The following is a 142440-nucleotide window of genomic DNA, read 5'->3' on the forward strand; positions in this document are numbered from 1 at the left end:
TCTGGCAAACAAAACTCAACTGCCCCTCTTCTGGATGGCAAATTGCAAGATGAACTTGATACTAAAACCGCAGGCCGACTTGGTAGTGGTGACACCTTGGGCCTGGGAACCATCATGCGTATCGAGCATTTTAAGGAGCCAGCCGGCCACTCCCAGCAATATGCCCCCAAAAACAATCCACGGAATTTTTCTCTGGCAAACAAAAATCAGCTGCCCCGCTTCTGGATGGCAGATTGCAGGAGCCACTTTGACCCATCAAACCAGCCCGACTTGGCACTGGTGCCTCCTTGCATCCTGGAACCATGCTGCCTAGCGTGGATTTTCAGGGGCCAGCCGGCCACTCTCAGCTATATGCCCCCAAACAAAACCCAGGGCCCGTTTCCCTGGCAAACAAAAGTAAGCTGCCCCGCTTCTGGATGGCAGATTGCAGGAACCACTTGGTAGTATCAAACCAGCCCGACTTGGCACTGGTGCCACCTTGGGTCTGGGAACCATCCTGCGTATCGTGGATTCTAAGGAGCCAGCCGGCCACTCCCAGCCACAGGCCCCCAAATACAAACAACGGCGCTTTTCCCTGGAAAACAAAACTCGCCTGACAACTTTTTGATGGCAGATTGCAGGAGCAACTTGGTACTATCAAACCAGCCCAACTTGGCACTGGTGCCACCATGGGTCTGGTAACCATCCTGCCTATTGTAGCTTTCCAGGAGCCAGCCGGTCACTCCCAGCCATAGGCCCCCAGTCACAAACCTCGGCCCGTTTCCCTGGCAAACAAAAGTAAGCTGCCCCGCTTCTGGATGGCAGATTGCAGGAGCCACTTGGTACTATCAAACCAGCCCAACTTGGCACTGGTGCCACCTTGGGTCTGGGAACCATGCTGCGTATCGCAGATTCTAAGGCGCCAGTCGGCCACTCCCAGCCACAAGACCCCAAACACAAACAACGGCGCTTTTCTCTGGCAAACAAAACTCAACTGCCCCTCTTCTGGATGGCAAATTGCAGGTCGCACTTGGTACTATCAAACCAGCACGACTTGGCACTGGTGCCACCTTGGGTCTGGGAACCATGCTGCGTATTGTGGATTGTCAGGAGGCAGCTGGACACTCTCGGCCACAGACCCCAATCAAAAACAACGGCCCGTTTCACAGGCAAACAAAACTCAGCTGCCCCGCTTCTGGATGGGAGATTGCAGGAGGCACTTGACACTGTGAAACCAGCCCCACTTGGCACTGGTGCCACCTTGGGTCTGGGAACCATGCTGCGTATCATGGATTTTCAGGAGCCAGCCGGCCACTCCCAGCCATAGGCCCCCAAACAAAAACCACAGCCTTTTTCTCTGGCAAACAAAATTCAGCTGCCCCGCTTCTGGATGGCAGATTGCAGGAGCCACTTGGGACTATCACACCAGCACAACATGGCACTGGTGCCACCTTGGATCTGGGAATCATCCTTCCTATCGTGGATTTTCAGGGGCCAGCCGGTCACTCTCAGCCATAGGCCCCAAACACAAACCACGGCCCTTTTCTCTGGAAAACAAAACTCAACTGCCCCTCTTCTGGATGGCAGATTGCAGGAGCCACTGGGTACTATGAAACCAGCCCTACTTGGCACTGGTGCCACCTTGGGTCTGGGAACCATGCTGCGTATCATGGATTTTCAGGAGCCAGCCGTCCACTGCCAGCCACAGGCCCCGAAACACAAACAACAGCCTTTTTCTCTGGCAAACAAAATTCAGCTGCCCCGCTTCTGGATGGCAGATTGCAGGAACCACTTGGTACTAACAAACCAGCCCGACTTGGCACTGGTGCCACCTTGGGTCTGGGAACCATCCTGCGTATCGTGGATTCTAAGGAGCCAGCTGGCCACTCCCAGCCACAGGCCCCAAAACACACACAACGGCGCTTTTCCCTGGAAAACAAAACTCGCCTGCCAACTTTTTGATGGCAGATTGCAGGAGCCACTTGGTACTATCAAACCAGCCCAACTTGCCACTGGTGCCACCATGGGTCTGGTCACCATCCTGCCTATCGTAGCTTTTCAGGAGCCAGCCGGTCACTCCCTGCCATAGGCCCCGAGACACAAAGCTCGGCCCGTTTCCCTGGCAAACAAAAGTAAGCTGCCCCGCTTCTGGATGGCAGATTGCAGGAGCCACTTGGTACTATCAAACCAGCCCGACTTGGCACTGGTACCACCTTGGGTCTGGGAACCATCCTGCCTATCGTGGATTTTAAGGAGCCAGCCGGCTACTCCCCGCCACAGGCCCCCAACAAAAACCACGGCCCTTTTTTCTGGCAAACAAAACTTAGCTGCCTCACTTATGGATGGCAGATTGCAGGAGCCACTTGGTGTAATCAAACCAGCCCGACTTGGCACTGGTGTCACCTTGGGTCTGGGAACCATCCTGCGTATCGTGGATTCTAAGGAGCCAGCCGGCCACTCCCAGCCACAGGCCCCCAAACAAAATCAACGGCGCTGTTCCCTGGAAAACAAAACACGCCTGCCAACTTTTTGATGGAGTTTGCAGGAGCCACTTGGTACTATCAAACCAGCCCAACTTGGCACTGGTGCCACCATGGGTCTGGTAAACATCCTGCGTATCGTGGATTCTTAGGAGCCAGCAGGCCACTCCTAGCCACAGGCCCCCAAACAAAAACCTAGGCCTATTTCTCTGGCAAACAAAAGTAAGCTGCCCCGCTTCTGGATGGCAGATTGCAGGAGACACTTGGGACTATCAAACCAGCCCAACTTGGCACTGGTGCCACCTTGGATCTGGGAACCATGTTGTGTATCGTGGATTTTCAGAGGCCAGCCGGCCACTCTCAGCCATATGTCCCCAAACAGAAACCTCGGCCCGTTTCTCTGGCAAACAAAACTCAACTGCCCCTCTTCTGGATGGCAAATTGCAGGATGAACTTGATACTAAAACCGCAGGCCGACTTGGTAGTGGTGACACCTTGGGCCTGGGAACCATAATGCGTATCGAGCATTTTAAGGAGCCAGCCGGCCACTCCCAGCAATATGCCCCCAAAAACAATCCACGGAATTTTTCTCTGGCAAACAAAAATCAGCTGCCCCGCTTCTGGATGGCAGATTGCAGGAGCCACTTTGCACCATCAAACCAGCCCGACTTGGCACTGGTGCCACCTTGCATCTGGGAACCATGCTGCCTAGCGTGGATTTTCAGGGGCCAGCGGGCCACTCTCAGCTATATGCCCCCAAACAAAACCCACGGCCCGTTTCCCTGGCAAACAAAAGTAAGCTGCCCTGCTTCTGGATGGCAGATTGCAGGAACCACTTGGTAGTATCAAACCAGCCCGACTTGGCACTGGTGCCACCTTGGGTCTGGGAACCATCCTGCGTATCGTGGATTCTAAGGAGCCAGCCGGCCACTCCCAGCCACAGGCCCCCAAACACAAACAACGGCGCTTTTCCCTGGAAAACAAAACTCGCCTGCCAACTTTTTGATGGCAGATTGCAGGAGCAACTTGGTACTATCAAACCAGCCCAACTTGGCACTGGTGCCACCATGGGTCTGGTCACCATCCTGCCTATTGTAGCTTTCCAGGAGCCAGCCGGTCACTCCCAGCCATAGGCCCCCAAACACAAACCTCGGCCCGTTTCCCTGGCAAACAAAAGTAAGCTGCCCCGCTTCTGGATGGCAGATTGCAGGAGCCACTTGGTACTATCAAACCAGCCCAACTTGGAACTGGTGCCACCTTGGGTCTGGGAACCATGCTGCGTATCGCAGATTCTAAGGCGCCAGTCGGCCACTCCCAGCCACAAGCCCCCAAACACAAACAACGGCGCTTTTCTCTGGCAAACAAAACTCAACTGCCCCTCTTCTGGATGGCAAATTGCAGGACGCACTTGGTACTATAAAAACAGCCCGACTTGGCACTGGTGCCACCTTGGGTCTGGGAACCATCCTGCGTATCGATCTTTTTAATGAGACAGCCGGCCACTCCCAGCCATATGCCCCCAAACACAACCCACGGCCCTTTCCTCTGGCAAACAAAACTCAGCTGCACCGCTTCTGGATGGCAGATTGCAGGAGCCACTTGGTACTATCAAACCAGCAAGACTTGGCACTGGTGCCACCTTGGGTCTGGGAACCATCCTGCATATTGTGGATTGTCAGGAGCCAGCTGAACATTCTCGGCCACAGACCCCAATCAAAAACAACGGCCCGTTTCACAGGCAAACAAAACTCAGCTGCCCCGCTTCTGGATGGGAGATTGCAGGAGGCACTTGACACTGTGAAACCAGCCCCACTTGGCACTGGTGCCACCTTGGGTCTGGGAACCATGCTGCGTATCATGGATTTTCAGGAGCCAGCCGGCCACTCCCAGCCATAGGCCCCCAAACAAAAACCACAGCCTTTTTCTCTGGCAAACAAAATTCAGCTGCCCCACTTCTGGATGGCAGATTGCAGGAGCCACTTGGGACTATCACACCAGCACAACATGGCACTGCTGCCACCTTGGATCTGGGAACCATCCTTCCTATCGTGGATTTTCAGGGGCCAGCCGGTCACTCTCAGCCATAGGCCCCAAACACAAACCACGGCCCTTTTCTCTGGAAAACAAAACTCAACTGCCCCTCTTCTGGATGGCAGATTGCAGGAGCCAGTGGGTACTATGAAACCAGCCCTACTTGGCACTGGTGCCACCTTGAGTCTGGGAACCATCCTGCGCATCGTGGATTCTAAGGAGCCAGCTGGCCACTCCCAGCCACAGGCCCCAAAATACACACAACGGCGCTTTTCCCTGGAAAACAAAACTCGCCTGCCAACTTTTTGATGGCAGATTGCAGGAGCCACTTGGTACTATCAAACCAGCCCAACTTGGCACTGGTGCCACCATGGGTCTGGTCACCATCCTGCCTATCGTAGCTTTTCAGGAGCCAGCCGGTCACTCCCAGCCATAGGCCCCCAGAAAAAAACCTCGGTCCGTTTCCCTGGAAAACAAAAGTAAGCTGCCCCGCTTCTGGATGGCAGATTGCAGGAGCCACTTGGTGCTATCAAACCAGCCCGACTTGGCACTGGTGCCACCTTGGGTCTGGGAACCATCCTGCGTATCCTGTGTTCTAAGGAGCCAGCCGGCCACTCCCAGCCACAGTCCCCCAAACAGAAACAACGGCGCTTTTCCCTGGAAAACAAAACTGACCTGCCAAGTTTTTGATGGCAGATTGCAGGAGACACTTGGTACTATCAAACCAGCCCGACTTGGCACTGGTACCACCTTGGGTCTGGGAACCATCCTGCCTATCGTGGATTTTAAGGAGCCAGCCGGCTACTCCCCGCCACAGGCCCCCAACAAAAACCACGGCCCTTTTTTCTGGCAAACAAAACTTAGCTGCCCCGCTTCTGCATGGCAGATTGCAGGAGCCACTTGGTGTAATCAAACCAGCCCGACTTGGCACTGGTGTCACCTTGGGTCTGGGAACCATCCTGCGTATCGTGGATTCTAAGGAGCCAGCCGGCCACTCCCAGCCACAGGCCCCCAAACAAAATCAACGGCGCTGTTCCCTGGAAAACAAAACACGCCTGCCAACTTTTTGATGGAGTTTGCAGGAGCCACTTGGTACTATCAAACCAGCCCAACTTGGCACTGGTGCCACCATGGGTCTGGTAAACATCCTGCGTATCGTGGATTCTTAGGAGCCAGCAGGCCACTCCTAGCCACAGGCCCCCAAACAAAAACCTAGGCCTATTTCTCTGGCAAACAAAAGTAAGCTGCCCCGCTTCTGGATGGCAGATTGCAGGAGACACTTGGGACTATCAAACCAGCCCAACTTGGCACTGGTGCCACCTTGGATCTGGGAACCATGTTGTGTATCGTGGATTTTCAGAGGCCAGCCGGCCACTCTCAGCCATATGTCCCCAAACAGAAACCTCGGCCCGTTTCTCTGGCAAACAAAACTCAACTGCCCCTCTTCTGGATGGCAAATTGCAGGATGAACTTGATACTAAAACCGCAGGCCGACTTGGTAGTGGTGACACCTTGGGCCTGGGAACCATAATGCGTATCGAGCATTTTAAGGAGCCAGCCGGCCACTCCCAGCAATATGCCCCCAAAAACAATCCACGGAATTTTTCTCTGGCAAACAAAAATCAGCTGCCCCGCTTCTGGATGGCAGATTGCAGGAGCCACTTTGCACCATCAAACCAGCCCGACTTGGCACTGGTGCCACCTTGCATCTGGGAACCATGCTGCCTAGCGTGGATTTTCAGGGGCCAGCGGGCCACTCTCAGCTATATGCCCCCAAACAAAACCCACGGCCCGTTTCCCTGGCAAACAAAAGTAAGCTGCCCTGCTTCTGGATGGCAGATTGCAGGAACATCTTGGTAGTATCAAACCAGCCCGACTTGGCACTGGTGCCACCTTGGGTCTGGGAACCATCCTGCGTATCGTGGATTCTAAGGAGCCAGCCGGCCACTCCCAGCCACAGGCCCCCAAACACAAACAACGGCGCTTTTCCCTGGAAAACAAAACTCGCCTGCCAACTTTTTGATGGCAGATTGCAGGAGCAACTTGGTACTATCAAACCAGCCCAACTTGGCACTGGTGCCACCATGGGTCTGGTCACCATCCTGCCTATTGTAGCTTTCCAGGAGCCAGCCGGTCACTCCCAGCCATAGGCCCCCAAACACAAACCTCGGCCCGTTTCCCTGGCAAACAAAAGTAAGCTGCCCCGCTTCTGGATGGCAGATTGCAGGAGCCACTTGGTACTATCAAACCAGCCCAACTTGGAACTGGTGCCACCTTGGGTCTGGGAACCATGCTGCGTATCGCAGATTCTAAGGCGCCAGTCGGCCACTCCCAGCCACAAGCCCCCAAACACAAACAACGGCGCTTTTCTCTGGCAAACAAAACTCAACTGCCCCTCTTCTGGATGGCAAATTGCAGGACGCACTTGGTACTATAAAAACAGCCCGACTTGGCACTGGTGCCACCTTGGGTCTGGGAACCATCCTGCGTATCGATCTTTTTAATGAGACAGCCGGCCACTCCCAGCCATATGCCCCCAAACACAACCCACGGCCCTTTCCTCTGGCAAACAAAACTCAGCTGCACCGCTTCTGGATGGCAGATTGCAGGAGCCACTTGGTACTATCAAACCAGCAAGACTTGGCACTGGTGCCACCTTGGGTCTGGGAACCATCCTGCATATTGTGGATTGTCAGGAGCCAGCTGAACATTCTCGGCCACAGACCCCAATCAAAAACAACGGCCCGTTTCACAGGCAAACAAAACTCAGCTGCCCCGCTTCTGGATGGGAGATTGCAGGAGGCACTTGACACTGTGAAACCAGCCCCACTTGGCACTGGTGCCACCTTGGGTCTGGGAACCATGCTGCGTATCATGGATTTTCAGGAGCCAGCCGGCCACTCCCAGCCATAGGCCCCCAAACAAAAACCACAGCCTTTTTCTCTGGCAAACAAAATTCAGCTGCCCCACTTCTGGATGGCAGATTGCAGGAGCCACTTGGGACTATCACACCAGCACAACATGGCACTGCTGCCACCTTGGATCTGGGAACCATCCTTCCTATCGTGGATTTTCAGGGGCCAGCCGGTCACTCTCAGCCATAGGCCCCAAACACAAACCACGGCCCTTTTCTCTGGAAAACAAAACTCAACTGCCCCTCTTCTGGATGGCAGATTGCAGGAGCCAGTGGGTACTATGAAACCAGCCCTACTTGGCACTGGTGCCACCTTGAGTCTGGGAACCATCCTGCGCATCGTGGATTCTAAGGAGCCAGCTGGCCACTCCCAGCCACAGGCCCCAAAATACACACAACGGCGCTTTTCCCTGGAAAACAAAACTCGCCTGCCAACTTTTTGATGGCAGATTGCAGGAGCCACTTGGTACTATCAAACCAGCCCAACTTGGCACTGGTGCCACCATGGGTCTGGTCACCATCCTGCCTATCGTAGCTTTTCAGGAGCCAGCCGGTCACTCCCAGCCATAGGCCCCCAGAAAAAAACCTCGGTCCGTTTCCCTGGAAAACAAAAGTAAGCTGCCCCGCTTCTGGATGGCAGATTGCAGGAGCCACTTGGTGCTATCAAAGCAGCCCGACTTGGCACTGGTGCCACCTTGGGTCTGGGAACCATCCTGCGTATCCTGTGTTCTAAGGAGCCAGCCGGCCACTCCCAGCCACAGTCCCCCAAACAGAAACAACGGCGCTTTTCCCTGGAAAACAAAACTGACCTGCCAAGTTTTTGATGGCAGATTGCAGGAGACACTTGGTACTATCAAACCAGCCCAACTTGGCACTGGTGCCACCATGGGTCTGGTCACCATCCTGCCTATCGTAGCTTTTCAGGAGCCAGGCGGTCACTCCCAGCCATAGGCCCCCAGACACAAACCTCGGCCCGTTTCCCTGGCAAACAAAAGTAAGCTGCCCCGCTTCTGCATGGCAGATTGCAGGTGCTATTTAGTACTATCAAACCAGCCCAACTTGGCACTGGTGCCACCTCTGGTCTGGGAACCATCCTGCCTATCGTGGATTTTCAGGGGCCAGACGGCCACTATCAGCCATATGCCCCCAAAAACAAACCACGGCCCTTTTCTCTGGTAAACAAAACTCAACTGCCCCTCTTCTGGATGGCAAATTTTAGGACGCACTTTGTACTACGAAAACCGCCCGACTTGGCACTGGTGCCACCTTGGGTCAGGGAACCATCCTGCCTATCGTAGCTTTTCAGGAGCCAGCCGGCCACGCCCAGCCATAGGTCCCCAGACAAATACCTCGGCCCGTTTCCCTGGCAAACAAAAGTAAGCTGCCCCGCTTCTGGATGGCAGATTGCAGGAGCCACTTGGTACTATCAAACCAGCCCAACTTGACACTGGTGCCACCTTGGCTCTGGGAACCATGCTGCGTAACCCGGATTGTAAGACGACAGGCAGCCACTGCCAGCCACAGGCCTCCAAACAAAATCAACGGCGCTTTTCCCTGGAAAACAAAACTCGCCTGACAACTTTTAGATGGCAGATTGCAGGAGCCAGTTGGTACCATCAAACCAGCCCAACTTGGCACTGGTGCCACCTTGGGTCTGGGAACCATCCTGCCTATTGTTGCTTTTCAGGAGCCAGCCGGTCACTTCTAGCCCTAGGCCCCCAGTCATAAACCTCGGCCCGTTTCCCTGGCACACAAATGTAAGCTACCTCGCTTCAGGATAGCAGATTGCAGGAGCCACTTTTCACCATCAAACCAGCCCGACGTGGCACTGGTGCCACCTTGGGTCTGGGAACCATCCTGCGTATCGTGTGTTCTAAGGAGCCAGCCGGTCACTCCCAGCCACAGTCCCCCAAACACAAACAACGGCGCTTTTCCCTGGAAAACAAAACTGGCCTGCCAACTTTTTGATGGCAGATTGCAGGAGCCACTTGGTACTATCAAACCAGCCCAACTTGGCACTGGTGCCACCATGGGTCTGGTAACCATCCTGCCTATCGTAGCTTTTCAGGAGCCAGCCGGTCACTCCCAGCCATAGGCCCCCAGACACAAACCTCGGCCCGTTTCCCTGGCAAACAAAAGTAAGCTGCCCCGCTTCTGCATGGCAGATTGCAGGTGCTATTTAGTACTATCAAACCAGCCCGACTTGGCACTGGTGCCACCTCTGGTCTGGGAACCATCCTGCCTATCGTGGATTTTCAGGCGCCAGACGGCCACTATCAGCCATATGCCCCCAAAAACAAACCACGGCCCTTTTCTCTGGTAAACAAAACTCAACTGCCCCTCTTCTGGATGGCAAATTTTAGGACGCACTTTGTACTACGAATACCGCCCGACTTGGCACTGGTGCCACCTTGGGTCAGGGAACCATCCTGCCTATCGTAGCTTTTTAAGGAGCCAGCAGGCCACGCCCAGCCATATAGCCCCAAAAACAAACCACGGACCATTTCTCTTGGAAACAAAAATCCGCTGCCCCGCGTCAGGATGGCAGATTGCAGGAGCCACTTTGCACCATCAAACCACCCCGACTTGGCACTGGTGCCATCTTGGATCTGGGAACCATCCTGCCTATCGTAGCTTTTCAGGAGCCAGCCGGTTACTCCCAACCATAGGCCCCCAGACAGAAAGCTCTGCCCGTTTCCCTGGCAAACAAAAGTAAGCTACCCCGCTTCTGGATGGCAGATTGCAGGAGCCACTTGGTACTATCAAACCAGCCCAACTTGGCACTGGTGCCACCATGGGTCTGGTCACCATCCTGCCTATCGTAGCTTTTCAGGAGCCAGGCGGTCACTCCCAGCCATAGGCCCCCAGACAAATACCTCGGCCCGTTTCCCTGGCAAACAAATGTAAGCTGCCCCGCTTCTGGATGGCAGATTGCAGGAGCCACATGGTACTATCAAACCAGGCCAACATGGCACTGGTGCCACCTTGGCTCTGGGAACCATCCTGCCTATCGTGGATTTTCAGGCGCCAGCCGGCCACTCTCAGCCATATGCCCCCAAACACAAACCACGGCCCTTTTCTCTGGTAAACAAAACTCAACTGCCCCTCTTCTGGATGGCAAATTGCAGGACGCACTTGGTACTACGAAAACAGCCCGACTTGGCAGTGATGCCACCTTGGGTCAGGGAACCATCCTGCGTATCGATGTTTTTAAGGAGTCAGCCGGCAACGTCCAGCCATATACCCCCAAAAAAAACCCACGGAACTTTTCTCCAGCAAGAAAAAATCCGCTGCCCCGCGTCTGGATGGCAGATTGCAGGAGCTATTTAGTATTATCAAACCAGCCCGACTTGGCACTGGTGCCACCATGGGTCTGGTCACCATCCTGCCTATCGTAGCTTTTCAGGAGCCAGCCGGTCACTCTCAGCCATAGGCCCCAAACACAAACCTCGGCCCTTTTCTCTGGAAAACAAAACTCAACTGCCCCTCTTCTGGATGGCAGATTGCAGGAGCCACTAGGTACTATGAAACCAGCCCTACTTGGCACTGGTGCCACCTTGGGTCTGGGAACCATGCTGCGTATCATGGATTTTCAGGAGCCAGCCGTCCACTGCCAGCCACAGGCCCCGAAACACAAACAACAGCCTTTTTCTCTGGCAAAAAAAATTCAGCTGCCCCGCTTCTGGATGGCAGATTGCACGAACCACTTGGTACTAACAAACCAGCCCGACTTGGCACTGGTGCCACCTTGGGTCTGGGAACCATCCTGCGTATCGTGGATTCTAAGGAGCCAGCTGGCCACTCCCAGCCACAGGCCCCAAAACACACACAACGGCGCTTTTCCCTGGAAAACAAAACTCGCCTGCCAACTTTTTGATGGCAGATTACAGGAGCCACTTGGTACTATCAAACCAGCCCAACTTGGCACTGGTGCCACCATGGGTCTGGTCACCATCCTGCCTATCGTAGCTTTTCAGGAGCCAGCCGGTCACTCCCAGCCATAGGCCCCCAGACACAAACCTCGGCCTGTTTCCCTGGCACACAAAAGTAAGCTACCGCACTTCTGGATGGCAGATTGCAGGAGCCACTTTGCACCATCAAACCAGCCCAACTTGGCACTGGTGCCACCTTGGCTCTGGGAACCATTCTGCGTAACCCGGATTCTAAGACGACAGGCAGCCACTGCCAGCCACAGGCCTCCAAACAAAATCAACGGCGCTTTTCCCTGGAAAAGAAAACTCGCCTGCCAGCTTTTTGATGGCAGATTGCAGGAGCCACTTGGTACTATCAAATCATCCCAACTGGGCACTGGTGCCATTATGGGTCTGGGAACCATCCTGCCAATTGTACCATTTCAGGAGGCAGCCGGTCACTCCCAGCCATAGGACCCCATCACAAACCTCGGACCGTTTCCCTGGCAAACAAAATTAAGCTGCCCCGATTCTGGATGGCAGATTGCAGGAGCCACTTGGTAGTGTCAAAACAGCCCGACTTGGCACTGGTGCCACCTTGGGTCTGGGAACCATCCTGCGTATCGTGGATTCTAAGCAGCCACCCGGCCACTCCGTGCCACAGGCGCCCAAACACAAACAACGGCGCTTTTCCCTTGAAAACAAAACTCGCCTGCCAACATTTTGATGGCAGATTGCAGGAGCCACTTGGTACTATCAAACCAGCCCATCTTGGCACTGGTGCCACCATGGGTCTGGTCACCATCCTGCCTATCGTAGCTTTTCAGGAGCCAGCCGGTCACTCCCAGCCATAAACCCCCAGAAAAAAACCTCGGCCCGTTTCCCTGGAAAACAAAAGTAAGCACCCCCGATTCTGGATGGCAGATTGCAGGAGCCACTTGGTAGTATCAAATTAGCCCAACTTGGCACTGGTGCCATCATGGGTCTGGTAAACATCCTGCCTATCTTAGCTTTTCAGGAGCCGGCCTGTCACTCCCTGCCATAGGCCCCCAGAGAAATACCTCGGCCCGTTTCCCTGGCAAACAAAAGTAAGCTGCCCCTCTTCTGGATGGCAGATTGCAGGAACCACTTGCTACTATCAAACCAGCCCAACTTGGCACTGGTGCCACCTTGGCTCTGGGAACCATGCTGCGTAACGTAGATTCTAAGAGGACAGGCGGACACTCCCAGCCACAGGCCTCTAAACAAAAACAACGGCGCGTTACCCTGGAAAACAAAACTCGCCTGCCAACTTTTTGATGGCAGATTGCAGGAGCCACTTGGTACTATCAAACCAGCCCAACTTGGCACTGGTGCCACCATGGGTCTGGTCACCATCCTGCCTATCGTAGCTTTTCAGGAGCCAGCCGGTCACTCCCAGCCATAGGCCCCCAGACAAATACCTCGGCCCGTTTCCCTGGCAAACAAAAGTAAGCTGCCCCGCTTCTGGATGGCAGATTGCAGGAGCCACATGGTACTATCAAACCAGGCCAACATGGCACTGGTGCCACCTTGGCTCTGGGAACCATCCTGCCTATCGTGGATTTTCAGGCGCCAGCCGGCCACTCTCAGCCATATGCCCCAAAACACAAACCACGGCCCTTTTCTCTGGTAAACAAAACTCAACTGCCCCTCTTCTGGATGGCAAATTGCAGGAGCCACTTGGTACTACGAAAACAGCCCGACTTGGCAGTGATGCCACCTTGGGTCAGGGAACCATCCTGCGTATCGATGTTTTTAAGGAGTCAGCCGGCAACGTCCAGCCATATACCCCCAAAAACACCCACGGAACTTTTCTCCAGCAAGCAAAAATCCGCTGCCCCGCGTCTGGATGGCAGATTGCAGGAGCTATTTAGTATTATCAAACCAGCCCGACTTGGCACTGGTGCCACCATCGGTCTGGTCACCATCCTGCCTATCGTAGCTTTTCAGGAGCCAGCCGGTCACTCTCAGCCATAGGCCCCAAACACAAACCACGGCCCTTTTCTCTGGAAAACAAAATTCAACTGCCCCTCTTCTGGATGGCAGATTGCAGGAGCTACTGGGTACTATGAAACCAGCCCGACTTGGCACTGGTGCCACCTTGGGTCTGGGAACCATGCTGCGTATCATGGATTTTCAGGAGCCAGCCGTCCACTGCCAGCCACAGGCCCCGAAACACAAACAACAGCCTTTTTCTCTGGCAAACAAAATTCAGCTGCCCCGCTTCTGGATGGCAGATTGCAGGAACCACTTGGTACTAACAAACCAGCCCGACTTGGCACTGGTGCCACCTTGGGTCTGGGAACCATCCTGCGTATCGTGGATTCTAAGGAGCCAGCTGGCCACTCCCAGCCACAGGCCCCAAAACACACACAACGGCGCTTTTCACTGGAAAACAAAACTCGCCTGCCAACTTTTTGATGGCAGATTGCAGGAGCCACTTGGTACTATCAAACCAGCCCAACTTGGCACTGGTGCCACCATGGGTCTGGTCACCATCCTGCCTATCGTAGCTTTTCAGGAGCCAGCCGGTCACTCCCAGCCATAGGCCCACAGACACAAAGCTCGGACCGTTTCCCTGGCAAACAAAAGTAAGCTGCCCCGCTTCTGGATGGCAGATTGCAGGATCCACTTGTTATTATCAAACCAGCCCGACTTGGTACTGGTGCCACCTCTGGTCTGGGTACCATCCTGGGTATCGTGGATCCTAAGGAGCCAGCCGGCCACTCCCAGCCACAGGCCCCCAAACAAAAACAACGGCGATTTTCCCTGGAAAACAAAACTCGCCTGACAACTTTTTGATGGCAGATTGCAGGAACCACTTGGTACTATTAAACCAGCCCAACTTGGCACTGGTGCCACCTTGGGTCTGGGAACCATGCTGCGTATTGTGGATTCTAAGGAGCCAGCCGGCCACTCCAGCCACAGGCCCGCAGACACAAACAACGGCGCTTTTCCCTGGAAAACAAAACTCGCCTGCCAACATTTTGATGGCAGATTGCAGGAGCCACTTGGTACTATGAAATCAGCCGAACATGGCACTGGTGCCACCATGGGTCTGGTCACCATCCTGCCTATCGTAGCTTTTCAGGAGCCAGCCGGTCACTCCCAGCCATAGGCCCCCAGACACAAAGCTCGGCCCGTTTCCCTGGCAAACAGAAGTAAGCTGCCCCGCTTCTGGATGGTAGATTGCAGGAACCATTTGCTACAATCAAACCAGCCCAACTTGGCACTGGTGCCACCTCAGGTCTGGGAACCATCCTGCGTATTTTGGATTCTAAGGAGCCAGCCGGCCACTCCCAGCCACAGGCCCCCAAACACAAACAACGGCGCTTTTCCCTGGAAAACAAAACTCGCCTGCCAGCTTTTTGATGGCAGATTGCAGGAGCCACTTGGTACTATCAAACCAGCCCAACTTGGCACTGGTGCCACCATGGGTCTGGTCACCATCCTGCCTATCGTAGTTTCTCAGGAGCCAGCCGGTCACTCCCTGCCATAGGCCCCCAGACAAAACCTCGGCCCGTTTCCCTGGCAAACAAAAGTAAGCTGCCCCGCTTCTGGATGGCAGATTGCAGGACGCACTTGGTAGTATCCAACCAGCCCAACTTGGCACTGGTGCCACCTCAGGTCTGGGAACCATGCTGCGTATCGTGGATTCTAATTAGCCATCCGGCCACTCCCAGCCAGAGGCCCCCAAACAAAATCAACGGCGCTTTTCCCTGGATAACAAACTCGCCTGCCAACTTTTTGATGGCAGATTGCAGGAGCCACTTGGTACTATCAAACCAGCCCAACTTGGCACTGGTGCCACCATGGGTCTGGTCACCATCCTGCCTATCGTAGCTTTTCAGGAGACAGCCGGTCACTCCCAGCCATAGGCCCCCAGACAAAAACCTCGGCCCTTTTCCCTGGCAAACAAAAGTAAGTTAACCCGCTTCTGGATGGCAGATTGCAGGAGCCACTTTTCACCATCAAACTAGCCCGACTTGCCACTGGTGTCACCTCTGGTCTGGGAACCATCCTGCCTGTCGTGGATTCTAATTAGCCAGCCGGCCACTCCCAGCCACAGGCCCCCAAACACAAACAACGTCGCTTTTCCCTGGGAAACAAAACTCGCCTGCCAAGTTTTTGATGGCAGATTGCAGGAGCCACTTGGTACTATCAAACCAGCCAAACTTGACACTGGTGCCACCATGGGTCTGGTCACAATCCTGCCTATCGTAGCCTTTCAGGAGCCAGCCGGTCACTCCCAGCCATAGGCCCCCAGACACAAACCTCGGCCCGTTTCCCTGGCAAACAAAAGTAAGCTGCCCCACTTCTGGATGGCAGATTGCAGGAAACACTTGGTACTATCAAACCAGCCCGACTTGGCACTGGTGCCACCTTGGGTCTGGGAACCATCCTGCGTATCGTGGATTCTAAGGAGCCAGCCGGCCACTCCCAGCCACAGGCCCCCAAACACAAACAACGACGCTTTTCCCTGGAAAACAAAACTCGCCTGCCAACTTTTTGATGGCAGATTGCAGGAACCACTTGGTACTATCAAACCAGCCCAACTTGGCACTGGTGCCACCTTGGGTCTGGGAACCATGCTGCGTATCGTGGATTCTAAGGAGCCAGCCGGCCACTCCAGCCACAGGCCCGCAGACAAAAACAACGGCGCTTTTCCCTGGAAAACAAAACTCGCCTGCCGACTTTTTGATGGCAGATTGCAGGAGCCACTTGGTACTATGAAATCAGCCGAACATGGCACTGGTGCCACCATGGGTCTGGTCACCATCCTGCCTATCGTAGCTTTTCAGGAGCCAGCCGGTCACTCCCAGCCATAGGCCCCCTGACACAAAGCTCGGCCCGTTTCCCTGGCAAACAAAAGTAAGCTGCCCTGCTTCTGGATGGCAGATTGCAGGAACCACTTGGTACTATCAAACCAGCAAAACTTGGCACTGGTGCCACCTTGGGTCTGGATACCATGCTGCGTATCGTGGATTCTAAGGAGCCAGCCGGCCACTCCCAGCCACAGGCCCCCAAACACAAACAACGGCGCTTTTCCCTGGAAAACAAAACTCTCCTGCCAACTTTTTGATGGCAGATTGCAGGAGCCACTTGGTTTTATCAAATCAGCCCAACTTGGCACTGGTGCCACCATGGGTCTGGTCACCATCCTGCCTATCTTAGCTTTTCAGGAGCCAGCCGGTCACTCCCCGCCATAGGCCCCCAGACAAAAAGCTCGGCCCGTTTCCCTGGCAAACAAAAGTAAGCTACCCCGCTTCTGGATGGCAGATTGCAGGAGCCACTTTGCACCATCAAACTAGCCCGTCTTGGCACTGGTGCCACCTCTGGTCTGGGAACCATCCTGCGTATCGTGGATTCTAATTAGCCAGCCGGCCACTCCCTACCACAGGCCCCCAAACACAAACAACGGCGCTTTTCCCTGGAAAACAAAACTCGCCTACCAACTATTTGATGGCAGATTACAGGAGCCACTTGGTACTATCAAACCAGCCCAACTTGGCACTGGTGCCACCATGGGTCTGGTCACCATCCTGCCTATCGTAACTTTTCAGGAGCCAGCCGGTCACTCCCAGCCATAGGTCCCCAGTCACAAACCTCGGCCCCTTTCCCTGGCAAACAAAAGTAAGCTGCCCCGCTTCTGGATGGCAGATTGCAGGAGCCACTTGGTACTATCAAACCAGCCCGACTTGGCACTGGTGCCACCTCTGGTCTGGGACCCATCCTGCGTATCGTGGATTCTAAGGAGCCAGTCGGCCACTCCCAGCCACAGGCCCCCAAACACAAACAACGGCCCGTTTCCGTGGCAAACAAAAGTAAGCTGCCCCGTTTCTGGATGGCAGATTGCAGGAACCACTTGGCAGTATCAAACCAGCACAACTTGGCACTGGTGGCACCTCTTGTCTGGTAACCATGCTGCGTATCGTGGTTTCTAAGGAGCCAACCGGGCACTCCCAACCACAGGTCCCCAAACACAAACAATGGCGCTTTTCCCTGGAAAACAAAACTCGCCTGCCAACTTTTTGATGGCAGATTGCAGGAGCCACTTGGTACTATCAAACCAGCCCAACTTGGCACTGGTGCCACCATGGGTCTGGTCACCATCCTGCCTATCGTAGCTTTTCAGGAGCCAGCCGGTCACTCCCAGCCATAGGCCCCGAGACAGAAAGCCCGGCCCGTTTCCCTGGCAAACAAAAGTAAGCTGCCCCGCTTCTGGATGGCAGATTGCAGGAGCCACTTTGTACTATCAAACCAGCCCAACTTGGCACTGGTGCCACCTCTGGTCTGGGAACCATGCTGCGTATCGTGGATTTTAAGGAGCCAGTCGGCCACTCCCAGCCATACGCCTCCAAACACAAACAACGGTCCATTTCCCTGGCAAACAAAAGTAAGCTGCCCCGCTTCTGGATGTCAGATTGCAGGAACCACTTGTTGCCAAGTTGGGGTGGTTTGATAGTACCAAGTGGCTCCTGCAATCTGCCATCAAAAAGTTGGCAAGCGAGTTTTGTTTTCCAGGGAAAAGCGCCGTTGTTTGTGTTTGGGGGCCTGTGGCTGGGAGTGGCCAGCTGTCTCCTTAGAATCCACGATACGCAGGATGGGTCCCAGACCAGAGGTGGCACCAGTGCCAAGTCGGGCTGGTTTGATGGTGCAAAGTGACTCCTGCAATCTGCCATCCAGAAGCGGGGTAGCTTACTTTTGTGTGCCAGGGAAACGGGTAGAGCTTTGTGTCTGGGGGCCTATGGCTGGGAGTGACCGGCTGGCTCCTTAAAAAGATCGATACGCAGGATTGTTCCCTGACCCAAGGTGGCATCACTGCCAAGTCGGGCTGTTTTCGTAGTACCAAGTGCGTCCTGCAATTTGCCATCCAGAAGAGGGGCAGTTGAGTTTTGTTTGCCAGAGCAAAGGGCCGTGGTATGTGTTTGGGGGCATATGGCTGAGAGTGGCCGGCTGGCCCCTGAAAATCCACGATAGGCAGGATGGTTCCCAGAGCCAAGGTGGCACCAGTGCCATGTTGGCCTGGTTTGATAGTACCATGTGGCTGCTGTAATCTGCCATCCAGAAGCGGGACAGCTTACTTTTGTTTGCCAGGGAAACGGGCCGAGATATTTGTCTGGGGGCCTATGGCTGGGAGTGACTGGCTGGCTCCTGAAAAGCTACGATAGGCAGGATGGTGACCAGACCCATGGTGGCACCAGTACCAAGTTGGGCTGGTTTGATAGTACCAAGTGGCTCCTGCAATATGCCATCAAAAATTTGGCAGGCGAGTTTTGTTTTCCAGGGAAAAGCGCCGTTGTTTGTGTTTGGGGGCCTGTGGCTCAGAGTGGCCGGGTGGCTGCTTAGAATCCACGATACGCAGCATGGTTCCCAGACCCAAGGTGGCACCAGTGCCAAGTCGGGCTGGTTTGACACTACCAAGTGGCTCCTGCAATATGCCATCCAGAATCGGGGTAGCTTACTTTTGTTTGCCAGGGAAACGGGCCGAAATATTTGTCTGGGGGCCTATGGCTGGGAGTGACCGGCTGGCTCCTGAAATGCTACAATAGGCAGGATGGTTCCCAGACCCATAGTGGCACCAGTGCCAAGTTGGGCTGGTTTGATAGTACCAAGTGGCTCCTGCAATCTGCCATCAAATGTTGGGCAGGCGAGTTTTGTTTTCCAGGGAAAAGCACCGTTGTGTGTGTTTTGGGGCCTGTGGCTGGGAGTGGCCAGCTGGCTCCTTAGAATCCACGATACGCAGGATGGTTCCCAGACCCAAGGTGGCACCAGTGCCAAGTCGGGCTGGGTTGTTAGTACCAAGTGGTTCCTGCAATCTGCCATCCAGAAGCGGGGCAGCTGAATTTTGTTTGCCAGAGAAAAAGGCTGTTGTTTGTGTTTCGGGGCCTGTGGCTGGCAGTGGACGGCTGGCTCCTGAAAATCCATGATACGCAGCATGGTTCCCAGACCCAAGGTGGCACCAGTGCCAAGTCGGGCTGGTTTGATACTACCAAGTGCGTCCTGCAATCTGCCATCCAGAAGCGAGGCAGCTTAATTTTGTTTGCCAGGGAAACGGGCCGTGGGTTTTGTATGGGGGCCTATGGCTGAGAGTGGCCGGCTGGCTCCTGAAAATCCACGCTAGGCAGCATGGTTCCCAGATGCAAGGTGGCACCAGTGCCAAGTCGGGCTGGTTTGATGGTGCAAAGTGGCTCCTGCAATCTGCCATCCAGAAGCGGGGCAGCTGATTTTTGTTTGCCAGAGAAAAATTCCGTGGATTGTTTTTGGGGGCATATTGCTGGGAGTGGCCGGCTGGCTCCTTAAAATGCTCGATACGCATGATGGTTCCCAGGCCCAAGGTGTCACCACTACCAAGTCGGCCTGCGGTTTTAGTATCAAGTTCATCCTGCAATTTGCCATCCAGAAGAGGGGCAGTTGAGTTTTGTTTGCCAGAGAAACGGGCCGAGGTTTCTGTTTGGGGACATATGGCTGAGAGTGGCCGGCTGGCCCCTGAATATCCACGATACACAGCATGGTTCCCAGATCCAAGGTGGCACCAGTGCCAAGTTGGGCTGGTTTGATAGTCCCAAGTGTCTCCTGCAATCTGCCATCCAGAAGCGGGGCAGCTTACTTTTGTTTGCCAGAGAAATAGGCCTAGGTTTTTGTCTGGGGGCCTGTGGCTAGGAGTGGCCGGCTGGCTCCTTAGAATCCACGATACGCAGGATGTTTCCCAGACCCAAGGTGGCACCAGTGCCAAGTCGGGCTGGTTTGATAGTACCAAGTGGCTCCTGCAAACTCCATCAAAATGTTGGCAGACGTGTTTTGTTTTCCAGGCAACAGCGCCGTTGATTTTGTTTGGGGACCTGTGGCTGGGAGTGGCCGGCTGGCTCCTTAGAATCCACGATACGCAGGATGGTTCCCAGACCCAAGGTGGCACCAGTGCCAAGTCGGGCTGGTTTGATTACACCAAGTGGCTCCTGCAATCTGCCATCCAGAAGTGAGGCAGCTAAGTTTTGTTTGCCAGAAAAAAGGGCCGTGGTTTTTGTTGGGGGCCTGTGGCTGGGAGTAGCCGGCTGGCTCCTTAAAATCCACGATAGGCTGGATGGTTCCCAGACCCAAGGTGGCACTAGTGCCAAGTCGGGCTGGTTTGATAGTACCAAGTGGCTCCTGCAATCTGCCATCCAGAAGCGGTGCAGTTGAGTTTTGTTTGCCAGAGAAAAGGGCCGTGGGTTGTGTTTGGGGGCATATGGCTGGGAGTGGCCGGCTGTCTCATTAAAAAGATCGATACGCAGGATGGTTCCCAGACCCAAGGTGGCACCAGTGCCAAGTCGGGCTGTTTTTATAGTACCAAGTGCGTCCTGCAATTTGCCATCCAGAAGAGGGGCAGTGGAGTTTTGTTTGCCAGAGAATAGCGCCGTTGTTTGTGTTTGGGGGCTTGTGGCTGGGAGTGGCCGACTGGCGCCTTAGAATCTGTGTTACGCAGCATGGTTCCCAGACCAGAGGTGGCACCAGTGCCAAGTTGGGCTGGTTTGATAGTACCAAGTGGCTCCTGCAATCTGCCATCCAGAAGTGGGGCAGCTTACTTTTGTTTGCCAGGGAAACGGGCCGAGGTTTGTGACTGGGGACCTATGGCTGGGAGTGACCGGCTGGCTCCTGAAAAGCTACGATAGGCAGGATGGTGACCAGACCCATGGTGGCACCAGTGCCAAGTTGGGCTGGTTTGATAGTACCAAGTGTCTCCTGCAATCTGCCATCAAAAAGTTGTCAGGCGAGTTTTGTTTTCCAGGGAAAAGCGCCGTTGTTTGTATTTGGGGGCCTGTGGCTGGGAGTGGCCGGCTGGCTCCTTTGAACCCACGATACGCAGGATGGTTCCCAGACCCAAGGTGGCACCAGTGCCAAGTCGGGCTGGTTTGATACTACCAAGTGCGTCCTGCAATCTGCCATCCAGAAGCGGGGCAGCTTAATTTTGTTTGCCAGGGAAACGGGCCGTGGGTTTTGTTTGGGGGCCTATGGCTGAGAGTGGCCGGCTGGCTCCTGAAAATCCACGCTAGGCAGCATGGTTCCCAGATGCAAGGTGGCACCAGTGCCAAGTCTGGCTGGTTTGATGGTGCAAAGTGGCTCCTGCAATCTGCCATCCAGAAGCGGGGCAGCTGATTTTTGTTTGCCAGAGAAAAATTCCGTGGATTGTTTTTGGGGGCATATTGCTGGGAGTGGCCGGCTGGCTCCTTAAAATGCTCGATACGCATGATGGTTCCCAGGTCCAAGGTGTCACCACTACCAAGTCGGCCTGCGGTTTTAGTATCAAGTTCATCCTGCAATTTGCCATCCAGAAGAGGGGCAGTTGAGTTTTGTTTGCCAGAGAAACGGGCCGAGGTTTCTGTTTGGGGACATATGGCTGAGAGTGGCCGGCTGGCCCCTGAATATCCACGATACACAGCATGGTTCCCAGATCCAAGGTGGCACCAGTGCCAAGTTGGGCTGGTTTGATAGTACCAAGTGTCTCCTGCAATCTGCCATCCAGAAGCGGGGCAGCTTACTTTTGTTTGCCAGAGAAATAGGCCTAGGTTTTTGTCTGGGGGCCTGTGGCTAGGAGTGGCCGGCTGGCTCCTAAGAATCCACGATACGCAGGATGTTTCCCAGACCCAAGGTGGCACCAGTGCCAAGTTGGGCTGGTTTGATAGTACCAAGTGGCTCCTGCAAACTCCATCAAAAAGTTGGCAGGCGTGTTTTGTTTTCCAGGGAACAGCGCCGTTGATTTTGTTTGGGGGCCTGTGGCTGGGAGTGGCCGGCTGGCTTCTTAGAATCCACGATACGCAGGATGGTTCCCAGACCCAAGGTGGCACCAGTGCCAAGTCGGGCTGGTTTGATTACACCAAGTGGCTCCTGCAATCTGCCATCCAGAAGTGAGGCAGCTAAGTTTTGTTTGCCAGAAAAAAGGGCCGTGGTTTTTGTTGGGGGCCTGTGGCTGGGAGTGGCCGGCTGGCTCCTTAGAATCCACCATACGCAGGATGGTTCCCAGACCCAAGGTGGCACCAGTGCCAAGTCGGGCTGGTTTGATAGTACCAAGTGGCTCCTGCAATCTGCCATCCAGAAGCGGTGCAGTTGAGTTTTGTTTGCCAGAGAAAAGGGCCGTGGGTTGTGTTTGGGGGCATATGGCTGGGAGTGGCCGGCTGTCTCATTAAAAAGATCGATACGCAGGATGGTTCCCAGACCCAAGGTGGCACCAGTGCCAAGTCGGGCTGTTTTTATAGTACCAAGTGCGTCCTGCAATTTGCCATCCAGAAGAGGGGCAGTGGAGTTTTGTTTGCCAGAGAATAGCGCCGTTGTTTGTGTTTGGGAGCTTGTGGCTGGGAGTGGCCGACTGGCGCCGTAGAATCTGTGTTACGCAGCATGGTTCCCAGACCAGAGGTGGCACCAGTGCCAAGTTGGGCTGGTTTGATAGTACCAAGTGGCTCCTGCAATCTGCCATCCAGAAGCGGGGCAGCTTACTTTTGTTTGCCAGGGAAACGGGCCGAGGTTTGTGACTGGGGACCTATGGCTGGGAGTGACCGGCTGGCTCCTGAAAAGCTACGATAGGCAGGATGGTGACCAGACCCATGGTGGCACCAGTGCCAAGTTGGGCTGGTTTGATAGTACCAAGTGGCTCTGGCAATCTGCCATCAAATAGTTGTCAGGCGAGTTTTGTTTTCCAGGGAAAAGCGCCGTTGTTTGTATTTGGGGCCTGTGGCTGGGAGTGGCCGGCTGGCTCCTTTGAACCCACAATACGCAGGATGGTTCCCAGACCCAAGGTGGCACAAGTGCCAAGTCGGGCTGGTTTGATACTACCAAGTGCGTCCTGCAATCTGCCATCCAGAAGCGGGGCAGCTTAATTTTGTTTGCCAGGGAAACGGGCCGTGGGTTTTGTTTGGGGGCCTATGGCTGAGAGTGGCCGGCTGGCTCCTGAAAATCCACGCTAGGCAGCATGGTTCCCAGATGCAAGGTGGCACCAGTGCCAAGTCGGGCTGGTTTGATGGTGCAAAGTGGCTCCTGCAATCTGCCATCCAGAAGCGGGGCAGCAGATTTTTGTTTGCCAGAGAAAAATTCCGTGGATTGTTTTTGGGGGCATATTGCTGGGAGTGGCCGGCTGGCTCCTTAAAATGCTCGATACGCATGATGGTTCCCAGGCCCAAGGTGTCACCACTACCAAGTCGGCCTGCGGTTTTAGTATCAAGTTCATCCTGCAATTTGCCATCCAGAAGAGGGGCAGTTGAGTTTTGTTTGCCAGAGAAACGGGCCGAGGTTTCTGTTTGGGGACATATGGCTGAGAGTGGCCGGCTGGCCCCTGAATATCCACGATACACAGCATGGTTCCCAGATCCAAGGTGGCACCAGTGCCAAGTTGGGCTGGTTTGATAGTACCAAGTGTCTCCTGCAATCTGCCATCCAGAAGCGGGGCAGCTTACTTTTGTTTGCCAGAGAAATAGGCCTAGGTTTTTGTCTGGGGGCCTGTGGCTAGGAGTGGCCGGCTGGCTCCTAAGAATCCACGATACGCAGGATGTTTCCCAGACCCAAGGTGGCACCAGTGCCAAGTCGGGCTGGTTTGATAGTACCAAGTGGCTCCTGCAAACTCCATCAAAAAGTTGGCAGGCGTGTTTTGTTTTCCAGGGAACAGCGCCGTTGATTTTGTTTGGGGACCTGTGGCTGGGAGTGGCCGGCTGGCTCCTTAGAATCCACGATACGCAGGATGGTTCCCAGACCCAAGGTGGCACCAGTGCCAAGTCGGGCTGGTTTGATTACACCAAGTGGCTCCTGCAATCTGCCATCCAGAAGTGAGGCAGCTAAGTTTTGTTTGCCAGGAAAAAGGGCCGTGGTTTTTGTTGGGGGCCTGTGGCTGGGAGTGGCCGGCTGGCTCCTTAGAATCCACCATACGCAGGATGGTTCCCAGACCCAAGGTGGCACCAGTGCCAAGTCGGGCTGGTTTGATAGTCCCAAGTGGCTCCTGCAAACTGCCATCCAGAAGCGGGGCAGCTGAGTTTTGTTTGCCAGGGAAATGGGCCGTTGTTTGTGTTTGGGGGCCTGTGGCTGGGAGTGTTCGGCTGGTTCCTGAATATGTACGATACGCAGGATGGTTCCCAGACCCAAGGTGGCACCAGTGCCAAGTCGGGCTGGTTTGATGGTGCAAAGTGGCTCCTGCAATCTGCCCTCCAGACGCGGGGCAGCGGATTTTTGTTTCCATGAGAAATGGTCCGTGGTTTGTTTTTGGGGGTATATGGCTGGGCCTGGCCGGCTGGCTCCTTAAAAAGCTCGATATGCAGGATGGTTCCCTGACACAAGGTGGCACCAGTGCCACGTCGGGCGGTTTTCGTAGTACAAAGTGCGTCCTAAAATTTGCCATCCAGAAGAGGGGCAGTTGAGTTTTGTTTGCCAGAGAAAAGGGCCGTGGTTTGTTTTTGGGGGCATATGGCTGAGAGTGGCTGGCTGGCCCCTGAAAATCCACGATACACAGGATGGTTCCCAGATCCAAGGTGGCACCTGTGCCAAGTCGGGCTGATTTGATAGTACTAAGTAGCTCCTGCAATCTGCCATCCAGAAGCGGGGCAGCTTACTTTTGTTTGCCAGGGAAACGGGCCGAGGTTTGTGTTTGCGGGCCTATGGCTGAGAGTGACCGGCTGGCTCCTGAAAAGCTACAATAGGCAGGATGGTGACCAGACCCATGGTGGCACCAGTGCCAAGTTGGGCTGGTTTGATAGTACCAAGTGGTTCCTGCAATCTGCCATCCAGAAGCAGGGCAGCTGAGTTTTGTTTGCCAGAGAAAAGGGCCTTGGTTTGTGTTTGGGGGCATATGGCTGTGTGTGGCCAGCTGGCTCCTTAAAATGCACGATATGCAACATGGCTCCCAGACCCAAGGTGGCACCAGTGCCAAGTTGGGCTGGTTTGATAGTACCAAGTGGCTCCTGCAATCTTCCATGATCACGTGGAGAAATACTTTCTGGTTTCAGCCTCATGCTCTTTCTTCTCTCCCTCAACTTCTCTATCACCTCTCATCTGGTTCACATGCGCTGTCTTCAAGGTCCACAGGCTACTTTTCACAGAATCTTCTGGCCTGATGAAGTAAGAATGATGAATAGAACAGAGCTGGGATCTATTTTCCAGTTTGGATAAAATGCATTCTGCACACAAATCCAAGGAGAACGTGCTGCCCCGATGCCCAGAAAATCTTTCACTCCTGCTAGTGTTCTACGTCAACCGCAACTTAGTCTGAAAGAAAAGCTTTTTCTCTGAGAGCATCTGAGAGGTTTGCATGAAGCACTGATATCTGACATATGCAATTTTGAATAGGAGAGGAAAAAGAAAATGGCAAGGAGTTTTTAATTTTAGTGGTTTCAATTTTAATTTCCGTGCACTTTTTCAAAACTTGTCAGCTCAAATGCCCATCAACATCTTTTAGTCATCTGTAAGTCAGTATTCATATAAAATGTGCTTCAAATCCAAAGAATTTCAAATTTGCACTCCAAGCTTCTATGCCTAGATTTATGATTTCCTACACATATTAGATGAAAGGAAGGCCTTTTTTACTGTGGGAGTGCTGGAACACTGGAACAGGTTGCCCAGAGAAGTTGTGGGTGTCCCATCCCTGAAAGTATTCAAGGTCACCTTGGACGGGGCTTGGAGCAGCAACAAAGGAGAAGCTTGATGGTAGAGAAACAAAGTTGGACTATAGAAGAAACTCGGATTGAAGTATAGGATCAAGTTTTCTCTCAGCTCTTGGGGTAAATTCAAAGTTGTACAAAATGACATTTATCTGTGCTATTCACTACTGTAACAGAAAGTTTCATGAAAACTGTACAGAAGATAGTAAATTTTAAAAGAGATAAGAATTACAGCATAAAATCCATGGGATAGGTTACAACATGAGACACTCTCTAAGAGAAAATCTCTTTGTTTCAGCACTTCATCGGGGTAAGATTTCATGAAGTGCCAAAGAAGGCGGCAAAATATCATTCGGGACATTATTTACTGGAATTCAGCCTGGCCATTAGTAGGAACTGCCTTTGAACATATCATGTAGATATACCACACACACTTTCCCTTCACTGAAAAATTACTGTTTACAACAAATAAGCAATTGACGATCAAAATTGATTGAAAGCATCTTAAACATGTCAAGTATTTCATTGTAGATGATCTGTGATCCAAATGCTTCTTCCACCTTCGAGAGGGACAGAAGAATTCTTCCATATCATGATGGTTTAAAATTGTATCAACCAATGTTTTCTGCTGAAAAGATATCATCTATTTTTTTCTATTTTTGGAAGAAAATATTCCTAGACATACAACAGGTGAGAACTAAGTAATTTTAAAGAAACAAATGAAATGAAAATATTCTGTAAATAGAATGAAATGAAAAGCTGTGTTTTAAATAGGAGCTAAATATTAAACAGAATTTTTGTACCAGGCATTTGAATTACTGCACCAGCTCTTTTGCCCATCAAGAGAGGCATTTAGCATTTCAGTCTTTTCCAAGGTGTTCATGATCTGCTATGCTGATCTCTGTGTGTGCCTAGGTGTGTGTGGAGGGGGGGGCATATGAAGGGGAGTGTGTATGTTTGCTTTACAATTGTTGTGGCAGATTCATGCCTCAGCTCCACATTTTGTTTTAAAAAGGTCACACCGAGTGGATATGAAGTTTACTATCAACAAGAGATCGATTCCCAAATCATCCATTTGACTCTCCCTTATAAATCATGTGCTTTGTTGCATATTTTATCAAATATACTTTCAAGCCAGATGGAGGAAGGAGGATGTGGGAATCCCTCCACCATCTTGCAACTTTTATGTAAGTAGGTTTTCAAGAAAATCATCATTTCTCTTTTAAATATGTCTGGAACAGGCATGATGGTAGTGTCAACCTGTTGGAGTTTTTGTTGCTGGAAGAAGTTGTACAAAAGGATTGGTTTTTACATTGACCAGTTACTGAATCAAGCGCAGGAATACATTGGAAATTTAGCTGGGGGTTCCTTTTCCCAGCAGACTACTTCTAGAACGAGCTTGTACACTGAAGCTGACTCTTTTGCTCTCTTTTTGTTTCTTTCCTATTTTCTTGGCTTCTTTGCCACTATCTAGACAATTTTGGAACTTTGTTCCCAACTAAAATGGTTTCAATAGTCTGATTGTGATCATACATTTTTACAAGGAATTTTTAAAATCTTTCCTCGAGTCCAGAAAGTCAAGGACTTAGATCTTTTTCTTCCCTTATCAATATTGCCATGAAATTGATAAATAAAGACCAACTCTTTATTTTTGTTTTTAACCCACGTAGATAATTCCCATCCATTAATCCATTTTGTGGACCAATAGCTGCCATTCTGATGGAAGCTGTCACTTCTTAACAATAGGCATTCTGTGACTATGTTGACTGCACTTTGGGTGAAGATCCTAACTGGTCTTAGATATACATAGGGAGAAATTTGCTCAGCCAGTGTCAGTCTTAAGCATGCGTATCAGAAGATCTTTCTAGAGCTGGGAATTTTCCCATGAAAGGGATTCAGTTAGGGAAGAGACACTTGTGCCAGAGTTTTACATTCTTCTTGAACACTGCTTAAGGAACTTAGATGCCATGTCCATTTGGATCTCTGTCTGCACAGAACTTTGTCATGCCAGCGCTTTGAAATGCATCTTGAAGAGAATTCACTAGCACAGAATGAAAGAGAGTGGAAGGGGTTGGTGGGGCTAACCAGGCCCAACCCCCCTGCCTAAACCAGGATACCTAGAGCCTCTTGCCCAGGATTCTATCTGGGTGTACTTTTAATGTCTTCAAAGATCCAGGCTCCACAATCTTTCTGGGCAGTCTGTGCCGTGGTTCAGTCACCCTGACAGTAAAGAAACATTTACTGATGTTCAAAGGCAATCTCCTGTATTTCAGTGTGTGCCCACTGCCTCTTGTCTTTTCCCTCAGCATCACTGAAAAGACACTGATTCCCTCCCCTTTGCACTATTGCTTCCATATGTATGTGTGATGCCATGTAGAGGTATGTCAAAAACCTCCCTGAAGCCCAGGCAGATAATATTCCCTTCATCTACCAGTCAAGTTGATTCATCAGAGGAGTTTAAAGTGATGTTCAGCATGAAATTCCCCTGAAAAATCATGCTAACTACATTATTTGGTCATCTGTCATGTGCCTGGCAAGGATTTCCAGGAAGAGCTGCTTCATCAACTTCCTGGGGATAAAAAAGAGGCTGGCTGGTTTGTACTATGGCGAGTCCTCTTAATTGCCTTTTTTGAAGATGGGTGTCATTTGCTAACATCCACTCTTTAGCTCCTCTTCTCATCTACACCTCGGCAAAAAGCTTTTCCACTATGTCTGGCTAGGAAAAACTGTGCCAGCACAGAAAACATCTCCCATCGTGTTCTAGAAGTTGCACGGATGTCTGCCAAGTGTTTGGCAGGAAGAAAAGAAAAGTTGTCCAAAACAGCTTCCAATCGAATGTTCCTGTGATTGGAAAAGTCAGGAGAGTGCAAAGGTACTGTTTTCTATCAGTTGGCAAGGTGCGCACACAATCCCAGTGTTGTACAGCTTGCTTCTTCACCTTCCCGAAGCTGCCGCTCTCGCCGGCTGCCGGAGCCCAAGAAGCGGCTTCTTCGCGCAAAGACGATTGTGCCGCTCACAGTGCTCTCCTTAGCGCGGCTTCTGCCGAAAGACGCCCGGCAGCGGCTCTTACCTCCGGAGAGCATCCTACCTTCGTCTTTAGCTCCTCTTCTCATCTACACCTCGGCAAAACGCTTTTCCACTATGTCTGGCTAGGAAAAACTGTGCCAGCACAGAAAACATCTCCCATCGTGTTCTCGAAGTTGCACGGATGTCTGCCAAGTGTTTGGCAGGAAGAAAAGAAAAGTTGTCCAAAACAGCTTCCAATCGAATGTTCCTGTGATTGGAAAAGTCAGGAGAGTGCAAAGGTACTGTTTTCTATCAGTTGGCAAGGTGCGCACACAATCCCAGTGTTGTACAGCTTGCTTCTTCACCTTCCCGAAGCTGCCGCTCTCGCCGGCTGCCGGAGCCCAAGAAGCAGCTTCTTCGCGCAAAGACGATTGTGCCGCTCACAGTGCTCTCCTTAGCGCGGCTTCTGCCGAAAGACGCCCGGCAGCGGCTCTTACCTCCGGAGAGCATCCTACCTTCGTCTTTCGCGTCTTTTGTAGTCTACATCTTAGCAAAACGCTTCTCCACTATGTCTGGCTAGGAAAAACTGTGCCAGCACAGAAAACATCTCCCATCGTGTTCTAGAAGTTGCACGGATGTCTGCCAAGTGTTTGGCAGGAAGAAAAGAAAAGTTGTCCAAAACAGCTTCCAATCGAATGTTCCTGTGATTGGAAAAGTCAGGAGAGTGCAAAGGTACTGTTTTCTATCAGTTGGCAAGGTGCGCACACAATCCCAGTGTTGTACAGCTTGCTTCTTCACCTTCCCGAAGCTGCCGCTCTCGCCGGCTGCCGGAGCCCAAGAAGCGGCTTCTTCGCGCAAAGACGATTGTGCCGCTCACAGTGCTCTCCTTAGCGCGGCTTCTGCCGAAAGACGCCCGGCAGCGGCTCTTACCTCCGGAGAGCATCCTACCTTCGTCTTTCGCGTCTTTTGTAGTCTACATCTTAGCAAAACGCTTCTCCACTATGTCTGGCTAGGAAAAACTGTGCCAGCACAGAAAACATCTCCCATCGTGTTCTAGAAGTTGCACGGATGTCTGCCAAGTGTTTGGCAGGAAGAAAAGAAAAGTTGTCCAAAACAGCTTCCAATCGAATGTTCCTGTGATTGGAAAAGTCAGGAGAGTGCAAAGGTACTGTTTTCTATCAGTTGGCAAGGTGCGCACACAATCCCAGTGTTGTACAGCTTGCTTCTTCACCTTCCCGAAGCTGCCGCTCTCGCCGGCTGCCGGAGCCCAAGAAGCGGCTTCTTCGCGCAAAGACGATTGTGCCGCTCACAGTGCTCTCCTTAGCGCGGCTTCTGCCGAAAGACGCCCGGCAGCGGCTCTTACCTCCGGAGAGCATCCTACCTTCGTCTTTCGCGTCTTTTGTAGTCTACATCTTAGCAAAACGCTTTTCCACTATGTCTGGCTAGGAAAAACTGTGCCAGCACAGAAAACATCTCCCATCGTGTTCTAGAAGTTGCACGGATGTCTGCCAAGTGTTTGGCAGGAAGAAAAGAAAAGTTGTCCAAAACAGCTTCCAATCGAATGTTCCTGTGATTGGAAAAGTCAGGAGAGTGCAAAGGTACTGTTTTCTATCAGTTGGCAAGGTGCGCACACAATCCCAGTGTTGTACAGCTTGCTTCTTCACCTTCCCGAAGCTGCCGCTCTCGCCGGCTGCCGGAGCCCAAGAAGCGGCTTCTTCGCGCAAAGACGATTGTGCCGCTCACAGTGCTCTCCTTAGCGCGGCTTCTGCCGAAAGACGCCCGGCAGCGGCTCTTACCTCCGGAGAGCATCCTACCTTCGTCTTTCGCGTCTTTTGTAGTCTACATCTTAGCAAAACGCTTTTCCACTATGTCTGGCTAGGAAAAACTGTGCCAGCACAGAAAACATCTCCCATCGTGTTCTAGAAGTTGCACGGATGTCTGCCAAGTGTTTGGCAGGAAGAAAAGAAAAGTTGTCCAAAACAGCTTCCAATCGAATGTTCCTGTGATTGGAAAAGTCAGGAGAGTGCAAAGGTACTGTTTTCTATCAGTTGGCAAGGTGCGCACACAATCCCAGTGTTGTACAGCTTGCTTCTTCACCTTCCCGAAGCTGCCGCTCTCGCCGGCTGCCGGAGCCCAAGAAGCGGCTTCTTCGCGCAAAGACGATTGTGCCGCTCACAGTGCTCTCCTTAGCGCGGCTTCTGAAGAAAGACGCCCGGCAGCGGCTCTTACCTCCGGAGAGCATCCTACCTTCGTCTTTCGCGTCTTATGTAGTCTACACCTCGGCAAAAAGCTTTTCCACTATGTCTGGCTAGGAAAAACTGTGCCAGCACAGAAAACATCTCCCATCGTGTTCTAGAAGTTGCACGGATGTCTGCCAAGTGTTTGGCAGGAAGAAAAGAAAAGTTGTCCAAAACAGCTTCCAATCGAATGTTCCTGTGATTGGAAAAGTCAGGAGAGTGCAAAGGTACTGTTTTCTATCAGTTGGCAAGGTGCGCACACAATCCCAGTGTTGTACAGCTTGCTTCTTCACCTTCCCGAAGCTGCCGCTCTCGCCGGCTGCCGGAGCCCAAGAAGCGGCTTCTTCGCGCAAAGACGATTGTGCCGCTCACAGTGCTCTCCTTAGCGCGGCTTCTGCCGAAAGACGCCCGGCAGCGGCTCTTACCTCCGGAGAGCATCCTACCTTCGTCTTTCGCGTCTTTTGTAGTCTACATCTTAGCAAAACGCTTTTCCACTATGTCTGGCTAGGAAAAACTGTGCCAGCACAGAAAACATCTCCCATCGTGTTCTAGAAGTTGCACGGATGTCTGCCAAGTGTTTGGCAGGAAGAAAAGAAAAGTTGTCCAAAACAGCTTCCAATCGAATGTTCCTGTGATTGGAAAAGTCAGGAGAGTGCAAAGGTACTGTTTTCTATCAGTTGGCAAGGTGCGCACACAATCCCAGTGTTGTACAGCTTGCTTCTTCACCTTCCCGAAGCTGCCGCTCTCGCCGGCTGCCGGAGCCCAAGAAGCGGCTTCTTCGCGCAAAGACGATTGTGCCGCTCACAGTGCTCTCCTTAGCGCGGCTTCTGCCGAAAGACGCCCGGCAGCGGCTCTTACCTCCGGAGAGCATCCTACCTTCGTCTTTCGCGTCTTTTGTAGTCTACATCTTAGCAAAACGCTTTTCCACTATGTCTGGCTAGGAAAAACTGTGCCAGCACAGAAAACATCTCCCATCGTGTTCTAGAAGTTGCACGGATGTCTGCCAAGTGTTTGGCAGGAAGAAAAGAAAAGTTGTCCAAAACAGCTTCCAATCGAATGTTCCTGTGATTGGAAAAGTCAGGAGAGTGCAAAGGTACTGTTTTCTATCAGTTGGCAAGGTGCGCACACAATCCCAGTGTTGTACAGCTTGCTTCTTCACCTTCCCGAAGCTGCCGCTCTCGCCGGCTGCCGGAGCCCAAGAAGCGGCTTCTTCGCGCAAAGACGATTGTGCCGCTCACAGGGCTCTCCTTAGCGCGGCTTCTGCCGAAAGACGCCCGGCAGCGGCTCTTAACTCCGGAGAGCATCCTACCTTCGTCTTTCGCGTCTTATGTAGTCTACATCTTAGCAAAACGCTTTTCCACTATGTCTGGCTAGGAAAAACCGTGCCAGCCCAGAAAACATCTCCCATCGTTTTCTAGAAGTTGCAGATATGTCTGCCAAGTGTTTGGCAGGAAGAAAAGAAAAGTTGTCCAAAACAGCTTCCAATCGAATGTTCCTGTGATTGGAAGAGTCAGGAGAGTGCAAAGGTACTGTTTTCTATCAGTTGGCAAGGTGCGCACACAATCCCAGTGTTGTACAGCTTGCTTCTTCACTTTCCCGAAGCTGCCACTCTCAGGAGGTAAGAGCCGCTGCCTTCTTTCGGCAGAAGCCGCGCTAAGGGGAGCACTGTGAGCGGCACAATCGTCTTTGCGCGAAGAAGCCGCTTCTTGGGCTCCGGGAGCCGGCGAGAGCGGCAGCTTCGGGAAGGTGAAGAAGCAAGCTGTACAACACTGGGATTGTGTGCGCACCTTGCCAACTGATAGAAAACAGTACCTTTGCACTCTCCTGACTTTTCCAATCACAGGAACATTCGATTGGAAGCTGTTTTGGACAACTTTTCTTTTCTTCCTGCCAAACACTTGGCAGACATCCGTGCAACTTCTAGAACACGATGGGAGATGTTTTCTGTGCTGGCACAGTTTTTCCTAGCCAGACATAGTGGAAAAGCGTTTTGCTAAGATGTAGACTACAAAAGACGCGAAAGACGAAGGTAGGATGCTCTCCGGAGGTAAGAGCCGCTGCCGGGCGTCTTTCAGCAGAAGCCGCGCTAAGGAGAGCACTGTGAGCGGCACAATCGTCTTTGCGCGAAGAAGCCGCTTCTTGGGCTCCGGCAGCCGGCGAGAGCGGCAGCTTCGGGAAGGTGAAGAAGCAAGCTGTACAACACTGGGATTGTGTGCGCACCTTGCCAACTGATAGAAAACAGTACCTTTGCACTCTCCTGACTTTTCCAATCACAGGAACATTCGATTGGAAGCTGTTTTGGACAACTTTTCTTTTCTTCCTGCCAAACACTTGGCAGACATCCGTGCAACTTCTAGAACACGATGGGAGATGTTTTCTGTGCTGGCACAGTTTTTCCTAGCCAGACATAGTGGAAAAGCGTTTTGCTAAGATGTAGACTACAAAAGACGCGAAAGACGAAGGTAGGATGCTCTCCGGAGGTAAGAGCCGCTGCCGGGCGTCTTTCGGCAGAAGCCGCGCTAAGGAGAGCCCTGTGAGCGGCACAATCGTCTTTGCGCGAAGAAGCCGCTTCTTGGGCTCCGGCAGCCGGCGAGAGCGGCAGCTTCGGGAAGGTGAAGAAGCAAGCTGTACAACACTGGGATTGTGTGCGCACCTTGCCAACTGATAGAAAACAGTACCTTTGCACTCTCCTGACTTTTCCAATCACAGGAACATTCGATTGGAAGCTGTTTTGGACAACTTTTCTTTTCTTCCTGCCAAACACTTGGCAGACATCCGTGCAACTTCTAGAACACGATGGGAGATGTTTTCTGTGCTGGCACAGTTTTTCCTAGCCAGACATAGTGGAAAAGCTTTTTGCCGAGGTGTAGACTACATAAGACGCGAAAGACGAAGGTAGGATGCTCTCCGGAGGTAAGAGCCGCTGCCGGGCGTCTTTCGGCAGAAGCCGCGCTAAGGAGAGCCCTGTGAGCGGCACAATCGTCTCTGCGCGAAGAAGCCGCTTCTTCGGTTCCGGGAGCCGGCGAGAGCGGCAGCTTCGGGAAGGTGAAGAAGCAAGCTGTACAACACTGGGATTGTGTGCGCACCTTGCCAACTGATAGAAAACAGTACCTTTGCACTCTCCTGACTTTTCCAATCACAGGAACATTCGATTGGAAGCTGTTTTGGACAACTTTTCTTTTCTTCCTGCCAAACACTTGGCAGACATCCGTGCAACTTCTAGAACACGATGGGAGATGTTTTCTGTGCTGGCACAGTTTTTCCTAGCCAGACATAGTGGAAAAGCGTTTTGCTAAGATGTAGACTACAAAAGACGCGAAAGACGAAGGTAGGATGCTCTCCGGAGGTAAGAGCCGCTGCCGGGCGTCTTTCGGCAGAAGCCGCGCTAAGGAGAGCACTGTGAGCGGCACAATCGTCTTTGCGCGAAGAAGCCGCTTCTTGGGCTCCGGCAGCCGGCGAGAGCGGCAGCTTCGGGAAGGTGAAGAAGCAAGCTGTACAACACTGGGATTGTGTGCGCACCTTGCCAACTGATAGAAAACAGTACCTTTGCACTCTCCTGACTTTTCCAATCACAGGAACATTCGATTGGAAGCTGTTTTGGACAACTTTTCTTTTCTTCCTGCCAAACACTTGGCAGACATCCGTGCAACTTCTAGAACACGATGGGAGATGTTTTCTGTGCTGGCACAGTTTTTCCTAGCCAGACATAGTGGAAAAGCGTTTTGCTAAGATGTAGATGAGAAGAGGAGCTAAAGACGAAGGTAGGATGCTCTCCGGAGGTAAGAGCCGCTGCCGGGCGTCTTTCGGCAGAAGCCGCGCTAAGGAGAGCACTGTGAGCGGCACAATCGTCTTTGCGCGAAGAAGCCGCTTCTTGGGCTCCGGCAGCCGGCGAGAGCGGCAGCTTCGGGAAGGTGAAGAAGCAAGCTGTACAACACTGGGATTGTGTGCGCACCTTGCCAACTGATAGAAAACAGTACCTTTGCACTCTCCTGACTTTTCCAATCACAGGAACATTCGATTGGAAGCTGTTTTGGACAACTTTTCTTTTCTTCCTGCCAAACACTTGGCAGACATCCGTGCAACTTCGAGAACACGATGGGAGATGTTTTCTGTGCTGGCACAGTTTTTCCTAGCCAGACATAGTGGAAAAGCGTTTTGCTAAGATGTAGACGGCAACAGAGGCTAAAGAGTGGATGTTAGCAAATGACACCCATCTTCAAAAAAGGCAATTAAGAGGACACGCCATAGTACAAACCAGCCAGCCTCTTTTTTATCCCCAGGAAGTTGATGAAGCAGCTCTTCCTGGAAATCCTTGCCAGGCACATGACAGATGACCAAATAATGTAGTTAGCATGATTTTTCAGGGGAATTTCATGCTGAACATCACTTTAAACTCCTCTGATGAATCAACTTGACTGGTAGATGAAGGGAATATTTTCTGCCTGGGCTTCAGGGAGGTTTTTGACATACCTCTACATGGCATCACACATACATATGGAAGCAATAGTGCAAAGGGGAGGGAATCAGTGTCTTTTCAGTGATGCTGAGGGAAAAGACAAGAGGCAGTGGGCACACACTGAAATACAGGAGATTGCCTTTGAACATCAGTAAATGTTTCTTTACTGTCAGGGTGACTGAACCACGGCACAGACTGCCCAGAAAGATTGTGGAGCCTGGATCTTTGAAGACATTAAAAGTACACCCAGATAGAATCCTGGGCAAGAGGCTCTAGGTATCCTGGTTTAGGCAGGGGGGTTGGGCCTGGTTAGCCCCACCAACCCCTTCCACTCTCTTTCATTCTGTGCTAGTGAATTCTCTTCAAGATGCATTTCAAAGCGCTGGCATGACAAAGTTCTGTGCAGACAGAGATCCAAATGGACATGGCATCTAAGTTCCTTAAGCAGTGTTCAAGAAGAATGTAAAACTCTGGCACAAGTGTCTCTTCCCTAACTGAATCCCTTTCATGGGAAAATTCCCAGCTCTAGAAAGATCTTCTGATACGCATGCTTAAGACTGACACTGGCTGAGCAAATTTCTCCCTATGTATATCTAAGACTAGTTAGGATCTTCACCCAAAGTGCAGTCAACATAGTCACAGAATGCCTATTGTTAAGAAGTGACAGCTTCCATCAGAATGGCAGCTATTGGTCCACAAAATGGATTAATGGATGGGAATTATCTACGTGGGTTAAAAACAAAAATAAAGAGTTGGTCTTTATTTATCAATTTCATGGCAATATTGATAAGGGAAGAAAAAGATCTAAGTCCTTGACTTTCTGGACTCGAGGAAAGATTTTAAAAATTCCTTGTAAAAATGTATGATCACAATCAGACTATTGAAACCATTTTAGTTGGGAACAAAGTTCCAAAATTGTCTAGATAGTGGCAAAGAAGCCAAGAAAATAGGAAAGAAACAAAAAGAGAGCAAAAGAGTCAGCTTCAGTGTACAAGCTCGTTCTAGAAGTAGTCTGCTGGGAAAAGGAACCCCCAGCTAAATTTCCAATGTATTCCTGCGCTTGATTCAGTAACTGGTCAATGTAAAAACCAATCCTTTTGTACAACTTCTTCCAGCAACAAAAACTCCAACAGGTTGACACTACCATCATGCCTGTTCCAGACATATTTAAAAGAGAAATGATGATTTTCTTGAAAACCTACTTACATAAAAGTTGCAAGATGGTGGAGGGATTCCCACATCCTCCTTCCTCCATCTGGCTTGAAAGTATATTTGATAAAATATGCAACAAAGCACATGATTTATAAGGGAGAGTCAAATGGATGATTTGGGAATCGATCTCTTGTTGATAGTAAACTTCATATCCACTCGGTGTGACCTTTTTAAAACAAAATGTGGAGCTGAGGCATGAATCTGCCACAACAATTGTAAAGCAAACATACACACTCCCCTTCATATGCCCCCCCCTCCACACACACCTAGGCACACACAGAGATCAGCATAGCAGATCATGAACACCTTGGAAAAGACTGAAATGCTAAATGCCTCTCTTGATGGGCAAAAGAGCTGGTGCAGTAATTCAAATGCCTGGTACAAAAATTCTGTTTAATATTTAGCTCCTATTTAAAACACAGCTTTTCATTTCATTCTATTTACAGAATATTTTCATTTCATTTGTTTCTTTAAAATTACTTAGTTCTCACCTGTTGTATGTCTAGGAATATTTTCTTCCAAAAATAGAAAAAAATAGATGATATCTTTTCAGCAGAAAACATTGGTTGATACAATTTTAAACCATCATGATATGGAAGAATTCTTCTGTCCCTCTCGAAGGTGGAAGAAGCATTTGGATCACAGATCATCTACAATGAAATACTTGACATGTTTAAGATGCTTTCAATCAATTTTGATCGTCAATTGCTTATTTGTTGTAAACAGTAATTTTTCAGTGAAGGGAAAGTGTGTGTGGTATATCTACATGATATGTTCAAAGGCAGTTCCTACTAATGGCCAGGCTGAATTCCAGTAAATAATGTCCCGAATGATATTTTGCCGCCTTCTTTGGCACTTCATGAAATCTTACCCCGATGAAGTGCTGAAACAAAGAGATTTTCTCTTAGAGAGTGTCTCATGTTGTAACCTATCCCATGGATTTTATGCTGTAATTCTTATCTCTTTTAAAATTTACTATCTTCTGTACAGTTTTCATGAAACTTTCTGTTACAGTAGTGAATAGCACAGATAAATGTCATTTTGTACAACTTTGAATTTACCCCAAGAGCTGAGAGAAAACTTGATCCTATACTTCAATCCGAGTTTCTTCTATAGTCCGACTTTGTTTCTCTACCATCAAGCTTCTCCTTTGTTGCTGCTCCAAGCCCCGTCCAAGGTGACCTTGAATACTTTCAGGGATGGGACACCCACAACTTCTCTGGGCAACCTGTTCCAGTGTTCCAGCACTCCCACAGTAAAAAAGGCCTTCCTTTCATCTAATATGTGTAGGAAATCATAAATCTAGGCATAGAAGCTTGGAGTGCAAATTTGAAATTCTTTGGATTTGAAGCACATTTTATATGAATACTGACTTACAGATGACTAAAAGATGTTGATGGGCATTTGAGCTGACAAGTTTTGAAAAAGTGCACGGAAATTAAAATTGAAACCACTAAAATTAAAAACTCCTTGCCATTTTCTTTTTCCTCTCCTATTCAAAATTGCATATGTCAGATATCAGTGCTTCATGCAAACCTCTCAGATGCTCTCAGAGAAAAAGCTTTTCTTTCAGACTAAGTTGCGGTTGACGTAGAACACTAGCAGGAGTGAAAGATTTTCTGGGCATCGGGGCAGCCCGTTCTCCTTGGATTTGTGTGCAGAATGCATTTTATCCAAACTGGAAAATAGATCCCAGCTCTGTTCTATTCATCATTCTTACTTCATCAGGCCAGAAGATTCTGTGAAAAGTAGCCTGTGGACCTTGAAGACAGCGCATGTGAACCAGATGAGAGGTGATAGAGAAGTTGAGGGAGAGAAGAAAGAGCATGAGGCTGAAACCAGAAAGTATTTCTCCACGTGATCATGGAAGATTGCAGGAGCCACTTGGTACTATCAAACCAGCCCAACTTGGCACTGGTGCCACCTTGGGTCTGGGAGCCATGTTGCATATCGTGCATTTTAAGGAGCCAGCTGGCCACACCCAGCCATATGCCCCCAAACACAAACCAAGGCCCTTTTCTCTGGCAAACAAAACTCAGCTGCCCTGCTTCTGGATGGCAGATTGCAGGAACCACTTGGTACTATCAAACCAGCCCAACTTGGCACTGGTGCCACCATGGGTCTGGTCACCATCCTGCCTATTGTAGCTTTTCAGGAGCCAGCCGGTCACTCTCAGCCATAGGCCCCCAAACACAAACCTCGGCCCGTTTCCCTGGCAAACAAAAGTAAGCTGCCCCGCTTCTGGATGGCAGATTGCAGGAGCTACTTAGTACTATCAAATCAGCCCGACTTGGCACAGGTGCCACCTTGGATCTGGGAACCATCCGGTGTATCGTGGATTTTCAGGGGCCACCCAGCCACTCTCAGCCATATGCCCCCAAAAACAAACCACGGACCTTTTCTCTGGCAAACAAAACTCAACTGCCCCTCTTCTGGATGGCAAATTTTAGGACGCAATTTGTACTACGAAAACCGCCCGACGTGGCACTGGTGCCACCTTGTGTCAGGGAACCATCCTGCATATCGAGCATTTTAAGGAGCCAGCCGGCCAGGCCCAGCCATATACCCCCAAAAACAAACCACGGACCATTTCTCATGGAAACAAAAATCCGCTGCCCCGCGTCTGGATGGCAGATTGCAGGAGCCACTTTGCACCATCAAACCAGCCCGACTTGGCACTGGTGCCACCTTGGGTCTGGGAACAATCCTGCGTATCGTACATATTCAGGAACCAGCCGAACACTCCCAGCCACAGGCCCCCAAACACAAACAACGGCCCATTTCCCTGGCAAACAAAACTCAGCTGCCCCGCTTCTGGATGGCAGTTTGCAGGAGCCACTTGGGACTATCAAACCAGCCCGACTTGGCACTGGTACCACCTTGGGTCTGGGAACCATCCTGCGTATGGTGGATTCTAAGGAGCCAGCCGGCCACTCCCAGCCACAGGCCCCCAACAAAAACCACGGCCCTTTTTTCTGGCAAACAAAACTTAGCTGCCTCACTTCTGGATGGCAGATTGCAGGAGCCACTTGGTGTAATCAAACCAGCCCGACTTGGCACTGGTGCCACCTTGGGTCTGGGAACCATCCTGCGTATCGTGGATTCTAAGGAGCCAGCCGGCCACTCCCAGCCACAGGTCCCCAAACAAAATCAACGGCGCTGTTCCCTGGAAAACAAAACACGCCTGCCAACTTTTTGATGGAGTTTGCAGGAGCCACTTGGTACTATCAAACCAGCCCGACTTGGCACTGGTGCCACCTTGGGTCTGGGAAACATCCTGCGTATCGTGGATTCTTAGGAGCCAGCCGGCCACTCCTAGCCACAGGCCCCCAGACAAAAACCTAGGCCTATTTCTCTGGCAAACAAAAGTAAGCTGCCCCGCTTCTGGATGGCAGATTGCAGGAGACACTTGGGACTATCAAACCAGCCCAACTTGGCACTGGTGCCACCTTGGATCTGGGAACCATGCTGTGTATCGTGGATATTCAGGGGCCAGCCGGCCACTCTCAGCCATATGTCCCCAAACAGAAACCTCGGCCCGTTTCTCTGGCAAACAAAACTCAACTGCCCCTCTTCTGGATGGCAAATTGCAGGATGAACTTGATACTAAAACCGCAGGCCGACTTGGTAGTGGTGACACCTTGGGCCTGGGAACCATCATGCGTATCGAGCATTTTAAGGAGCCAGCCGGCCACTCCCAGCAATATGCCCCCAAAAACAATCCACGGAATTTTTCTCTGGCAAACAAAAATCAGCTGCCCCGCTTCTGGATGGCAGATTGCAGGAGCCACTTTGCACCATCAAACCAGCCCGACTTGGCACTGGTGCCACCTTGCATCTGGGAACCATGCTGCCTAGCGTGGATTTTCAGGAGCCAGCCGGCCACTCTCAGCCATAGGCCCCCAAACAAAACCCACGGCCCGTTTCCCTGGCAAACAAAATTAAGCTGCCCCGCTTCTGGATGGCAGATTGCAGGACGCACTTGGTAGTATCAAACCAGCCCGACTTGGCACTGGTGCCACCTTGGGTCTGGGAACCATCCTGCGTATTGTGGGTTCAAAGGAGCCAGCCGGCCACTCCCAGCCACAGGCCCCCAAATACAAACAACGGCGCTTTTCCCCGGAAAACAAAACTCGCCTGACAACTTTTTGATGGCAGATTGCCAGAGCCACTTGGTACTATCAAACCAGCCCAACTTGGCACTGGTGCCACCATGGGTCTGGTCACCATCCTGCCTATCGTAGCTTTTCAGGAGCCAGCCGGTCACTCCCAGCCATAGGTCCCCAGTCACAAACCTCGGCCCGTTTCCCTGGCAAACAAAAGTAAGCTGCCCCGCTTCTGGATGGCAGATTGCAGGAGCCACTTGGTACTATCAAACCAGCCCAACTTGGCACTGGTGCCACCTCTGGTCTGGGAACCATGCTGCGTAACACAGATTCTACGGCGCCAGTCGGCCACTCCCAGCCACAAGCTCCCAAACACAAACAACGGCGCTATTCTCTGGCAAACAAAACTCCACTGCCCCTCTTCTGGATGGCAAATTGCAGGACGCACTTGGTACTATAAAAACAGCCCGACTTGGCACTGGTGCCACCTTGGGTCTGGGAACCATCCTGCGTATCGATCTTTTTAATGAGACAGCCGGCCACTCCCAGCCATATGCCCCCAAACACAACCCACGGCCCTTTTCTCTGGCAAACAAAACTCAACTGCACCGCTTCTGGATGGCAGATTGCAGGAGCCACTTGGTACTATCAAACCAGCCCGACTTGGCACTGGTGCCACCTTGGGTCTGGGAACCATCCTGCGTATGGTGGATTCTAAGGAGCCAGCCGGCCACTCCCAGCCACAGGCCCCCAACAAAAACCACGGCCCTTTTTTCTGGCAAACAAAACTTAGCTGCCTCACTTCTGGATGGCAGATTGCAGGAGCCACTTGGTGTAATCAAACCAGCCCGACTTGGCCCTGGTGCCACCTTGGGTCTGGGAACCATCCTGCGTATCGTGGATTCTAAGGAGCCAGCCGGCCACTCCCAGCCACAGGCCCCCAAACAAAATCAACGGCGCTGTTCCCTGGAAAACAAAACACGCCTGCCAACTTTTTGATGAAGTTTGCAGGAGCCACTTGGTACTATCAAACCAGCCCGACTTGGCACTGGTGCCACCTTGGGTCTGGGAAACATCCTGCGTATCGTGGATTCTTAGGAGCCAGCCGGCCACTCCTAGCCACAGGCCCCGAAACACAAACAACAGCCTTTTTCTCTGGCAAACAAAATTCAGCTGCCCCGCTTCTGGATGGCAGATTGCAGGAACCACTTGGTACTAACAACCCAGCCCGACTTGGCACTGGTGCCACCTTGGGTCTGGGAACCATCCTGCGTATCGTGGATTCTAAGGAGCCAGCTGGCCACTCCCAGCCACAGGCCCCAAAACACACACAACGGTGCTTTTCCCTGGAAAACAAAACTCGCCTGCCAAACATTTGATGGCAGATTGCAGGAGCCACTTGGTACTATCAAACCAGCCCAACTTGGCACTGGTGCCACCATGGGTCTGGTCACCATCCTGCCTATCGTAGCTTTTCAGGTGCCAGCCAGCCACCCCCAGCCAGAGGCCCCTAGACAAATATTTCGGCCCGTTTCCCTGGGAAACAAAAGTAAGCTACCCCGCTTCTGGATGGCAGATTGCAGGAGCCACTTTGCACCATCAAACCAGCCCAACTTGGCACTGGTGCCACCTCTGGTCTGGGAACCATCCTGCGTATCGTGGGTTCTAAGGAGCCAGCTCGCCACTCCCAGCCACAGGCCCCCAAACACAAACAACGGCGCTTTTCCCTGGAAAACAAAACTCGCCTGCCAACTTTTTGATGGCAGATTGCCGGAGCCACTTGGTACTATCAAACCAGCCCAACTTGGCACTGGTGCCACCATGGGTCTGGTCACCATCCTGCCTATCGTAGCTTTTCAGGAGCCAGCCGGTCACTCCCAGCCATAGGCCCCCAGACACAAACCTCGGCCCGTTTCCCTGGCAAACAAAAGTAAGCTGCCCCGCTTCGGCATGGCAGATTGCAGGAGCTATTTAGTACTATCAAACCAGCCCGACTTGGCACTGGTGACACCTCTGGTCTGGGAACCATCCTGCCTATCGTGGATTTTCAGGGGCCAGCCGGCCACTCTCAGCCATATGCCCCCAAAAACAAACCACGGCCCTTTTCTCTGGCAAACAAAACTCAACTGCCCCTCTTCTGGATGGCAAATTTTAGGACGCACTTTGTACTACGAAAACCGCCCGACGTGGCACTGGTGCCACCTTGTGTCAGGGAACCATCCTGCATATCGAGCTTTTTAAGGAGCCAGCCGGCCACGCCCAGCCATATACCCCCAAAAACAAACCACGGCGCTTTTCCCTGGAAAACAAAACTCGCCTGCCAGCTTTTTGATGGCAGATTGCAGGAGCCACTTGGTACTATCAAATCATCCCAACTTGGCACTGGTGCCACTATGGGTCTGGGAACCATCCTGCCTATTGTAGCATTTCAGGAGCCAGCCGGTCACTCCCAGCCATAGGCCCCCAGACACAAACCTCGGACCGTTTCCCTGGCAAACAAAATTAAGCTGCCCCGATTCTGGATGGCAGATTGCAGGAGCCACTTGGTGCTATCAAACCAGCCCGACTTGGCACTGGTGCCACCTTGGGTCTGGGAACCATCCTGCGTATCGTGGATTCTAAGCAGCCACCCGGCCACTCTGAGCCACAGTCCCCCAAACACAAACAACGGCGCTTTTCCCTGGAAAACAAAACTCGCCTGCCAAATTTTTGATGGCAGATTGCAGGAGCCACTTGGTACTATCAAACCAGCCCAACTTGGTACTGGTGCCACCATGGGTCTGGTCACCATCCTGCCTATCGTAGCTTTTCAGGAGCCAGCCGGTCACTCCCAGCCATAGGCCCCCAGACAAATATCTCGGCCCGTTTCCCTGGCAAACAAAAGTAAGCTGCCCCGCTTCTGGATGGCAGATTACAGCAGCCACATGGTACTATCAAACCAGGCCAACATGGCACTGGTGCCACCTTGGCTCTGGGAACCATCCTGCCTATCGTGGATTTTCAGGGGCCAGCCGGCCACTCTCAGCCATATGCCCCCAAACACATACCACGGCCCTTTGCTCTGGCAAACAAAACTCAACTGCCCCTCTTCTGGATGGCAAATTGCAGGACGCACTTGGTACTACGAAAACAGCCCGACTTGGCAGTGATGCCACCTTGGGTCAGGGAACAATCCTGCGTATCGATCTTTTTAAGGAGCCAGCCGGTCACTCCCAGCCATAGGCCCCCAGACACAAAGCTCTACCCGTTTCCCTGGCAAACAAAAGTAAGCTACCCCGCTTCTGGATGGCAGATTGCAGGAGTCACTTTGCACCATCAAACCAGCCCGACTTGGCACTGGTGCCACCTCTGGTCTGGGACCCATCCTGCGTATCGTGGATTCTAAGGAGACAGCTGGCCACTCCCAGCCACAGGCCCCCAAACACAAACAACGGCGCTTTTCCCTGGAAAACAAAACTCGCTTGCCAACTTTTTGATGGCAGATTGCAGGAGCCACTTGGTACTATCAAACCACCCCAACTTGGCAACAAGTGGTTCCTGCAATCTGACATCCAGAAGCGGGGCAGCTTACTTTTTTTTGCCAGGGAAATGGACCGTTGTTTGTGTTTGGAGGCGTATGGCTGGGAGTGGCCGACTGGCTCCTTAAAATCCACGATACGCAGCATGGTTCCCAGACCAGAGGTGGCACCAGTGCCAAGTCGGGCTGGTTTGATAGTACAAAGTGGCTCCTGCAATCTGCCATCCAGAAGCGGGGCAGCTTACTTTTGTTTGCCAGGGAAACGGGCCGGGCTTTCTGTCTCGGGGCCTATGGCTGGGAGTGACCGGCTGGCTCCTTAAAAGCTACGATAGGCAGGATGGTGACCAGACCCATGGTGGCACCAGTGCCAAGTTGGGCTGGTTTGATAGTACCAAGTGGCTCCTGCAATCTGCCATCAAAAAGTTGGCAGGCGAGTTTTGTTTTCCAGGGAAAAGCGCCATTGTTTGTGTTTGGGGACCTGTGGTTGGGAGTGCCCGGCTGGCTCCTTAGAAACCACGATACGCAGCATGGTTACCAGACAAGAGGTGCCACCAGTGCCAAGTTGTGCTGGTTTGATACTGCCAAGTGGTTCCTGCAATCTGCCATCCAGAAACGGGGCAGCTTACTTTTGTTTGCCACGGAAACGGGCCGTTGTTTGTGTTTGGGGGCCTGTGGCTGGGAGTGGCCGACTGGCTCCTTAGAATCCACGATACGCAGGATGGGTCCCAGACCAGAGGTGGCACCAGTGCCAAGTCGGGCTGGTTTGATAGTACCAAGTGGCTCCTGCAATCTGCCATCCAGAAGCGGGGCAGCTTACTTTTGTTTGCCAGGGAAACGGGCCGAGGTTTGTGACTGGGGACCTATGGCTGGGAGTGACCGGCTGGCTCCTGAAAAGTTACGATAGGCGGGATTGTGACCAGACCCATGGTGGCACCAGTGCCAAGTTGGGCTGGTTTGATAGTACCAAGTGGCTCCTGTAATCTGCCATCAAATAGTTGGTAGGCGAGTTTTGTTTTCCAGGGAAAAGCGCCGTTGTTTGTGTTTGGGGGCCTGTGGTAGGGAGTGGCCGGCTGGCTAAATAGAATCCACGATACGCAGGATGGTTCCCAGACCAGAGGTGGCACCAGTGCCAAGACGGGCTAGTTTGATGGTGCAAAGTGGCTCCTGCAATCTGCCATCCAGAAGCGGGGTAGCTTACTTTTGTTTGCCAGGGAAACGGGCCGAGCTTTTTGTCTGGGGGCCTATGGCGGGGAGTGACCGGCTGGCTCCTGAAAAGCTAAGATAGGCAGGATGGTGACCAGACCCATGGTGGCACCAGTGCCAAGTTGGGCTGATTTGATAAAACCAAGTGGCTCCTGCAATCTGCCATCAAAAAGTTGGCAGGAGAGTTTTGTTTTCCAGGGAAAAGCGCCGTTGTTTGTGTTTGGGGGCCTGTGGCTGGGAGTGGCCGGCTGGCTCCTTAGAATCCACGATACGCAGCATGGTATCCAGACCCAAGGTGGCACCAGTGCCAAGTTTTGCTGGTTTGATAGTACCAAGTGGTTCCTGCAATCTGCCATCCAGAAGCAGGGCAGCTTACTTTTGTTTGCCAGGGAAACGGGCCGAGGTTTTTGTCTGGGGACCTATGGCTGGGAGTGACCGGCTGGCTCCTGAAAAGCTACGATAGGCAGGATGGTGACCAGACCCATGGTGGCACCAGTCCCAAGTTGGGCTGATTTGATAGTACCAAGTGGCTCCTGCAATCTGCCGTCAAAATTTGGCAGGCGAGTTTTTATTTTCCAGGGAAAAGCGCCGTTGATTTTGTTTGGGGGCCTGTGGCTGGGAGTGGCCGGCTGGCTGCTTAGAATCCACGATACGCAGGATGGTTCCCAGACCCAAGGTGGCACCAGTGCCAAGTCGGGCTAGTTTGATGGTGCAAAGTGGCTCCTGCAATCTGCCATCCAGAAGCGGGATAACTTACTTTTGTTTGCCAGGGAAACGGTCCGAGCTTTGTGTCTGGGGGCCTATGGCTGGGAGTGACCGGCTGGCTCCTGAAAAGCTACGATAGGCAGGATGGTGACCAGACCCATGGTGGCACCAGTGCCAAGTTAGGCTGGTTTGATAGTACCAAGTGGCTCCTGCAATCTGCCATCAAAATGTCGGCAGGCGAGTTTTGTTTTCCAGGGAAAAGCGCCGTTGTTTGTGTTTGGGGGCCTGTGGCTGGGAGTGGCCGGCTGGCTCCTTAGAATCCACGATACGCAGGATGGTTCCCAGACCTGAGGTGGCACCAGTGCCAAGTCGGGCTGGTTTTATAGTACCAAGTGCGTCCTGCAATCTGCCATCCAGAAGCGGGGCAGCTTACTTTTGTTTGCCAGGGAAACGGGCCGAGCTTTGTGTCAGGGGGCCTATGGCTGGGAGTGACCGGCTGGCTCCTGAAAAGCTACGATAGGCAGGATGGTGACCAGACCCATGGTGGCACCAGTGCCATGTTCGGCTGATTTCATAGTACCAAGTGGCTCCTGCAATCTGCCATCAAATAGTCGGCAGGCGAGTTTTGTTTTCCAGGGAAAAGCGCCGTTGTTTTTGTCTGCGGGCCTGTGGCTGGAGTGGCCGGCTGGCTCCTTAGAATCCACGATACGCAGCATGGTTCCCAGACCCAAGGTGGCACCAGTGCCAAGTTGGGCTGGTTTGATAGTACCAAGTGGTTCCTGCAATCTGCCATCAAAAAGTTGGCAGGCGAGTTTTGTTTTCCAGGGAAAAGCGTCGTTGTTTGTGTTTGGGGGCCTGTGGCTGGGAGTGGCCGGCTGGCTCCTTAGAATCCACGATACGCAGGATGGTTCCCAGACCCAAGGTGGCACCAGTCCCAAGTTGGGCTGGTTTGATAGTACCAAGTGTTTCCTGCAATCTGCCATCCAGAAGCGGGGCAGCTTACTTTTGTTTGCCAGGGAAACGGGCCGAGGTTTGTGTCTGGGGGCCTATGGCTGGGAGTGACCGGCTGGCTCCTGAAAGGCTACGATAGGCAGGATTGTGACCAGACCCATGGTGGCACCAGTGTCAAGTTGGGCTGGTTTGATAGTACCAAGTGGCTCCTGCAATCTGCCATCAAAAACTTGGCAGGCGAGTTTTGTTTCCCAGGGAAAAGCGACGTTGTTTGTGTTTGGGGGCCTGTGGCTGGGAGTGGCCGGCTGGCTAATTAGAATCCACGACAGGCAGGATGGTTCCCAGACCAGAGGTGACACCAGTGCCAAGTCGGGCTAGTTTGATGGTGAAAAGTGGCTCCTGCAATCTGCCATCCAGAAGCGGGTTAACTTACTTTTGTTTGCCAGGGAAAAGGGCCGAGGTTTTTGTCTGGGGGCCTATGGCTGGGAGTGACCGGCTGGCTCCTGAAAAGCTACGATAGGCAGGATGGTGACCAGACCCATGGTGGCACCAGTGCCAAGTTGGGCTGGTTTGATAGTACCAAGTGGCTCCTGCAATCTGCCATCAAAAAGTTGGCAGGCGAGTTTGTTATCCAGGGAAAAGCGCCGTTGTTTTTGTTTGGGGGCCTGTGGCTGGGAGTGGCCGGATGGCTAATTAGAATCCACGATACGCAGCATGGTTCCCAGACCTGAGGTGGCACCAGTGCCAAGTTGGGCTGGTTTGATACTACCAAGTGCGTCCTGCAATCTGCCATCCAGAAGCGGGGCAGCTTACTTTTGTTTGCCAGGGAAACGGGCCGAGGTTTTGTCTGGGGGCCTATGGCAGGGAGTGACCGGCTGGATCCTGAGAAACTACGATAGGCAGGATGGTGACCAGACCCATGGTGGCACCAGTGCCAAGTTGGGCTGGTTTGATAGTACCAAGTGGCTCCTGCAATCTGCCATCAAAAAGGTGGCAGGCGAGTTTTGTTTTCCAGGGAAAAGCGTCGTTGTTTTTGTTTGGGGGCCTGTGGCTGGGAGTGGCCGGCTGGCTCCTTAGAATCCACGATACGCAGGATGGTTCCCAGACCCAAGGTGGCACCAGTCCCAAGTTGGGCTGGTTTGATAGTACCAAGTGTTTCCTGCAATCTGCCATCCAGAAGCAGGGCAGCTTACTTTTGTTTGCCAGGGAAACGGGCCGAGGTTTGTGTCTGGGGGCCTATGGCTGGGAGTGACCGGCTGGCTCCTGAAAGGCTACGATAGGCAGGATTGTGGCCAGACCCATGGTGGCACCAGTGTCAAGTTGGGCTGGTTTGATAGTACCAAGTGGCTCCTGCAATCTGCCATCAAAAACTTGGCAGGCGAGTTTTGTTTCCCAGGGAAAAGCGACGTTGTTTGTGTTTGGGGGCCTGTGGCTGGGAGTGGCCGGCTGGCTAATTAGAATCCACGACAGGCAGGATGGTTCCCAGACCAGAGGTGACACCAGTGCCAAGTCGGGCTAGTTTGATGGTGAAAAGTGGCTCCTGCAATCTGCCATCCAGAAGCGGGTTAACTTACTTTTGTTTGCCAGGGAAAAGGGCCGAGGTTTTTGTCTGGGGGCCTATGGCTGGGAGTGACCGGCTGGCTCCTGAAAAGCTACGATAGGCAGGATGGTGACCAGACCCATGGTGGCACCAGTGCCAAGTTGGGCTGGTTTGATAGTACCAAGTGGCTCCTGCAATCTGCCATCAAAAAGTTGGCAGGCGAGTTTGTTATCCAGGGAAAAGCGCCGTTGTTTTTGTTTGGGGGCCTGTGGCTGGGAGTGGCCGGATGGCTAATTAGAATCCACGATACGCAGCATGGTTCCCAGACCTGAGGTGGCACCAGTGCCAAGTTGGGCTGGTTTGATACTACCAAGTGCGTCCTGCAATCTGCCATCCAGAAGCGGGGCAGCTTACTTTTGTTTGCCAGGGAAACGGGCCGAGGTTTTGTCTGGGGGCCTATGGCAGGGAGTGACCGGCTGGCTCCTGAGAAACTACGATAGGCAGGATGGTGACCAGACCCATGGTGGCACCAGTGCCAAGTTGGGCTGGTTTGATAGTACCAAGTGGCTCCTGCAATCTGCCATCAAAATGTTGGCAGGCGAGTTTTGTTTTCCAGGGAAAAGCGCCGTTGTTTGTGTTTGGGGGCCTGTGGCTGGGAGTGGCCGGCTGGCTCCTTAGAATCCAAAATACGCAGGATGGTTCCCAGACCTGAGGTGGCACCAGTGCCAAGTTGGGCTGGTTTGATTGTAGCAAATGGTTCCTGAAATCTACCATCCAGAAGCGGGGCAGCTTACTTCTGTTTGCCAGGGAAACGGGCCGAGCTTTGTGTCTGGGGGCCTATGGCTGGGAGTGACCGGCTGGCTCCTGAAAAGCTACGATAGGCAGGATGGTGACCAGACCCATGGTGGCACCAGTGCCAAGTTGGGCTGGTTTGATAGTACCAAGTGGCTCCTGCAATCTGCCATCAAAAAGTTGGCAGGCGAGTTTTGTTTTCCAGGGAAAAGCGCCATTGTTTGTGTTTGGGGACCTGTGGTTGGGAGTGCCCGGCTGGCTCCTTAGAAACCACGATACGCAGCATGGTTACCAGACAAGAGGTGCCACCAGTGCCAAGTTGTGCTGGTTTGATACTGCCAAGTGGTTCCTGCAATCTGCCATCCAGAAACGGGGCAGCTTACTTTTGTTTGCCACGGAAACGGGCCGTTGTTTGTGTTTGGGGGCCTGTGGCTGGGAGTGGCCGACTGGCTCCTTAGAATCCACGATACGCAGGATGGTTCCCAGACCAGAGGTGGCACCAGTGCCAAGTCGGGCTGGTTTGATAGTACCAAGTGGCTCCTGCAATCTGCCATCCAGAAGCGGGGCAGCTTACTTTTGTTTGCCAGGGAAACGGGCCGAGGTTTGGGACTGGGGACCTATGGCTGGGAGTGACCGGCTGGCTCCTGAAAAGTTACGATAGGCGGGATTGTGACCAGACCCATGGTGGCACCAGTGCCAAGTTGGGCTGGTTTGATAGTACCAAGTGGCTCCTGTAATCTGCCATCAAATAGTTGGTAGGCGAGTTTTGTTTTCCAGGGAAAAGCGCCGTTGTTTGTGTTTGGGGGCCTGTGGTAGGGAGTGGCCGGCTGGCTAAATAGAATCCACGATACGCAGGATGGTTCCCAGACCAGAGGTGGCACCAGTGCCAAGACGGGCTAGTTTGATGGTGCAAAGTGGCTCCTGCAATCTGCCATCCAGAAGCGGGGTAGCTTACTTTTGTTTGCCAGGGAAACGGGCCGAGCTTTTTGTCTGGGGGCCTATGGCGGGGAGTGACCGGCTGGCTCCTGAAAAGCTAAGATAGGCAGGATGGTGACCAGACCCATGGTGGCACCAGTGCCAAGTTGGGCTGATTTGATAAAACCAAGTGGCTCCTGCAATCTGCCATCAAAAAGTTGGCAGGAGAGTTTTGTTTTCCAGGGAAAAGCGCCGTTGTTTGTGTTTGGGGGCCTGTGGCTGGGAGTGGCCGGCTGGCTCCTTAGAATCCACGATACGCAGCATGGTATCCAGACCCAAGGTGGCACCAGTGCCAAGTTTTGCTGGTTTGATAGTACCAAGTGGTTCCTGCAATCTGCCATCCAGAAGCAGGGCAGCTTACTTTTGTTTGCCAGGGAAACGGGCCGAGGTTTTTGTCTGGGGGCCTATGGCTGGGAGTGACCGGCTGGCTCCTGAAAAGCTACGATAGGCAGGATGGTGACCAGACCCATGGTGGCACCAGTCCCAAGTTGGGCTGATTTGATAGTACCAAGTGGCTCCTGCAATCTGCCGTCAAAATTTGGCAGGCGAGTTTTTATTTTCCAGGGAAAAGCGCCGTTGTTTGTGTTTGGGGGCCTGTGGTTGGGAGTGGCCGGCTGGCTGCTTAGAATCCACGATACGCAGGATGGTTCCCAGACCCAAGGTGGCACCAGTGCCAAGTCGGGCTAGTTTGATGGTGCAAAGTGGCTCCTGCAATCTGCCATCCAGAAGCGGGATAACTTACTTTTGTTTGCCAGGGAAACGGTCCGAGCTTTGTGTCTGGGGGCCTATGGCTGGGAGTGACCGGCTGGCTCCTGAAAAGCTACGATAGGCAGGATGGTGACCAGACCCATGGTGGCACCAGTGGCAAGTTGGGCTGGTTTGATAGTACCAAGTGGCTCCTGCAATCTGCCATCAAAAAGTTGGCAGGCGAGTTTTGTTTTCCAGGGAAAAGCGCCGTTGTTTGTGTTTGGGGGCCTGTGGCTGGGAGTGGCCGGCTGGCTCCTTAGAATCCACGATACGCAGGATGGTTCCCAGACCTGAGGTGGCACCAGTGCCAAGTCGGGCTGGTTTTATAGTACCAAGTGCGTCCTGCAATCTGCCATCCAGAAGCGGGGCAGCTTACTTTTGTTTGCCAGGGAAACGGGCCGAGCTTTGTGTCAGGGGGCCTATGGCTGGGAGTGACCGGCTGGCTCCTGAAAAGCTACGATAGGCAGGATGGTGACCAGACCCATGGTGGCACCAGTGCCATGTTCGGCTGATTTCATAGTACCAAGTGGCTCCTGCAATCTGCCATCAAATAGTCGGCAGGCGAGTTTTGTTTTCCAGGGAAAAGCGCCGTTGTTTTTGTCTGCGGGCCTGTGGCTGGAGTGGCTGGCTGGCTCCTTAGAATCCACGATACGCAGCATGGTTCCCAGACCCAAGGTGGCACCAGTGCCAAGTTGGGCTGGTTTGATAGTACCAAGTGGTTCCTGCAATCTGCCATCAAAAAGTTGGCAGGCGAGTTTTGTTTTCCAGGGAAAAGCGTCGTTGTTTGTGTTTGGGGGCCTGTGGCTGGGAGTGGCCGGCTGGCTCCTTAGAATCCACGATACGCAGGATGGTTCCCAGACCCAAGGTGGCACCAGTCCCAAGTTGGGCTGGTTTGATAGTACCAAGTGTTTCCTGCAATCTGCCATCCAGAAGCGGGGCAGCTTACTTTTGTTTGCCAGGGAAACGGGCCGAGGTTTGTGTCTGGGGGCCTATGGCTGGGAGTGACCGGCTGGCTCCTGAAAGGCTACGATAGGCAGGATTGTGACCAGACCCATGGTGGCACCAGTGTCAAGTTGGGCTGGTTTGATAGTACCAAGTGGCTCCTGCAATCTGCCATCAAAAACTTGGCAGGCGAGTTTTGTTTCCCAGGGAAAAGCGACGTTGTTTGTGTTTGGGGGCCTGTGGCTGGGAGTGGCCGGCTGGCTAATTAGAATCCACGACAGGCAGGATGGTTCCCAGACCAGAGGTGACACCAGTGCCAAGTCGGGCTAGTTTGATGGTGAAAAGTGGCTCCTGCAATCTGCCATCCAGAAGCGGGTTAACTTACTTTTGTTTGCCAGGGAAAAGGGCCGAGGTTTTTGTCTGGGGGCCTATGGCTGGGAGTGACCGGCTGGCTCCTGAAAAGCTACGATAGGCAGGATGGTGACCAGACCCATGGTGGCACCAGTGCCAAGTTGGGCTGGTTTGATAGTACCAAGTGGCTCCTGCAATCTGCCATCAAAAAGTTGGCAGGCGAGTTTGTTATCCAGGGAAAAGCGCCGTTGTTTTTGTTTGGGGGCCTGTGGCTGGGAGTGGCCGGATGGCTAATTAGAATCCACGATACGCAGCATGGTTCCCAGACCTGAGGTGGCACCAGTGCCAAGTTGGGCTGGTTTGATACTACCAAGTGCGTCCTGCAATCTGCCATCCAGAAGCGGGGCAGCTTACTTTTGTTTGCCAGGGAAACGGGCCGAGGTTTTGTCTGGGGGCCTATGGCAGGGAGTGACCGGCTGGCTCCTGAGAAACTACGATAGGCAGGATGGTGACCAGACCCATGGTGGCACCAGTGCCAAGTTGGGCTGGTTTGATAGTACCAAGTGGCTCCTGCAATCTGCCATCAAAATGTTGGCAGGCGAGTTTTGTTTTCCAGGGAAAAGCGCCGTTGTTTGTGTTTGGGGGCCTGTGGCTGGGAGTGGCCGGCTGGCTCCTTAGAATCCAAAATACGCAGGATGGTTCCCAGACCTGAGGTGGCACCAGTGCCAAGTTGGGCTGGTTTGATTGTAGCAAATGGTTCCTGCAATCTACCATCCAGAAGCGGGGCAGCTTACTTCTGTTTGCCAGGGAAACGGGCCGAGCTTTGTGTCTGGGGGCCTATGGCTGGGAGTGACCGGCTGGCTCCTGAAAAGCTACGATAGGCAGGATGGTGACCAGACCCATGGTGGCACCAGTGCCATGTTCGGCTGATTTCATAGTACCAAGTGGCTCCTGCAATCTGCCATCAAAATGTTGGCAGGCGAGTTTTGTTTTCCAGGGAAAAGCGCCGTTGTTTGTGTCTGCGGGCCTGTGGCTGGAGTGGCCGGCTGGCTCCTTAGAATCCACAATACGCAGCATGGTTCCCAGACCCAAGGTGGCACCAGTGCCAAGTTGGGCTGGTTTAATAGTACCAAGTGGTTCCTGCAATCTGCCATCAAAAAGGTGTCAGGCGAGTTTTGTTTTCCAGGGAAAATCGCCGTTGTTTTTGTTTGGGGGCCTGTGGCTGGGAGTGGCCGGCTGGCTCCTTAGGATCCACGATACCCAGGATGGTACCCAGACCAGAGGTGGCACCAGTACCAAGTCGGGCTGGTTTGATAATAACAAGTGGATCCTGCAATCTGCCATCCAGAAGCAGGGCAGCTTACTTTTGTTTTCCAGGGAAACGGTCCGAGCTTTGTGTCTGGGGGCCTATGGCTGGGAGTGACCGGCTGGCTCCTGAAAAGCTACGATAGGCAGGATGGTGACCAGACCCATGGTGGCACCAGTGCCAAGTTGGGCTGGTTTGATAGTACCAAGTGGCTCCTGCAATCTGCCATCAAAAAGTTGGCAGGCGAGTTTTGTTTTCCAGTGAAAAGCGCCGTTGTGTGTGTTTTGGGGCCTGTGGCTGGGAGTGGCCAGCTGGCTCCTTAGAATCCACGATACGCAGGATGGTTCCCAGACCCAAGGTGGCACCAGTGCCAAGTCGGGCTGGTTTGTTAGTACCAAGTGGTTCCTGCAATCTGCCATCCAGAAGCGGGGCAGCTGAATTTTGTTTGCCAGAGAAAAAGGCTGTTGTTTGTGTTTCGGGGCCTGTGGCTGGCAGTGGACGGCTGGCTCCTGAAAATCCATGATACGCAGCATGGTTCCCAGACCCAAGGTGGCACCAGTGCCAAGTCGGGCTGGTTTCATAGTACCCAGTAGCTCCTGCAATCTGCCATCCAGAAGAGGGGCAGTTGAATTTTGTTTTCCAGAGAAAAGGGCCGTGGTTTGTGTTTGGGGCCTATGGCTGAGAGTGACCGGCTGGCTCCTGAAAAGCTACGATAGGCAGGATGGTGACCAGACCGATGGTGGCACCAGTGCCAAGTCGGCCTGGTTTGATAATACTAAATAGCTCCTGCAATCTGCCATCCAGACGCGGGGCAGCGGATTTTTGGTTGCTGGAGAAAAGTTCCGTGGGTGTTTTTGGGGGTATATGGCTGGACGTTGCCGGCTGACTCCTTAAAAACATCGATACGCAGGATGGTTCCCTGACCCAAGGTGGCATCACTGCCAAGTCGGGCTGTTTTCGTAGTACCAAGTGGCTCCTGCAATTTGCCATCCAGAAGAGGGGAAGTTGAGTTTTGTTTACCAGAGAAAAGGGCCGTGGTTTGTGTTTTGGGGCATATGGCTGAGAGTGGCCGGCTGGCGCCTGAAAATCCACGATAGGCAGGATGGTTCCCAGAGCCAAGGTGGCACCAGTGCCATGTTGGCCTGGTTTGATAGTACCATGTGCCTCCTGCAATCTGCCATCCAGAAGCGGGGCAGCTTACTTTTGTTTGCCAGGGAAACGGGCCGAGGTATTTGTCTGGGGGCCTATGGCTGGGAGTGACCGGCTGGCTCCTGAAAAGCTACGATAGGCAGGATGGTGACCAGACCCATGGTGGCACCAGTGCCAAGTTGGGCTGGTTTGATAGTACCAAGTGGCTCCTGCAATCTGCCATCAAAAAGTTGGCAGGCGAGTTTTGTTTTCCAGGGTAACGCGCCGTTGTTTTTGTTTAGAGGCCTGTGGCTGGGAGTGTCCGCCTGTCCTCTTAGAATCTACGTTACGCAGCATGGTTCCCAGAGCCAAGGTGGCACCAGTGCCAAGTTGGGCTGGTTTGACAGTAGCAAGTGGTTCCTGCAATCTGCCATCCAGAAGAGGGGCAGCTTACTTTTGTTTGCCAGGGAAACGGGCCGAGGTATTTCTCTGGGGGCCTATGGCAGGGAGTGACAGGCCGGCTCCTGAAAAGCTAAGATAGGCAGGATGTTTACCAGACCCATGATGGCACCAGTGCCAAGTTGGGCTAATTTGATACTACCAAGTGGCTCCTGCAATCTGCCATCCAGAATTGGGGGTGCTTCCTTTTGTTTTCCAGGGAAACGGGCCGAGGTTTGTGTCTGGGGGTTTATGGCTGGGAGTGACCGGCTGGCTCCTGAAAAGCTACGATAGGCAGGATGGTGACCAGACCCATGGTGGCACCAGTGCCAAGATGGGCTGGTTTGATAGTACCAAGTGGCTCCTGCAATCTGCCATCAAAATGTTGGCAGGCGAGTTTTGTTTTCAAGGGAAAAGCGCCGTTGTTTGTGTTTGGGCGCCTGTGGCACGGAGTGGCCGGGTGGCTGCTTAGAATCCACGATACGCAGGATGGTTCCCAGACCCAAGGTGGCACCAGTGCCAAGTCGGGCTGTTTTGACACTACCAAGTGGCTACTGCAATCTGCCATCCAGAATCGGGGCAGCTTAATTTTGTTTGCCAGGGAAACGGTCCGAGGTTTGTGATGGGGGCCTATGGCTGGGAGTGACCGGCTGGCTCCTGAAATGGTACAATTGGCAGGATGGTTCCCAGACCCATAATGGCACCAGTGCCAAGTTTGGATGATTTGATAGTACCAAGTGGCTCCTGCAATCTGCCATCAAAAAGCTGGCAGGCGAGTTTTCTTTTCCAGGGAAAAGCGCCGTTGATTTTGTTTGGAGGCCTGTGGCTGGCAGTGGCTGCCTGTCGTCTTAGAATCCGGGTTACGCAGAATGGTTCCCAGAGCCAAGGTGGCACCAGTGCCAAGTTGGGCTGGTTTGATGGTGCAAAGTGGCTCCTGCAATCTGCCATCCAGAAGTGCGGTAGCTTACTTTTGTGTGCCAGGGAAACAGGCCGAGGTTTCTGTCTGGGGGCCTATGGCTGGGAGTGACCGGCTGGCTCCTGAAAAGCTACGATAGGCAGGATGGTGACCAGACCCATGGTGGCACCAGTGCCAAGTTGGGCTGGTTTGATAGTACCAAGTGGCTCCTGCAATCTGCCATCAAAAAGTTGGCAGGCGAGTTTTGTTTTCCAGGGAAAAGCGCCGTTGTGTGTGTTTTGGGGCCTGTGGCTGGGAGTGGCCAGCTGGCTCCTTAGAATCCACGATACGCAGGATGGTTCCCAGACCCAAGGTGGCACCAGTGCCAAGTCGGGCTGGTTTGTTAGTACCAAGTGGTTCCTGCAATCTGCCATCCAGAAGCGGGGCAGCTGAATTTTGTTTGCCAGAGAAAAAGGCTGTTGTTTGTGTTTCGGGGCCTGTGGCTGGCAGTGGACGGCTGGCTCCTGAAAATCCATGATACGCAGCATGGTTCCCAGACCCAAGGTGGCACCAGTGCCAAGTAGGGCTGGTTTCATAGTACCTAGTGGCTCCTGCAATCTGCCATCCAGAAGAGGGGCAGTTGAGTTTTGTTTTCCAGAGAAAAGGGCCGTGGTTTGTGTTTGGGGCCTATGGCTGAGAGTGACCGGCTGGCTCCTGAAAAGCTACGATAGGCAGGATGGTGACCAGACCCATGGTGGCACCAGTGCCAAGTCGGGCTGGTTTGATAATACTAAATAGCTCCTGCAATCTGCCATCCAGACGCGGGGCAGCGGATTTTTGCTTGCTGGAGAAAAGTTCCGTGGGTTTTTTTTGGGGGTATATGGCTGGACGTTGCCGGCTGACTCCTTAAAAACATCGATACGCAGGATGGTTCCCTGACCCAAGGTGGCATCACTGCCAAGTCGGGCTGTTTTCGTAGTACCAAGTGCGTCCTGCAATTTGCCATCCAGAAGAGGGGCAGTTGAGTTTTGTTTACCAGAGAAAAGGGCCGTGGTTTGTGTTTTGGGGCATATGGCTGAGAGTGGCCGGCTGGCGCCTGAAAATCCACGATAGGCAGGATGGTTCCCAGAGCCAAGGTGGCACCAGTGCCATGTTGGCCTGGTTTGATAGTACCATGTGGCTCCTGCAATCTGCCATCCAGAAGCGGGGCAGCTTACATTTGTTTGCCAGGGAAACGGGCCGAGGTATTTGTCTGGGGGCCTATGGCTGGGAGTGACCGGCTGGCTCCTGAAAAGCTACGATAGGCAGGATGGTGACCAGACCCATGGTGGCACCAGTGCCAAGTTGGGCTGGTTTGATAGTACCAAGTGGCTCCTGCAATCTGCCATCCAGAAGCGGGGTAGCTTACTTTTGTTTGCCAGGGAAACGGGCAGAGCTTTCTGTCTGGGGGCCTATGGTTGGGAGTAACCGGCTGGCTCCTGAAAAGCTACGATAGGCAGGATGGTTCCCAGATCCAAGATGGCACCAGTGCCAAGTCGGGGTGGTTTGATGGTGCAAAGTGGCTCCTGCAATCTGCCATCCAGACGCGGGGCAGCGGATTTTTGTTTCCAAGAGAAATGGTCCGTGGTTTGTTTTTGGGGCTATATGGCTGGGCGTGGCCTGCTGGCTCCTTATAAAGCTACGATAGGCAGGATGGTTCCCTGACCCAAGGTGGCACCAGTGCCAAGTCGGGCGGTTTTCGTAGTACAAAGTGCGTCCTAAAATTTGCCATCCAGAAGAGGGGCAGTTGAGTTTTGTTTACCAGAGAAAAGGGCCGTGGTTTGTTTTTGGGGGCATATGGCTGATAGTGGCCGTCTGGCGCCTGAAAATCCACGATAGGCAGGATGGTTCCCAGACCAGAGGTGGCACCAGTGCCAAGTCGGGCTGGTTTGATAGTACTAAATAGCACCTGCAATCTGCCATGCAGAAGCGGGGCAGCTTACTTTTGTTTGCCAGGGAAACGGGCCGAGGTTTGTGTCTGGGGGCCTATGGCTGGGAAGTGACCGCCTGGCTCCTGAAAAGCTACGATAGGCAGGATGGTTACCAGACCCATGGTGGCACCAGTGCCAAGTCGGGGTGGTTTGATGGTGCAAAGTGGCTCCTGCAATCTGCCATCAAAAAGTTGGCAGGCCAGTTTTGTTTTCCAGGGAAAAGCGCCGTTGTTTGTGTTTGGGGGACTGTGGCTGGGAGTGACCGGCTGGCTCCTTAGAACACACGATACGCAGGATGGTTCCCAGACCCAAGGTGGCACCAGTGCCACGTCGGGCTGGTTTGATGGTGAAAAGTGGCTCCTGCAATCTGCCATCCTGAAGCGGGGTAGCTTACATTTGTGTGCCAGGGAAACGGGCCGAGGTTTATGACTGGGGGCCTAGGGCTAGAAGTGACCGGCTGGCTCCTGAAAAGCAACAATAGGCAGGATGGTTCCCAGACCCAAGGTGGCACCAGTGCCAAGTTGGGCTGGTTTGATGGTACCAACTGGCTCCTGCAATCTGCCATCTAAAAGTTGTCAGGCGAGTTTTGTTTTCCAGGGAAAAGCGCCGTTGATTTTGTTTGGAGGCCTGTGGCTGGCAGTGGCTGCCTGTAGTCTTACAATCCGGGTTACGCAGCATGGTTCCCAGAGCCAAGGTGGCACCAGTGTCAAGTTGGGCTGGTTTGATAGTACCAAGTGGCTCCTGCAATCTGCCATCCAGAAGCGGGGCAGCTTACTTTTGTTTGCCAGGGAAACGGGCCGAGGTATTTGTCTGGGGACCTATGGCTGGGAGTGACCGGCTGGCTCCTGAAAAGCTACGATAGGCAGGATGGTTCCCTGACCCAAGGTGGCACCAGTGCCAAGTCGGGCGGTTTTCGTAGTACAAAGTGCGTCCTAAAATTTGCCATCCAGAAGAGGGGCAGTTGAGTTTTGTTTACCAGAGAAAAGGGCCGTGGTTTGTTTTTGGGGGCATATGGCTGATAGTGGCCGTCTGGCCCCTGAAAATCCACGATAGGCAGGATGGTTCCCAGACCAGAGGTGGCACCAGTGCCAAGTTGGGCTGGTTTGATAGTACTAAATAGCACCTGCAATCTGCCATGCAGAAGCGGGGCAGCTTACTTTTGTTTGCCAGGGAAACGGGCCGAGGTTTGTGTCTGGGGGCCTATGGCTGGGAGTGACCGCCTGGCTCCTGAAAAGCTACGATAGGCAGGATGGTGACCAGACCCATGGTGGCACCAGTGCCAAGTTGGGCTGGTTTGATAGTACCAAGTGGCTCCTGCAATCTGCCATCAAAAAGTTGGCAGGCCAGTTTTGTTTTCCAGGGAAAAGCGCCGTTGTTTGTGTTTGGGGGACTGTTGGTGGGAGTGGCCGGCTGGCTCCTTAGAACACACGATACGCAGGATGGTTCCCAGACCCAAGGTGGCACCAGTGCCACGTCGGGCTGGTTTGATGGTGAAAAGTGGCTCCTGCAATCTGCCATCCTGAAGCGGGGTAGCTTACATTTGTGTGCCAGGGAAACGGGCCGAGGTTTATGACTGGGGGCCTAGGGCTAGAAGTGACCGGCTGGCTCCTGAAAAGCAACAATAGGCAGGATGGTTCCCAGACCCAAGGTGGCACCAGTGCCAAGTTGGGCTGGTTTGATGGTACCAACTGGCTCCTGCAATCTGCCATCTAAAAGTTGTCAGGCGAGTTTTGTTTTCCAGGGAAAAGCGCCGTTGATTTTGTTTGGAGGCCTGTGGCTGGCAGTGGCTGCCTGTCGTCTTACAATCCGGGTTACGCAGCATGGTTCCCAGAGCCAAGGTGGCACCAGTGTCAAGTTGGGCTGGTTTGATTGTACCAAGTGGCTCCTGCAATCTGCCATCCAGAAGCGGGGCAGCTTACTTTTGTTTGCCAGGGAAACGGGCCGAGGTATTTGTCTGGGGACCTATGGCTGGGAGTGACCGGCTGGCTCCTGAAAAGCTACGATAGGCAGGATGGTGACCAGACCCATGGTGGCACCAGTGCCAAGTTGGGCTGGTTTGATAGTACCAAGTGTCTCCTGCAATCTGCCATCAAAAAGTTGGCAGGTCAGTTTTGTTTTCCAGGGAAAAGCGCCGTTGTTTCTGTTTGGGGGACTGTGGCTGGGAGTGGCCGGCTGGCTCCTTAGAACACAGGATACGCAGGATGGTTCCCAGACCCAAGGTGGCACCAGTGCCAAGTCGGGCTGGTTTGATAGCACCAAGTGGCTCCTGCAATCTGCCATGCAGAAGCGGGGCAGCTTACTTTTGTTTTCCAGGGAAACGGACCGAGGTTTTTTTCTGGGGGCCTATGGCTGGGAGTGACCGGCTGGCTCCTGAAAAGCTACGATAGGCAGGATGGTGACCAGACCCATGGTGGCACCAGTGGCAAGTTGGGCTGGTTTGATAGTACCAAGTGGCTCCTGCAATCTGCCATCAAAAAGTTGGCAGGCGAGTTTTGTTTTCCAGGGAAAAGTGGCGTTGTGTGTATTTTGGGGCCTGTGGCTGGGAGTGGCCAGCTGGCTCCTTAGAATCCAAGATACGCAGGATGGTTCCCAGACTCAAGGTGGCACCAGTGCCAAGTCGGGCTGGTTTGTTAGTACCAAGTGGTTCCTGCAATCTGCCATCCAGAAGCGGGGCAGCTGAATTTTGTTTGCCAGAGAAAAAGGCTGTTGTTTGTGTTTCGGGGCCTGTGGCTGGCAGTGGACGGCTGGCTCCTGAAAATCCATGATACGCAGCATGGTTCCCAGACCCAAGGTGGCACCAGTGCCAAGTAGGGCTAGTTTCATAGTACCCAGTGGCTCCTGCAATCTGCCATCCAGAAGAGGGGCAGTTGAGTTTTGTTTTCCAGAGAAAAGGGCCGTGGTTTGTGTTTGGGGCCTATGGCTGAGAGTGACCGGCTGGCCCCTGAAAATCCACGATAGGAAGGATGGTTCCCAGATCCAAGGTGGCACCAGTGCCATGTTGTGCTGGTGTGATAGTCCCAAGTGGCTCCTGCAATCTGCCATCCAGAAGTGGGGCAGCTGAATTTTGTTTGCCAGAGAAAAAGGCTGTGGTTTTTGTTTGGGGGCCTATGGCTGGGAGTGGCCGGCTGGCTCCTGAAAATCCATGATACGCAGCATGGTTCCCAGACCCAAGGTGGCACCAGTGCCAAGTGGGGCTGGTTTCACAGTGTCAAGTGCCTCCTGCAATCTCCCATCCAGAAGCGGGGCAGCTGAGTTTTGTTTGCCTGTGAAACGGGCCGTTGTTTTTGATTGGGGTCTGTGGCCGAGAATGTTCAGCTGGCTCCTGACAATCCACAATATGCAGGATGGTTATAAGACCCAAGGTGGCACCAGTGCCAAGTCTTGCTGGTTTGATAGTACCAAGTGGCTCCTGCAATCTGCCATCCAGAAGCGGTGCAGCTGAGTTTTGTTTGCCAGAGGAAAGGGCCGTGGGTTGTGTTTGGGGGCATATGGCTGGGAGTGGCCGGCTGTCTCATTAAAAAGATCGATACGCAGGATGGTTCCCAGACCCAAGGTGGCACCAGTGCCAAGTCGGGCTGTTTTTATAGTACCAAGTGCGTCCTGCAATTTGCCATCCAGAAGAGGGGCAGTTGAGTTTTGTTTGCCAGAGAAAAGCGCCGTTGTTTGTGTTTGGGGGCTTGTGGCTGGGAGTGGCCGACTGGCGCCTTAGAATCTGCGATACGCAGCATGGTTCCCAGACCCAAGGTGGCACCAGTGCCAAGGTGGGCTGGTTTGATACTACCAAGTGGTTCCTGCAATCTGCCATCCAGAAGCAGGGCAGCTTACTTTTGTTTGCCAGGGAAACGGGCCGTGGGTTTTGTTTGGGGGCATATAGCTGAGAGTGGCCCGCTGGCCCCTGAAAATCCACGCTAGGCAGCATGGTTCCCAGATGCAAGGTGGCACCAGTGCCAAGTCGGGCTGGTTTGATGGTGCAAAGTGGCTCCTGCAATCTGCCATCCAGAAGCGGGGCAGCTGATTTTTGTTTGCCAGAGAAAAATTCCGTGGATTGTTTTTGGGGGCATATTGCTGGGAGTGGCCGGCTGGCTCCTTAAAATGCTCGATACGCATGATGGTTCCCAGGCCCAAGGTGTCACCACTACCAAGTCGGCCTGCGGTTTTAGTATCAAGTTCATCCTGCAATTTGCCATCCAGAAGAGGGGCAGTTGAGTTTTGTTTGCCAGAGAAACGGGCCGAGGTTTCTGTTTGGGGACATATGGCTGAGAGTGGCCGGCTGGCCTCTGAAAATCCACGATACACAACATGGTTCCCAGATCCAAGGTGGCACCAGTGCCAAGTTGGGCTGGTTTGATAGTCCCAAGTGTCTCCTGCAATCTGCCATCCAGAAGCGGGGCAGCTTACTTTTGTTTGCCAGAGAAATAGGCCTAGGTTTTTGTTTGGGGGCCTGTGGCTAGGAGTGGCCTGCTGGCTCCTAAGAATCCACGATACGCAGGATGTTTACCAGACCCATGGTGGCACCAGTGCCAAGTTGGGCTGGTTTGATAGTACCAAGTGGCTCCTGCAAACTCCATCAAAAAGTTGGCAGGCGTGTTTTGTTTTCCAGGGAACAGCGCCGTTGATTTTGTTTGGGGGCCTGTGGCTGGGAGTGGCCGGCTGGCTCCTTAGAATCCACGATACGCAGGATGGTTCCCAGACCCAAGGTGACACCAGTGCCAAGTCGGGCTGGTTTGATTACACCAAGTGGCTCCTGCAATCTGCCATCCATAAGTGAGGCAGCTAAGTTTTGTTTGCCAGAAAAAAGGGCCGTGGTTTTTGTTGGGGGCCTGTGGCGGGGAGTAGCCGGCTGGCTCCTTAAAATCCACGATAGGCAGGATGGTTCCCAGACCCAAGGTGGTACCAGTGCCAAGTCGGGCTGGTTTGATAGTACCAAGTGGCTCCTGCAATCTGCCATCCAGAAGCGGGGCAGCTTACTTTTGTTTGCCAGGGAAACGGGCCGAGCTTTGTGTCTCGGGGCCTATGGCAGGGAGTGACCGGCTGGCTCCTGAAAAGCTACGATAGGCAGGATGGTGACCAGACCCATGGTGGCACCAGTGGCAAGTTGGGCTGGTTTGATAGTACCAAGTGGCTCCTGCAATCTGCCATCAAAATGTTGGCAGGCGAGTTTTGTTTTCCAGGGAAAAGCGCCGTTGTGTGTGTTTTGGGGCCTGTGGCTGGGAGTGGCCAGCTGGCTCCTTAGAATCCACGATACGCAGGATGGTTCCCAGACCCAAGGTGGCACCAGTGCCAAGTCGGGCTGGTTTGTTAGTACCAAGTGGTTCCTGCAATCTGCCATCCAGAAGCGGGGCAGCTGAATTTTGTTTGCCAGAGAAAAAGGCTGTTGTTTGTGTTTCGGGGCCTGTGGCTGGCAGTGGACGGCTGGCTCCTGAAAATCCATGATACGCAGCATGGTTCCCAGACCCAAGGTGGCACCAGTGCCAAGTAGGGCTGGTTTCATAGTACCCAGTGGCTCCTGCAATCTGCCATCCAGAAGAGGGGCAGTTGAGTTTTGTTTTCCAGAGAAAAGGGCCGTGGTTTGTGTTTGGGGCCTATGGCTGAGAGTGACCGGCTGGCCCCTGAAAATCCACGATAGGAAGGATGATTCCCAGATCCAAGGTGGCACCAGTGCCATGTTGTGCTGGTGTGATAGTCCCAAGTGGCTCCTGCAATCTGCCATCCAGAAGCGGGGAAGCTGAATTTTGTTTGCCAGAGAAAAAGGCTGTGGTTTTTGTTTGGGGGCCTATGGCTGGGAGTGGCCGGCTGGCTCCTGAAAATCCATGATACGCAGCATGGTTCCCAGACCCAAGGTGGCACCAGTGCCAAGTGGGGCTGGTTTCACAGTGTCAAGTGCCTCCTGCAATCTCCCATCCAGAAGCGGGGCAGCTGAGTTTTGTTTGCCAGTGAAACGGGCCGTTGTTTTTGATTGGGGTCTGTGGCCGAGAGTGTCCAGCTGCCTCCTGACAATCCACAATACGCAGGATGGTTCCCAGACCCAAGGTGGCACCAGTGCCAAGTCGTGCTGGTTTGAGAGTACCAAGTGCGACCTGCAATTTGCCATCCAGAAGAGGGGCAGTTGAGTTTTGTTTGCCAGAGAAAAGCGCCGTTGTTTGTGTTTGGGGTCTTGTGGCTGGGAGTGGCCGACTGGCGCCTTAGAATCTGCGATACGCAGCATGGTTCCCAGACCCAAGGTGGCACCAGTGCCAAGTTGGGCTGGTTTGATAGTACCAAGTGGCTCCTGCAATCTGCCATCCAGAAGCGGGGCAGCTTACTTTTGTTTGCCAGGGAAACGGGCCGAGGTTTGTGACTGGGGGACTATGGCTGGGAGTGACCGGCTGGCTCCTGGAAAGCTACAATAGGCAGGATGGTTACCAGACCCATGGCGGCACCAGTGCCAAGTTGGGCTGGTTTGATAGTACCAAGTTGCTCCTGCAATCTGCCATCAAAAAGTTGGCAGGCGAGTTTTGTTTTCCAGGGAAAAGCGCCGTTGTTTGTATTTGGGGGCCTGTGGCTGGGAGTGGCCGGCTGGCTCCTTAGAATCCACGATACGCAGGATGGTTCCCAGACCCAAGGTGGCACCAGTGCCAAGTCGGGCTGGTTTGATACTACCAAGTGGTTCCTGCAATCTGCCATCCAGAAGCGGGGCAGCTTACTTTTGTTTGCCAGGGAAACGGGCCGTGGGTTTTGTTTGGGGGCATATAGCTGAGAGTGGCCGGCTGGCCCCTGAAAATCCACGCTAGGCAGCATGGTTCCAGGATGCAAGGTGGCACCAGTGCCAAGTCGGGCTGGTTTGATGGGTCAAAGTGGCTCCTGCAATCTGCCATCCAGAAGCGGGGCAGCTGATTTTTGTTTGCCAGAGAAAAATTCCGTGGATTGTTTTTGGGGGCATATTGCTGGGAGTGGCCGGCTGGCTCCTTAAAATGCTCGATACGCATGATGGTTCCCAGGCCCAAGGTGTCACCACTACCAAGTCGGCCTGCGGTTTTAGTATCAAGTTCATCTTGCAATTTGCCATCCAGAAGAGGGGCAGCTGAGTTTTGTTTGCCAGAGAAACGGGCCGAGGTTTCTGTTTGGGGGCATATGGCTGAGAGTGGCCGGCTGGCCCCTGAAAATCCACGATACGCAGGATGGTTCCCAGACCCAAGGTGGCACCAGTGCCAAGTCGGGCTGGTTTGTTAGTACCAAGTGGTTCCTGCAATCTGCCATCCAGAAGCGGGGCAGCTGAATTTTTTTTGCCAGAGAAAAAGGCTGTTGTTTGTGTTTCGGGGCCTGTGGCTGGCAGTGGACGGCTGGCTCCTGAAAATCCATGATACGCAGCATGGTTCCCAGACCCAAGGTGGCACCAGTGCCAAGTAGGGCTAGTTTCATAGTACCCAGTGGCTCCTGCAATCTGCCATCCAGAAGAGGGGCAGTTGAGTTTTGTTTTCCAGAGAAAAGGGCCGTGGTTTGTGTTTGGGGCCTATGCCTGAGAGTGACCGGCTGGCCCCTGAAAATCCACGATAGGAAGGATGGTTCCCAGATCCAAGGTGGCAGCAGTGCCATGTTGTGCTGGTGTGATAGTCCCAAGTGGCTCCTGCAATCTGCCATCCAGAAGTGGGGCAGCTGAATTTTGTTTGCCAGAGAAAAAGGCTGTGGTTTTTGTTTGGGGGCCTATGGCTGGGAGTGGCCGGCTGGCTCCTGAAAATCCATGATACGCAGCATGGTTCCCAGACCCAAGGTGGCACCAGTGCCAAGTGGGGCTGGTTTCACAGTGTCAAGTGCCTCCTGCAATCTCCCATCCAGAAGCGGGGCAGCTGAGTTTTGTTTGCCTGTGAAACGGGCCGTTGTTTTTGATTGGGGTCTGTGGCCGAGAATGTTCAGCTGGCTCCTGACAATCCACAATACGCAGGATGGTTCCCAGACCCAAGGTGGCACCAGTGCCAAGTCTTGCTGGTTTGATAGTACCAAGTGGCTCCTGCAATCTGCCATCCAGAAGCGGTGCAGCTGAGTTTTGTTTGCCAGAGGAAAGGGCCGTGGGTTGTGTTTGGGGGCATATGGCTGGGAGTGGCCGGCTGTCTCATTAAAAAGATCGATACGCAGGATGGTTCCCAGACCCAAGGTGGCACCAGTGCCAAGTCGGGCTGTTTTGATAGTACCAAGTGCGTCCTGCAATTTGCCATCCAGAAGAGGGGCAGTTGAGTTTTGTATGCCAGAGAAAAGCGCCGTTGTTTGTGTTTGGGGGCTTGTGGCTGGGAGTGGCCGACTGGCGCCTTAGAATCTGCGATACGCAGCATGGTTCCCAGACCCAAGGTGGCACCAGTTCCAAGTTGGGCTGGTTTGATAGTACCAAGTGGCTCCTGCAATCTGCCATCCAGAAGCGGGGCAGCTTACTTTTGTTTGCCAGGGAAACGGGCCGAGGTTTGTGTCTCGGGGCCTATGGCAGGGAGTGACCGGCTGGCTCCTGGAAAGCTACAATAGGCAGGATGGTGACCAGACCCATGGTGGCACCAGTGCCAAGTTGGGCTGGTTTGATAGTACCAAGTTGCTCCTGCAATCTGCCATCAAAAAGTTGGCAGGCGAGTTTTGTTTTCCAGGGAAAAGCGCCGTTGTTTGTGTTTGGGGGCCTGTGGCTGGGAGTGGCCGGCTGGCTCCTTAGAATCCACGATACGCAGGATGGTTCCCAGACCCAAGGTGGCACCAGTGCCAAGTCGGGCTCGTTTGATACTACCAAGTGGTTCCTGCAATCTGCCATCCAGAAGCAGGGCAGCTTACTTTTGTTTGCCAGGGAAACGGGCCGTGGGTTTTGTTTGGGGGCATATAGCTGAGAGTGGCCCGCTGGCCCCTGAAAATCCACGCTAGGCAGCATGGTTCCCAGATGCAAGGTGGCACCAGTGCCAAGTCGGGCTGGTTTGATGGTGCAAAGTGGCTCCTGCAATCTGCCATCCAGAAGCGGGGCAGCTGATTTTTGTTTGCCAGAGAAAAATTCCGTGGATTGTTTTTGGGGGCATATTGCTGGGAGTGGCCGGCTGGCTCCTTAAAATGCTCGATACGCATGATGGTTCCCAGGCCCAAGGTGTCACCACTACCAAGTCGGCCTGCGGTTTTAGTATCAAGTTCATCCTGCAATTTGCCATCCAGAAGAGGGGCAGTTGAGTTTTGTTTGCCAGAGAAACGGGCCGAGGTTTCTGTTTGGGGACATATGGCTGAGAGTGGCCGGCTGGCCTCTGAAAATCAACGATACACAACATGGTTCCCAGATCCAAGGTGGCACCAGTGCCAAGTTGGGCTGGTTTGATAGTCCCAAGTGTCTCCTGCAATCTGCCATCCAGAAGCGGGGCAGCTTACTTTTGTTTGCCAGAGAAATAGGCCTAGGTTTTTGTTTGGGGGCCTGTGGCTAGGAGTGGCCTGCTGGCTCCTAAGAATCCACGATACGCAGGATGTTTACCAGACCCATGGTGGCACCAGTGCCAAGTTGGGCTGGTTTGATAGTACCAAGTGGCTCCTGCAAACTCCATCAAAAAGTTGGCAGGCGTGTTTTGTTTTCCAGGGAACAGCGCCGTTGATTTTGTTTGGGGGCCTGTGGCTGGGAGTGGCCGGCTGGCTCCTTAGAATCCACGATACGCAGGATGGTTCCCAGACCCAAGGTGACACCAGTGCCAAGTCGGGCTGGTTTGATTACACCAAGTGGCTCCTGCAATCTGCCATCCATAAGTGAGGCAGCTAAGTTTTGTTTGCCAGAAAAAAGGGCCGTGGTTTTTGTTGGGGGCCTGTGGCGGGGAGTAGCCGGCTGGCTCCTTAAAATCCACGATAGGCAGGATGGTTCCCAGACCCAAGGTGGTACCAGTGCCAAGTCGGGCTGGTTTGATAGTACCAAGTGGCTCCTGCAATCTGCCATCCAGAAGCGGGGCAGCTTACTTTTGTTTGCCAGGGAAACGGGCCGAGCTTTGTGTCTCGGGGCCTATGGCAGGGAGTGACCGGCTGGCTCCTGAAAAGCTACGATAGGCAGGATGGTGACCAGACCCATGGTGGCACCAGTGGCAAGTTGGGCTGGTTTGATAGTACCAAGTGGCTCCTGCAATCTGCCATCAAAAAGTTGGCAGGCGAGTTTTGTTTTCCAGGGAAAAGCGCCGTTGTGTGTGTTTTGGGGCCTGTGGCTGGGAGTGGCCAGCTGGCTCCTTAGAATCCACGATACGCAGGATGGTTCCCAGACCCAAGGTGGCACCAGTGCCAAGTCGGGCTGGTTTGTTAGTACCAAGTGGTTCCTGCAATCTGCCATCCAGAAGCGGGGCAGCTGAATTTTGTTTGCCAGAGAAAAAGGCTGTTGTTTGTGTTTCGGGGCCTGTGGCTGGCAGTGGACGGCTGGCTCCTGAAAATCCATGATACGCAGCATGGTTCCCAGACCCAAGGTGGCACCAGTGCCAAGTAGGGCTGGTTTCATAGTACCCAGTGGCTCCTGCAATCTGCCATCCAGAAGAGGGGCAGTTGAGTTTTGTTTTCCAGAGAAAAGGGCCGTGGTTTGTGTTTGGGGCCTATGGCTGAGAGTGACCGGCTGGCCCCTGAAAATCCACGATAGGAAGGATGATTCCCAGATCCAAGGTGGCACCAGTGCCATGTTGTGCTGGTGTGATAGTCCCAAGTGGCTCCTGCAATCTGCCATCCAGAAGCGGGGCAGCTGAATTTTGTTTGCCAGAGAAAAAGGCTGTGGTTTTTGTTTGGGGGCCTATGGCTGGGAGTGGCCGGCTGGCTCCTGAAAATCCATGATACGCAGCATGGTTCCCAGACCCAAGGTGGCACCAGTGCCAAGTGGGGCTGGTTTCACAGTGTCAAGTGCCTCCTGCAATCTCCCATCCAGAAGCGGGGCAGCTGAGTTTTGTTTGCCTGTGAAACGGGCCGTTGTTTTTGATTGGGGTCTGTGGCCGAGAGTGTCCAGCTGCCTCCTGACAATCCACAATACGCAGGATGGTTCCCAGACCCAAGGTGGCACCAGTGCCAAGTCGTGCTGGTTTGATAGTACCAAGTGCGACCTGCAATTTGCCATCCAGAAGAGGGGCAGTTGAGTTTTGTTTGCCAGAGAAAAGCGCCGTTGTTTGTGTTTGGGGTCTTGTGGCTGGGAGTGGCCGACTGGCGCCTTAGAATCTGCGATACGCAGCATGGTTCCCAGACCCAAGGTGGCACCAGTGCCAAGTTGGGCTGGTTTGATAGTACCAAGTGGCTCCTGCAATCTGCCATCCAGAAGCGGGGCAGCTTACTTTTGTTTGCCAGGGAAACGGGCCGAGGTTTGTGACTGGGGGCCTATGGCTGGGAGTGACCGGCTGGCTCCTGGAAAGCTACAATAGGCAGGATGGTTACCAGACCCATGGTGGCACCAGTGCCAAGTTGGGCTGGTTTGATAGTACCAAGTTGCTCCTGCAATCTGCCATCAAAAAGTTGGCAGGCGAGTTTTGTTTTCCAGGGAAAAGCGCCGTTGTTTGTATTTGGGGGCCTGTGGCTGGGAGTGGCCGGCTGGCTCCTTAGAATCCACGATACGCAGGATGGTTCCCAGACCCAAGGTGGCACCAGTGCCAAGTCGGGCTGGTTTGATACTACCAAGTGGTTCCTGCAATCTGCCATCCAGAAGCGGGGCAGCTTACTTTTGTTTGCCAGGGAAACGGGCCGTGGGTTTTGTTTGGGGGCATATAGCTGAGAGTGGCCGGCTGGCCCCTGAAAATCCACGCTAGGCAGCATGGTTCCAGGATGCAAGGTGGCACCAGTGCCAAGTCGGGCTGGTTTGATGGGTCAAAGTGGCTCCTGCAATCTGCCATCCAGAAGCGGGGCAGCTGATTTTTGTTTGCCAGAGAAAAATTCCGTGGATTGTTTTTGGGGGCAAATTGCTGGGAGTGGCCGGCTGGCTCCTTAAAATGCTCGATACGCATGATGGTTCCCAGGCCCAAGGTGTCACCACTACCAAGTCGGCCTGCGGTTTTAGTATCAAGTTCATCTTGCAATTTGCCATCCAGAAGAGGGGCAGTTGAGTTTTGTTTGCCAGAGAAACGGGCCGAGGTTTCTGTTTGGGGGCATATGGCTGAGAGTGGCCGGCTGGCCCCTGAAAATCCACGATACACAGCATGGTTCCCAGATCCAAGGTGGCACCAGTGCCAAGTTGGGCTGGTTTGATAGTCCCAAGTGTCTCCTGCAATCTGCCATCCAGAAGCGGGGCAGCTTACTTTTGTTTGCCAGAGAAATAGGCCTAGGTTTTTGTTTGGGGGCCTGTGGCTAGGAGTGGCCGGCTGGCTCCTAAGAATCCACGATACGCAGGATGTTTACCAGACCCATGGTGGCACCAGTGCCAAGTTGGGCTGGTTTGATAGTACCAAGTGGCTCCTGCAAACTCCATCAAAAAGTTGGCAGGCGTGTTTTGTTTTCCAGGGAACAGCGCCGTTGATTTTGTTTGGGGGCCTGTGGCTGGGAGTGGCCGGCTGGCTCCTTAGAATCCACGATACGCAGGATGGTTCCCAGACCCAAGGTGACACCAGTGCCAAGTCGGGCTGGTTTGATTACACCAAGTGGCTCCTGCAATCTGCCATCCATAAGTGAGGCAGCTAAGTTTTGTTTGCCAGAAAAAAGGGCCGTGGGTTTTGTTGGGGGCCTGTGGCGGGGAGTAGCCGGCTGGCTCCTTAAAATCCACGATAGGCAGGATGGTTCCCAGACCCAAGGTGGTACCAGTGCCAAGTCGGGCTGGTTTGATAGTACCAAGTGGCTCCTGCAATCTGCCATCCAGAAGCGGGGCAGCTTACTTTTGTTTGCCAGGGAAACGGGCCGAGCTTTGTGTCTCGGGGCCTATGGCAGGGAGTGACCGGCTGGCTCCTGAAAAGCTACGATAGGCAGGATGGTGACCAGACCCATGGTGGCACCAGTGGCAAGTTGGGCTGGTTTGATAGTACCAAGTGGCTCCTGCAATCTGCCATCAAAATGTTGGCAGGCGAGTTTTGTTTTCCAGGGAAAAGCGCCGTTGTGTGTGTTTTGGGGCCTGTGGCTGGGAGTGGCCAGCTGGCTCCTTAGAATCCACGATACGCAGGATGGTTCCCAGACCCAAGGTGGCACCAGTGCCAAGTCGGGCTGGTTTGTTAGTACCAAGTGGTTCCTGCAATCTGCCATCCAGAAGCGGGGCAGCTGAATTTTGTTTGCCAGAGAAAAAGTCTGTTGTTTGTGTTTCGGGGCCTGTGGCTGGCAGTGGACGGCTGGCTCCTGAAAATCCATGATACGCAGCATGGTTCCCAGACCCAAGGTGGCACCAGTGCCAAGTAGGGCTGGTTTCATAGTACCCAGTGGCTCCTGCAATCTGCCATCCAGAAGAGGGGCAGTTGAGTTTTGTTTTCCAGAGAAAAGGGCCGTGGTTTGTGTTTGGGGCCTATGGCTGAGAGTGACCGGCTGGCCCCTGAAAATCCACGATAGGAAGGATGATTCCCAGATCCAAGGTGGCACCAGTGCCATGTTGTGCTGGTGTGATAGTCCCAAGTGGCTCCTGCAATCTGCCATCCAGAAGCGGGGCAGCTGAATTTTGTTTGCCAGAGAAAAAGGCTGTGGTTTTTGTTTGGGGGCCTATGGCTGGGAGTGGCCGGCTGGCTCCTGAAAATCCATGATACGCAGCATGGTTCCCAGACCCAAGGTGGCACCAGTGCCAAGTGGGGCTGGTTTCACAGTGTCAAGTGCCTCCTGCAATCTCCCATCCAGAAGCGGGGCAGCTGAGTTTTGTTTGCCTGTGAAACGGGCCGTTGTTTTTGATTGGGGTCTGTGGCCGAGAGTGTCCAGCTGCCTCCTGACAATCCACAATACGCAGGATGGTTCCCAGACCCAAGGTGGCACCAGTGCCAAGTCGTGCTGGTTTGATAGTATCAAGTGCGACCTGCAATTTGCCATCCAGAAGAGGGGCAGTTGAGTTTTGTTTGCCAGAGAAAAGCGCCGTTGTTTGTGTTTGGGGTCTTGTGGCTGGGAGTGGCCGACTGGCGCCTTAGAATCTGCGATACGCAGTATGGTTCCCAGACCCAAGGTGGCACCAGTGCCAAGTTGGGCTGGTTTGATAGTACCAAGTGGCTCCTGCAATCTGCCATCCAGAAGCGGGGCAGCTTACTTTTGTTTGCCAGGGAAACGGGCCGAGGTTTGTGACTGGGGGCCTATGGCTGGGAGTGACCGGCTGGCTCCTGGAAAGCTACAATAGGCAGGATGGTTACCAGACCCATGGTGGCACCAGTGCCAAGTTGGGCTGGTTTGATAGTACCAAGTGGCTCCTGCAATCTGCCATCAAAAAGTTGGCAGGCGAGTTTTGTTTTCCAGGGAAAAGCGCCGTTGTTTGTATTTGGGGGCCTGTGGCTGGGAGTGGCCGGCTGGCTCCTTAGAATCCACGATACGCAGGATGGTTCCCAGACCCAAGGTGGCACCAGTGCCAAGTCGGGCTGGTTTGATACTACCAAGTGGTTCCTGCAATCTGCCATCCAGAAGCGGGGCAGCTTACTTTTGTTTGCCAGGGAAACGGGCCGTGGGTTTTGTTTGGGGGCATATAGCTGAGAGTGGCCGGCTGGCCCCTGAAAATCCACGCTAGGCAGCATGGTTCCAGGATGCAAGGTGGCACCAGTGCCAAGTCGGGCTGGTTTGATGGGTCAAAGTGGCTCCTGCAATCTGCCATCCAGAAGCGGGGCAGCTGATTTTTGTTTGCCAGAGAAAAATTCCGTGGATTGTTTTTGGGGGCATATTGCTGGGAGTGGCCGGCTGGCTCCTTAAAATGCTCGATACGCATGATGGTTCCCAGGCCCAAGGTGTCACCACTACCAAGTCGGCCTGCGGTTTTAGTATCAAGTTCATCTTGCAATTTGCCATCCAGAAGAGGGGCAGTTGAGTTTTGTTTGCCAGAGAAACGGGCCGAGGTTTCTGTTTGGGGGCATATGGCTGAGAGTGGCCGGCTGGCCCCTGAAAATCCACGATACACAGCATGGTTCCCAGATCCAAGGTGGCACCAGTGCCAAGTTGGGCTGGTTTGATAGTCCCAAGTGTCTCCTGCAATCTGCCATCCAGAAGCGGGGCAGCTTACTTTTGTTTGCCAGAGAAATAGGCCTAGGTTTTTGTTTGGGGGCCTGTGGCTAGGAGTGGCCGGCTGGCTCCTAAGAATCCACGATACGCAGGATGTTTACCAGACCCATGGTGGCACCAGTGCCAAGTTGGGCTGGTTTGATAGTACCAAGTGGCTCCTGCAAACTCCATCAAAAAGTTGGCAGGCGTGTTTTGTTTTCCAGGGAAAAGCGCCGTTGATTTTGTTTGGGGGCCTGTGGCTGGGAGTGGCCGGCTGGCTCCTTAGAATCCACGATACGCAGGATGGTTCCCAGACCCAAGGTGGCACCAGTGCCAAGTCGGGCTGGTTTGATTACACCAAGTGACTCCTGCAATCTGCCATCCAGAAGTGAGGCAGCTAAGTTTTGTTTGCGAGAAAAAAGGGCCGTGGTTTTTGTTGGGGGCCTGTGGCTGGGAGTAGCCGGCTGGCTCCTTAAAATCCACGATAGGCAGGATGGTTCCCAGACCCAAGGTGGCACCAGTGCCAAGTCGGGCTGGTTTGATAGTACCAAGTGGCTCCTGCAATCTGCCATCCAGAAGCGGGGCAGCTGAGTTTTTATTGCCAGAGAAAAAGGCTGTGGTTTTTGTTTGGGGGCCTGTGGCTGGCAGTGGCCGGCTGGCTCCTGAAAATCCACGATACGCAGCATGGTTCCCAGACCCAAGGTGGCACCAGTACAAAGTGGGGCTCGTTTGGCAGTGTCAAGTGCCTCCTGCAATCTCCCATCCAGAAGCGGGACAGCTGAGTTTTTTTTGCCAGGGAAACGGACCTTTGTTTTTGATTGGGGTCTGTGGCCGAGAGTGGTCGGCTGTCTCCTGACAATCCACAATACGCAGGATGGTTCCCAGACCAAAGGTGGCACCAGTGCCAAGTCGGGCTGGTTTGATAGTACCAAGTGGTTCCTGCAATCTGCCATCCAGAAGCGGGGCAGCTGAGTTTTGTTTGCCAGAGAAAAGGGCCGTGGGTTGTGTTTGGGGGCATATGGCTGGGAGTGGCCACCTGGCTCCTTAAAATGCACGATACGCCGCATGGTAACCAGACGCAAGGTGGCACCAGTGCCAAGTCGGGCTGTTTTTGTAGTACCCAGTGGCTCCTGCAATTTGCCATCCAGAAGCGGGGCAGCTAAATTTTGTTTGCTACAGAAAAGGGCTGTGGTTTGTGTTTGGGGGCCTATGGCCGAGAGTGGTAGGCTGGCCCCTGAAAATCAACGATAGGCAGGATGGTTCCCAGATCCAAGGTGGCACCAGTGCCAAGTAAGGCTGGTTGTATGGTTCAAAGTGACTCCTGCAATCTGCCATCCAGAAGCGGGACAGCTGAGTTTTTTTTGCCAGAGAAAAGGTCCGTGGTTTCTTTTTGGGGCATACGGCTGGGAATTGCCGGCTGGCTCCTTAAAATGCTCGATACGCAGGATGGTTCCCAGAGCCAAGGTGGCACCACTGCCAAGTCGGGCTCTTTTTGTAGTACCAAGTGCGTCCTGCAATTTGCCATCCAGAAGAGGGGCAGTTGAGTTTTGTTTGCCAGAGAAAAGGGCCGAGGTTTGTGTTTGGGAGCATATGGCTGGGAATGACCGGCTGGCCCCTGAAAATCCACGATACGCCGGATGGTTCCCAGATCCAAGATGGTACCATTACCAAGTCGGGCTGCTTTGATAGTCCCAAGTGGCTCCTGCAAACTGCCACACCAGAAGCGGGGCAGCTGAGTTTTGTTTGCCAGGGAAATGGGCCGTTGTTTGTGTTTGGGGGCCTGTGGCTGGGAGTGTTCGGCTGGTTCCTGAATATGTACGATACGCAGGATTGTTCCCAGATCCAAGGTGGCAGCAGTGCCATGTTGTGCTGGTGTGATAGTCCCAAGTGGCTCCTGCAATCTGCCATCCAGAAGTGGGGCAGCTGATTTTTGTTTGCCAGAGAAAAGGTCCGTGGTTTGTGTTTGGGGGCATATGGCTGAGAGTGGCCGGCTGGCCCCTGAAAATCCACGATACACAGGATGGTTCCCAGATCCAAGGTGGCACCTGTGCCAAGTCGGGCTGATTTGATAGTACTAAGTAGCTCCTGCAATCTGCCATCCAGAAGCGGGGCAGCTTACTTTTGTTTGCCAGGGAAACGGGCCGAGGTTTCTGTTTGGGGGCCTATGGCTGGGAGTGACCGGCTGGCTCCTGAAAAGCTACAATAGGCAGGATGGTTCCCAGAGCCAAGGTGGCACCAGTGCCAAGTTGGGCTGGTTTGATAGTACCAAGTGGCTCCTGCAATCTGCCATCCAGAAGCGGGGCAGCTTACTTTTGTTTGCCAGAGAAATAGGCCTAGGTTTTTGTCTGGGGGCCTGTGGCTAGGAGTGGCCGGCTGGCTCCTAAGAATCCACGATACGCAGGATGTTTCCCAGACCCAAGGTGACACCAGTGCCAAGTTGGGCTGGTTTGATAGTACCAAGTGGCTCCTGCAAACTCCATCAAAAAGTTGGCAGGCGTGTTTTGTTTTCCAGGGAACAGCGCCGTTGATTTTGTTTGGGGGCCTGTGGCTGGGAGTGGCCGGCTGGCTCCTTAGAATCCACGATACGCAGGATGGTTCCCAGACCCAAGGTGGCACCAGTGCCAAGTCGGGCTGGTTTGATTACACCAAGTGGCTCCTGCAATCTGCCATCCAGAAGTGAGGCAGCTAAGTTTTGTTTGCCAGAAAAAAGGGCCGTGGTTTTTGTTGGGGGCCTGTGGCTGGGAGTGGCCGGCTGGCTCCTTAGAATCCACCATACGCAGGATGGTTCCCAGACCCAAGGTGGCACCAGTGCCAAGTCGGGCTGGTTTGATAGTCCCAAGTGGCTCCTGCAAACTGCCATCCAGAAGCGGGGCAGCTGAGTTTTGTTTGCCAGGGAAATGGGCCGTTGTTTGTGTTTGGGGGCCTGTGGCTGGGAGTGTTCGGCTGGTTCCTGAATATGTACGATACGCAGGATTGTTCCCAGACCCAAGGTGGCACCAGTGCCAAGTCGGGCTGGTTTGATGGTGCAAAGTGGCTCCTGCAATCTGCCATCCAGACGCGGGGCAGCGGATTTTTGTTTCCATGAGAAATGATCCGTGGTTTGTTTTTGGGGGTATATGGCTGGGCCTGGCCGGCTGGCTCCTTAAAAAGCTCGATATGCAGGATGGTTCCCTGACACAAGGTGGCACCAGTGCCACGTCGGGCGGTTTTCGTAGTACAAAGTGCGTCCTAAAATTTGCCATCCAGAAGAGGGGCAGTTGAGTTTTGTTTGCCAGAGAAAAGGTCCGTGGTTTGTTTTTGGGGGCATATGGCTGAGAGTGGCTGGGTGGCCCCTGAAAATCCACGATACACAGGATGGTTCCCAGATCCAAGGTGGCACCTGTGCCAAGTCGGGCTGATTTGATAGTACTAAGTAGCTCCTGCAATCTGCCATCCAGAAGCGGGGCAGCTTACTTTTGTTTGCCAGGGAAACGGGCCGAGGTTTGTGTTTGGGGGCCTATGGCTGAGAGTGACCGGCTGGCTCCTGAAAAGCTACAATAGGCAGGATGGTGACCAGACCCATGGTGGCACCAGTGCCAAGTTGGGCTGGTTTGATAGTACCAAGTGGTTCCTGCAATCTGCCATCCAGAAGCAGGGCAGCTGAGTTTTGTTTGCCAGAGAAAAGGGCCTTGGTTTGTGTTTGGGGGCATATGGCTGGGTGTGGCCAGCTGGCTCCTTAAAATGCACGATATGCAACATGGCTCCCAGACCCAAGGTGGCACCAGTGCCAAGTTGGGCTGGTTTGATAGTACCAAGTGGCTCCTGCAATCTTCCATGATCACGTGGAGAAATACTTTCTGGTTTCAGCCTCATGCTCTTTCTTCTCTCCCTCAACTTCTCTATCACCTCTCATCTGGTTCACATGCGCTGTCTTCAAGGTCCACAGGCTACTTTTCACAGAATCTTCTGGCCTGATGAAGTAAGAATGATGAATAGAACAGAGCTGGGATCTATTTTCCAGTTTGGATAAAATGCATTCTGCACACAAATCCAAGGAGAACGTGCTGCCCCGATGCCCAGAAAATCTTTCACTCCTGCTAGTGTTCTACGTCAACCGCAACTTAGTCTGAAAGAAAAGCTTTTTCTCTGAGAGCATCTGAGAGGTTTGCATGAAGCACTGATATCTGACATATGCAATTTTGAATAGGAGAGGAAAAAGAAAATGGCAAGGAGTTTTTAATTTTAGTGGTTTCAATTTTAATTTCCGTGCACTTTTTCAAAACTTGTCAGCTCAAATGCCCATCAACATCTTTTAGTCATCTGTAAGTCAGTATTCATATAAAATGTGCTTCAAATCCAAAGAATTTCAAATTTGCACTCCAAGCTTCTATGCCTAGATTTATGATTTCCTACACATATTAGATGAAAGGAAGGCCTTTTTTACTGTGGGAGTGCTGGAACACTGGAACAGGTTGCCCAGAGAAGTTGTGGGTGTCCCATCCCTGAAAGTATTCAAGGTCACCTTGGACGGGGCTTGGAGCAGCAACAAAGGAGAAGCTTGATGGTAGAGAAACAAAGTTGGACTATAGAAGAAACTCGGATTGAAGTATAGGATCAAGTTTTCTCTCAGCTCTTGGGGTAAATTCAAAGTTGTACAAAATGACATTTATCTGTGCTATTCACTACTGTAACAGAAAGTTTCATGAAAACTGTACAGAAGATAGTAAATTTTAAAAGAGATAAGAATTACAGCATAAAATCCATGGGATAGGTTACAACATGAGACACTCTCTAAGAGAAAATCTCTTTGTTTCAGCACTTCATCGGGGTAAGATTTCATGAAGTGCCAAAGAAGGCGGCAAAATATCATTCGGGACATTATTTACTGGAATTCAGCCTGGCCATTAGTAGGAACTGCCTTTGAACATATCATGTAGATATACCACACACGCTTTCCCTTCACTGAAAAATTACTGTTTACAACAAATAAGCAATTGACGATCAAAATTGATTGAAAGCATCTTAAACATGTCAAGTATTTCATTGTAGATGATCTGTGATCCAAATGCTTCTTCCACCTTCGAGAGGGACAGAAGAATTCTTCCATATCATGATGGTTTAAAATTGTATCAACCAATGTTTTCTGCTGAAAAGATATCATCTATTTTTTTCTATTTTTGGAAGAAAATATTCCTAGACATACAACAGGTGAGAACTAAGTAATTTTAAAGAAACAAATGAAATGAAAATATTCTGTAAATAGAATGAAATGAAAAGCTGTGTTTTAAATAGGAGCTAAATATTAAACAGAATTTTTGTACCAGGCATTTGAATTACTGCACCAGCTCTTTTGCCCATCAAGAGAGGCATTTAGCATTTCAGTCTTTTCCAAGGTGTTCATGATCTGCTATGCTGATCTCTGTGTGTGCCTAGGTGTGTGTGGAGGGGGGGGCATATGAAGGGGAGTGTGTATGTTTGCTTTACAATTGTTGTGGCAGATTCATGCCTCAGCTCCACATTTTGTTTTAAAAAGGTCACACCGAGTGGATATGAAGTTTACTATCAACAAGAGATCGATTCCCAAATCATCCATTTGACTCTCCCTTATAAATCATGTGCTTTGTTGCATATTTTATCAAATATACTTTCAAGCCAGATGGAGGAAGGAGGATGTGGGAATCCCTCCACCATCTTGCAACTTTTATGTAAGTAGGTTTTCAAGAAAATCATCATTTCTCTTTTAAATATGTCTGGAACAGGCATGATGGTAGTGTCAACCTGTTGGAGTTTTTGTTGCTGGAAGAAGTTGTACAAAAGGATTGGTTTTTACATTGACCAGTTACTGAATCAAGCGCAGGAATACATTGGAAATTTAGCTGGGGGTTCCTTTTCCCAGCAGACTACTTCTAGAACGAGCTTGTACACTGAAGCTGACTCTTTTGCTCTCTTTTTGTTTCTTTCCTATTTTCTTGGCTTCTTTGCCACTATCTAGACAATTTTGGAACTTTGTTCCCAACTAAAATGGTTTCAATAGTCTGATTGTGATCATACATTTTTACAAGGAATTTTTAAAATCTTTCCTCGAGTCCAGAAAGTCAAGGACTTAGATCTTTTTCTTCCCTTATCAATATTGCCATGAAATTGATAAATAAAGACCAACTCTTTATTTTTGTTTTTAACCCACGTAGATAATTCCCATCCATTAATCCATTTTGTGGACCAATAGCTGCCATTCTGATGGAAGCTGTCACTTCTTAACAATAGGCATTCTGTGACTATGTTGACTGCACTTTGGGTGAAGATCCTAACTGGTCTTAGATATACATAGGGAGAAATTTGCTCAGCCAGTGTCAGTCTTAAGCATGCGTATCAGAAGATCTTTCTAGAGCTGGGAATTTTCCCATGAAAGGGATTCAGTTAGGGAAGAGACACTTGTGCCAGAGTTTTACATTCTTCTTGAACACTGCTTAAGGAACTTAGATGCCATGTCCATTTGGATCTCTGTCTGCACAGAACTTTGTCATGCCAGCGCTTTGAAATGCATTTCTCTTGAAGAGAATTCACTAGCACAGAATGAAAGAGAGTGGAAGGGGTTGGTGGGGCTAACCAGGCCCAACCCCCCTGCCTAAACCAGGATACCTAGAGCCTCTTGCCCAGGATTCTATCTGGGTGTACTTTTAATGTCTTCAAAGATCCAGGCTCCACAATCTTTCTGGGCAGTCTGTGCCGTGGTTCAGTCACCCTGACAGTAAAGAAACATTTACTGATGTTCAAAGGCAATCTCCTGTATTTCAGTGTGTGCCCACTGCCTCTTGTCTTTTCCCTCAGCATCACTGAAAAGACACTGATTCCCTCCCCTTTGCACTATTGCTTCCATATGTATGTGTGATGCCATGTAGAGGTATGTCAAAAACCTCCCTGAAGCCCAGGCAGATAATATTCCCTTCATCTACCAGTCAAGTTGATTCATCAGAGGAGTTTAAAGTGATGTTCAGCATGAAATTCCCCTGAAAAATCATGCTAACTACATTATTTGGTCATCTGTCATGTGCCTGGCAAGGATTTCCAGGAAGAGCTGCTTCATCAACTTCCTGGGGATAAAAAAGAGGCTGGCTGGTTTGTACTATGGCGAGTCCTCTTAATTGCCTTTTTTGAAGATGGATGTCATTTGCTAACATCCACTCTTTAGCCTCTGTTGCCGTCTACATCTTAGCAAAACGCTTTTCCACTATGTCTGGCTAGGAAAAACTGTGCCAGCACAGAAAACATCTCCCATCTTGTTCTAGAAGTTGCACGGATGTCTGCCAAGTGTTTGGCAGGAAGAAAAGAAAAGTTGTCCAAAACAGCTTCCAATCGAATGTTCCTGTGATTGGAAAAGTCAGGAGAGTGCAAAGGTACTGTTTTCTATCAGTTGGCAAGGTGCGCACACAATCCCAGTGTTGTACAGCTTGCTTCTTCACCTTCCCGAAGCTGCCGCTCTCGCCGGCTGCCGGAGCCCAAGAAGCGGCTTCTTCGCGCAAAGACGATTGTGCCGCTCACAGGGCTCTCCTTAGCGCGGCTTCTGCCGAAAGACGCCCGGCAGCGGCTCTTACCTCCGGAGAGCATCCTACCTTCGTCTTTAGCTCCTCTTCTCATCTACACCTCGGCAAAACGCTTTTCCACTATGTCTGGCTAGGAAAAACTGTGCCAGCACAGAAAACATCTCCCATCGTGTTCTAGAAGTTGCACGGATGTCTGCCAAGTGTTTGGCAGGAAGAAAAGAAAAGTTGTCCAAAACAGCTTCCAATCGAATGTTCCTGTGATTGGAAAAGTCAGGAGAGTGCAAAGGTACTGTTTTCTATCAGTTGGCAAGGTGCGCACACAATCCCAGTGTTGTACAGCTTGCTTCTTCACCTTCCCGAAGCTGCCGCTCTCGCCGGCTGCCGGAGCCCAAGAAGCGGCTTCTTCGCGCAAAGACGATTGTGCCGCTCACAGTGCTCTCCTTAGCGCGGCTTCTGCCGAAAGACGCCCGGCAGCGGCTCTTACCTCCGGAGAGCATCCTACCTTCGTCTTTCGCGTCTTTTGTAGTCTACATCTTAGCAAAACGCTTTTCCACTATGTCTGGCTAGGAAAAACTGTGCCAGCACAGAAAACATCTCCCATCGTGTTCTAGAAGTTGCACGGATGTCTGCCAAGTGTTTGGCAGGAAGAAAAGAAAAGTTGTCCAAAACAGCTTCCAATCGAATGTTCCTGTGATTGGAAAAGTCAGGAGAGTGCAAAGGTACTGTTTTCTATCAGTTGGCAAGGTGCGCACACAATCCCAGTGTTGTACAGCTTGCTTCTTCACCTTCCCGAAGCTGCCGCTCTCGCCGGCTCCCGGAACCGAAGAAGCGGCTTCTTCGCGCAAAGACGATTGTGCCGCTCACAGTGCTCTCCTTAGCGCGGCTTCTGCCGAAAGACGCCCGGCAGCGGCTCTTACCTCCGGAGAGCATCCTACCTTCGTCTTTCGCGTCTTTTGTAGTCTACATCTTAGCAAAACGCTTTTCCACTATGTCTGGCTAGGAAAAACTGTGCCAGCACAGAAAACATCTCCCATCGTGTTCTAGAAGTTGCACGGATGTCTGCCAAGTGTTTGGCAGGAAGAAAAGAAAAGTTGTCCAAAACAGCTTCCAATCGAATGTTCCTGTGATTGGAAAAGTCAGGAGAGTGCAAAGGTACTGTTTTCTATCAGTTGGCAAGGTGCGCACACAATCCCAGTGTTGTACAGCTTGCTTCTTCACCTTCCCGAAGCTGCCGCTCTCGCCGGCTGCCGGAGCCCAAGAAGCGGCTTCTTCGCGCAAAGACGATTGTGCCGCTCACAGTGCTCTCCTTAGCGCGGCTTCTGCCGAAAGACGCCCGGCAGCGGCTCTTACCTCCGGAGAGCATCCTACCTTCGTCTTTCGCGTCTTATGTAGTCTACACCTCGGCAAAAAGCTTTTCCACTATGTCTGGCTAGGAAAAACTGTGCCAGCACAGAAAACATCTCCCATCGTGTTCTAGAAGTTGCACGGATGTCTGCCAAGTGTTTGGCAGGAAGAAAAGAAAAGTTGTCCAAAACAGCTTCCAATCGAATGTTCCTGTGATTGGAAAAGTCAGGAGAGTGCAAAGGTACTGTTTTCTATCAGTTGGCAAGGTGCGCACACAATCCCAGTGTTGTACAGCTTGCTTCTTCACCTTCCCGAAGCTGCCGCTCTCGCCGGCTGCCGGAGCCCAAGAAGCGGCTTCTTCGCGCAAAGACGATTGTGCCGCTCACAGTGCTCTCCTTAGCGCGGCTTCTGCCGAAAGACGCCCGGCAGCGGCTCTTACCTCCGGAGAGCATCCTACCTTCGTCTTTCGCGTCTTTTGTAGTCTACATCTTAGCAAAACGCTTTTCCACTATGTCTGGCTAGGAAAAACTGTGCCAGCACAGAAAACATCTCCCATCGTGTTCTAGAAGTTGCACGGATGTCTGCCAAGTGTTTGGCAGGAAGAAAAGAAAAGTTGTCCAAAACAGCTTCCAATCGAATGTTCCTGTGATTGGAAAAGTCAGGAGAGTGCAAAGGTACTGTTTTCTATCAGTTGGCAAGGTGCGCACACAATCCCAGTGTTGTACAGCTTGCTTCTTCACCTTCCCGAAGCTGCCGCTCTCGCCGGCTGCCGGAGCCCAAGAAGCGGCTTCTTCGCGCAAAGACGATTGTGCCGCTCACAGGGCTCTCCTTAGCGCGGCTTCTGCCGAAAGACGCCCGGCAGCGGCTCTTACCTCCGGAGAGCATCCTACCTTCGTCTTTAGCTCCTCTTCTCATCTACACCTCGGCAAAACGCTTTTCCACTATGTCTGGCTAGGAAAAACTGTGCCAGCACAGAAAACATCTCCCATCGTGTTCTAGAAGTTGCACGGATGTCTGCCAAGTGTTTGGCAGGAAGAAAAGAAAAGTTGTCCAAAACAGCTTCCAATCGAATGTTCCTGTGATTGGAAAAGTCAGGAGAGTGCAAAGGTACTGTTTTCTATCAGTTGGCAAGGTGCGCACACAATCCCAGTGTTGTACAGCTTGCTTCTTCACCTTCCCGAAGCTGCCGCTCTCGCCGGCTGCCGGAGCCCAAGAAGCGGCTTCTTCGCGCAAAGACGATTGTGCCGCTCACAGTGCTCTCCTTAGCGCGGCTTCTGCCGAAAGACGCCCGGCAGCGGCTCTTACCTCCGGAGAGCATCCTACCTTCGTCTTTCGCGTCTTTTGTAGTCTACATCTTAGCAAAACGCTTTTCCACTATGTCTGGCTAGGAAAAACTGTGCCAGCACAGAAAACATCTCCCATCGTGTTCTAGAAGTTGCACGGATGTCTGCCAAGTGTTTGGCAGGAAGAAAAGAAAAGTTGTCCAAAACAGCTTCCAATCGAATGTTCCTGTGATTGGAAAAGTCAGGAGAGTGCAAAGGTACTGTTTTCTATCAGTTGGCAAGGTGCGCACACAATCCCAGTGTTGTACAGCTTGCTTCTTCACCTTCCCGAAGCTGCCGCTCTCGCCGGCTCCCGGAACCGAAGAAGCGGCTTCTTCGCGCAAAGACGATTGTGCCGCTCACAGTGCTCTCCTTAGCGCGGCTTCTGCCGAAAGACGCCCGGCAGCGGCTCTTACCTCCGGAGAGCATCCTACCTTCGTCTTTCGCGTCTTTTGTAGTCTACATCTTAGCAAAACGCTTTTCCACTATGTCTGGCTAGGAAAAACTGTGCCAGCACAGAAAACATCTCCCATCGTGTTCTAGAAGTTGCACGGATGTCTGCCAAGTGTTTGGCAGGAAGAAAAGAAAAGTTGTCCAAAACAGCTTCCAATCGAATGTTCCTGTGATTGGAAAAGTCAGGAGAGTGCAAAGGTACTGTTTTCTATCAGTTGGCAAGGTGCGCACACAATCCCAGTGTTGTACAGCTTGCTTCTTCACCTTCCCGAAGCTGCCGCTCTCGCCGGCTGCCGGAGCCCAAGAAGCGGCTTCTTCGCGCAAAGACGATTGTGCCGCTCACAGTGCTCTCCTTAGCGCGGCTTCTGCCGAAAGACGCCCGGCAGCGGCTCTTACCTCCGGAGAGCATCCTACCTTCGTCTTTCGCGTCTTATGTAGTCTACACCTCGGCAAAAAGCTTTTCCACTATGTCTGGCTAGGAAAAACTGTGCCAGCACAGAAAACATCTCCCATCGTGTTCTAGAAGTTGCACGGATGTCTGCCAAGTGTTTGGCAGGAAGAAAAGAAAAGTTGTCCAAAACAGCTTCCAATCGAATGTTCCTGTGATTGGAAAAGTCAGGAGAGTGCAAAGGTACTGTTTTCTATCAGTTGGCAAGGTGCGCACACAATCCCAGTGTTGTACAGCTTGCTTCTTCACCTTCCCGAAGCTGCCGCTCTCGCCGGCTGCCGGAGCCCAAGAAGCGGCTTCTTCGCGCAAAGACGATTGTGCCGCTCACAGTGCTCTCCTTAGCGCGGCTTCTGCCGAAAGACGCCCGGCAGCGGCTCTTACCTCCGGAGAGCATCCTACCTTCGTCTTTCGCGTCTTTTGTAGTCTACATCTTAGCAAAACGCTTTTCCACTATGTCTGGCTAGGAAAAACTGTGCCAGCACAGAAAACATCTCCCATCGTGTTCTAGAAGTTGCACGGATGTCTGCCAAGTGTTTGGCAGGAAGAAAAGAAAAGTTGTCCAAAACAGCTTCCAATCGAATGTTCCTGTGATTGGAAAAGTCAGGAGAGTGCAAAGGTACTGTTTTCTATCAGTTGGCAAGGTGCGCACACAATCCCAGTGTTGTACAGCTTGCTTCTTCACCTTCCCGAAGCTGCCGCTCTCGCCGGCTGCCGGAGCCCAAGAAGCGGCTTCTTCGCGCAAAGACGATTGTGCCGCTCACAGGGCTCTCCTTAGCGCGGCTTCTGCCGAAAGACGCCCGGCAGCGGCTCTTACCTCCGGAGAGCATCCTACCTTCGTCTTTCGCGTCTTTTGTAGTCTACATCTTAGCAAAACGCTTTTCCACTATGTCTGGCTAGGAAAAACTGTGCCAGCACAGAAAACATCTCCCATCGTGTTCTAGAAGTTGCACGGATGTCTGCCAAGTGTTTGGCAGGAAGAAAAGAAAAGTTGTCCAAAACAGCTTCCAATCGAATGTTCCTGTGATTGGAAAAGTCAGGAGAGTGCAAAGGTACTGTTTTCTATCAGTTGGCAAGGTGCGCACACAATCCCAGTGTTGTACAGCTTGCTTCTTCACCTTCCCGAAGCTGCCGCTCTCGCCGGCTGCCGGAGCCCAAGAAGCGGCTTCTTCGCGCAAAGACGATTGTGCCGCTCACAGTGCTCTCCTTAGCGCGGCTTCTGCCGAAAGACGCCCGGCAGCGGCTCTTACCTCCGGAGAGCATCCTACCTTCGTCTTTCGCGTCTTTTGTAGTCTACATCTTAGCAAAACGCTTTTCCACTATGTCTGGCTAGGAAAAACTGTGCCAGCACAGAAAACATCTCCCATCGTGTTCTAGAAGTTGCACGGATGTCTGCCAAGTGTTTGGCAGGAAGAAAAGAAAAGTTGTCCAAAACAGCTTCCAATCGAATGTTCCTGTGATTGGAAAAGTCAGGAGAGTGCAAAGGTACTGTTTTCTATCAGTTGGCAAGGTGCGCACACAATCCCAGTGTTGTACAGCTTGCTTCTTCACCTTCCCGAAGCTGCCACTCTCAGGAGGTAAGAGCCGCTGCCGGGCGTCTTTCGGCAGAAGCCGCGCTAAGGGGAGCCCTGTGAGCGGCACAATCGTCTTTGCGCGAAGAAGCCGCTTCTTGGGCTCCGGCAGCCGGCGAGAGCGGCAGCTTCGGGAAGGTGAAGAAGCAAGCTGTACAACACTGGGATTGTGTGCGCACCTTGCCAACTGATAGAAAACAGTACCTTTGCACTCTCCTGACTTTTCCAATCACAGGAACATTCGATTGGAAGCTGTTTTGGACAACTTTTCTTTTCTTCCTGCCAAACACTTGGCAGACATCCGTGCAACTTCTAGAACACGATGGGAGATGTTTTCTGTGCTGGCACAGTTTTTCCTAGCCAGACATAGTGGAAAAGCTTGTTGCCGAGGTGTAGACTACATAAGACGCGAAAGACGAAGGTAGGATGCTCTCCGGAGGTAAGAGCCGCTGCCGGGCGTCTTTCGGCAGAAGCCGCGCTAAGGAGGGCACTGTGAGCGGCACAATCGTCTTTGCGCGAAGAAGCCGCTTCTTGGGCTCCGGCAGCCGGCGAGAGCGGCAGCTTCGGGAAGGTGAAGAAGCAAGCTGTACAACACTGGGATTGTGTGCGCACCTTGCCAACTGATAGAAAACAGTACCTTTGCACTCTCCTGACTTTTCCAATCACAGGAACATTCGATTGGAAGCTGTTTTGGACAACTTTTCTTTTCTTCCTGCCAAACACTTGGCAGACATCCGTGCAACTTCTAGAACACGATGGGAGATGTTTTCTGTGCTGGCACAGTTTTTCCTAGCCAGACATAGTGGAAAAGCGTTTTGCTAAGATGTAGACTACAAAAGACGCGAAAGACGAAGGTAGGATGCTCTCCGGAGGTAAGAGCCGCTGCCGGGCGTCTTTCGGCAGAAGCCGCGCTAAGGAGAGCACTGTGAGCGGCACAATCGTCTTTGCGCGAAGAAGCCGCTTCTTGGGCTCCGGCAGCCGGCGAGAGCGGCAGCTTCGGGAAGGTGAAGAAGCAAGCTGTACAACACTGGGATTGTGTGCGCACCTTGCCAACTGATAGAAAACAGTACCTTTGCACTCTCCTGACTTTTCCAATCACAGGAACATTCGATTGGAAGCTGTTTTGGACAACTTTTCTTTTCTTCCTGCCAAACACTTGGCAGACATCCGTGCAACTTCTAGAACACGATGGGAGATGTTTTCTGTGCTGGCACAGTTTTTCCTAGCCAGACATAGTGGAGAAGCGTTTTGCTAAGATGTAGACTACAAAAGACGCGAAAGACGAAGGTAGGATGCTCTCCGGAGGTAAGAGCCGCTGCCGGGCGTCTTTCGGCAGAAGCCGCGCTAAGGAGAGCACTGTGAGCGGCACAATCGTCTTTGCGCGAAGAAGCCGCTTCTTCGGTTCCGGGAGCCGGCGAGAGCGGCAGCTTCGGGAAGGTGAAGAAGCAAGCTGTACAACACTGGGATTGTGTGCGCACCTTGCCAACTGATAGAAAACAGTACCTTTGCACTCTCCTGACTTTTCCAATCACAGGAACATTCGATTGGAAGCTGTTTTGGACAACTTTTCTTTTCTTCCTGCCAAACACTTGGCAGACATCCGTGCAACTTCTAGAACACGATGGGAGATGTTTTCTGTGCTGGCACAGTTTTTCCTAGCCAGACATAGTGGAAAAGCTTTTTGCCGAGGTGTAGACTACATAAGACGCGAAAGACGAAGGTAGGATGCTCTCCGGAGGTAAGAGCCGCTGCCGGGCGTCTTTCGGCAGAAGCCGCGCTAAGGAGAGCCCTGTGAGCGGCACAATCGTCTTTGCGCGAAGAAGCCGCTTCTTGGGCTCCGGCAGCCGGCGAGAGCGGCAGCTTCGGGAAGGTGAAGAAGCAAGCTGTACAACACTGGGATTGTGTGCGCACCTTGCCAACTGATAGAAAACAGTACCTTTGCACTCTCCTGACTTTTCCAATCACAGGAACATTCGATTGGAAGCTGTTTTGGACAACTTTTCTTTTCTTCCTGCCAAACACTTGGCAGACATCCGTGCAACTTCTAGAACACGATGGGAGATGTTTTCTGTGCTGGCACAGTTTTTCCTAGCCAGACATAGTGGAAAAGCTTGTTGCCGAGGTGTAGACTACATAAGACGCGAAAGACGAAGGTAGGATGCTCTCCGGAGGTAAGAGCCGCTGCCGGGCGTCTTTCGGCAGAAGCCGCGCTAAGGAGAGCACTGTGAGCGGCACAATCGTCTTTGCGCGAAGAAGCCGCTTCTTGGGCTCCGGCAGCCGGCGAGAGCGGCAGCTTCGGGAAGGTGAAGAAGCAAGCTGTACAACACTGGGATTGTGTGCGCACCTTGCCAACTGATAGAAAACAGTACCTTTGCACTCTCCTGACTTTTCCAATCACAGGAACATTCGATTGGAAGCTGTTTTGGACAACTTTTCTTTTCTTCCTGCCAAACACTTGGCAGACATCCGTGCAACTTCTAGAACACGATGGGAGATGTTTTCTGTGCTGGCACAGTTTTTCCTAGCCAGACATAGTGGAAAAGCGTTTTGCTAAGATGTAGACTACAAAAGACGCGAAAGACGAAGGTAGGATGCTCTCCGGAGGTAAGAGCCGCTGCCGGGCGTCTTTCGGCAGAAGCCGCGCTAAGGAGAGCCCTGTGAGCGGCACAATCGTCTTTGCGCGAAGAAGCCGCTTCTTCGGTTCCGGGAGCCGGCGAGAGCGGCAGCTTCGGGAAGGTGAAGAAGCAAGCTGTACAACACTGGGATTGTGTGCGCACCTTGCCAACTGATAGAAAACAGTACCTTTGCACTCTCCTGACTTTTCCAATCACAGGAACATTCGATTGGAAGCTGTTTTGGACAACTTTTCTTTTCTTCCTGCCAAACACTTGGCAGACATCCGTGCAACTTCTAGAACACGATGGGAGATGTTTTCTGTGCTGGCACAGTTTTTCCTAGCCAGACATAGTGGAGAAGCGTTTTGCTAAGATGTAGACTACAAAAGACGCGAAAGACGAAGGTAGGATGCTCTCCGGAGGTAAGAGCCGCTGCCGGGCGTCTTTCGGCAGAAGCCGCGCTAAGGAGAGCACTGTGAGCGGCACAATCGTCTTTGCGCGAAGAAGCCGCTTCTTCGGTTCCGGGAGCCGGCGAGAGCGGCAGCTTCGGGAAGGTGAAGAAGCAAGCTGTACAACACTGGGATTGTGTGCGCACTTTGCCAACTGATAGAAAACAGTACCTTTGCACTCTCCTGACTTTTCCAATCACATGAACATTCGATTGGAAGCTGTTTTGGACAACTTTTCTTTTCTTCCTGCCAAACACTTGGCAGACATCCGTGCAACTTCTAGAACACGATGGGAGATGTTTTCTGTGCTGGCACAGTTTTTCCTAGCCAGACATAGTGGAAAAGCGTTTTGCCGAGGTGTAGATGAGAAGAGGAGCTAAAGACGAAGGTAGGATGCTCTCCGGAGGTAAGAGCCGCTGCCGGGCGTCTTTCGGCAGAAGCCGCGCTAAGGAGAGCACTGTGAGCGGCACAATCGTCTTTGCGCGAAGAAGCCGCTTCTTGGGCTCCGGCAGCCGGCGAGAGCGGCAGCTTCGGGAAGGTGAAGAAGCAAGCTGTACAACACTGGGATTGTGTGCGCACCTTGCCAACTGATAGAAAACAGTACCTTTGCACTCTCCTGACTTTTCCAATCACAGGAACATTCGATTGGAAGCTGTTTTGGACAACTTTTCTTTTCTTCCTGCCAAACACTTGGCAGACATCCGTGCAACTTCTAGAACACGATGGGAGATGTTTTCTGTGCTGGCACAGTTTTTCCTAGCCAGACATAGTGGAAAAGCTTTTTGCCGAGGTGTAGATGAGAAGAGGAGCTAAAGAGTGGATGTTAGCAAATGACACCCATCTTCAAAAAAGGCAATTAAGAGGACTCGCCATAGTACAAACCAGCCAGCCTCTTTTTTATCCCCAGGAAGTTGATGAAGCAGCTCTTCCTGGAAATCCTTGCCAGGCACATGACAGATGACCAAATAATGTAGTTAGCATGATTTTTCAGGGGAATTTCATGCTGAACATCACTTTAAACTCCTCTGATGAATCAACTTGACTGGTAGATGAAGGGAATATTATCTGCCTGGGCTTCAGGGAGGTTTTTGACATACCTCTACATGGCATCACACATACATATGGAAGCAATAGTGCAAAGGGGAGGGAATCAGTGTCTTTTCAGTGATGCTGAGGGAAAAGACAAGAGGCAGTGGGCACACACTGAAATACAGGAGATTGCCTTTGAACATCAGTAAATGTTTCTTTACTGTCAGGGTGACTGAACCACGGCACAGACTGCCCAGAAAGATTGTGGAGCCTGGATCTTTGAAGACATTAAAAGTACACCCAGATAGAATCCTGGGCAAGAGGCTCTAGGTATCCTGGTTTAGGCAGGGGGGTTGGGCCTGGTTAGCCCCACCAACCCCTTCCACTCTCTTTCATTCTGTGCTAGTGAATTCTCTTCAAGATGCATTTCAAAGCGCTGGCATGACAAAGTTCTGTGCAGACAGAGATCCAAATGGACATGGCATCTAAGTTCCTTAAGCAGTGTTCAAGAAGAATGTAAAACTCTGGCACAAGTGTCTCTTCCCTAACTGAATCCCTTTCATGGGAAAATTCCCAGCTCTAGAAAGATCTTCTGATACGCATGCTTAAGACTGACACTGGCTGAGCAAATTTCTCCCTATGTATATCTAAGACCAGTTAGGATCTTCACCCAAAGTGCAGTCAACATAGTCACAGAATGCCTATTGTTAAGAAGTGACAGCTTCCATCAGAATGGCAGCTATTGGTCCACAAAATGGATTAATGGATGGGAATTATCTACGTGGGTTAAAAACAAAAATAAAGAGTTGGTCTTTATTTATCAATTTCATGGCAATATTGATAAGGGAAGAAAAAGATCTAAGTCCTTGACTTTCTGGACTCGAGGAAAGATTTTAAAAATTCCTTGTAAAAATGTATGATCACAATCAGACTATTGAAACCATTTTAGTTGGGAACAAAGTTCCAAAATTGTCTAGATAGTGGCAAAGAAGCCAAGAAAATAGGAAAGAAACAAAAAGAGAGCAAAAGAGTCAGCTTCAGTGTACAAGCTCGTTCTAGAAGTAGTCTGCTGGGAAAAGGAACCCCCAGCTAAATTTCCAATGTATTCCTGCGCTTGATTCAGTAACTGGTCAATGTAAAAACCAATCCTTTTGTACAACTTCTTCCAGCAACAAAAACTCCAACAGGTTGACACTACCATCATGCCTGTTCCAGACATATTTAAAAGAGAAATGATGATTTTCTTGAAAACCTACTTACATAAAAGTTGCAAGATGGTGGAGGGATTCCCACATCCTCCTTCCTCCATCTGGCTTGAAAGTATATTTGATAAAATATGCAACAAAGCACATGATTTATAAGGGAGAGTCAAATGGATGATTTGGGAATCGATCTCTTGTTGATAGTAAACTTCATATCCACTCGGTGTGACCTTTTTAAAACAAAATGTGGAGCTGAGGCATGAATCTGCCACAACAATTGTAAAGCAAACATACACACTCCCCTTCATATGCCCCCCCCTCCACACACACCTAGGCACACACAGAGATCAGCATAGCAGATCATGAACACCTTGGAAAAGACTGAAATGCTAAATGCCTCTCTTGATGGGCAAAAGAGCTGGTGCAGTAATTCAAATGCCTGGTACAAAAATTCTGTTTAATATTTAGCTCCTATTTAAAACACAGCTTTTCATTTCATTCTATTTACAGAATATTTTCATTTCATTTGTTTCTTTAAAATTACTTAGTTCTCACCTGTTGTATGTCTAGGAATATTTTCTTCCAAAAATAGAAAAAAATAGATGATATCTTTTCAGCAGAAAACATTGGTTGATACAATTTTAAACCATCATGATATGGAAGAATTCTTCTGTCCCTCTCGAAGGTGGAAGAAGCATTTGGATCACAGATCATCTACAATGAAATACTTGACATGTTTAAGATGCTTTCAATCAATTTTGATCGTCAATTGCTTATTTGTTGTAAACAGTAATTTTTCAGTGAAGGGAAAGTGTGTGTGGTATATCTACATGATATGTTCAAAGGCAGTTCCTACTAATGGCCAGGCTGAATTCCAGTAAATAATGTCCCGAATGATATTTTGCCGCCTTCTTTGGCACTTCATGAAATCTTACCCCGATGAAGTGCTGAAACAAAGAGATTTTCTCTTAGAGAGTGTCTCATGTTGTAACCTATCCCATGGATTTTATGCTGTAATTCTTATCTCTTTTAAAATTTACTATCTTCTGTACAGTTTTCATGAAACTTTCTGTTACAGTAGTGAATAGCACAGATAAATGTCATTTTGTACAACTTTGAATTTACCCCAAGAGCTGAGAGAAAACTTGATCCTATACTTCAATCCGAGTTTCTTCTATAGTCCAACTTTGTTTCTCTACCATCAAGCTTCTCCTTTGTTGCTGCTCCAAGCCCCGTCCAAGGTGACCTTGAATACTTTCAGGGATGGGACACCCACAACTTCTCTGGGCAACCTGTTCCAGTGTTCCAGCACTCCCACAGTAAAAAAGGCCTTCCTTTCATCTAATATGTGTAGGAAATCATAAATCTAGGCATAGAAGCTTGGAGTGCAAATTTGAAATTCTTTGGATTTGAAGCACATTTTATATGAATACTGACTTACAGATGACTAAAAGATGTTGATGGGCATTTGAGCTGACAAGTTTTGAAAAAGTGCACGGAAATTAAAATTGAAACCACTAAAATTAAAAACTCCTTGCCATTTTCTTTTTCCTCTCCTATTCAAAATTGCATATGTCAGATATCAGTGCTTCATGCAAACCTCTCAGATGCTCTCAGAGAAAAAGCTTTTCTTTCAGACTAAGTTGCGGTTGACGTAGAACACTAGCAGGAGTGAAAGATTTTCTGGGCATCGGGGCAGCCCGTTCTCCTTGGATTTGTGTGCAGAATGCATTTTATCCAAACTGGAAAATAGATCCCAGCTCTGTTCTATTCATCATTCTTACTTCATCAGGCCAGAAGATTCTGTGAAAAGTAGCCTGTGGACCTTGAAGACAGCGCATGTGAACCAGATGAGAGGTGATAGAGAAGTTGAGGGAGAGAAGAAAGAGCATGAGGCTGAAACCAGAAAGTATTTCTCCACGTGATCATGGAAGATTGCAGGAGCCACTTGGTACTATCAAACCAGCCCAACTTGGCACTGGTGCCACCTTGGGTCTGGGAGCCATGTTGCATATCGTGCATTTTAAGGAGCCAGCTGGCCACACCCAGCCATATGCCCCCAAACACAAACCAAGGCCCTTTTCTCTGGCAAACAAAACTCAGCTGCCCTGCTTCTGGATGGCAGATTGCAGGAACCACTTGGTACTATCAAACCAGCCCAACTTGGCACTGGTGCCACCATGGGTCTGGGAACCATCCTGCCTATTGTAGCTTTTCAGGAGCCAGCCGGTCACTCCCAGCCATAGGCCCCCAAACAGAAACCTCGGCCCGTTTCCCTGGCAAACAAAAGTAAGCTGCCCCGCTTCTGGATGGCAGATTGCAGGAGCTACTTAGTACTATCAAATCAGCCCGACTTGGCACAGGTGCCACCTTGGATCTGGGAACCATCCTGTGTATCGTGGATTTTCAGGGGCCAGCCGGCCACTCTCAGCCATATGCCCCCAAACACAAACCACGGACCTTTTCTCTGGCAAACAAAAATCAGCTGCCCCACTTCTGGATGGCAGATTGCAGGAGCCACTTGGGACTATCACACCAGCACAACATGGCACTGCTGCCACCTTGGATCTGGGAACAATCCTGCGTATCGTACATATTCAGGAACCAGCCGAACACTCCCAGCCACAGGCCCCCAAACACAAACAACGGCCCATTTCCCTGGCAAACAAAACTCAGCTGCCCCGCTTCTGGTGTGGCAGTTTGCAGGAGCCACTTGGGACTATCAAAGCAGCCCGACTTGGTAATGGTACCATCTTGGATCTGGGAACCATCCGGCGTATCTTGGATTTTCAGGGGCCAGCCGGTCATTCCCAGCCATATGCTCCCAAACACAAACCTCGGCCCTTTTCTCTGGCAAACAAAACTCAACTGCCCCTCTTCTGGATGGCAAATTGCAGGACGCACTTGGTACTACAAAAAGAGCCCGACTTGGCAGTGGTGCCACCTTGGCTCTGGGAACCATCCTGCGTATCGAGCATTTTAAGGAGCCAGCCGGCAATTCCCAGCCGTATGCCCCAAAAAGAAACCACGGACCTTTTCTCTGGCAAAAAAAACTCAGCTGTCCCGCTTCTGGATGGCAGATTGCAGGAGTCACTTTGAACCATACAACCAGCCTTACTTGGCACTGGTGCCACCTTGGATCTGGGAACCATCCTGCCTATCGTTGATTTTCAGGGGCCAGCCTACCACTCTCGGCCATAGGCCCCCAAACACAAACCACAGCCCTTTTCTCTAGCAAACAAAATTTAGCTGCCCCGCTTCTGGATGGCAAATTGCAGGAGCCACTGGGTACTACAAAAACAGCCCGACTTGGCACAGGTGCCACCTTGCGTCTGGTTACCATGCGGCGTATCGTGCATTTTAAGGAGCCAGGTGGCCACTCCCAGCCATATGCCCCCAAACACAACCCACGGCCCTTTTCTCTGGCAAACAAAACTCAGCTGCCCCGCTTCTGGATGGCAGAGTGCAGGAGACACTTGGTACTATCAAACCAGCCCGACTTGGCACTGGTGCCACCTTTGGTCTGGGAACCATCCTGCGTATTGTGGATTGTCAGGAGACAGCCGACCACTCTCGGCCACAGACCCCAATCAAAAACAAAGGTCCGTTTCCCTGGCAAAAAAAACTCAGCTGCCCCGCTTCTGGATGGGAGATTGCAGGAGGCACTTGACACTGTCAAAAGAGCCCCACTTTGTACTGGTGCCACCTTGGGTCTGGGAACCATGCTGCGTATCGTGGATTTTCAGGAGCCAGCCGGCCACTGCCAGCCACAGGCCCCCAAACAAAAACCACAGCCTTTTTCTCTGGCAAACAAAACTCAGCTGCCCTGCTTCTGGATGGCAGATTGCAGGAGCCACTTGGTACTATCAAACCAGCCCGACTTGGCACTGGTGCCACCTTGGGTCTGGGAACCATCCTGCCTATCGTGGATTTTAAGGAGCCAGCCGGCTACTCCCAGCCACAGGCCCCCAACAAAAACCACGGCCCTTTTTTCTCGCAAACAAAACTTAGCTGCCTCACTTCTGGATGGCAGATTGCAGGAGTCACTTGGTGTAATCAAACCAGCCTGACTTGGCACTGGTGCCACCTTGGGTCTGGGAACCATCCTGCGTATCGTGGATTCTAAGGGGCCAGCCGGCCACTCCCAGCCACAGGCCCCCAAACAAAATCAACGGCGCTGTTCCCTGGAAAACAAAACACGCCTGCCAACTTTTTGATGGAGTTTGCAGGAGCCACTTGGTACTATCAAACCAGCCCAACTTGGCACTGGTGCCACCATGGGTCTGGTAAACATCCTGCGTATCGTGGATTCTTAGGAGCCAGCCGGCCACTCCTAGCCACAGGCCCCCAAACAAAAACCTAGGCCTATTTCTCTGGCAAACAAAAGTAAGCTGCCCCGCTTCTGGATGGCAGATTGCAGGAGACACTTGGGACTATCAAACCAGCCCAACTTGGCACTGGTGCCACCTTGGATCTGGGAACCATGCTGTGTATCGTGGATTTTCAGGGGCCAGCCGGCCACTCTCAGCCATATGCCCCCAAACAGAAACCTCGGCCCGTTTCTCTGGCAAACAAAACTCAACTGCCCCTCTTCTGGATGGCAAATTGCAAGATGAACTTGATACTAAAACCGCAGGCCGACTTGGTAGTGGTGACACCTTGGGCCTGGGAACCATCATGCGTATCGAGCATTTTAAGGAGCCAGCCGGCCACTCCCAGCAATATGCCCCCAAAAACAATCCACGGAATTTTTCTCTGGCAAACAAAAGTAAGCTGCCCCGCTTCTGGATGGCAGATTGCAGGAACCACTTGGTAGTATCAAACCAGCCCGACTTGGCACTGGTGCCACCTTGGGTCTGGGAACCATCCTGCGTATCGTGGATTCTAAGGAGCCAGCCGGCCACTCCCAGCCACAGGCCCCCAAATACAAACAACGGCGCTTTTCCCTGGAAAACAAAACTCGCCTGCCAACTTTTTGATGTCAGATTGCAGGAGCAACTTGGTACTATCAAACCAGCCCAACTTGGCACTGGTGCCACCATGGGTCTGGTAAGCATCCTGCCTATTGTAGCTTTCCAGGAGCCAGCCGGTCACTCCCAGCCATAGGCCCCCAAACACAAACAACGGCGCTTTTCTCTGGCAAACAAAACTCAACTGCCCCTCTTCTGGATGGCAAATTGCAGGACGCACTTGGTACTATCAAACCAGCACGACTTGGCACGGGTGCCACCTTGGGTCTGGGAACCATCCTGCGTAATGTGGATTGTAAGGAGCCAGCTGGACACTCTCGGCCACAGACCCCAATCAAAAACAACGGCCCGTTTCACAGGCAAACAAAACTCAGCTGCCCCGCTTCTGGATGGGAGATTGCAGGAGGCACTTGACACTGTGAAACCAGCCCCACTTGGCACTGGTGCCACCTTGGGTCTGGGAACCATGCTGCGTATCATGGATTTTCAGGAGCCAGCCGGCCACTCCCAGCCATAGGCCCCCAAACAAAAACCACAGCCTTTTTCTCTGGCAAACAAAATTCAGCTGCCCCGCTTCTGGATGGCAGATTGCAGGAGCCACTTGGGACTATCACACCAGCACAACATGGCACTGGTGCCACCTTGGATCTGGGAATCATCCTTCCTATCGTGGATTTTCAGGGGCCAGCCGGTCACTCTCAGCCATAGGCCCCAAACACAAACCACGGCCCTTTTCTCTGGAAAACAAAACTCAACTGCCCCTCTTCTGGATGGCAGATTGCAGGAGCCACTGGGTACTATGAAACCAGCCCTACTTGGCACTGGTGCCACCTTGGGTCTGGGAACCATGCTGCGTATCATGGATTTTCAGGAGCCAGCCGTCCACTGCCAGCCACAGGCCCCGAAACACAAACAACAGCCTTTTTCTCTGGCAAACAAAAATCAGCTGCCCCGCTTCTGGATGGCAGATTGCAGGAACCACTTGGTACTAACAAACCAGCCCGACTTGGCACTGGTGCCACCTTGGGTCTGGGAACCATCCTGCGTATCGTGGATTCTAAGGAGCCAGCTGGCCACTCCCAGCCACAGGCCCCAAAATACACACAACGGCGCTTTTCCCTGGAAAACAAAACTCGCCTGCCAACTTTTTGATGGCAGATTGCAGGAGCCACTTGGTACTATCAAACCAGCCCAACTTGGCACTGGTGCCACCATGGGTCTGGTCACCATCCTGCCTATCGTAGCTTTTCAGGAGCCAGCCGGTCACTCCCAGCCATAGGCCCCCAGAAAAAAACCTCGGTCCGTTTCCCTGGAAAACAAAAGTAAGCTGCCCCGCTTCTGGATGGCAGATTGCAGGAGCCACTTGGTGCTATCAAACCAGCCTGACTTGGCACTGGTGCCACCTTGGGTCTGGGAACCATCCTGCGTATCGTGGATTCTAAGGAGCCAGCTGGCCACTCCCAGCCACAGGCCCCAAAACACACACAACGGCGCTTTTCCCTGGAAAACAACCTCGCCTGCCAACTTTTTGATGGCAGATTGCAGGAGCCACTTGGTACTATCAAACCAGCCCAACTTGCCACTGGTGCCACCATGGGTCTGGTCACCATCCTGCCTATCGTAGCTTTTCAGGAGCCAGCCGGTCACTCCCTGCCATAGGCCCCGAGACACAAAGCTCGGCCCGTTTCCCTGGCAAACAAAAGTAAGCTGCCCCGCTTCTGGATGGCAGATTGCAGGAGCCACTTGGTACTATCAAACCAGCCCGACTTGGCACTGGTGCCACCTTGGGTCTGGGAACCATCCAGACTATCGTGGATTTTAAGGAGCCAGCCGGCTACTCCCAGTCACAGGCCCCCAACAAAAACCACGGCCCTTTTTTCTGGCAAACAAAACTTAGCTGCCTCACTTCTGGATGGCAGATTGCAGGAGCCACTTGGTGTAATCAAACCAGCCCGACTTGGCACTGGTGTCACCTTGGGTCTGGGAACCATCCTGCGTATCGTGGATTCTAAGGAGCCAGCCGGCCACTCCCAGCCACAGGCCCCCAAACAAAATCAACGGCGCTGTTCCCTGAAAAACAAAACACGCCTGCCAACTTTTTGATGGAGTTTGCAGGAGCCACTTGGTACTATCAAACCAGCCCAACTTGGCACTGGTGCCACCATGGGTCTGGTAAACATCCTGTGTATCGTGGATTCTTAGGAGCCAGCAGGCCACTTCTAGCCACAGGCCCCCAAACAAAAACCTAGGCCTATTTCTCTGGCAAACAAAAGTAAGCTGCCCCGCTTCTGGATGGCAGATTGCAGGAGACACTTGGGACTATCAAACCAGCCCAACTTGGCACTGGTGCCACCTTGGATCTGGGAACCATGTTGTGTATCGTGGATTTTCAGGGGCCAGCCGGCCACTCTCAGCCATATGTCCCCAAACAGAAACCTCGGCCCGTTTCTCTGGCAAACAAAACTCAACTGCCCCTCTTCTGGATGGCAAATTGCAGGATGAACTTGATACTAAAACCGCAGGCCGACTTGGTAGTGGTGACACCTTGGGCCTGGGAACCATCATGCGTATCGAGCATTTTAAGGAGCCAGCCGGCCACTCCCAGCAATATGCCCCCAAAAACAATCCACGGAATTTTTCTCTGGCAAACAAAAATCAGCTGCCCCGCTTCTGGATGGCAGATTGCAGGAGCCACTTTGCACCATCAAACCAGCCCGACTTGGCACTGGTGCCACCTTGCATCTGGGAACCATGCTGCCTAGCGTGGATTTTCAGGGGCCAGCGGGCCACTCTCAGCTATATGCCCCCAAACAAAACCCACGGCCCGTTTCCCTGGCAAACAAAAGTAAGCTGCCCTGCTTCTGGATGGCAGATTGCAGGAACCACTTGGTAGTATCAAACCAGCCCGACTTGGCACTGGTGCCACCTTGGGTCTGGGAACCATCCTGCGTATCGTGGATTCTAAGGAGCCAGCCGGCCACTCCCAGCCACAGGCCCCCAAACACAATCAACGGCGCTTTTCCCTGGAAAACAAAACTCGCCTGCCAACTTTTTGATGGCAGATTGCAGGAGCAACTTGGTACTATCAAACCAGCCCAACTTGGCACTGGTGCCACCATGGGTCTGGTAAGCATCCTGCCTATTGTAGCTTTCCAGGAGCCAGCCGGTCACTCCCAGCCATAGGCCCCCAAACACAAACCTCGGCCCGTTTCCCTGGCAAACAAAAGTAAGCTGCCCCGCTTCTGGATGGCAGATTGCAGGAGCCACTTGGTACTATCAAACCAGCCCAACTTGGCACTGGTGCCACCTTGGGTCTGGGAACCATGCTGCGTATCGCAGATTCTAAGGCGCCAGTCGGCCACTCCCAGCCACAAGCCCCCAAACACAAACAACGGCGCTTTTCTCTGGCAAACAAAACTCAACTGCCCCTCTTCTGGATGGCAAATTGCAGGACGCACTTGGTACTATAAAAACAGCCCGACTTGGCACTGGTGCCACCTTGGGTCTGGGAACCATCCTGCGTATCGATCTTTTTAATGAGACAGCCGGCCACTCCCAGCCATATGCCCCCAAACACAACCCACGGCCCTTTCCTCTGGCAAACAAAACTCAGCTGCACCGCTTCTGGATGGCAGATTGCAGGAGCCACTTGGTACTATCAAACCAGCAAGACTTGGCACTGGTGCCACCTTGGGTCTGGGAACCATCCTGCGTATTGTGGATTGTCAGGAGCCAGCTGAACATTCTCGGCCACAGACCCCAATCAAAAACAACGGCCCGTTTCACAGGCAAACAAAACTCAGCTGCCCCGCTTCTGGATGGGAGATTGCAGGAGGCACTTGACACTGTGAAACCAGCCCCACTTGGCACTGGTGCCACCTTGGGTCTGGGAACCATGCTGCGTATCATGGATTTTCAGGAGCCAGCCGGCCACTCCCAGCCATAGGCCCCCAAACAAAAACCACAGCCTTTTTCTCTGGCAAACAAAATTCAGCTGCCCCACTTCTGGATGGCAGATTGCAGGAGCCACTTGGGACTATCACACCAGCACAACATGGCACTGCTGCCACCTTGGATCTGGGAACCATCCTTCCTATCGTGGATTTTCAGGGGCCAGCCGGTCACTCTCAGCCATAGGCCCCAAACACAAACCACGGCCCTTTTCTCTGGAAAACAAAACTCAACTGCCCCTCTTCTGGATGGCAGATTGCAGGAGCCAGTGGGTACTATGAAACTAGCCCTACTTGGCACTGGTGCCACCTTGGGTCTGGGAACCATGCTGCGTATCATGGATTTTCAGGAGCCAGCCGTCCACTGCCAGCCACAGGCCCCGAAACACAAACAACAGCCTTTTTCTCTGGAAAACAAAATTAAGCTGCCCCGCTTCTGGATGGCAGATTGCAGGAACCACTTGGTACTAACAAACCAGCCCGACTTGGCACTGGTGCCACCTTGGGTCTGGGAACCATCCTGCGTATCGTGGATTCTAAGGAGCCAGCTGGCCACTCCCAGCCACAGGCCCCAAAATACACACAACGGCGCTTTTCCCTGGAAAACAAAACTCGCCTGCCAACTTTTTGATGGCAGATTGCAGGAGCCACTTGGTACTATCAAACCAGCCCAACTTGGCACTGGTGCCACCATGGGTCTGGTCACCATCCTGCCTATCGTAGCTTTTCAGGAGCCAGCCGGTCACTCCCAGCCATAGGCCCCCAGAAAAAAACCTCGGTCCGTTTCCCTGGAAAACAAAAGTAAGCTGCCCCGCTTCTGCATGGCAGATTGCAGGAGCCACTTGGTGCTATCAAACCAGCCCGACTTGGCACTGGTGCCACCTTGGGTCTGGGAACCATCCTGCGTATCCTGTGTTCTAAGGAGCCAGCCGGCCACTCCCAGCCACAGTCCCCCAAACACAAACAACGGCGCTTTTCCCTGGAAAACAAAACTGACCTGCCAACTTTTTGATGGCAGATTGCAGGAGCCACTTGGTACTATCAAACCAGCCCAACTTGGCACTGGTGCCACCATGGGTCTGGTCACCATCCTGCCTATCGTAGCTTTTCAGGAGCCAGCCGGTCACTCCCAGCCATAGGTCCCCAGACAAATACCTCGGCCCGTTTCCCTGGCAAACAAAAGTAAGCTGCCCCGCTTCTGGATGGCAGATTGCAGGAGCCACTTGGTACTATCAAACCAGCCCAACTTGACACTGGTGCCACCTTGGCTCTGGGAACCATGCTGCGTAACCCGGATTCTAAGACGACAGGCAGCCACTGCCAGCCACAGGCCTCCAAACAAAATCAACGGCGCTTTTCCCTGGAAAACAAAACTCGCCTGACAACTTTTAGATGGCAGATTGCAGGAGCCAGTTGGTACCATCAAACCAGCCCAACTTGGCACTGGTGCCACCTTGGGTCTGGGAACCATCCTGCCTATTGTTGCTTTTCAGGAGCCAGCCGGTCACTTCTAGCCCTAGGCCCCCAGTCATATACCTCGGCCCGTTTCCCTGGCACACAAATGTAAGCTACCCCGCTTCAGGATGGCAGATTGCAGGAGCCACTTTTCACCATCAAACCAGCCCGACTTGGCACTGGTGCCACCTTGGGTCTGGGAACCATCCTGCGTATCGTGTGTTCTAAGGAGCCAGCCGGCCACTCCCACCCACAGTCCCCCAAACACAAACAACGGCGCTTTTCCCTGGAAAACAAAACTCGCCTGCCAACTTTTTGATGGCAGATTGCAGGAGCCTCTTGGTACTATCAAACCAGCCCAACTTGGCACTGGTGCCACCATGGGTCTGGTCACCATCCTGCCTATCGTAGCTTTTCAGGAGCCAGGCGGTCACTCCCAGCCATAGGCCCCCAGACACAAACCTCGGCCCGTTTCCCTGGCAAACAAAAGTAAGCTGCCCCGCTTCTGCATGGCAGATTGCAGGTGCTATTTAGTACTATCAAACCAGCCCGACTTGGCACTGGTGCCACCTCTGGTCTGGGAACCATCCTGCCTATCGTGGATTTTCAGGGGCCAGACGGCCACTATCAGCCATATGCCCCCAAAAACAAACCACGGGCTTTTCTCTGGTAAACAAAACTCAACTGCCCCTCTTCTGGATGGCAAATTTTAGGACGCACTTTGTACTACGAAAACCGCCCGACTTGGCACTGGTGCCACCTTGGGTCAGGGAACCATCCTGCCTATCGTAGCTTTTCAGGAGCCAGCCGGTCACTCCCAGCCATAGGTCCCCAGACAAATACCTCGGCCCGTTTCCCTGGCAAACAAAAGTAAGCTGCCCCGCTTCTGGATGGCAGATTGCAGGAGCCACTTGGTACTATCAAACCAGCCCAACTTGACACTGGTGCCACCTTGGCTCTGGGAACCATGCTGCGTAACCCGGATTGTAAGACGACAGGCAGCCACTGCCAGCCACAGGCCTCCAAACAAAATCAACGGCGCTTTTCCCTGGAAAACAAAACTCGCCTGACAACTTTTAGATGGCAGATTGCAGGAGCCAGTTGGTACCATCAAACCAGCCCAACTTGGCACTGGTGCCACCTTGGGTCTGGGAACCATCCTGCCTATTGTTGCTTTTCAGGAGCCAGCCGGTCACTTCTAGCCCTAGGCCCCCAGTCATAAACCTCGGCCCGTTTCCCTGGCACACAAATGTAAGCTACCCCGCTTCAGGATGGCAGATTGCAGGAGCCACTTTTCACCATCAAACCAGCCCGACTTGGCACTGGTGCCACCTTGGGTCTGGGAACCATCCTGCGTATCGTGTGTTCTAAGGAGCCAGCCGGCCACTCCCAGCCACAGTCCTCCAAACACAAACAACGGCGCTTTTCCCTGGAAAACAAAACTGGCCTGCCAACATTTTGATGGCAGATTGCAGGAGCCACTTGGTACTATCAAACCAGCCCAACTTGGCACTGGTGCCACCATGGGTCTGGTAACCATCCTGCCTATCGTAGCTTTTCAGGAGCCAGCCGGTCACTCCCAGCCATAGGCCCCCAGACACAAACCTCGGCCCGTTTCCCTGGCAAACAAAAGTAAGCTGCCCCGCTTCTGCATGGCAGATTGCAGGCGCTATTTAGTACTATCAAACCAGACCGACTTGGCACTGGTGCCACCTCTGGTCTGGTCACCATCCTGCCTATCGTGGATTTTCAGGGGCCAGACGGCCACTATCAGCCATATGCCCCCAAAAACAAACCACGGCCCTTTTCTCTGGTAAACAAAACTCAACTGCCCCTCTTCTGGATGGCAAATTTTAGGACGCACTTTGTACTACGAATACCGCCCGACTTGGCACTGGTGCCACCTTGGGTCAGGGAACCATCCTGCCTATCGTAGCTATTTAAGGAGCCAGCAGGCCACGCCCAGCCATATAGCCCCAAAAACAAACCACGGACCATTTCTCTTGGAAACAAAAATCCGCTGCCCCGCGTCAGGATGGCAGATTGCAGGAGCCACTTTGCACCATCAAACCACCCCAACTTGGCACTGGTGCCACCATGGGTCTGGTCACCATCCTGCCTATCGTAGCTTTTCAGGAGCCAGGCGGTCACTCCCAGCCATAGGCCCCCAGACAAATACCTCGGCCCGTTTCCCTGGCAAACAAATGTAAGTTGCCCCGCTTCTGGATGGCAGATTGCAGGAGCCACATGGTACTAACAAACCAGGCCAACATGGCACTGGTGCCACCTTGGCTCTGGGAACCATCCTGCCTATCGTGGATTTTCAGGCGCCAGCCGGCCACTCTCAGCCATATGCCCCCAAACACAAACCACGGCCCTTTTCTCTGGTAAACAAAACTCAACTGCCCCTCTTCTGGATGGCAAATTGCAGGACGCACTTGGTACTACGAAAACAGCCCGACTTGGCAGTGATGCCACCTTGGGTCAGGGAACCATCCTGCGTATCGATGTTTTTAAGGAGTCAGCCGGCAACGTCCAGCCATATACCCCCAAAAAAAACCCACGGAACTTTTCTCCAGCAAGCAAAAATCCGCTGCCCCGCGTCTGGATGGCAGATTGCAGGAGCTATTTAGTATTATCAAACCAGCCCGACTTGGCACTGGTGCCACCATGGGTCTGGTCACCATCCTGCCTATCGTAGCTTTTCAGGAGCCAGCCGGTCACTCTCAGCCATAGGCCCCAAACACAAACCACGGCCCTTTTCTCTGGAAAACAAAACTCAACTGCCCCTCTTCTGGATGGCAGATTGCAGGAGCCACTGGGTACTATGAAACCAGCCCTACTTGGCACTGGTGCCACCTTGGGTCTGGGAACCATGCTGCGTATCATGGATTTTCAGGAGCCAGCCGTCCACTGCCAGCCACAGGCCCCGAAACACAAACAACAGCCTTTTTCTCTGGCAAACAAAAATCAGCTGCCCCGCTTCTGGATGGCAGATTGCAGGAACCACTTGGTACTAACAAACCAGCCCGACTTGGCACTGGTGCCACCTTGGGTCTGGGAACCATCCTGCGTATCGTGGATTCTAAGGAGCCAGCTGGCCACTCCCAGCCACAGGCCCCAAAACACACACAACGGCGCTTTTCCCTGGAAAACAAAACTCGCCTGCCAACTTTTTGATGGCAGATTGCAGGAGCCACTTGGTACTATCAAACCAGCCCAACTTGGCACTGGTGCCACCATGGGTCTGGTCACCATCCTGCCTATCGTAGCTTTTCAGGAGCCAGCCGGTCACTCCCAGCCATAGGCCCCCAGACACAAAGCTCGGCCTGTTTCCATGGCACACAAAAGTAAGCTACCGCACTTCTGGATGGCAGATTGCAGGAGCCACTTTGCACCATCAAATCAGCCCAACTTGGCACTGGTGCCACCTTGGCTCTGGGAACCATGCTGCGTAACCCGGATTCTAAGACGACAGGCAGCCACTGCCAGCCACAGGCCTCCAAACAAAATCAACGGCGCTTTTCCCTGGAAAACAAAACTCGCCTGACAACTTTTAGATGGCAGATTGCAGGAGCCAGTTGGTACCATCAAACCAGCCCAACTTGGCACTGGTGCCACCTTGGGTCTGGGAACCATCCTGCCTATTGTTGCTTTTCAGGAGCCAGCCGGTCACTCCTAGCCCTAGGCCCCCAGTCATAAACCTCGGCCCGTTTCCCTGGCACACAAAAGTAAGCTACCCCGCTTCAGGATGGCAGATTGCAGGAGCCACTTTTCACCATCAAACCAGCCCGACGTGGCACTGGTGCCACCTCTGGTCTGGGAACCATCCTGCGTATCGTGTGTTCTAAGGAGCCAGCCGGCCACTCCCACCAACAGTCCCCCAAACACAAACAACGGCGCTTTTCCCTGGAAAACAAAACTCGCCTGACAACATTTTGATGGCAGATTGCAGGAGCCACTTGGTACTATCAAACCAGCCCAACTTGGCACTGGTGCCACCATGGGTCTGGTAACCATCCTGCCTATCGTAGCTTTTCAGGAGCCAGGCGGTCACTCCCAGCCATAGGCCCCCAGACACAAACCTCGGCCCGTTTCCCTGGCAAACAAAAGTAAGCTGCCCCGCTTCTGCATGGCAGATTGCAGGTGCTATTTAGTACTATCAAACCAGCCCGACTTGGCACTGGTGCCACCTCTGGTCTGGTCACCATCCTGCCTATCGTGGATTTTCAGGGGCCAGACGGCCACTATCAGCCATATGCCCCCAAAAACAAACCACGGCCCTTTTCTCTGGTAAACAAAACTCAACTGCCCCTCTTCTGGATGGCAAATTTTAGGACGCACTTTGTACTACGAAAACCGCCCGACTTGGCACTGGTGCCACCTTGGGTCAGGGAACCATCCTGCCTATCGTAGCTTTTTAAGGAGCCAGCAGGCCACGCCCAGCCATATAGCCCCAAAAACAAACCACGGACCATTTCTCTTGGAAACAAAAATCCGCTGCCCCGCGTCAGGATGGCAGATTGCAGGAGCCACGTTGCACCATCAAACCACCCCGACTTGGCACTGGTGCCATCTTGGATCTGGGAACCATCCTGCCTATCGTAGCTTTTCAGGAGCCAGCCGGTTACTCCCAACCATAGGCCCCCAGACAGAAAACTCTGCCCGTTTCCCTGGCAAACAAAAGTAAGCTACCCCGCTTCTGGATGGCAGATTGCAGGAGCCACTTGGTACTATCAAACCAGCCCAACTTGACACTGGTGCCACTTTGGGTCTGGGAACCATGCTGCGTAACGTAGATTCTAAGGCGCCAGGCGGCCACTCCCAGCCACAGGCCCCCAAATACAAACAACGGCGCTTTTCCCTGGAAAACAAAACTCGCCTGCCAGCTTTTTGATGGCAGATTGCAGGAGCCACTTGGTACTATCAAATCATCCCAACTTGGCACTGGTGCCATTATGGGTCTGGGAACCATCCTGCCAAATGTACCATTTCCGGAGCCAGCCGGTCACTCCCAGCCATAGGCCCCCATCACAAACCCCGGACCGTTTCCCTGGCAAACAAAATTAAGCTGCCCCGATTCTGGATGGCAGATTGCAGGAGCCACTTGGTAGTGTCAAAACAGCCCGACTTGGCACTGGTGCCACCTTGGGTCTGGGAACCATCCTGCGTATCGTGGATTCTAAGCAGCCACCCGGCCACGCCGTGCCACAGGCGCCCAAACACAAACAAGGGCGCTTTTCCCTGGAAAACAAAACTCGCCTGCCAACATTTTGATGGCAGATTGCAGGAGCCACTTGGTACTATCAAACCAGCCCAACTTGGCACTGGTGCCACCATGGGTCTGGTCACCATCCTGCCTATCGTAGCTTTTCAGGAGCCAGCCGGTCACTCCCAGCCATAAACCCCCAGACACAAACCTCGGCCCGTTTCCCTGGAAAACAAAAGTAAGCACCCCCGATTCTGGATGGCAGATTGCAGGAGCCACTTGGTAGTATCAAATTAGCCCAACTTGGCACTGGTGCCATCATGGGTCTGGTAAACATCCTGCCTATCTTAGCTTTTCAGGAGCCGGCCGGTCACTCCCTGCCATAGGCCCCCAGAGAAATACCTCGGCCCGTTTCCCTGGCAAACAAAAGTAAGCTGCCCCTCTTCTGGATGGCAGATTGCAGGAACCACTTGCTACTACCAAACCAGCCCAACTTGGCACTGGTGCCACCTTGGCTCTGGGAACCATGCTGCGTAACGTAGATTCTAAGAGGACAGGCGGACACTCCCAGCCACAGGCCTCTAAACAAAAACAACGGCGCGTTACCCTGGAAAACAAAACTCGCCTGCCAACTTTTTGATGGCAGATTGCAGGAGCCACTTGGTACTATCAAACCAGCCCTACTTGGCACTGGTGCCACCATGGGTCTGGTCACCATCCTGCCTATCGTAGCTTTTCAGGAGCCAGCCGGTCACTCCCAGCCATAGGCCCCCAGACAAATACCTCGGCCCGTTTCCCTGGCAAACAAAAGTAAGCTGCCCCGCTTCTGGATGGCAGATTGCAGGAGCCACATGGTACTATCAAACCAGGCCAACATGGCACTGGTGCCACCTTGGCTCTGGGAACCATCCTGCCTATCGTGGATTTTCAGGCGCCAGCCGGCCACTCTCAGCCATATGCCCCAAAACACAAACCACGGCCCTTTTCTCTGGTAAACAAAACTCAACTGCCCCTCTTCTGGATGGCAAATTGCAGGAGCCACTTGGTACTACGAAAACAGCCCGACTTGGCAGTGATGCCACCTTGGGTCAGGGAACCATCCTGCGTATCGATGTTTTTAAGGAGTCAGCCGGCAACGTCCAGCCATATACCCCCAAAAAAAACCCACGGAACTTTTCTCCAGCAAGCAAAAATCCGCTGCCCCGCGTCTGGATGGCAGATTGCAGGAGCTATTTAGTATTATCAAACCAGCCCGACTTGGCACTGGTGCCACCATCGGTCTGGTCACCATCCTGCCTATCGTAGCTTTTCAGGAGCCAGCCGGTCACTCTCAGCCATAGGCCCCAAACACAAACCACGGCCCTTTTCTCTGGAAAACAAAATTCAACTGCCCCTCTTCTGGATGGCAGATTGCAGGAGCCACTGGGTACTATGAAACCAGCCCGACTTGGCACTGGTGCCACCTTGGGTCTGGGAACCATGCTGCGTATCATGGATTTTCAGGAGCCAGCCATCCACTGCCAGCCACAGGCCCCGAAACACAAACAACAGCCTTTTTCTCTGGCAAACAAAATTCAGCTGCCCCGCTTCTGGATGGCAGATTGCAGGAACCACTTGGTACTAACAAACCAGCCCGACTTGGCACTGGTGCCACCTTGGGTCTGGGAACCATCCTGCGTATCGTGGATTCTAAGGAGCCACCTGGCCACTCCCAGCCACAGGCCCCAAAACACACACAACGGCGCTTTTCCCTGGAAAACAAAACGCGCCTGCCAACTTTTTGATGGCAGATTGCAGGAGCCACTTGGTACTATCAAACCAGCCCAACTTGGCACTGGTGCCACCATGGGTCTGGTCACCATCCTGCCTATCGTAGCTTTTCAGGAGCCAGCCGGTCACTCCCAGCCATAGGCCCCCAGACACAAAGCTCGGCCCGTTTCCCTGGCAAACAAAAGTAAGCTGCCCCGCTTCTGGATGGCAGATTGCAGGATCCACTTGTTATTATCAAACCAGCCCGACTTGGTACTGGTGCCACCTTGGGTCTGGGAACCATCCTGCGTATCGTGTGTTCTAAGGAGCCAGCCGGCCACTCCCAGCCACAGGCCCCCAAACAAAAACAACGGCGATTTTCCCTGGAAAACAAAACTCGCCTGACAACTTTTTGATGGCAGATTGCAGGAACCACTTGGTACTATCAAACCAGCCCAACTTGGCACTGGTGCCACCTTGGGTCTGGGAACCATGCTGCGTATTGTGGATTCTAAGGAGCCAGCCGGCCACTCCAGCCACAGGCCCGCAGACACAAACAACGGCGCTTTTCCCTGGAAAACAAAACTCGCCTGCCAACATTTTGATGGCAGATTGCAGGAGCCACTTGGTACTATGAAATCAGCCGAACATGGCACTGGTGCCACCATGGGTCTGGTCACCATCCTGCCTATCGTAGCTTTTCAGGATCCAGCCGGTCACTCCCAGCCATAGGCCCCCAGACACAAAGCTCGGCCCGTTTCCCTGGCAAACAAAAGTAAGCTGCCCCGCTTCTGGATGGTAGATTGCAGGAACCATTTGCTACAATCAAACCAGCCCAACTTGGCACTGGTGCCACCTCAGGTCTGGGAACCATCCTGCGTATTTTGGATTCTAAGGAGCCAGCCGGCCACTCCCAGCCACAGGCCCCCAAACACAAACAACGGCGCTTTTCCATGGAAAACAAAACTCGCCTGCCAACATTTTGATGGCAGATTGCAGGAGCCACTTGGTACTATCAAACCAGCCCAACTTGGCACTGGTGCCACCATGGGTCTGGTCACCATCCTGCCTATCGTAGTTTTTCAGGAGCCAGCCGGTCACTCCCTGCCATAGGCCCCCAGACAAAACCTCGGCCCGTTTCCCTGGCAAACAAAAGTAAGCTGCCCCGCTTCTGGATGGCAGATTGCAGGACGCACTTGGTAGTATCAAACCAGCCCAACTTGGCACTGGTGCCACCTCAGGTCTGGGAACCATGCTGCGTATCGTGGATTCTAATTAGCCATCCGTCCACTCCCAGCCACAGGCCCCCAAACAAAAACAACGGCGCTTTTCCCTGGATAACAAACTCGCCTGCCAACTTTTTGATGGCAGATTGCAGGAGCCACTTGGTACTATGAAACCAGCCCAACTTGGCACTGGTGCCACCATGGGTCTGGTCACCATCCTGCCTATCGTAGCTTTTCAGGAGCCAGCCGGTCACTCCCAGCCATAGGCCCCCAGACAAAAACCTCGGCCCTTTTCCCTGGCAAACAAAAGTAAGTTAACCCGCTTCTGGATGGCAGATTGCAGGAGCCACTTTTCACCATCAAACTAGCCCGACTTGGCACTGGTGTCACCTCTGGTCTGGGAACCATCCTGCCTGTCGTGGATTCTAATTAGCCAGCCGGCCACTCCCAGCCACAGGCCCCCAAACACAAACAACGGCGCTTTTCCCTGGGAAACAAAACTCGCCTGCCAAGTTTTTGATGGCAGATTGCAGGAGCCACTTGGTACTATCAAACCAGCCCAACTTGGCACTGGTGCCACCATGGGTCTGGTCACCATCCTGCCTATCGTAGCCTTTCAGGAGCCAGCCGGTCACTCCCAGCCATAGGCCCCCAGACACAAAGCTCGGCCCGTTTCCCTGGCAAACAAAAGTAAGCTGCCCCGCTTCTGGATGGCAGATTGCAGGAACCACTTGGTACTATCAAACCAGCCCAACTTGGGACTGGTGCCACCTTGGGTCTGGGAACCATCCTGCGTATCGTGGATTCTAAGGAGCCAGCCGGCCACTCCCAGCCACAGGCCCCCAAACACAAACAACGACGCTTTTACCTGGAAAACAAAACTCGCCTGCCAACTTTTTGATGGCAGATTGCAGGAACCACTTGGTACTATCAAACCAGCCCGACTTGGCACTGGTGCCACCTTGGGTCTGGGAACCATGCTGCGTATCGTGGATTCTAAGGAGCCAGCCGGTCACTCCAGCCACAGGCCCGCAGACACAAACAACGGCGCTTTTCCCTGGAAAACAAAACTCGCCTGCCGACTTTTTGATGGCAGATTGCAGGAGCCACTTGGTACTATCAAACCAGCCCAACTTGGCACTGGTGCCACCATGGGTCTGGTCACCATCCTGCCTATCGTAGCTTTTCAGGAGCCAGCCGGTCACTCCCAGCCATAGGCCCCGAGACACAAAGCTCGGACCTTTTCCCTGGCAAACAAAAGTAAGCTGCCCCGCTTCTGGATGGCAGATTGCAGGAGCCACTTTGCACCATCATACTAGCCCGACTTGGCACTGGTGCCACCTTGGGTCTGGGAACCATCCTGCGTATCGTGGATTCTAAGCAGCCAGCCGGCCACTCCCAGCCACAGGCCCCCAAACAAAAACAACGGCGCTTTTCCCTGGAAAATAAAAACTCGCCTGCCAAATTTTGACGGCAGATTGCAGGAGCCACTTGGTACTATCAAACCAGCCCAACTTGGGACTGGTGCCACCATGGGTCTGGTCACCATCCTGCCTATCGTAGCTTTTCAGGAGCCAGCCGGTCACTCCCAGCCATAGGCCCCCAGACAAAAACCTCGGCCCGTTTCCCTGGCAAACAAAAGTAAGCTGCCCTGCTTCTGGATGGCAGATTGCAGGAACCACTTGGTACTATCAAACCAGCAAAACTTGGCACTGGTGCCACCTTGGGTCTGGATACCATGCTGCGTATCGTGGATTCTAAGGAGCCAGCCGGCCACTCCCAGCCACAGGACCCCAAACACAAACAACGGCGCTTTTCCCTGGAAAACAAAACTCTCCTGCCAACTTTTTGATGGCAGATTGCAGGAGCCACTTGGTTTTATCAAATCAGCCCAACTTGGCACTGGTGCCACCATGGGTCTGGTCACCATCCTGCCTATCTTATCTTTTCAGGAGCCAGCCGGTCACTCCCCGCCATAGGCCCCCAGACAAAAACCTCGGCCCATTTCCCTGGCAAACAAAAGTAAGCTACCCCGCTCCTGGATGGCAGATTGCAGGAGCCACTTTGTACCATCAAACTAGCCCGTCTTGGCACTGGTGCCACCTCTGGTCTGGGAACCATCCTGCGTATCGTGGATTCTAATTAGCCAGCCGGCCACTCCCTACCACAGGCACCCAAACACAAACAACGGCCCGTTTCCGTGGCAAACAAAAGTAAGCTGCCCCGCTTCTGGATGGCAGATTGCAGGAACCACTTGGTAGTATCAAACCAGCACAACTTGGCACTGGTGGCACCTCTTGTCTGGTAACCATGCTGCGTATCGTGGTTTCTAAGGAGCCAGCCGGGCACTCCCAACCACAGGTCCCCAAACACAAACAATGGCGCTTTTCCCTGGAAAACAAAACTCGCCTGCCAACTTTTTGATGGCAGATTGCAGGAGCCACTTGGTACTATCAAACCAGCCCAACTTGGCACTGGTGCCACCATGGGTCTGGTCACCATCCTGCCTATCGTAGCTTTTCAGGAGCCAGCCGGTCACTCCCTGCCATAGGCCCCGAGACAGAAAGCCCGGCCCGTTTCCCTGGCAAACAAAAGTAAGCTGCCCCGCTTCTGGATGGCAGATTGCAGGAGCCACTTTGTACTATCAAACCAGCCCGACTTGGCACTGGTGCCACCTCTGGTCTGGGAACCATGCTGCGTATCGTGGATTTTAAGGAGCCAGTCGGCCACTCCCAGCCATACGCCTCCAAACACAAACAACGGTCCATTTCCCTGGCAAACAAAAGTAAGCTGCCCCGCTTCTGGATGTCAGATTGCAGGAACCACTTGTTGCCAAGTTGGGGTGGTTTGATAGTACCAAGTGGCTCCTGTAATCTGCCATCAAAAAGTTGGCAAGCGAGTTTTGTTTTCCAGGGAAAAGCGCCGTTGTTTGTGTTTGGGGGCCTGTGGCTGGGAGTGGCCAGCTGTCTCCTTAGAATCCACGATACGCAGGATGGGTCCCAGACCAGAGGTGGCACCAGTGCCAAGTCGGGCTGGTTTGATGGTGCAAAGTGACTCCTGCAATCTGCCATCCAGAAGCGGGGTAGCTTACTTTTGTTTGCCAGGGAAACGGGTAGAGCTTTTTGTCTGGGGGCCTATGGCTGGGAGTGACCGGCTGGCTCCTGAAAAGCTACGATAGGCAGGATGGTGACCAGACCCATGGTGGCACCAGTGCCAAGTTGGGCTGGTTTGATAGTACCAAGTGGCTCCTGCAATCTGCCATCCAGAAGCGGGTCAGCTTACTTTTGTTTCCCAGGGAAACGGGCCGAGGTTTGTGTCTGGGGGCCTATGGCTGGGAGTGACCGGCTGGCTACTGAAAAGCTACGATAGGCAGGATGGTTACCAGACTCATGGTGGCACCAGTGCCAAGTCGGGCTGGTTTGATAATACTAAATAGCTCCTGAAATCTGCCATTCAGACGCGGGGCAGCGGATTTTTGTTTGCTGGAGAAAAGTTCCGTGGTTTGTTTTTGGGGGTATATGGCTGGACGTGGCCGGCTGGCTCCTTAAAAAGATCGATACGCAGGATTGTTCCCTGACCCAAGGTGGCATCACTGCCAAGTCGGGCTGTTTTCGTAGTACCAAGAGCGTCCTGCAATTTGCCATCCAGAAGAGGGGCAGTTGAGTTTTGTTTGCCAGAGCAAAGGGCCGTGGTATGTGTTTGGGGGCATATGGCTGAGAGTGGCCGGCTGGCCCCTGAAAATCCACGATAGGCAGGATGGTTCCCAGAGCCAAGGTGGCACCAGTGCCATGTTGGCCTGGTTTGATAGTACCATGTGGCTGCTGTAATCTGCCATCCAGAAGCGGGGCAGCTTACTTTTGTTTGCCAGGGAAACGGGCCGAGATATTTGTCTGGGGGCCTATGGGTGGGAGTGACCGGCTGGCTCCTGAAAAGCTACGATAGGCAGGATGGTTACCAGACCCATGGTGGCACCAGTACCAAGTTGGGCTGGTTTGATAGTACCAAGTGGCTCCTGCAATCTGCCATCAAAATGTTGGCAAGCGAGTTTTGTTTTCCAGGGAAAAGCGCCGTTGTTTGTGTTTGGGCGCCTGTGGCTCAGAGTGGCCGGGTGGCTGCTTAGAATCCACGATACGCAGGATGGTTCCCAGACCCAAGGTGGCACCAGTGCCAAGTCGGGCTGGTTTGACACTACCATGTGGCTCCTGCAATCTGCCATCCAGAATCGGGGCAGCCAAATTTTGTTTGCCAGGGAAACGGTCCGAGGTTTGTGTCTGGGGGACTATGGCTGGGAGTGACCGGCTGGCTCCTGAAATGCTACAATAGGCAGGATGGTTCCCAGACCCATAGTGGCACCAGTGCCAAGTTGGGATGATTTGATAGTACCAAGTGGCTCCTGCAATCTGCCATCAAAAAGCTGGCAGGCGAGTTTTGTTTTCCAGGGAAAAGCGCCGTTGTTTGTGTTTGGGGGCCTGTGGCTGGGAGTGGCCGGCTGGCTCCTTAGAATCCACGATATGCAGGATTGTTCCCAGACCCAAGGTGGCACCAGTGCCAAGTCGGGCTGGTTTGATGGTGCAAAGTGGCTCCTGCAATCTGCCATCCAGACGCGGGGCAGCGGATTTTTGTTTCCATGAGAAATGGTCCGTGGTTTGTTTTTGGGGGTATATGGCTGGGCGTGGCCGGCTGGCCCCTTAAAAAGCTCGATATGCAGGATGGTTCCCTGACACAAGGTGGCACCAGTGCCACGTCGGGCGGTTTTCTTAGTACAAAGTGCGTCCTAAAATTTGCCATCCAGAAGAGGGGCAGTTGAGTTTTGTTTGCCAGAGAAAAGGTCCGTGGTTTGTTTTTGGGGGCATATGGCTGAGAGTGGCCGGCTGGCCCCTGAAAATCCACGATAGGCAGGATGCTTCCCAGACCAGAGGTGTCACCAGTGCCAAGTCGGGCTGGTTTGATAGTACTAAATAGCTCCTTCAATCTGCCATGCAGAAGCGGGGCAGCTTACTTTTGTTTGCCAGGGAAACGGGCCGAGGTTTGTGTCTGGGGGCCTATGGCTGGGAGTGACCGACTGGCTCCTGAAAAGCTACGATAGGCAGGATGGTGACCAGACCCATGGTGGCACCAGTGCCAAGTTGGGCTGGTTTGATAGTACCAAGTGGCTCCGGCAATCTGCCATCAAAAAGTTGGCAGGCGAGTTTTGTTTTCCAGGGAAAAGCGCCGTTGTTTGTGTTTGGGGGCCTGTGGCTGGGAGTGGCCAGCTGGCTCCTTAGAAGCCACGATACGCAGGATGGTTCCCAGACCAGAGGTGGCACCAGTGCCAAGTTGGGCTGGTTTGATGGTGCAAAGTGGCTCCTGCAATCTGCCATCCAGAAGCGGGGTAGCTTACTTTTGTTTGCCAGGGAAATGGGCCGAAATATTTGTCTAGGGGCCTCTGGCGGGGGGTGGCTGGCTGGCACCTGAAAAGCTACGATAGGCAGGATGGTGACCAGACCCATGGTGGCACCAGTGCCAAGTTGGGCTGGTTTGATAGTACCAAGTGGCTCCTGCAATCTGCCATCAAATGTTTGGCAGGCGAGTTTTGTTTTCCAGGGAAAAGCACCGTTGTTTGTGTTTGGGGGCCTGTGGCTGGGAGTGGCCAGCTGGCTCCTTAGAATCCACGATACGCAGGATGGTTCCCAGACCAGAGGTGGCACCAGTGCCATGTTGGCCTGGTTTGATAGTACCATGTGGCTCCTGCAATCTGCCATCCAGAAGCGGGGCTGCTTACTTTTGTTTGCCAGGGAAACGGGCCGAGATATTTGTCTGGGGGCCTATGGCTGGGAGTGAGCGGCTGGCTCCTGAAAAGCTACGATAGGCAGGATGGTGACCAGACCCATGGTGGCACCAGTGCCAAGTTGGGCTGGTTTGATAGTACCAAGTGGCTCCTGCAATCTGCCATCAAAAAGTTGTCAGGCGACTTTTGTTTTCCAGGGAAAAGCGCCGTTGTTCTTGTTTAGAGGCCTGTGGCTGGGAGTGGCCGGCTGCCTCCTTTGAACCCAGGATACGCAGGATGGTTCCCAGAGCCAAGGTGGCACCAGTGCCAAGTTGGGCTGGTTTGATAGTACCAAGTGGCTCCTGCAATCTGCCATCCAGAAGCGGGTCAGCTTACTTTTGTTTCCCAGGGAAACGGGCCGAGGTTTGTGTCTGGGGGCCTATGGCTGGGAGTGACCGGCTGGCTACTGAAAAGCTACGATAGGCAGGATGGTTACCAGACTCATGGTGGCACCAGTGCCAAGTCGGGCTGGTTTGATAATACTAAATAGCTCCTGAAATCTGCCATTCAGACGCGGGGCAGCGGATTTTTGTTTGCTGGAGAAAAGTTCCGTGGTTTGTTTTTGGGGGTATATGGCTGGACGTGGCCGGCTGGCTCCTTAAAAAGATCGATACGCAGGATTGTTCCCTTACCCAAGGTGGCATCACTGCCAAGTCGGGCTGTTTTCGTAGTACCAAGTGCGTCCTGCAATTTGCCATCCAGAAGAGGGGCAGTTGAGTTTTGTTTGCCAGAGCAAAGGGCCGTGGTATGTGTTTGGGGGCATATGGCTGAGAGTGGCCGGCTGGCCCCTGAAAATCCACGATAGGCAGGATGGTTCCCAGAGCCAAGGTGGCACCAGTGCCATGTTGGCCTGGTTTGATAGTACCATGTGGCTGCTGTAATCTGCCATCCAGAAGCGGGGCAGCTTACTTTTGTTTGCCAGGGAAACGGGCCGAGATATTTGTCTGGGGGCCTATGGGTGGGAGTGACCGGCTGGCTCCTGAAAAGCTACGATAGGCAGGATGGTTACCAGACCCATGGTGGCACCAGTACCAAGTTGGGCTGGTTTGATAGTACCAAGTGGCTCCTGCAATCTGCCATCAAAAATTTGGCAGGCGAGTTTTGTTTTCCAGGGAAAAGCGCCGTTGTTTTTGTTTAGAGGCCTGTGGCTGGGAATGGCCGCCTGTCCTCGTAGAATCTACGTTACGCAGCATGGTTCCCAGAGCCAAGGTTGCACGAGGGCCAAGTCGGGCAGGTTTGATAGTACCAAATGCATCCTGCAATCTGCCATCCAAAAGCGGGGCAGTTTACTTTTGTTTGCCAGGGAAACGGGCCGAGGTTTGTGTCTGGGGGCCTATGGCAGGGAGTGACCGGCTGGCTCCTGAGAAGCTACGATAGGCAGGATGTTTACCAGACCCATGGTGGCACCAGTGCCAAGTTGGGCTGATTTGATAGTACCAAGTGGCTCCTGCAATCTGCCATCCAGAATCGGGGCAGATTACTTTTGTTTTCCAGGGAAACGGGCCGAGGTTTGTGTCTGGGGGTCTATGGCTGGGAGTGACCGGCTGGCTCCTGAAAAGCTACGATAGGCAGGATGGTGACCAGACCCATGGTGGCACCAGTGCCAAGTTGGGCTGGTTTGATAGCACCAAGTGGCTCCTGCAATCTGCCATCAAAAAGTTGGCAAGCGAGTTTTGTTTTCCAGGGAAAAGCGCCGTTGTTTGTGTTTGGGCGCCTGTGGCTCAGAGTGGCCGGGTGGCTGCTTAGAATCCACGATACGCAGGATGGTTCCCAGACCCAAGGTGGCACCAGTGCCAAGTCGGGCTGGTTTGACACTACCATGTGGCTCCTGCAATCTGCCATCCAGAATCGGGGCAGCCAAATTTTGTTTGCCAGGGAAACGGTCCGAGGTTTGTGTCTGGGGGACTATGGCTGGGAGTGACCGGCTGGCTCCTGAAATGCTACAATAGGCAGGATGGTTCCCAGACCCATAGTGGCACCAGTGCCAAGTTGGGATGATTTGATAGTACCAAGTGGCTCCTGCAATCTGCCATCAAAAAGCTGGCAGGCGAGTTTTGTTTTCCAGGGAAAAGCGCCGTTGTTTGTGTTTGGGGGCCTGTGGCTGGGAGTGGCCGGCTGGCTCCTTAGAATCCACGATATGCAGGATTGTTCCCAGACCCAAGGTGGCACCAGTGCCAAGTCGGGCTGGTTTGATGGTGCAAAGTGGCTCCTGCAATCTGCCATCCAGACGCGGGGCAGCGGATTTTTGTTTCCATGAGAAATGGTCCGTGGTTTGTTTTTGGGGGTATATGGCTGGGCGTGGCCGGCTGGCCCCTTAAAAAGCTCGATATGCAGGATGGTTCCCTGACACAAGGTGGCACCAGTGCCACGTCGGGCGGTTTTCTTAGTACAAAGTGCGTCCTAAAATTTGCCATCCAGAAGAGGGGCAGTTGAGTTTTGTTTGCCAGAGAAAAGGTCCGTGGTTTGTTTTTGGGGGCATATGGCTGAGAGTGGCCGGCTGGCCCCTGAAAATCCACGATAGGCAGGATGCTTCCCAGACCAGAGGTGTCACCAGTGCCAAGTCGGGCTGGTTTGATAGTACTAAATAGCTCCTTCAATCTGCCATGCAGAAGCGGGGCAGCTTACTTTTGTTTGCCAGGGAAACGGGCCGAGGTTTGTGTCTGGGGGCCTATGGCTGGGAGTGACCGACTGGCTCCTGAAAAGCTACGATAGGCAGGATGGTGACCAGACCCATGGTGGCACCAGTGCCAAGTTGGGCTGGTTTGATAGTACCAAGTGGCTCCTGCAATCTGCCATCAAAAAGTTGGCAGGCGAGTTTTGTTTTCCAGGGAAAAGCGCCGTTGTTTGTGTTTGGGGGCCTGTGGCTGGGAGTGGCCAGCTGGCTCCTTAGAAGCCACGATACGCAGGATGGTTCCCAGACCAGAGGTGGCACCAGTGCCAAGTTGGGCTGGTTTGATGGTGCAAAGTGGCTCCTGCAATCTGCCATCCAGAAGCGGGGTAGCTTACTTTTGTTTGCCAGGGAAACGGGCCGAAATATTTGTCTAGGGGCCTCTGGCTGGGGGTGGCTGGCTGGCACCTGAAAAGCTACGATAGGCAGGATGGTGACCAGACCCATGGTGGCACCAGTGCCAAGTTGGGCTGGTTTGATAGTACCAAGTGGCTCCTGCAATCTGCCATCAAATGTTTGGCAGGCGAGTTTTGTTTTCCAGGGAAAAGCACCGTTGTTTGTGTTTGGGGGCCTGTGGCTGGGAGTGGCCAGCTGGCTCCTTAGAATCCACGATACGCAGGATGGTTCCCAGACCCAAGGTGACACCAGTGCCAAGTCGGGCTGGTTTGTTAGTACCAAGTGGTTCCTGCAATCTGCCATCCAGAAGCGGGGCAGCTGAATTTTGTTTGCCAGAGAAAAAGGCTGTTGTTTGTGTTTCGGGGCCTGTGGCTGGCAGTGGACGGCTGGCTCCTGAAAATCCATGATACGCAGCATGGTTCCCAGACCCAAGGTGGCACCAGTGCCAAGTCGGGCTGGTTTGATACTACCAAGTGCGTCCTGCAATCTGCCATCCAGAAGCGGGGCAGCTTAATTTTGTTTGCCAGGGAAACGGGCCGTGGGTTTTGTATGGGGGCCTATGGCTGAGAGTGGCCGGCTGGCTCCTGAAAATCCACGCTAGGCAGCATGGTTCCCAGATGCAAGGTGGCACCAGTGCCAAGTCGGGCTGGTTTGATGGTGCAAAGTGGCTCCTGCAATCTGCCATCCAGAAGCGGGGCAGCTGATTTTTGTTTGCCAGAGAAAAATTCCGTGGATTGTTTTTGGGGGCATATTGCTGGGAGTGGCCGGCTGGCTCCTTAAAATGCTCGATACGCATGATGGTTCCCAGGCCCAAGGTGTCACCACTACCAAGTCGGCCTGCGGTTTTAGTATCAAGTTCATCCTGCAATTTGCCATCCAGAAGAGGGGCAGTTGAGTTTTGTTTGCCAGAGAAACGGGCCGAGGTTTCTGTTTGGGGACATATGGCTGAGAGTGGCCGGCTGGCCCCTGAATATCCACGATACACAGCATGGTTCCCAGATCCAAGGTGGCACCAGTGCCAAGTTGGGCTGGTTTGATAGTCCCAAGTGTCTCCTGCAATCTGCCATCCAGAAGCGGGGCAGCTTACTTTTGTTTGCCAGAGAAATAGGCCTAGGTTTTTGTCTGGGGGCCTGTGGCTAGGAGTGGCCGGCTGGCTCCTTAGAATCCACGATACGCAGGATGTTTCCCAGACCCAAGGTGGCACCAGTGCCAAGTCGGGCTGGTTTGATAGTACCAAGTGGCTCCTGCAAACTCCATCAAAATGTTGGCAGACGTGTTTTGTTTTCCAGGGAACAGCGCCGTTGATTTTGTTTGGGGACCTGTGGCTGGGAGTGGCCGGCTGGCTCCTTAGAATCCACGATACGCAGGATGGTTCCCAGACCCAAGGTGGCACCAGTGCCAAGTCGGGCTGGTTTGATTACACCAAGTGGCTCCTGCAATCTGCCATCCAGAAGTGAGGCAGCTAAGTTTTGTTTGCCAGAAAAAAGGGCCGTGGTTTTTGTTGGGGGCCTGTGGCTGGGAGTAGCCGGCTGGCTCCTTAAAATCCACGATAGGCTGGATGGTTCCCAGACCCAAGGTGGCACCAGTGCCAAGTCGGGCTGGTTTGATAGTACCAAGTGGCTCCTGCAATCTGCCATCCAGAAGCGGTGCAGTTGAGTTTTGTTTGCCAGAGAAAAGGGCCGTGGGTTGTGTTTGGGGGCATATGGCTGGGAGTGGCCGGCTGTCTCATTAAAAAGATCGATACGCAGGATGGTTCCCAGACCCAAGGTGGCACCATGCCAAGTCGGGCTGTTTTTATAGTACCAAGTGCGTCCTGCAATTTGCCATCCAGAAGAGGGGCAGTGGAGTTTTGTTTGCCAGAGAATAGCGCCGTTGTTTGTGTTTGGGGGCTTGTGGCTGGGAGTGGCCGACTGGCGCCTTAGAATCTGTGTTACGCAGCATGGTTCCCAGACCAGAGGTGGCACCAGTGCCAAGTTGGGCTGGTTTGATAGTACCAAGTGTCTCCTGCAATCTGCCATCCAGAAGTGGGGCAGCTTACTTTTGTTTGCCAGGGAAACGGGCCGAGGTTTGTGACTGGGGACCTATGGCTGGGAGTGACCGGCTGGCTCCTGAAAAGCTACGATAGGCAGGATGGTGACCAGACCCATGGTGGCACCAGTGCCAAGTTGGGCTGGTTTGATAGTACCAAGTGGCTCCTGCAATCTGCCATCAAAAAGTTGTCAGGCGAGTTTTGTTTTCCAGGGAAAAGCGCCGTTGTTTGTATTTGGGGGCCTGTGGCTGGGAGTGGCCGGCTGGCTCCTTTGAACCCACGATACGCAGGATGGTTCCCAGACCCAAGGTGGCACCAGTGCCAAGTCGGGCTGGTTTGATACTACCAAGTGCGTCCTGCAATCTGCCATCCAGAAGCGGGGCAGCTTAATTTTGTTTGCCAGGGAAACGGGCCGTGGGTTTTGTTTGGGGGCCTATGGCTGAGAGTGGCCGGCTGGCTCCTGAAAATCCACGCTAGGCAGCATGGTTCCCAGATGCAAGGTGGCACCAGTGCCAAGTCGGGCTGGTTTGATGGTGCAAAGTGGCTCCTGCAATCTGCCATCCAGAAGCGGGGCAGCTGATTTTTGTTTGCCAGAGAAAAATTCCGTGGATTGTTTTTGGGGGCATATTGCTGGGAGTGGCCGGCTGGCTCCTTAAAATGCTCGATACGCATGATGGTTCCCAGGTCCAAGGTGTCACCACTACCAAGTCGGCCTGCGGTTTTAGTATCAAGTTCATCCTGCAATTTGCCATCCAGAAGAGGGGCAGTTGAGTTTTGTTTGCCAGAGAAACGGGCCGAGGTTTCTGTTTGGGGACATATGGCTGAGAGTGGCCGGCTGGCCCCTGAATATCCACGATACACAGCATGGTTCCCAGATCCAAGGTGGCACCAGTGCCAAGTTGGGCTGGTTTGATAGTACCAAGTGTCTCCTGCAATCTGCCATCCAGAAGCGGGGCAGCTTACTTTTGTTTGCCAGAGAAATAGGCCTAGGTTTTTGTCTGGGGGCCTGTGGCTAGGAGTGGCCGGCTGGCTCCTAAGAATCCACGATACGCAGGATGTTTCCCAGACCCAAGGTGGCACCAGTGCCAAGTCGGGCTGGTTTGATAGTACCAAGTGGCTCCTGCAAACTCCATCAAAAAGTTGGCAGGCGTGTTTTGTTTTCCAGGGAACAGCGCCGTTGATTTTGTTTGGGGGCCTGTGGCTGGGAGTGGCCGGCTGGCTCCTTAGAATCCACGATACGCAGGATGGTTCCCAGACCCAAGGTGGCACCAGTGCCAAGTCGGGCTGGTTTGATAGTACCAAGTGGCTCCTGCAATCTGCCATCCAGAAGCGGTGCAGTTGAGTTTTGTTTGCCAGAGAAAAGGGCCGTGGGTTGTGTTTGGGGGCATATGGCTGGGAGTGGCCGGCTGTCTCATTAAAAAGATCGATACGCAGGATGGTTCCCAGACCCAAGGTGGCACCAGTGCCAAGTCGGGCTGGTTTGATAGTCCCAAGTGGCTCCTGCAAACTGCCATCCAGAAGCGGGGCAGCTGAGTTTTGTTTGCCAGGGAAATGGGCCGTTGTTTGTGTTTGGGGGCCTGTGGCTGGGAGTGTTCGGCTGGTTCCTGAATATGTACGATACGCAGGATTGTTCCCAGACCCAAGGTGGCACCAGTGCCAAGTCGGGCTGGTTTGATGGTGCAAAGTGGCTCCTGCAATCTGCCATCCAGACGCGGGGCAGCGGATTTTTGTTTCCATGAGAAATGGTCCGTGGTTTGTTTTTGGGGGTATATGGCTGGGCGTGGCCGGCTGGCCCCTTAAAAAGCTCGATATGCAGGATGGTTCCCTGACACAAGGTGGCACCAGTGCCACGTCGGGCGGTTTTCGTAGTACAAAGTGCGTCCTAAAATTTACCATCCAGAAGAGGGGCAGTTGAGTTTTGTTTGCCAGAGAAAAGGTCCGTGGTTTGTTTTTGGGGGCATATGGCTGAGAGTGGCCGGCTGGCCCCTGAAAATCCACGATAGGCAGGATGGTTCCCAGACCAGAGGCGTCACCAGTGCCAAGTCGGGCTGGTTTGATAGTACTAAATAGCTCCTTCAATCTGCCATGCAGAAGCGGGGCAGCTTACTTTTGTTTGCCAGGGAAACGGGCCGAGGTTTGTGTCTGGGGGCCTATGGCTGGGAGTGACCGACTGGCTCCTGAAAAGCTACGATAGGCAGGATGGTGACCAGACCCATGGTGGCACCAGTGCCAAGTTGGGCTGGTTTGATAGTACCAAGTGGCTCCTGCAATCTGCCATCAAAAAGTTGGCAGGCGAGTTTTGTTTTCCAGGGAAAAGCGCCGTTGTTTGTGTTTGGGGGCCTGTGGCTGGGAGTGGCCAGCTGGCTCCTTAGAAGCCACGATACGCAGGATGGTTCCCAGACCAGAGGTGGCACCAGTGCCAAGTTGGGCTGGTTTGATGGTGCAAAGTGGCTCCTGCAATCTGCCATCCAGAAGCGGGGTAGCTTACTTTTGTTTGCCAGGGAAATGGGCCGAAATATTTGTCTAGGGGCCTCTGGCTGGGGGTGGCTGGCTGGCACCTGAAAAGCTACGATAGGCAGGATGGTGACCAGACCCATGGTGGCACCAGTGCCAAGTTGGGCTGGTTTGATAGTACCAAGTGGCTCCTGCAATCTGCCATCAAATGTTTGGCAGGCGAGTTTTGTTTTCCAGGGAAAAGCACCGTTGTTTGTGTTTGGGGGCCTGTGGCTGGGAGTGGCCAGCTGGCTCCTTAGAATCCACGATACGCAGGATGGTTCCCAGACCAGAGGTGGCACCAGTGCCATGTTGGCCTGGTTTGATAGTACCATGTGGCTCCTGCAATCTGCCATCCAGAAGCGGGGCTGCTTACTTTTGTTTGCCAGGGAAACGGGCCGAGATATTTGTCTGGGGGCCTATGGCTGGGAGTGAGCGGCTGGCTCCTGAAAAGCTACGATAGGCAGGATGGTGACCAGACCCATGGTGGCACCAGTGCCAAGTTGGGCTGGTTTGATAGTACCAAGTGGCTCCTGCAATCTGCCATCAAAAAGTTGTCAGGCGACTTTTGTTTTCCAGGGAAAAGCGCCGTTGTTCTTGTTTAGAGGCCTGTGGCTGGGAGTGGCCGGCTGCCTCCTTTGAACCCAGGATACGCAGGATGGTTCCCAGAGCCAAGGTGGCACCAGTGCCAAGTTGGGCTGGTTTGATAGTACCAAGTGGCTCCTGCAATCTGCCATCCAGAAGCGGGTCAGCTTACTTTTGTTTCCCAGGGAAACGGGCCGAGGTTTGTGTCTGGGGGCCTATGGCTGGGAGTGACCGGCTGGCTACTGAAAAGCTACGATAGGCAGGATGGTTACCAGACTCATGGTGGCACCAGTGCCAAGTCGGGCTGGTTTGATAATACTAAATAGCTCCTGAAATCTGCCATTCAGACGCGGGGCAGCGGATTTTTGTTTGCTGGAGAAAAGTTCCGTGGTTTGTTTTTGGGGGTATATGGCTGGACGTGGCCGGCTGGCTCCTTAAAAAGATCGATACGCAGGATTGTTCCCTTACCCAAGGTGGCATCACTGCCAAGTCGGGCTGTTTTCGTAGTACCAAGTGCGTCCTGCAATTTGCCATCCAGAAGAGGGGCAATTGAGTTTTGTTTGCCAGAGCAAAGGGCCGTGGTATGTGTTTGGGGGCATATGGCTGAGAGTGGCCGGCTGGCCCCTGAAAATCCACGATAGGCAGGATGGTTCCCAGAGCCAAGGTGGCACCAGTGCCATGTTGGCCTGGTTTGATAGTACCATGTGGCTGCTGTAATCTGCCATCCAGAAGCGGGGCAGCTTACTTTTGTTTGCCAGGGAAACGGGCCGAGATATTTGTCTGGGGGCCTATGGGTGGGAGTGACCGGCTGGCTCCTGAAAAGCTACGATAGGCAGGATGGTTACCAGACCCATGGTGGCACCAGTACCAAGTTGGGCTGGTTTGATAGTACCAAGTGGCTCCTGCAATCTGCCATCAAAAATTTGGCAGGCGAGTTTTGTTTTCCAGGGAAAAGCGCCGTTGTTTTTGTTTAGAGGCCTGTGGCTGGGAATGGCCGCCTGTCCTCGTAGAATCTACGTTACGCAGCATGGTTCCCAGAGCCAAGGTTGCACGAGGGCCAAGTCGGGCAGGTTTGATAGTACCAAATGCATCCTGCAATCTGCCATCCAAAAGCGGGGCAGTTTACTTTTGTTTGCCAGGGAAACGGGCCGAGGTTTGTGTCTGGGGGCCTATGGCAGGGAGTGACCGGCTGGCTCCTGAGAAGCTACGAGAGGCAGGATGTTTACCAGACCCATGGTGGCACCAGTGCCAAGTTGGGCTGATTTGATAGTACCAAGTGGCTCCTGCAATCTGCCATCCAGAATCGGGGCAGATTACTTTTGTTTTCCAGGGAAACGGGCCGAGGTTTGTGTCTGGGGGTCTATGGCTGGGAGTGACCGGCTGGCTCCTGAAAAGCTACGATAGGCAGGATGGTGACCAGACCCATGGTGGCACCAGTGCCAAGTTGGGCTGGTTTGATAGCACCAAGTGGCTCCTGCAATCTGCCATCAAAATGTTGGCAAGCGAGTTTTGTTTTCCAGGGAAAAGCGCCGTTGTTTGTGTTTGGGCGCCTGTGGCTCAGAGTGGCCGGGTGGCTGCTTAGAATCCACGATACGCAGGATGGTTCCCAGACCCAAGGTGGCACCAGTGCCAAGTCGGGCTGGTTTGACACTACCATGTGGCTCCTGCAATCTGCCATCCAGAATCGGGGCAGCCAAATTTTGTTTGCCAGGGAAACGGTCCGAGGTTTGTGTCTGGGGGACTATGGCTGGGAGTGACCGGCTGGCTCCTGAAATGCTACAATAGGCAGGATGGTTCCCAGACCCATAGTGGCACCAGTGCCAAGTTGGGATGATTTGATAGTACCAAGTGGCTCCTGCAATCTGCCATCAAAAAGCTGGCAGGCGAGTTTTGTTTTCCAGGGAAAAGCGCCGTTGTTTGTGTTTGGGGGCCTGTGGCTGGGAGTGGCCGGCTGGCTCCTTAGAATCCACGATATGCAGGATTGTTCCCAGACCCAAGGTGGCACCAGTGCCAAGTCGGGCTGGTTTGATGGTGCAAAGTGGCTCCTGCAATCTGCCATCCAGACGCGGGGCAGCGGATTTTTGTTTCCATGAGAAATGGTCCGTGGTTTGTTTTTGGGGGTATATGGCTGGGCGTGGCCGGCTGGCCCCTTAAAAAGCTCGATATGCAGGATGGTTCCCTGACACAAGGTGGCACCAGTGCCACGTCGGGCGGTTTTCGTAGTACAAAGTGCGTCCTAAAATTTGCCATCCAGAAGAGGGGCAGTTGAGTTTTGTTTGCCAGAGAAAAGGTCCGTGGTTTGTTTTGGGGGCATATGGCTGAGAGTGGCCGGCTGGCCCCTGAAAATCCACGATAGGCAGGATGGTTCCCAGACGAGAGGTGTCACCAGTGCCAAGTCGGGCTGGTTTGATAGTACTAAATAGCTCCTTCAATCTGCCATGCAGAAGCGGGGCAGCTTACTTTTGTTTGCCAGGGAAACGGGCCGAGGTTTGTGTCTGGGGGCCTATGGCTGGGAGTGACCGACTGGCTCCTGAAAAGCTACGATAGGCAGGATGGTGACCAGACCCATGGTGGCACCAGTGCCAAGTTGGGCTGGTTTGATAGTACCAAGTGGCTCCGGCAATCTGCCATCAAAAAGTTGGCAGGCGAGTTTTGTTTTCCAGGGAAAAGCGCCGTTGTTTGTGTTTGGGGGCCTGTGGCTGGGAGTGGCCAGCTGGCTCCTTAGAAGCCACGATACGCAGGATGGTTCCCAGACCAGAGGTGGCACCAGTGCCAAGTTGGGCTGGTTTGATGGTGCAAAGTGGCTCCTGCAATCTGCCATCCAGAAGCGGGGTAGCTTACTTTTGTTTGCCAGGGAAACGGGCCGAAATATTTGTCTAGGGGCCTCTGGCTGGGGGTGGCTGGCTGGCACCTGAAAAGCTACGATAGGCAGGATGGTGACCAGACCCATGGTGGCACCAGTGCCAAGTTGGGCTGGTTTGATAGTACCAAGTGGCTCCTGCAATCTGCCATCAAATGTTTGGCAGGCGAGTTTTGTTTTCCAGGGAAAAGCACCGTTGTTTGTGTTTGGGGGCCTGTGGCTGGGAGTGGCCAGCTGGCTCCTTAGAATCCACGATACGCAGGATGGTTCCCAGACCCAAGGTGGCACCAGTGCCAAGTCGGGTTGGTTTGTTAGTACCAAGTGGTTCCTGCAATCTGCCATCCAGAAGCGGGGCAGCTGAATTTTGTTTGCCAGAGAAAAAGGCTGTTGTTTGTGTTTCGGGGCCTGTGGCTGGCAGTGGACGGCTGGCTCCTGAAAATCCATGATACGCAGCATGGTTCCCAGACCCAAGGTGGCACCAGTGCCACGTCGGGCTGGTTTGATACTACCAAGTGCGTCCTGCAATCTGCCATCCAGAAGCGGGGCAGCTTAATTTTGTTTGCCAGGGAAACGGGCCGTGGGTTTTGTATGGGGGCCTATGGCTGAGAGTGGCCGGCTGGCTCCTGAAAATCCACGCTAGGCAGCATGGTTCCCAGATGCAAGGTGGCACCAGTGCCAAGTCGGGCTGGTTTGATGGTGCAAAGTGGCTCCTGCAATCTGCCATCCAGAAGCGGGGCAGCTGATTTTTGTTTGCCAGAGAAAAATTCCGTGGATTGTTTTTGGGGGCATATTGCTGGGAGTGGCCGGCTGGCTCCTTAAAATGCTCGATACGCATGATGGTTCCCAGGCCCAAGGTGTCACCACTACCAAGTCGGCCTGCGGTTTTAGTATCAAGTTCATCCTGCAATTTGCCATCCAGAAGAGGGGCAGTTGAGTTTTGTTTGCCAGAGAAACGGGCCGAGGTTTCTGTTTGGGGACATATGGCTGAGAGTGGCCGGCTGGCCCCTGAATATCCACGATACACAGCATGGTTCCCAGATCCAAGGTGGCACCAGTGCCAAGTTGGGCTGGTTTGATAGTCCCAAGTGTCTCCTGCAATCTGCCATCCAGAAGCGGGGCAGCTTACTTTTGTTTGCCAGAGAAATAGGCCTAGGTTTTTGTCTGGGGGCCTGTGGCTAGGAGTGGCCGGCTGGCTCCTTAGAATCCACGATACGCAGGATGTTTCCCAGACCCAAGGTGGCACCAGTGCCAAGTCGGGCTGGTTTGATAGTACCAAGTGGCTCCTGCAAACTCCATCAAAATGTTGGCAGACGTGTTTTGTTTTCCAGGGAACAGCGCCGTTGATTTTGTTTGGGGACCTGTGGCTGGGAGTGGCCGGCTGGCTCCTTAGAATCCACGATACGCAGGATGGTTCCCAGACCCAAGGTGGCACCAGTGCCAAGTCGGGCTGGTTTGATAGTACCAAGTGGCTCCTGCAATCTGCCATCCAGAAGCGGTGCAGTTGAGTTTTGTTTACCAGAGAAAAGGGCCGTGGGTTGTGTTTGGGGGCATATGGCTGGGAGTGGCCGGCTGTCTCATTAAAAAGATCGATACGCAGGATGGTTCCCAGACCCAAGGTGGCACCAGTGCCAAGTCGGGCTGTTTTTATAGTACCAAGTGCGTCCTGCAATTTGCCATCCAGAAGAGGGGCAGTGGAGTTTTGTTTGCCAGAGAATAGCGCCGTTGTTTGTGTTTGGGGGCTTGTGGCTGGGAGTGGCCGACTGGCGCCTTAGAATTTGTGTTACGCAGCATGGTTCCCAGACCAGAGGTGGCACCAGTGCCAAGTTGGGCTGGTTTGATAGTACCAAGTGGCTCCTGCAATCTGCCATCCAGAAGTGGGTCAGCTTACTTTTGTTTGCCAGGGAAACGGGCCGAGGTTTGTGACTGGGGACCTATGGCTGGGAGTGACCGGCTGGCTCCTGAAAAGCTACGATAGGCAGGATGGTGACCAGACCCATGGTGGCACCAGTGCCAAGTTGGGCTGGTTTGATAGTACCAAGTGGCTCCTGCAATCTGCCATCAAAAAGTTGTCAGGCGAGTTTTGTTTTCCAGGGAAAAGCGCCGTTGTTTGTATTTGGGGGCCTGTGGCTGGGAGTGGCCGGCTGGCTCCTTTGAACCCACAATACGCAGGATGGTTCCCAGACCCAAGGTGGCACCAGTGCCAAGTCGGGCTGGTTTGATACTACCAAGTGCGTCCTGCAATCTGCCATCCAGAAGCGGGGCAGCTTAATTTTGTTTGCCCGGGAAACGGGCCGTGGGTTTTGTTTGGGGGCCTATGGCTGAGAGTGGCCGGCTGGCTCCTGAAAATCCACGCTAGGCAGCATGGTTCCCAGATGCAAGGTGGCACCAGTGCCAAGTCGGGCTGGTTTGATGGTGCAAAGTGGCTCCTGCAATCTGCCATCCAGAAGCGGGGCAGCTGATTTTTGTTTGCCAGAGAAAAATTCCGTGGATTGTTTTTGGGGGCATATTGCTGGGAGTGGCCGGCTGGCTCCTTAAAATGCTCGATACGCATGATGGTTCCCAGGTCCAAGGTGTCACCACTACCAAGTCGGCCTGCGGTTTTAGTATCAAGTTCATCTTGCAATTTGCCATCCAGAAGAGGGGCAGTTGAGTTTTGTTTGCCAGAGAAACGGGCCGAGGTTTCTGTTTGGGGACATATGGCTGAGAGTGGCCGGCTGGCCCCTGAATATCCACGATACACAGCATGGTTCCCAGATCCAAGGTGGCACCAGTGCCAAGTTGGGCTGGTTTGATAGTACCAAGTGTCTCCTGCAATCTGCCATCCAGAAGCGGGGCAGCTTACTTTTGTTTGCCAGAGAAATAGGCCTAGGTTTTTGTCTGGGGGCCTGTGGCTAGGAGTGGCCGGCTGGCTCCTAAGAATCCACGATACGCAGGATGTTTCCCAGACCCAAGGTGGCACCAGTGCCAAGTCGGGCTGGTTTGATAGTACCAAGTGGCTCCTGCAATCTGCCATCCAGAAGCGGGTCAGCTTACTTTTGTTTCCCAGGGAAACGGGCCGAGGTTTGTGTCTGGGGGCCTATGGCTGGGAGTGACCGGCTGGCTACTGAAAAGCTACGATAGGCAGGATGGTTACCAGACTCATGGTGGCACCAGTGCCAAGTCGGGCTGGTTTGATAATACTAAATAGCTCCTGAAATCTGCCATTCAGACGCGGGGCAGCGGATTTTTGTTTGCTGGAGAAAAGTTCCGTGGTTTGTTTTTGGGGGTATATGGCTGGACGTGGCCGGCTGGCTCCTTAAAAAGATCGATACGCAGGATTGTTCCCTTACCCAAGGTGGCATCACTGCCAAGTCGGGCTGTTTTCGTAGTACCAAGTGCGTCCTGCAATTTGCCATCCAGAAGAGGGGCAATTGAGTTTTGTTTGCCAGAGCAAAGGGCCGTGGTATGTGTTTGGGGGCATATGGCTGAGAGTGGCCGGCTGGCCCCTGAAAATCCACGATAGGCAGGATGGTTCCCAGAGCCAAGGTGGCACCAGTGCCATGTTGGCCTGGTTTGATAGTACCATGTGGCTGCTGTAATCTGCCATCCAGAAGCGGGGCAGCTTACTTTTGTTTGCCAGGGAAACGGGCCGAGATATTTGTCTGGGGGCCTATGGGTGGGAGTGACCGGCTGGCTCCTGAAAAGCTACGATAGGCAGGATGGTTACCAGACCCATGGTGGCACCAGTACCAAGTTGGGCTGGTTTGATAGTACCAAGTGGCTCCTGCAATCTGCCATCAAAAATTTGGCAGGCGAGTTTTGTTTTCCAGGGAAAAGCGCCGTTGTTTTTGTTTAGAGGCCTGTGGCTGGGAATGGCCGCCTGTCCTCGTAGAATCTACGTTACGCAGCATGGTTCCCAGAGCCAAGGTTGCACGAGGGCCAAGTCGGGCAGGTTTGATAGTACCAAATGCATCCTGCAATCTGCCATCCAAAAGCGGGGCAGTTTACTTTTGTTTGCCAGGGAAACGGGCCGAGGTTTGTGTCTGGGGGCCTATGGCAGGGAGTGACCGGCTGGCTCCTGAGAAGCTACGAGAGGCAGGATGTTTACCAGACCCATGGTGGCACCAGTGCCAAGTTGGGCTGATTTGATAGTACCAAGTGGCTCCTGCAATCTGCCATCCAGAATCGGGGCAGATTACTTTTGTTTTCCAGGGAAACGGGCCGAGGTTTGTGTCTGGGGGTCTATGGTTGGGAGTGACCGGCTGGCTCCTGAAAAGCTACGATAGGCAGGATGGTGACCAGACCCATGGTGGCACCAGTGCCAAGTTGGGCTGGTTTGATAGCACCAAGTGGCTCCTGCAATCTGCCATCAAAATGTTGGCAAGCGAGTTTTGTTTTCCAGGGAAAAGCGCCGTTGTTTGTGTTTGGGCGCCTGTGGCTCAGAGTGGCCGGGTGGCTGCTTAGAATCCACGATACGCAGGATGGTTCCCAGACCCAAGGTGGCACCAGTGCCAAGTCGGGCTGGTTTGACACTACCATGTGGCTCCTGCAATCTGCCATCCAGAATCGGGGCAGCCAAATTTTGTTTGCCAGGGAAACGGTCCGAGGTTTGTGTCTGGGGGACTATGGCTGGGAGTGACCGGCTGGCTCCTGAAATGCTACAATAGGCAGGATGGTTCCCAGACCCATAGTGGCACCAGTGCCAAGTTGGGATGATTTGATAGTACCAAGTGGCTCCTGCAATCTGCCATCAAAAAGCTGGCAGGCGAGTTTTGTTTTCCAGGGAAAAGCGCCGTTGTTTGTGTTTGGGGGCCTGTGGCTGGGAGTGGCCGGCTGGCTCCTTAGAATCCACGATATGCAGGATTGTTCCCAGACCCAAGGTGGCACCAGTGCCAAGTCGGGCTGGTTTGATGGTGCAAAGTGGCTCCTGCAATCTGCCATCCAGACGCGGGGCAGCGGATTTTTGTTTCCATGAGAAATGGTCCGTGGTTTGTTTTTGGGGGTATATGGCTGGGCGTGGCCGGCTGGCCCCTTAAAAAGCTCGATATGCAGGATGGTTCCCTGACACAAGGTGGCACCAGTGCCACGTCGGGCGGTTTTCGTAGTACAAAGTGCGTCCTAAAATTTGCCATCCAGAAGAGGGGCAGTTGAGTTTTGTTTGCCAGAGAAAAGGTCCGTGGTTTGTTTTGGGGGCATATGGCTGAGAGTGGCCGGCTGGCCCCTGAAAATCCACGATAGGCAGGATGGTTCCCAGACCAGAGGTGTCACCAGTGCCAAGTCGGGCTGGTTTGATAGTACTAAATAGCTCCTTCAATCTGCCATGCAGAAGCGGGGCAGCTTACTTTTGTTTGCCAGGGAAACGGGCCGAGGTTTGTGTCTGGGGGCCTATGGCTGGGAGTGACCGACTGGCTCCTGAAAAGCTACGATAGGCAGGATGGTGACCAGACCCATGGTGGCACCAGTGCCAAGTTGGGCTGGTTTGATAGTACCAAGTGGCTCCGGCAATCTGCCATCAAAAAGTTGGCAGGCGAGTTTTGTTTTCCAGGGAAAAGCGCCGTTGTTTGTGTTTGGGGGCCTGTGGCTGGGAGTGGCCAGCTGGCTCCTTAGAAGCCACGATACGCAGGATGGTTCCCAGACCAGAGGTGGCACCAGTGCCAAGTTGGGCTGGTTTGATGGTGCAAAGTGGCTCCTGCAATCTGCCATCCAGAAGCGGGGTAGCTTACTTTTGTTTGCCAGGGAAACGGGCCGAAATATTTGTCTAGGGGCCTCTGGCTGGGGGTGGCTGGCTGGCACCTGAAAAGCTACGATAGGCAGGATGGTGACCAGACCCATGGTGGCACCAGTGCCAAGTTGGGCTGGTTTGATAGTACCAAGTGGCTCCTGCAATCTGCCATCAAATGTTTGGCAGGCGAGTTTTGTTTTCCAGGGAAAAGCACCGTTGTTTGTATTTGGGGGCCTGTGGCTGGGAGTGGCCAGCTGGCTCCTTAGAATCCACGATACGCAGGATGGTTCCCAGACCCAAGGTGGCACCAGTGCCAAGTCGGGCTGGTTTGTTAGTACCAAGTGGTTCCTGCAATCTGCCATCCAGAAGCGGGGCAGCTGAATTTTGTTTGCCAGAGAAAAAGGCTGTTGTTTGTGTTTCGGGGCCTGTGGCTGGCAGTGGACGGCTGGCTCCTGAAAATCCATGATACGCAGCATGGTTCCCAGACCCAAGGTGGCACCAGTGCCACGTCGGGCTGGTTTGATACTACCAAGTGCGTCCTGCAATCTGCCATCCAGAAGCGGGGCAGCTTAATTTTGTTTGCCAGGGAAACGGGCCGTGGGTTTTGTATGGGGGCCTATGGCTGAGAGTGGCCGGCTGGCTCCTGAAAATCCACGCTAGGCAGCATGGTTCCCAGATGCAAGGTGGCACCAGTGCCAAGTCGGGCTGGTTTGATGGTGCAAAGTGGCTCCTGCAATCTGCCATCCAGAAGCGGGGCAGCTGATTTTTGTTTGCCAGAGAAAAATTCCGTGGATTGTTTTTGGGGGCATATTGCTGGGAGTGGCCGGCTGGCTCCTTAAAATGCTCGATACGCATGATGGTTCCCAGGCCCAAGGTGTCACCACTACCAAGTCGGCCTGCGGTTTTAGTATCAAGTTCATCCTGCAATTTGCCATCCAGAAGAGGGGCAGTTGAGTTTTGTTTGCCAGAGAAACGGGCCGAGGTTTCTGTTTGGGGACATATGGCTGAGAGTGGCCGGCTGGCCCCTGAATATCCACGATACACAGCATGGTTCCCAGATCCAAGGTGGCACCAGTGCCAAGTTGGGCTGGTTTGATAGTCCCAAGTGTCTCCTGCAATCTGCCATCCAGAAGCGGGGCAGCTTACTTTTGTTTGCCAGAGAAATAGGCCTAGGTTTTTGTCTGGGGGCCTGTGGCTAGGAGTGGCCGGCTGGCTCCTTAGAATCCACGATACGCAGGATGTTTCCCAGACCCAAGGTGGCACCAGTGCCAAGTCGGGCTGGTTTGATAGTACCAAGTGGCTCCTGCAAACTCCATCAAAATGTTGGCAGACGTGTTTTGTTTTCCAGGGAACAGCGCCGTTGATTTTGTTTGGGGACCTGTGGCTGGGAGTGGCCGGCTGGCTCCTTAGAATCCACGATACGCAGGATGGTTCCCAGACCCAAGGTGGCACCAGTGCCAAGTCGGGCTGGTTTGATAGTACCAAGTGGCTCCTGCAATCTGCCATCCAGAAGCGGTGCAGTTGAGTTTTGTTTACCAGAGAAAAGGGCCGTGGGTTGTGTTTGGGGGCATATGGCTGGGAGTGGCCGGCTGTCTCATTAAAAAGATCGATACGCAGGATGGTTCCCAGACCCAAGGTGGCACCAGTGCCAAGTCGGGCTGTTTTTATAGTACCAAGTGCGTCCTGCAATTTGCCATCCAGAAGAGGGGCAGTGGAGTTTTGTTTGCCAGAGAATAGCGCCGTTGTTTGTGTTTGGGGGCTTGTGGCTGGGAGTGGCCGACTGGCGCCTTAGAATTTGTGTTACGCAGCATGGTTCCCAGACCAGAGGTGGCACCAGTGCCAAGTTGGGCTGATTTGATAGTACCAAGTGGCTCCTGCAATCTGCCATCCAGAAGTGGGGCAGCTTACTTTTGTTTGCCAGGGAAACGGGCCGAGGTTTGTGACTGGGGACCTATGGCTGGGAGTGACCGGCTGGCTCCTGAAAAGCTACGATAGGCAGGATGGTGACCAGACCCATGGTGGCACCAGTGCCAAGTTGGGCTGGTTTGATAGTACCAAGTGGCTCCTGCAATCTGCCATCAAAAAGTTGTCAGGCGAGTTTTGTTTTCCAGGGAAAAGCGCCGTTGTTTGTATTTGGGGGCCTGTGGCTGGGAGTGGCCGGCTGGCTCCTTTGAACCCACAATACGCAGGATGGTTCCCAGACCCAAGGTGGCACCAGTGCCAAGTCGGGCTGGTTTGATACTACCAAGTGCGTCCTGCAATCTGCCATCCAGAAGCGGGGCAGCTTAATTTTGTTTGCCAGGGAAACGGGCCGTGGGTTTTGTTTGGGGGCCTATGGCTGAGAGTGGCCGGCTGGCTCCTGAAAATCCACGCTAGGCAGCATGGTTCCCAGATGCAAGGTGGCACCAGTGCCAAGTCGGGCTGGTTTGATGGTGCAAAGTGGCTCCTGCAATCTGCCATCCAGAAGCGGGGCAGCTGATTTTTGTTTGCCAGAGAAAAATTCCGTGGATTGTTTTTGGGGGCATATTGCTGGGAGTGGCCGGCTGGCTCCTTAAAATGCTCGATACGCATGATGGTTCCCAGGTCCAAGGTGTCACCACTACCAAGTCGGCCTGCGGTTTTAGTATCAAGTTCATCTTGCAATTTGCCATCCAGAAGAGGGGCAGTTGAGTTTTGTTTGCCAGAGAAACGGGCCGAGGTTTCTGTTTGGGGACATATGGCTGAGAGTGGCCGGCTGGCCCCTGAATATCCACGATACACAGCATGGTTCCCAGATCCAAGGTGGCACCAGTGCCAAGTTGGGCTGGTTTGATAGTACCAAGTGTCTCCTGCAATCTGCCATCCAGAAGCGGGGCAGCTTACTTTTGTTTGCCAGAGAAATAGGCCTAGGTTTTTGTCTGGGGGCCTGTGGCTAGGAGTGGCCGGCTGGCTCCTAAGAATCCACGATACGCAGGATGTTTCCCAGACCCAAGGTGGCACCAGTGCCAAGTCGGGCTGGTTTGATAGTACCAAGTGGCTCCTGCAAACTCCATCAAAAAGTTGGCAGGCGTGTTTTGTTTTCCAGGGAACAGCGCCGTTGATTTTTTTTGGGGGCCTGTGGCTGGGAGTGGCCGGCTGGCTCCTTAGAATCCACCATACGCAGGATGGTTCCCAGACCCAAGGTGGCACCAGTGCCAAGTCGGGCTGGTTTGATAGTACCAAGTGGCTCCTGCAATCTGCCATCCAGAAGCGGTGCAGTTGAGTTTTGTTTGCCAGAGAAAAGGGCCGTGGGTTGTGTTTGGGGGCATATGGCTGGGAGTGGCCGGCTGTCTCATTAAAAAGATCGATACGCAGGATGGTTCCCAGACCCAAGGTGGCACCAGTGCCAAGTCGGGCTGGTTTGATAGTCCCAAGTGGCTCCTGCAAACTGCCATCCAGAAGCGGGGCAGCTGAGTTTTGTTTGCCAGGGAAATGGGCCGTTGTTTGTGTTTGGAGGCCTGTGGCTGGGAGTGTTCGGCTGGTTCCTGAATATGTACGATACGCAGGATTGTTCCCAGACCCAAGGTGGCACCAGTGCCAAGTCGGGCTGGTTTGATGGTGCAAAGTGGCTCCTGCAATCTGCCATCCAGACGCGGGGCAGCGGATTTTTGTTTCCATGAGAAATGGTCCGTGGTTTGTTTTTGGGGGTATATGGCTGGGCCTGGCCGGCTGGCTCCTTAAAAAGCTCGATATGCAGGATGGTTCCCTGACACAAGGTGGCACCAGTGCCACGTCGGGCGGTTTTCGTAGTACAAAGTGCGTCCTAAAATTTGCCATCCAGAAGAGGGGCAGTTGAGTTTTGTTTGCCAGAGAAAAGGTCCGTGGTTTGTTTTTGGGGGCATATGGCTGAGAGTGGCTGGGTGGCCCCTGAAAATCCACGATACACAGGATGGTTCCCAGATCCAAGGTGGCACCTGTGCCAAGTCGGTCTGATTTGATAGTACTAAGTAGCTCCTGCAATCTGCCATCCAGAAGCGGGGCAGCTTACTTTTGTTTGCCAGGGAAACGGGCCGAGGTTTGTGTTTGGGGGCCTATGGCTGAGAGTGACCGGCTGGCTCCTGAAAAGCTACAATAGGCAGGATGGTGACCAGACCCATGGTGGCACCAGTGCCAAGTTGGGCTGGTTTGATAGTACCAAGTGGTTCCTGCAATCTGCCATCCAGAAGCAGGGCAGCTGAGTTTTGTTTGCCAGAGAAAAGGGCCTTGGTTTGTGTTTGGGGGCATATGGCTGGGTGTGGCCAGCTGGCTCCTTAAAATGCACGATATGCAACATGGCTCCCAGACCCAAGGTGGCACCAGTGCCAAGTTGGGCTGGTTTGATAGTACCAAGTGGCTCCTGCAATCTTCCATGATCACGTGGAGAAATACTTTCTGGTTTCAGCCTCATGCTCTTTCTTCTCTCCCTCAACTTCTCTATCACCTCTCATCTGGTTCACATGCGCTGTCTTCAAGGTCCACAGGCTACTTTTCACAGAATCTTCTGGCCTGATGAAGTAAGAATGATGAATAGAACAGAGCTGGGATCTATTTTCCAGTTTGGATAAAATGCATTCTGCACACAAATCCAAGGAGAACGGGCTGCCCCGATGCCCAGAAAATCTTTCACTCCTGCTAGTGTTCTACGTCAACCGCAACTTAGTCTGAAAGAAAAGCTTTTTCTCTGAGAGCATCTGAGAGGTTTGCATGAAGCACTGATATCTGACATATGCAATTTTGAATAGGAGAGGAAAAAGAAAATGGCAAGGAGTTTTTAATTTTAGTGGTTTCAATTTTAATTTCCGTGCACTTTTTCAAAACTTGTCAGCTCAAATGCCCATCAACATCTTTTAGTCATCTGTAAGTCAGTATTCATATAAAATGTGCTTCAAATCCAAAGAATTTCAAATTTGCACTCCAAGCTTCTATGCCTAGATTTATGATTTCCTACACATATTAGATGAAAGGAAGGCCTTTTTTACTGTGGGAGTGCTGGAACACTGGAACAGGTTGCCCAGAGAAGTTGTGGGTGTCCCATCCCTGAAAGTATTCAAGGTCACCTTGGACGGGGCTTGGAGCAGCAACAAAGGAGAAGCTTGATGGTAGAGAAACAAAGTCGGACTATAGAAGAAACTCGGATTGAAGTATAGGATCAAGTTTTCTCTCAGCTCTTGGGGTAAATTCAAAGTTGTACAAAATGACATTTATCTGTGCTATTCACTACTGTAACAGAAAGTTTCATGAAAACTGTACAGAAGATAGTAAATTTTAAAAGAGATAAGAATTACAGCATAAAATCCATGGGATAGGTTACAACATGAGACACTCTCTAAGAGAAAATCTCTTTGTTTCAGCACTTCATCGGGGTAAGATTTCATGAAGTGCCAAAGAAGGCGGCAAAATATCATTCGGGACATTATTTACTGGAATTCAGCCTGGCCATTAGTAGGAACTGCCTTTGAACATATCATGTAGATATACCACACACACTTTCCCTTCACTGAAAAATTACTGTTTACAACAAATAAGCAATTGACGATCAAAATTGATTGAAAGCATCTTAAACATGTCAAGTATTTCATTGTAGATGATCTGTGATCCAAATGCTTCTTCCACCTTCGAGAGGGACAGAAGAATTCTTCCATATCATGATGGTTTAAAATTGTATCAACCAATGTTTTCTGCTGAAAAGATATCATCTATTTTTTTCTATTTTTGGAAGAAAATATTCCTAGACATACAACAGGTGAGAACTAAGTAATTTTAAAGAAACAAATGAAATGAAAATATTCTGTAAATAGAATGAAATGAAAAGCTGTGTTTTAAATAGGAGCTAAATATTAAACAGAATTTTTGTACCAGGCATTTGAATTACTGCACCAGCTCTTTTGCCCATCAAGAGAGGCATTTAGCATTTCAGTCTTTTCCAAGGTGTTCATGATCTGCTATGCTGATCTCTGTGTGTGCCTAGGTGTGTGTGGAGGGGGGGGCATATGAAGGGGAGTGTGTATGTTTGCTTTACAATTGTTGTGGCAGATTCATGCCTCAGCTCCACATTTTGTTTTAAAAAGGTCACACCGAGTGGATATGAAGTTTACTATCAACAAGAGATCGATTCCCAAATCATCCATTTGACTCTCCCTTATAAATCATGTGCTTTGTTGCATATTTTATCAAATATACTTTCAAGCCAGATGGAGGAAGGAGGATGTGGGAATCCCTCCACCATCTTGCAACTTTTATGTAAGTAGGTTTTCAAGAAAATCATCATTTCTCTTTTAAATATGTCTGGAACAGGCATGATGGTAGTGTCAACCTGTTGGAGTTTTTGTTGCTGGAAGAAGTTGTACAAAAGGATTGGTTTTTACATTGACCAGTTACTGAATCAAGCGCAGGAATACATTGGAAATTTAGCTGGGGGTTCCTTTTCCCAGCAGACTACTTCTAGAACGAGCTTGTACACTGAAGCTGACTCTTTTGCTCTCTTTTTGTTTCTTTCCTATTTTCTTGGCTTCTTTGCCACTATCTAGACAATTTTGGAACTTTGTTCCCAACTAAAATGGTTTCAATAGTCTGATTGTGATCATACATTTTTACAAGGAATTTTTAAAATCTTTCCTCGAGTCCAGAAAGTCAAGGACTTAGATCTTTTTCTTCCCTTATCAATATTGCCATGAAATTGATAAATAAAGACCAACTCTTTATTTTTGTTTTTAACCCACGTAGATAATTCCCATCCATTAATCCATTTTGTGGACCAATAGCTGCCATTCTGATGGAAGCTGTCACTTCTTAACAATAGGCATTCTGTGACTATGTTGACTGCACTTTGGGTGAAGATCCTAACTGGTCTTAGATATACATAGGGAGAAATTTGCTCAGCCAGTGTCAGTCTTAAGCATGCGTATCAGAAGATCTTTCTAGAGCTGGGAATTTTCCCATGAAAGGGATTCAGTTAGGGAAGAGACACTTGTGCCAGAGTTTTACATTCTTCTTGAACACTGCTTAAGGAACTTAGATGCCATGTCCATTTGGATCTCTGTCTGCACAGAACTTTGTCATGCCAGCGCTTTGAAATGCATCTTGAAGAGAATTCACTAGCACAGAATGAAAGAGAGTGGAAGGGGTTGGTGGGGCTAACCAGGCCCAACCCCCCTGCCTAAACCAGGATACCTAGAGCCTCTTGCCCAGGATTCTATCTGGGTGTACTTTTAATGTCTTCAAAGATCCAGGCTCCACAATCTTTCTGGGCAGTCTGTGCCGTGGTTCAGTCACCCTGACAGTAAAGAAACATTTACTGATGTTCAAAGGCAATCTCCTGTATTTCAGTGTGTGCCCACTGCCTCTTGTCTTTTCCCTCAGCATCACTGAAAAGACACTGATTCCCTCCCCTTTGCACTATTGCTTCCATATGTATGTGTGATGCCATGTAGAGGTATGTCAAAAACCTCCCTGAAGCCCAGGCAGATAATATTCCCTTCATCTACCAGTCAAGTTGATTCATCAGAGGAGTTTAAAGTGATGTTCAGCATGAAATTCCCCTGAAAAATCATGCTAACTACATTATTTGGTCATCTGTCATGTGCCTGGCAAGGATTTCCAGGAAGAGCTGCTTCATCAACTTCCTGGGGATAAAAAAGAGGCTGGCTGGTTTGTACTATGGCGAGTCCTCTTAATTGCCTTTTTTGAAGATGGGTGTCATTTGCTAACATCCACTCTTTTGCTCCTCTTCTCATCTACACCTCGGCAAAAAGCTTTTCCACTATGTCTGGCTAGGAAAAACTGTGCCAGCACAGAAAACATCTCCCATCGTGTTCTAGAAGTTGCACGGATGTCTGCCAAGTGTTTGGCAGGAAGAAAAGAAAAGTTGTCCAAAACAGCTTCCAATCGAATGTTCCTGTGATTGGAAAAGTCAGGAGAGTGCAAAGGTACTGTTTTCTATCAGTTGGCAAGGTGCGCACACAATCCCAGTGTTGTACAGCTTGCTTCTTCACCTTCCCGAAGCTGCCGCTCTCGCCGGCTGCCGGAGCCCAAGAAGCGGCTTCTTCGCGCAAAGACGATTGTGCCGCTCACAGTGCTCTCCTTAGCGCGGCTTCTGCCGAAAGACGCCCGGCAGCGGCTCTTACCTCCGGAGAGCATCCTACCTTCGTCTTTAGCTCCTCTTCTCATCTACACCTCGGCAAAACGCTTTTCCACTATGTCTGGCTAGGAAAAACTGTGCCAGCACAGAAAACATCTCCCATCGTGTTCTCGAAGTTGCACGGATGTCTGCCAAGTGTTTGGCAGGAAGAAAAGAAAAGTTGTCCAAAACAGCTTCCAATCGAATGTTCATGTGATTGGAAAAGTCAGGAGAGTGCAAAGGTACTGTTTTCTATCAGTTGGCAAAGTGCGCACACAATCCCAGTGTTGTACAGCTTGCTTCTTCACCTTCCCGAAGCTGCCGCTCTCGCCGGCTCCCGGAACCGAAGAAGCGGCTTCTTCGCGCAAAGACGATTGTGCCGCTCACAGTGCTCTCCTTAGCGCGGCTTCTGCCGAAAGACGCCCGGCAGCGGCTCTTACCTCCGGAGAGCATCCTACCTTCGTCTTTCGCGTCTTATGTAGTCTACACCTCGGCAAAAAGCTTTTCCACTATGTCTGGCTAGGAAAAACTGTGCCAGCACAGAAAACATCTCCCATCGTGTTCTAGAAGTTGCACGGATGTCTGCCAAGTGTTTGGCAGGAAGAAAAGAAAAGTTGTCCAAAACAGCTTCCAATCGAATGTTCCTGTGATTGGAAAAGTCAGGAGAGTGCAAAGGTACTGTTTTCTATCAGTTGGCAAGGTGCGCACACAATCCCAGTGTTGTACAGCTTGCTTCTTCACCTTCCCGAAGCTGCCGCTCTCGCCGGCTGCCGGAGCCCAAGAAGCGGCTTCTTCGCGCAAAGACGATTGTGCCGCTCACAGTGCTCTCCTTAGCGCGGCTTCTGCCGAAAGACGCCCGGCAGCGGCTCTTACCTCCGGAGAGCATCCTACCTTCGTCTTTCGCGTCTTATGTAGTCTACACCTCGGCAAAAAGCTTTTCCACTATGTCTGGCTAGGAAAAACTGTGCCAGCACAGAAAACATCTCCTATCGTGTTCTAGAAGTTGCACGGATGTCTGCCAAGTGTTTGGCAGGAAGAAAAGAAAAGTTGTCCAAAACAGCTTCCAATCGAATGTTCCTGTGATTGGAAAAGTCAGGAGAGTGCAAAGGTACTGTTTTCTATCAGTTGGCAAGGTGCGCACACAATCCCAGTGTTGTACAGCTTGCTTCTTCACCTTCCCGAAGCTGCCGCTCTCGCCGGCTGCCGGAGCCCAAGAAGCGGCTTCTTCGCGCAAAGACGATTGTGCCGCTCACAGTGCTCTCCTTAGCGCGGCTTCTGCCGAAAGACGCCCGGCAGCGGCTCTTACCTCCGGAGAGCATCCTACCTTCGTCTTTCGCGTCTTTTGTAGTCTACATCTTAGCAAAACGCTTCTCCACTATGTCTGGCTAGGAAAAACTGTGCCAGCACAGAAAACATCTCCCATCGTGTTCTAGAAGTTGCACGGATGTCTGCCAAGTGTTTGGCAGGAAGAAAAGAAAAGTTGTCCAAAACAGCTTCCAATCGAATGTTCCTGTGATTGGAAAAGTCAGGAGAGTGCAAAGGTACTGTTTTCTATCAGTTGGCAAGGTGCGCACACAATCCCAGTGTTGTACAGCTTGCTTCTTCACCTTCCCGAAGCTGCCGCTCTCGCCGGCTGCCGGAGCCCAAGAAGCGGCTTCTTCGCGCAAAGACGATTGTGCCGCTCACAGTGCTCTCCTTAGCGCGGCTTCTGCCGAAAGACGCCCGGCAGCGGCTCTTACCTCCGGAGAGCATCCTACCTTCGTCTTTCGCGTCTTTTGTAGTCTACATCTTAGCAAAACGCTTTTCCACT

The sequence above is a fragment of the Melospiza melodia genome, chromosome 4 (genome assembly GCF_035770615.1).
Source record: "Melospiza melodia melodia isolate bMelMel2 chromosome 4, bMelMel2.pri, whole genome shotgun sequence".
NCBI classification, from domain to species: domain Eukaryota; kingdom Metazoa; phylum Chordata; class Aves; order Passeriformes; family Passerellidae; genus Melospiza; species Melospiza melodia.